This window comes from Tamandua tetradactyla, chromosome X (genome assembly GCF_023851605.1).
Source record: "Tamandua tetradactyla isolate mTamTet1 chromosome X, mTamTet1.pri, whole genome shotgun sequence".
Classification (NCBI taxonomy): Eukaryota; Metazoa; Chordata; class Mammalia; order Pilosa; family Myrmecophagidae; genus Tamandua; species Tamandua tetradactyla.
Genome location: NC_135353.1, coordinates 55,533,094 through 55,677,272, shown reverse-complemented (window position 1 = coordinate 55,677,272; position 144,179 = coordinate 55,533,094). Strand labels below are relative to the sequence as shown.

The 144,179-nt window shown below is 37.0% G+C and overlaps 1 non-coding gene and 2 pseudogenes across 1 annotated transcript; 1 reads left to right on the top strand and 2 right to left on the bottom strand.

Annotated features, from left to right (window-relative positions):
• Window positions 1-59,314: 59,314 nt before the first annotated feature.
• On the top strand, window positions 59,315-125,681 carry LOC143671830 (developmental pluripotency-associated protein 2-like; annotated as a pseudogene).
• On the bottom strand, window positions 86,864-86,973 carry LOC143672352 (small nucleolar RNA SNORA70; annotated as a pseudogene).
• Window positions 93,113-93,219, bottom strand: LOC143672238 (U6 spliceosomal RNA). The gene has a single exon (XR_013169707.1). It is a non-coding gene; the product is annotated as a U6 spliceosomal RNA (small nuclear RNA).
• Window positions 125,682-144,179: the final 18,498 nt, after the last annotated feature.

The window sequence follows — 144,179 nt, the reverse complement described above, 5'->3', positions numbered from 1 at the left end:
TCATGGTTTTAGGTATTCTTTGTGAAAGGCTACAGATCATAGAAACAGCCAAATTTGTCAGTCACACTGTTTTGTTTTAATGCTTCTCTAAAAGTATATGTGGTCAACTATATAGGTCAGTGCTTCATCTTCAAAAAAGGAGAAATTTTAAAAGAGAAGGAGGACAAATATATAAATTATGTTTTATCTGTTATTAACATAATTCTGGTAAATGTGTAAAGGTGAAACAGGACAAAACTTGTGCTATAGTTTGTCAACATAAAACAATTGTCAAATATTTTCATTTCTGAAAGTAGCTTCATTTAAAAATGCTTATAAGAAAATTAGGGCTTGGTTTATAAGCTCTTACAGCAGTCACAATTACTCTTAAATGTTAATTGTTAGTTCTAAATTCTGAAATGCTTTGCTCTTTGTATATTCTCATAGTTCCCTGGAACTTGGAGTATCTCATGTGTGACACTTGAGAACTTAGAATTATTTCTCTAGTAATGTTAACATCACTCCATACAGGAAATGTTAAAAAACTGAAAAGGAGATCAGACTCTGATTAGAGATGTGACTGAAACTGATCTGGCTAAAACTAGGTAAATTAAAATACGTGTTAAAAGATGATATTGTTTGTATTTTGAAACTTCAACATCTGTGTGAAACTAAAAGAAAAAAATATTTATTATGTCCAGAATTTAAATTTTCTGTGGTACACTATGTAATTTGACATGTCTGGTCAGTTTATTTAAATATCCAAATTCAGTTTTATTTGACATGGAACCTAAAATAAGGAATAAAATGTTGATATTCTCTACAAGTTTATGTTATTCCCTGAGGCATTTCAAAGTATTTTAGGCAGAAAATTTAAAAAATATTTATAAATCCCCTTGAGGGACTGGAGAAAAATATAACCACAAACTTCTTCACCTGGAGAAGTCCTTATATTCTCTTAAGCAATAAAATCTCCTAATTTAATAAGCCAAACCTCCATCTTGAGGCTTGCCCTCATGAAACTTATTTCTATAATGGCAAAGCTGGACCTACTTATATTTGATGTCTAAGAGTCATCCTCGGTGAAACTCAAGATTTGGTTTCTCTCTCTAAGCTAAACTTTGACCTCCTTTCCTATGTGGGGCATGACTTCTAAGGCTGTAAATCTCTCTGGCAACGTGGAACATGAATCTCAGGGATATGCCTGGCCCTGACAATATAGGACATGACTACCAGGTATGAGCCTGGCCATGGCATTGAAGCCTTGGTTGACCCAAAGGGGGAAAAGAAATAGGATTTCAATGTCTAAGAGATTTCAAAATGAGTCAAAAGGTCATTCTGGAGATTACTTTTATGCAGGTTTCAGCCAAATATTGCAAATTGCCACTGTACAGCAAGCCCCAACCAACAGTATTCCTGAGAATCATAAAGATATCCTGGGCTCTGTAAAAATTTTACTTATTAAGTTTGTTTTTCAGAGATTTAAAGCCTCCAGGTTGTTCCAATGCCACATTAACTCAGAAAACCAAATATACCAATCTATCCACAAACAACAACCAGTTCCATCCCCTGTCCCAAAATGTAAACACCTCTTTTTTCAGGATGAAGAAATTAGAAGAGTTGTATCTCAGATCTTCCTCAAGATTGAGAGTTAATTTTTAAATAGGAGGGAGGATTAGGATTTAAGGGGTGATTATGTTTGCTGAATCATTATAGTGCTGTACTTTTTTGCTTTCTGCTGTATTGGAGACAAGATGGGAATACTTGAAATCTTTGAACTGTAATCCAGCAACCTTGATCTCTGGTAATGACCATATAGCCTTTATCGAGTCCCCTTGTTATTGTAAAAACTTTGTGACTATACCATCACTTGTACTCATTTTATCTGGTTTTTCAAATTTGGAGTCTTGTGATCACTAAAGACAGCCCATATGTTATTAATGAATGATCTTGGATCAACCCAGAACTAACCCACCCAACATCCAAAGTTATCTTGATAACTGAAACTGTATCTAATAAAAAATGGCCTGCTGGACATGCACAGTAGCTTAGACTTTACCCTATAAGCCACCTATATCTCATTATAATACTAAAAATCATGCCCATTATCATATTAAGGCTACCATTTTCTTAAATATGTTCTGTGAATAAGCATACAATCAATCTGTGCATGCTCAATAGTGAAATCACTCTGATTACATCATCTGGGGCCATTTTGCTCATTTTCCTAAAACCTGCTATATTTTTTTCCTTTAAACCTGCTTATCTTTTGATACTAAAAAACTAACAGAGGGCAGGAAATAGTAATTCAGTGGCAGAGTTCTCATCTGCCATGCCAGAGACCTGGGTTCATTTCCCACTGCCTGCCTATGTATTAAAAAATACAAAAGCAATCAGGAATACTGCAGTTTAGGAAGATGGATTTGGGGGCCGATAGGCCATCTGTTCTTCTGCCTCATGACTAGCAATAAACGTTGGTTTTCTTTGAAACCCTTGTGTTTCATGAATTGGTTATTTGAGTGCATCTAGCAAAAAAATCCACTTTCTTTGCCTGGTAATGACTTTTATGATAATCACCGATCAGTATCACTGTCGTGAAGTTAAATAAAATGGTGGCCTGCATTGGGTGTCACTAGGCAAAGACTCCTTTCTGGGAAGGGCTGTCCAAAAGACAAAAACAATTGGCCTGCAGAGTTTTACCCAGGAAAAAAAAAAACACCTCCTACAGGATTGCTGCTACGTAATACCTAGTGATAAAACTGGTCTAGGTTCAGTAGAGAGAGTTAAGAATGGACAAGTATACAATACTATTCAACATATATCTGCTTCTTGCTTGGTGTGACACCCCCTATAAAAAATGGAAATGTAATGTCAGCCAATTAGAACACTTCCTCACTTGCTTCTGTATTGCAAGATATGAACTTTTTCTTCCCAATCTCCTTTGTAGAATTCCCTTCTACTTTATGAATGTGTTGGTGCCCAATTCAAGAATTTCTTGATAAAGCTGTGAACCCCTAAACTGCATGAATAGTTTCCTTTTATCACTGCCTTGAGTTTCACTATCTTAAACAGCCCTCACAGGGCTTGTAGGAGCCATATAATATATACTAATTATAACATTTTGTATTTGTATCTTTCCATGTGTTTTCAGAATCGTAATAGAAGGCAATGCAAATAGCACTGGAATATAAACCTGAAATGTTTGCTTGGCTCTCTTATTGTGTGTTGGGTAAGCATTAATATCAGTAATACTTTAAAATGCATTGCTCCTTTAGATGATTTCTAAGGTCTCTTTCAACAGTGACTTCATTTGATGTTCTTCATTAATTTTATAGTTCCCACAACCTATCAAATATGTAAAGGGGTCTAGTTGACTTCATTTGACAGTTTTGAATACTGAGGCCCAGGAAGGCTAAATGATTTTCCCCAGGTTTCAAAACTAATTTGGAATATGACTGGGACTGGAAATTAAGTTCTTTCTGCTATTTCAAGATACACCTAAGGATTATGGCAAAGGTGACATGGGCCAGTAGAAGAAATGAAGGAGTATAAAATTTTTCTTGGGACTCAGGAGATAGTTTGTTCTAAAGGATCCTGACAATCATGTCTCATACACTGGTGATGTAGTAGAAATTGTTAAGAAAGAACTAGGCCCCATATTCTCAACTAGTTAAAGCCAAAAGACCAGGAAATTAACATACACACACATATACACATGTATACATATGTGCTTCTGGGGGGTTTAATGAAAAAAGCAACAAACATCTATTTTGCACTTTCCATGCAATACGCTCTGCAAAGTACACAAAAATATGCAAATTATGCCAAAATATGATGGGCATAGTACATGCCCTCAAGAATTCAGTAACTTATACATAGAATCTAAAAACTTACAGATAAATCAAACGTGCAAATATTAAAATCTGGCAATAAAATATGAGCCAATTATGTGGCCTGGAAGGACATATAAGAATCAGTGTTGCACTTCTCTCCTCCATCCTATCCCAAGAGAGGAGTGCTACAATCCTAAATTTCTGTTTCACAAGAAAGTATATTTTGACACCCTTCACCTCATCCCTCAAATCTATTTCTCTCTCTCTATCTCTCTCTCTCACATGCACACACACACACACACACACATAGAATGAGAGAGAGAGAGAGACAGAGAGAGAAGAGAGAGAGAAAGGATGTGGCTTTGGGGGTTCTAGCCTTTAGAAATGGCATAATGCTCACAGGGAAGAAAAGTAAGCTTTCTTCTTAGGGCCCAAAATAAACTCTGAGAATGTGGCCTTGCAGAAGCTTATTCCTATGACTTACAGGACTTGGAACAGTTGTTTGAGATTACAAGGTGCTAGAGGGCACTTTACGAAGTATAAGGTGTTATGCAAATGAAATGAATTGTAATAATAATAATAGTCACTATTATTATTCAAACAATGCTTTGTTGATCTGGGTATAATAAATTCTGCACAATGACTATGCCTATGCAGGGCTTTCTGTGCTTTCTGTCCCTGTAACAATTGCTGTCTATAATGAATGAGCTAGAATATATTGCACACTGAAAATAAATTTGAGTTCCATTAAATTATTAAGAATTCTTTTGCTCTGCATTCAGAAAGCTGTTGCCCTTGAATCATGTGAGCCAGCCCCCCTCCCATCCCCATATTCCAATGACTCAAAAAAAAAAAAAGAAAATCTCACCCAAATTCCCTAGGTTTGTATCACCAGTGCATGATACACAAAATCAATGAGATATCAAAACCTTATGAATAGATCTGTGTGTGAATATGCATGTGTATTTCCCATATTTAACTTTTCAATGCCTAGCAGTTTTCTCTTTAGTTCCTACAAACTTTGATTTCTGAAAAGAAACTGAATCAGTTGTGCTGCTTGTAGTAGAGGTTCAAAAACAATTGTCTGTTTGAATGAAACAATCCACATTGACTGAGTATTCAAAGGAAGTTGAGCAAAGTCAGTGGACGGATATAATAAATCAGCTGGTATGTCAACCTCTTCCTGATTGGATAGAAATCATAGCAGGGTCAAGAACAGATTTTACAAAAGGAAAACATGGGGAGAGGGGAGAGAAGCAGCATGATATTTTCTTCCTATTTTTTGTTCTAGTTTCAGGAATAAATTAACAGGTAGATAGAAAAGGCAAAGGTGACTTGTTATCTTCACTAAGATTAGCAAGGGAGCTCTCTTTCAGGAGAGGAACCAGTTATTTTAATTAAAGTTCATTTCTTGACTGAGTGAGTTTTACTGTTAGTAATTCTCAATAAATTCAGGTGGAAGAAGAATGCCTATAGTGCTAAAGTTGTAAGGGGTTTTCTGAAGGCTGGGGACAGGCAATGAACTGAAAGATTTTCATTGCCTAGAACAACTCTTGGGAAGAAAAAGTAATGTTTTTTGTTTGCTTGTTTTGCATTTAGTTTGTATTTGCTTGGTTTGTTGGGTCTTTGGTGGAAAGAAGAATATCCAAGTCTTAAGAGTAATTAAATAACAATTGAGCTAATGACAGAGGAATTTCAAATGGATACCTGTTTGTGACTATGTTATGCATGTTTCTTATTGTTTCTGGAATTGCATGCTAGTGAGATGCAGCTAATTAACCAGAAACTGTGGTAGTTTGAGGCTGTATGTACCTTAGAAAAAAACTTGTTTTTAAATCTAATTCATTCCTGTACTATGAACCCATTGTAAGTGGAAACTTTTCATGGAGTTACTTCAGTTAATGTGTGGCCTACCTAAAATAGGAAAGGTCTTAATCCTCTTACTGGAATCCTTTATAAACAGATTGAAATTCAGAGAGAAAGCCATAGAAGCAAGAAACTGAAATTCAGGGGGTACTTGGAAGAGAATGGGGAGGCCAGGACACAAGTGACAGAGGAGCCAAAGACCCAGGATCTGCAGCAACCAGCCCCAGAACACCAGTTTTCAGGAAGAAATAATGACCTTGATGAGGCCTTGATTTGGACTTCATTTTAGTCTCAAAACCATGAGCCAATAAATTCCCATTGTTTAACTGACCCATTTTATGATTTTTGCTTCAGTAGCCAAAGAAACTAAAACTGAGGCACAAATTTTGGATTTCTTTTTGTAAAAGACCTATGATGTACAGTGGAAAGAGCACTAGATTAGACAAAGGTTATGGTTCCAACTCTATCACTTATCAGTTGGTAAATTCACAACTTTTTGAACATCTAATTCTATAAATGTCATGGGGGAAAAATGAGACTGATAATAGGTACTTTGCCTACCTCAGAAGTAGCCATAATAATTAAATGAGTTAATGTATGTGAAAGTATTGCATCAATCTGGGCAAGCTTCAAAGACATGTGACCTGTACTGTACCACAGGTTTAATGATCAGTTGGCACAATCTTGATATTCTCCATTCTCTTCCAGGTACCCTTGAATTTCAATTTAAAAAAGGGGTCCCTATATTTATTTTGCACAGACTACCACAAATTTTGTAGCCACTCCTGAATATAAGATTTTGTTAAGAAATATACTCATATAAGAGAAGCAATATTTATGAACCGAGGTTAAGAATTAGGTAGTTCATTCATGTTGTTTTTTTGAATTTCAAACATGATAGCTAAGAAGCGTTTAAGAATGAGAAACTAAAGGCATTGTGTTTTGTAATTCATATTTAAGTGATATTAAAGAAAATAACATAGGTCAGAGTTCAGTTGAGGTTAAATAAATGGTCAAGGTTAAATAATAAAGTCTAAATGAGCAGGAAAAAATGTGTGTCTCAATCTGCATCACTTTCCCACAAGTATATTTAGACTTTGTTTGAAATATTTCAATGGGAATAGAGTTATGGGGGTGGAGGGTGGGGGACATGAGTTTTTATCTTATGCCAGTCAAAACAGCAGTAGGCAGTTAATGGGAGCGACAAAGCTCTTTGTCCACCAGTTGTTTTAGTTGACCCTAATTCCCAGGGTAGGATTTTTTTCGCTATAAGAAATAGTTAAACTTATTAAATCACAATATATAGTAACTGTCTTGATACCCCATAATGGTGTTTATTCTGCATGATACCTTCTAAGATAGCTACTGTCTACAAAGAGGAAAAAAATGCAAAACCTGTATATATAAGGTCCAATATGTAGTCATATTTTGTGGTGTTTTTGTAGCAGGCAGGCCTTCCCCTCTTTGTAGTTTAGCTGTGCTCTCTGTGGAAAATCCCCAAACCTCCTCTCCTTGCAGGCAAGCGAGATAAGACACATTCCTGGGATAGAAACCCCCTCCCCTAGCCTTCAGGAACTGGTGAAGATGCACGTAGCCATGATAAGACATTCCTGGGGTGGGGGCCCCTCAACGGTTCAACTCTGGGCCATTCTCAACTTAAATCAGCCAATTGGTTACCCTGTCTTTAACATGTCAAACAGTCTATAAAAGCTAAGGTTGCCTTTTGTTCGGGGCTCAGACTTTCAGAGGCTTCTCAGCTGAGCCCTATGGTCATAGAAAATAAAAACTGCTTCCCAAAACTACGTATCCTTAGTCTCAGCCTGTTCTAACTTTGTAAAACATTCCTGGAGGCCTGTGGCCTCATTCCTGGTTTTCACAGTACATTTCCATTTGGGAATTTAAGAAAAACCCAGTGCTTTGAATCCAACCATTTGAGCAATGTAAAGGAAGAAAGATTTTAGGTTTTTGCTAGGACATATATGGCTTATAAAATTCACCTAATTTTCACATGCTTTGCACATTTCCTCTCACCAATGCTAAAGACTTTCTTGAACTTCTTGAACTAAAGAGACATTACTTCAGATAAACAAATGGTTTCAGTTGCTGACAGCAGTGTAAACAAACCTCTAGTGAAATAGATGATATATATATCCATAGATTAACTGAAGCTTTGCCTTTTCCTTTGACAAATGTAAAGAAAGGCTCACCTCTGAGTAAAGTATGCATACATAATTTATAAATAAGGAATTAATTAAACAAGAAAGACATTCTAATCTATGAGGAATTTTGGAATTTCTGAAATCAAGCTATGAGTAGAAATCACAATTATTTTACAAGTATTTTACCTGATTTCTTGGTGGAAGATGAGAAGGTACTAGGTGCTGTTTGTTTGGTTTTTCTTTTTTTTCTCTCATCTACTACCAGGCAAATGTGGTGGATTCTTTTGCCCAATGTGCTCAATAACCAATTCCTGAGACACCAGACTTTTAAAGAGAGAAAGAGTTATTAATAGGCATGTAGTAGGAAAACAGATGGCCTAGCAGCTCAAAATCTGTCTCTTTGAACTGCATTAATTCTTATAGTTTTATTAAAGGAAAGGATGGGCAGGGTTTAAGATAATGAGCACGGTGGCCCCAGATGATGTAATTAGGGGTGATCTAATTATTGAGCATGCACAGATTGATTTATGCTTAGTCACAAGTAAGAAAATGCTGGAAGTATAGGTGACTTGTAATTTAAAGTCTGAGTTACTATGCTTGTCACGCAGGTCCACTTTGGTTAGATCCAATCTTGGTTATCAAAATTGCTTTTGACTTGGGATATGTTAGGTCTGGGCTGACCCAAGATCCTTCATTAATAAACATTAGGGCTGTATTTAGTGATTACAAGTTGAAAAACTGGTTAACTGGGTATAAATGAAGGTTAATCACAAAGTTTTTACAATCTCAAGGGCAGAAGATAAGAGCTATAAAATCATTGTCAGAGACCAAGGCAGCTGCATTACAATCTAGAGATTTCCATATTTCCTGCTTTCTATTCCAATATACCAGAAAGCAAAAAAGAATGTCTATATAATAATTCAGCCATCAAAATCATCCCTTAAATCTGGTTACAATTGAATCTTTCCTGCTCCATCTCCCCATGAAAGTATTTCTAGCTGATATTTGAACTAAAAAACACTCTGTGACCATCAGATTTCTGAAATCAGCCATATGGAATTATTTTATTATTTTACTGCATGATTGTAGCCTCATTCTACATCATGGTGGAACAGAGAATGCATATACTATACACATAGATTTTGTAGACAATACATGTAAAATAAATAATAGGTAAAATAAATGATAGGTGAAGATTAATATAATCTAGAATGGCCAGTTGTGCATGCATGTTTTGTAATGAAATGGCATCAATAACCTTGAATTCCAAACACATTGTAAACTTATTGACCACATTTAGAATGTAAATAAATTAAAGGAAACATGTTTTGCAACAAGTGATAACCAAGTATTCATGCGAGATTATGAAATGGACTGGCTTGGTGCTGGCCAAGGGCCACTTTCTAAATTCAGAACAAATGCTGCTTCCATGAGCATCAGATTGAGGTAGACTGCCATGAGGTTGTTCTGATTCCCAGCATCAACGTCTGTGCTATGCTGCAAAGAAACTCACTTCTCTCACCATTGCACTGTGACCATCACTGCCCACACTTGGCTTTGGAAACTTCTCTGGCAACATGTCAATTAGGCTTCAGAAACCTCACATTAAAGGTACCTGCCTGTATTCTTTCAGCCCTTAGGCATAAGGAATTTAAAATCTCTGGTATCCTCCAACTTTAAATGTGTTGTGCATCCTGGACCTGGGCATGGCATATTGGTTGTGTTGGCAGTTTGCAGTTCTGCAAGCAAATAAATTGGATTTAGCATGCAATCTATAGTCCTGTTGAATCTATTTTGAAGTGTTGAATTTACTTTCAATTTTAATCTGCTTTAGGTTTGTTATGACAACTACATTTACATGGCAATGTTGTGGCAGATCCGAATTCTCAGCTTAATGTCATAAAAGCCAATCTTTGACACCAGGGTTTCAGAGAGAGAAGGAATTTATTACAAAGTGCTGTGTAAGGAAAACAGTGGCAAGAAAAGGCCTCAGATCCATCTCCCTGAGTCAAAAGGATTTAGTTTTTTTTTAGGCATTAGATACAGGGAGGTGGAGATAGTGATATTGGCAGATATTGATTGATTGGTTGTGGTTAATTGGAAGTGTGTAAACAGGAGCCTGAGGACTGACAACAGCTGGGGTAAGCATTAGGTTAGGTTATAGTTACAGTAGTGTTGAAAATAATTTAATTAACATAAGATAACAAGTAAAGAGACTAAACTAAACAAAATGGGTATAAGAGCTGACAAAAAGCTGACTGGGACAAACATTGTTAACTGGTTACAGCAGTTTTGTAAAACAACAAGAAAGGAAGTAGAAGTAAACTAAAATTACACTTACAATTAAAATCTTGTAGTCAATAGTTATGATTTACAGGGCAACAAAGGCTTTTCCCAAGGACCCAATGGAGTGGTTCCATAAGGATATGGGCTAATTGGCAACAGCAGTGACTACACAATTACAGTATAATTCAAACTTAATTTGTTGACTATATTTTTCTTACCACAGTAGTGAGCAATTTTAAATGGATTCCATTCATTTACAATTCAGTACACATTGTCCACACAGAGTTAGTATCTCAGAGAAAAAGTTGTCAAAAATTACAACTGGAAGTAAGTGCACCCTTTCTATCTTTGTAGCTACTTGTCTATATGAATACTAAAAGTAATCATTACTGAAATAAGCTATGACTGTAGTCATAGGATTCACAGTTATAAACAAGGGACAGGCATTTTACCAGGCAAAATATCAAGGGAATATAAGATAGTGCTTGTGGGACTCTACTTCGGTCTTTTGTCCTCTTCTGCATTTTGACTCCTCTAGTGTTGGCTTCTAGAAACTCCCTAAGGAAGTACTGAAAATGGGTGACTGCCCTAAACAGCAATGCTGTTTTCATATTGCTTCCCTCTCTTACTTCTCATCAGGTCTCAGATTTGGTTGGGTAATCTAATATCTGTGGCCTTAGTCTTATTCATAGAAAGACAAAACCATGCTATTTTTGGAATCTCAATAGAGAGCTAAATCAAACTTGTCTACTGGATGATTTTCTGGGATGATCAAGCTAACATGCTATTCCTCTAAAGATGCTGCATGATAATTATGGTTTTAAATTATCTTTTCTTTCCAAATGAAGGATTTCTTTCTGATTTGTGTACATCAACTCTGGAAACTGGTTTATGTTTTAGTTCGGAAACAAGCAACTCAATAATTAACTCTCCCCCAAATAGTCACTAAACACCAGCATGTGAGGATTTCTTTCTTTTGTTTTCATTTAGTTTCTGCCTAAGTCCAATTCTTCCTAGTATTTGAAATCTAGCCAAAATTATAGCCCAATAGTTAAGAGAATTTTAAATTTCATAACAGTTGCTCAAGAGTTAAAAAAAAAGGTTCTTAAATTGGATAACTAGTAGTTCTGCTTCCCATTAATTACTCTGGAACAGTAACAATGGGTATTTCTGACTACATCAAAAGTTGTTTCTAACTTTGTTTTCATCTTAGATTGTAAAATTCTAAAAATACCGAGAGAGCTTTCTTTCTAAGATATGCTTTTTTCTCAGTAGCTAATCCTCCTTGCCAAGTTCTCCCATTTTGAGACTGACCTTTCTGACAGACTATGACATAGACAATGTATTTCAATTGCCATCTCCAGTGACCAGTACTCCTATGGCTTCCTCCTTGCATCTACCTCCTCCCATCAGACAGCCATTGCAACTCTTGTTAAGATGGTTCTTTAGAGCAGTGCCAATTAAAATACAATCTTCAGACAGATGCTGGTCCATAGCTGGAGCAGATAAGAACAGAAATTGAGAGTAAGCATTTAGGAAACTATAGGATGTGTGGGGAAAGGGAAATGATACTTACCCAAAAATAGTTGGAAAAATACTGTTTTAGAGTTCTACTCTAGCAAGCTGTATTTTGATAATAAGTATTGGAATCAATATGTTACTCCTTTTAGGTAACTTATTCATGCCTGAATAGGAATTTTCTTCAGGTCCAAAGGAAAGTTGATCCTAAGAGTGCAACTCATTCAGAATACGATACATAAGGGAGACTTGATTTTCTAAAGTATGAGAAAAATACAGCATCTCACTTGAGAAACTCAGTCAGGGAAGCTACTAGACTAAATGATATATTACAAAGTCTTAGATGACCTTTTTTCCTACTACAAATTTCATATCTATATCTATGACTATAGATATAGATACAAAATTTGTGAAATTTTTGCAAAATAAAATTATACCTGGTTCCTCCCAAGTTAAAAGCTATGAACTCAGTTATATTCTGTGGTAAATTCTGTTGTAAAATAGGCTTTCTCATCAGAGTTCAATTGGCTGAATTAGTTCCCTGGAAAAAGAAATGGCATCTCAGAAAGAAGAAATTATAATTACTTTCTTTCTACAAAGGCAGGCAGGATCTGGCCCACTGGTTTCTGGTGCTGAGAATAAACTATTTCCATATACAGAGTTACCTCCTCTTCCTCAGCAAAATCACAAGGAATGCATATTAAGTAATACTTTTTTCTAATCCCATGAAGGAATCCCTGACTCAGACAAGTCTCTTTCTGCTTTCTTGGTATAGTGATAAATCCTTCCACAGTATCTGAACCCCCATCCTGAGTAGAAATGGAGAGAATATGTAACTAGAACTGAGGTTTATACAAATCAGTGAAATTTTATTTTAGTTTCTTGCTTACTGTGTTACTCTTTAACTCACATTGGAATTTGTATGGGGTTCACCAATTTGTGGAAAGTAAAGTAAGTTTTTCTTCTTGTGTGGAAAATTTCTAGAAGATGGGGGTGAGGTAATATTTTTTATACCACCCTCTGTGAAATTTTTATGCCTTAGTTTTATTTCTCCATGCCCAACAAAGTATAGATAGAATATACTACAGATAAATGAAGGTTCCCAGGTGCTGGAACATTCCTTAAGAAAAGCTCACATTATCTTACTACAAATCTAGTTCAGCTGCTCTGCTTTAAAATTATTCCTAGAAATGGTGTCTTCATAAAGGACATAAGTAACTACAGCAACAAACCATCTGATGTGTTATCAGGAATATGTTTCAGGGAGAATATTTCTAAATATGACAATAACAGCATGACAATTAGGTGATAATTAGTTAAATTATGTTTGAGTTGAATTCAGAGAGAGATGTGCAAAGCATGTACATAAATTGCAAATGGAATTCTTTGCCCAAACCCCAAGTTTCCAAACAATTTGGTACTCATTCTTATTCTTCTTCAGAAATATAGGAGACATTTAAAATCCTAGTAGCTGTCTCCAAGGCATATATACTTTACCAAATGGATCTTCATAAGAACTTTAAATAGGAATAAAATGCCCTTTCTAACTTTTATGACCAAACTGGATCAAACGTCTGCTCCTAAGCACTATTTCCTACATTGTTTTAGCTTAAAAATTCAGTAGCAAACTTATATTGATAATAAAATGAAAATATAAAACCTCCATATCATGCATCATTCTTATCAGCCATTCTCCCCTAGGAGAATAAGTTACAGGAATTTTCAGATATATAAACTTTGTTTTTTTTTTTTTTTTTTTTTTTTTGCATGGTCAGGTACTGGGAATTGAACTGGGTCTCCAGCATGGCAGGAGAGAACTCTGCCTGCTGAGCCACTGTGGCCTGCCCAGGTATATAAACTTTTAACGCTATAACATCCTTGCAGGATTCATGCCTACAAGGAATTTATTGGTTTATGGTTTTGAGGCTAGGTAAAGCCCAAAATTGAGACATCTGCAAGGAGATGCTTTCTCCCAGAAGTCTGTAGTGTTTGAGGGCTGGCTGCAAGCAATCACATGGCAATGAATATGGTGATATCTTCTTTCTCTGTCTTTCTCTACTGGCTTCTTTTGACTTCCAACTTCTGCTCCTCTATATGACTCTCTCTCTTCATAAATTGGGCACATCTTAACTAAAAATGATATCTCCCAGTGGTGCCAGAGAGCTTTTCTAGATTGGCTCTTTCTTCTACCAGCATGAGTGGAATCTTTCCCAGAGCCTCCTTTATAAAGCATTGGTAAGAACTTGGTCACACGGCTACCCCAAAGTGTAAGGAAGTTTGGGAAGATGGGTGTATGGCAAAGGGGAATGGGAGTACTAAAACTGATTTGGACTAATCAAGATTCAATGACTTATGCCCTGCAGATATGATAACATGGGGAACTTGAAACTGAAAAAGGTGGGAAGGTAGGTCTTAGGAATTCAGGGCTGATCATCCATGTCCACATGGGTGTTGGAGAGGAGAAGGAGACATCTGCAGGGCGATAAGAGGAAATACAATGTAATGGAAAGATCCCAAATTTGGAATCAGAAGATACTTATTTTCAGCTCTGAGCTAATCATTAAAACAATATCAGCCAGTTTCTTCATCAGGAGGTTGTGAGCAGCAGAAATTGTCAGAGTGGTTTAAAGTTCTAAGGCCATGAAAATGTCCCAATTAAACAAGTCTATAAAAATGTCCAAATTAAGGCACTAACAAGATGTTACATGCACTCAACAAAGACTGATGAAGTTCAGGGTTTCTCTCTCAAGTTGAAAGGCACATGGCAAACATGGTGACATCTGCGGGCTTTCTCTCCAGGCTTCTTGTTTCTTGAAGTTCACACAGGTGTGTTTTCCTTCTTCATCTCAAAGGTCTCTGGCTGTGTGGGCTCTCATGGTTCTAGTGGCTTTTATTTCTCCAAAATATTTCCTCTTTTAAAGGATTCCAGTAAACTAATCAAGACCATCTCTAATGGGTGGAGTCATATCTCCCTCTGATCAAAGGTTAATACCCACAATTGGGTGAGTCATATCTCTATGGAGATAATATAATCCAGTTTCCAACCTACAGTACTGAATAGGGATTAAAAGAAATAGCTGCTTCCACAAGATGGATAACGATTAAAATATGGCTTTTTGTAGGAAACATAATCCTTTCAAACCGATACATCCCCATCCACAATTTAACCTCCGTACTATCCTTCGATCCCCAGCATCTAGCATACTGTTTGCAAATAAGTGCTCAATAAATGTTCCTTCACTGTTAATATGAAATTAACTATGGAAATAAAAGGAAGATTTTGGTGTGCCTCTTTATAGAAGTCTCTGAGGACTTTTAAAAGGATAAATTTACCAAGGAAAACCTCTAAAAGAAGTTAACAGATCAACATAAAACCCTCCAGCTGGCTTTTCTTTTCTTCAACAGTACTATAAAATGAGGTGGTTCAGCAAAGAATTAGTCTTGATAAAATGCTTTCTTCCAAATATAAAAAAAATCCTTGAGTATTTCTGAGTAGATTTTGGCACCCTCATGACATATTTATGCTAATTCATGTGCTTGAAGATTATTTAAGATATGTTGGGTCCTTATACCTTAGCAACCAATATACCCCAGATTTAACAAAGAATCATTATGTCTTTATGCTTTCATATAATATTTTTCCCTTTCTCGTCAATAATCATTAGTGCAGGATACACTTTTTTGGTGTAATAAAAGCACCATCTTGCACTTACTTTCCTGATTTGTTGAAAACATGCCCACTATTTTATTTCTGCCATATCTTTTTGTTTTATGGTAAACTGGCAGAGAGCTCACATATTATATGTAACAAACACATGTAACTGATATACAATATATTTGAAAATTATCATTTATGGTACGTTTGCTTCTATTTTACATAGTAAGTTAGTACTGAAAATATGCTGGATAAATTTTGAATTGTGATGACAACCTGAGGGCATTTCAGCAATTCCCAGTGTAATAAAGAACCAGTCTTAATACATGCACAAAAGTCATTTGCACAAATGGTGTTACTTGAACACTGATTAAAAAGCACTTTATCAAAAATACTGAGAACAGACTTTGGAGCAAGATAGATCAGAGTTTGCAACCTACTGTTGCCATTTATTAGTTTTGTTATTTTAGGCATGTCGTTTCTCTCTGAGCTTTAGTTTCCTTATCTTTGAAATGAAGGAGAATTTTACATAGAATTAACTGATATAATAAATATTCAAAAGTCACTGTTTTTCTCCTTTCTGCTCTCTTACCACAATACCTAAATTCCTTAATTAGATTGCCCTCTTATTGTTGAGGTGACAATCTCTGTTAAAAGCACAATATCCATAGGAAGAGCAACATATTAAATAAGTCTTCACATTTTAGATGTGACTTCATGGGGCTCTGAGGGAATAGGACCAGATGGTTCTGGTGGTGAAGAAGTGGTTGACAAATTTGAGCACCACAATTACTTCAAGAGGTGAACAAAACCAAACAAGATATTGCAATTAAGGAATATATGCAATGTAGTCAGGACACTGATAGGGGAAAGTGGGCTCAGCAAGGAGGAATGAGTACACAAATGATAAACTTAGCTGCTTCTAAATTTTACTAAGATTGGGCAATGCTCCCAATATGAAAAGACATTCCAACTGTTGATTTAGATGATTTAAACTATAATAATAATATTTAGAGCCCTTGCATTTAACCTTGGAATAACAATTGATTTTATTATTTTTAAGCCAAAACATGAATTAACCTCTTTAATTCTAGATTCCTGAGGGTTCAATGATTAGTATATTAGAAAGATCAACAGATTGTTAGGCAAGAAACTTGGTTCTAGCCTACATTTTATTAGCTGTGGGGACAGTAGACAAGTAATTTTCCATCTTCTGGACCTCATTTTCCTTATCTGGAAACTGGAGGTTTGAACTAAATCATTTTAAGGGTCTGGTTCTGTGAAACACTATAATAACCAATTAGTGTTCAGGTTATCTAGAATTTTATTATGGCTTTAGTCCGAAAATGGCTTTGTGTGATTTGAACAATAATCATCCTAACCCTCTCACTTTATCAGTTATAGAATTCCAGTGGGAGGTAAAACTTTGAGTTTTGGAATACATAATTATGCTAAGAACATGTTGTTAACCTTGATTGCCACAAAAAACTGCATTGAATTTTTTTTTCTCAGAACTTTCTTAATTTTTAATCTTTTTCATTTATTCAGTGAGGAAAAACATCATGGTCTTTTTATTGTTTTACTTTTTTTTCAATTTTTAAATGGCCTATTCACCAAGAAGAATTATTGCCAGTCATAATGACTAATTTCAAGTAAATCCCTTTCCACCCTAGAAAAGAAAGTATGGATAGTCTGTTACACATTTAATTAAATATGCTTTTTCCCTAGCAGCAGCTCAAGTAAATGGCATTTTTGGCATCATAAATTTCATGAAACAGCAGTAAGTTCTGTTTCATTTCTGTGCTCTTGGCAGGCATTTTGTATGCTTAGACTGAACAAGGTATGACTGTATTCTATTTGAATTGGTGTAGGATTAGGTGCATTTGTTTGAACTGGCAGTAGCATTTTCATTTGACACAGACATATAACTCTATGTTTATCAGCTGCAGAAATCAGCTTTAACAGTCTGATTTCAAAGATCAATTCTCAAAATGAGGCTGCAAACTTTTTTCCAACTTCACCTTCTAGAATTTTAAGTAAAAGCAAAAGACCCAAAGTTTGTGTTAGCATATATTCCTAAGAAGAAATACAGACATGATTAATCTCCCCCTTCTCTGGGCCCCACAGCATTCTGTTTCTATCTGTATTAAGGCACTTACTCCATGTTGGTTTACATTCAAGTTCACTGTGTAAATGTTTATCTTCTCAGCAAACCAAAGTTCTTGGTGAATAGGAACTGTATCTGTTAGTGAATATCCTCAGAGCAGCTAGCATAGCACAGAACAAGGTAAGTGCTCAAGGCATGTTCACTGATTGAATTAAATTAATATTGCTCAAATTCAGGAAGCTGTTTGGGTAAATTCCTTCTTTGAACTCAGTGCTACTTCTAAACTGAAAACTTTGTTTCACAAGACATTAATTTTCTGCCTAACTAAAGAATTCATAGGTTAGTAATATTTCCTAGGTGAGGTGAATACTTAACTATCAGAAGATTATTTCATAATCCATATATGGCTACTAGTTTTGAGAAATGCATTCCTCTCCATGAAGTAGTTTTGAATTTTCACTTTTGCCAATTGCACAGTCTTCTACTTACATTCTTTAGATTGATAATAATTCATTGTCTCTGATAACCCTTGGACAGATTTAAACTGTGGTGACAACTCCAATTTTCTCTCTTTTTTTCTGTTTGTTTCTGTTAAACAAACAGTATCAACTCAAATCTGTTAACTTTTTGGAATACTGTATTTGATTTGCAGGCTATTGAAATTTTATACTAATAAACTAGAGGTGAATACTTTGTTATATACCAGAAATACTTCATCCAGGTTGGCTATATTAAAAACAGTCAGTCAGTATAATGCTGCTTTAGAAGCTTGTCCACTTTGTCTCCTGCAATGCTAATTGCCTAACTAGAATGCTTTTACACCTAATCTAAATCTCTCTGCCAGTTGAAAACATACTAAATTAAGTCACACAGAAGTAGAAATGACTGACAGTGTTCACCTCTTCTTTTATACGTATATGCATTTTTTTCTTCTAAAATTTTTATTTTGAAATAATTTCAAACCTACAGGATAGTTGCAAATAATAATAATAATCCCATACAGAGAACTTCAACATAGCCACCTATTTTAACATTTTGAAACATCTGTTGTATCATTTTATCTATCCATCTACTTTTTCTTTCTCTCTTGCTTTCTAAGTACATATGTTTTAAAGGGTACTATTCTCTTAAAAACACTACTTTATGATTACTAAAATCATTACAGAGATCTGAAAGATCTGAATATCCCGTAGGAAATCACATTGACTCACTACTTCAATTATATCATATCTTCCTGATTGTAGTTCAGAACATTTCATCACTCCAAACTACTAATCTATTTTCTATCTCTATGGATTTGTATATTCTGGACATTTAATATAAATAGAATCATAAAATATGTGGCCTTTGTGGTTGGCTTATTTCACATAGTATAGTGTTTTCAAGGATCGTCCCTGTTGGATCACATAACAGTACTTCATTCCTTCTTACAGTTGAATGATATTCTGTTGTATGGATACACATTTTGCTTATCCATTCATCAGTTGATGGGCATTTAGATTGTTTCTACCTTTTGCTTATTACAAATAACAGCCTATGAATATACATTCATAGAAATGAAATAAAGGCTTCTATTAACATTTATGAAAAATATTACATATTCTTTGTAGAATAATTATGGCTTATAGATACAAAAAAATTAATTGTTCATTATCTCATCACTTAGATAAAATATTAACAGTGGTTTTTATCCTTCCAGGTTTTGCTTTATTTTTTTGCTTTGTTCTTATTATGAATATATAATATTCTTTAAAGAATTTTCAGACTAATATATATCCCTTTTTAACACTATTTTATGCAAAAATTGTATTATTTTTCAATAATCTGTTATTGGTATTTCATTGTTTTCTTATTTTATACATAATACATAATACATAATCCAAATCTAGTATATATGTTGAAAATATTTTCACATTCTTGTGTTTGCAATGTAATTTAGTTTATGGCCTGTAAGTAAAGAAATGTTTACTTTTCATGCATTCAAATACAGGAGTGTATTTCTCACCTTTTATGTTGTCTTTGTCCTTAAAACTAATAGTACTTTCAAAGTGACCACTTACATTTTTTTTATTTAGAAAAGTTATAGGTTCACAGAAAAAATCATGTAAAAAATATGGCATTCCCATATATGGTCTTACTGTTAACACTTTGCACTAGTGTGGTACCCTTATTAAACTTGTGTCTGCTCTCTCTGTTGGCACTGCGAGCATCTCCAAATGTCTGCATCTGTCAGCTCTGAAGCAACTGTTCTCCAAGTGTCTGCATCTGAGGTTTCTCCAAAACGTTTCCCTTTTTAAAGGATTCTAGTAAACTAATCAAGACCCACCCAGAATAGGCAGAGTCACATCTCCATCTAATCAAAAGGCCACACCCACAATTGGGCACCCCACATCTCCACAGAAGTAATCTAATCAAAATGTTGCACCCACAACTGGGTGTGTCACATCTCCAGGAAACAACCCAATCAAAATTTCCACCCTAAAATATTGAATCAGGATTAAAAGAACAAGGCTGTTCTAGGGTATATAATAATTTCAAACCAGCAGTTATCCTTACTGAAGATCCTCATTTCTTCACACTACTCCAATCCACTTTCTCTTGTCTTTTCCTTTCAACTGCAAAACTCCCTTTAGTAATTTTTGTAAGGCAAGCCTTTTGTTGACAAACTCAGTCAGTTTCTGTTTATCTGTGAATAATTTAAATTTTTCCTTATTTTTGAAGTTCAGTTTTGCCAGAAAAAGAATGTTTGACTGGCAGTTTTTCTCTTTCAGTATATTAAATATATCATACCACTGCCCTCTTATCTTCATTATTTCTTATGAAAAATCAACACTTAGTCTTATTGAGGATCCATTGTATGTGGCAAATCCCTTTTCTCCTGTTGCTTTCTGAATTCATTCTATCTTTGGCCTCTGTCATTCTGATTAGTGCCTGCTCATAGTAGGTCTATTAAAATTTATTCTGTTTGGAGTATGCAGTAGTTCTTGACATTTATATTTGTTTTTCATAATAGTTGGGACATTTGGGGCCAAAATTTCTTCAAATATACTTTCTGCCCCTTTTCTCTTCTGGGACACCCATGTCATGTATATTTGTGCACTTCATTCTGTCACTCAAATCCCCAAGACACTGCTCAATTTTTTCTATTCTTTTCACTGTGTGTTATTCTCACTATTTGATTTCAATTGTCCTGTCTTCTAGTTTGCTGATTCTTCTGTCTGTTTTAATATGCTGCAGTATGCTTCTGGCATATCTTTTTTGTTCTTTTTTATTTTATTTATTTATTTAATTTGAGAAAACAAACAACACACATGAAACCACCAAAAATTAGTAGCTTAACCGTAGGCATATTTAAATAAAGTACCCATATAATCATTGTAAAACCTGTGTTTGAACAGTGTTTCATAAACCAATTTAAAATTAAGGCAACAAGGAAAAAAACTACAAAATCAGATAGAAATGTTCTTAAATTCTAAGTATTAAACATTAACTTAGATACATTTGATCAGCTGTCAAAACTGTGAATCTTCTCAAAATATCAAGTAGAAAGTTCTTACAAATATCTGCATTGCTATAGTAGTGACCTATGTTACTAAATATTTCCCTGATTTCAGGAAAATATCAAGATACAAATATTTTTACAATTAACATAAGGAAATCTTAACCACCTTAAATGGATATCTTTGTTAGCTTATCCATAGGTATATTAAAAAAAAGTAAGTAATCATCATAAAGCCTGTTTGTACAATATGTTTCATAAATCAATTTAAAAATAAAATTAAGAAAGGAAAAAATCTATAGATACAGATATCAGAGTTTCTTGAATTTTAAACCTTAAACATTATCTTAAATACCATTTAATTAACTATCAAAACTGTGTTCTCAAAATATCAAGTAAAAACTTATTACAAATATCAGCTTTGCTATAGTAGTTAGCTATGTTACTAAATATTTTCAAATTTTTTTCAGGAATTTATTATTTATTATTTATTTATTATCTGTTCTTTTGTGTCTGACTTATTTCATTCAGCACTATGTCCTCAAGGTTCATACATGTTGTCATATGTTTCAGGACATCATTTTTTCTAAATGCTGCATAATATTCCATTGTACGTATATACCACATTTTGTTTATCCACTCATCTGTTGTTGGACAACTAGATTGTTTCCTTCTCTTGGCAATTGTGAATAGTACCACTATGTACGTTGGTGTGCAAATGTCTGCTCATGTCACTGCCCTCAACTCTTTTGGGTATGTACTGGAGAATATTCCGTATGCACTAGAGAAGAATGTGTATCCTGGTGTTTTGGGATGTAATGATCTATATATGTCTATTAGATCTAATTCATTTATCTTATCATTTAGGTTCTCTATTTCCTCATTGATCCTCTGCGTGGTTGTTTTATCTATAAGTGGAGAGTGCTGTATTGAATTGACCACTAATACTGTTGATAAGTCTATAGCTTCCTTCATTTTTTCCAATATGTGCCTCATGCACTTTGGAGCTACTTGATTGGGAGCATATGCATTTATGGTTGTTATTTCTTCCTGATGCATTGTCCCTTTTATTAATATGTAGTGTTCTTCTTTGTCTCTTATGATGTTTTTGCATTTAAATTCTCTTTTGTCTGCTATTAGTATAGCTACTTCTGCTTTCTTTTGGTTACAGTTTGCATAGAAGATCTTTTTCCATCCTTTCACTTTCAGTCTAATTGTGTCCATGAGTCTAAGATGTGTCGCCTAGATGGATTATGCATTTTATCCATTCCATCAGTCTGTATCTTTTAATTGGCAAGCTTAGTCCATTAATACTCAAAGTAATTAATGTAAAAGCAGTTCTTTCCAAACAGAACCATTCCAGCCAATTCTTAGGAAACCTAGGGCAATATATAAGATTCCACAAGGGTTCCATGCATTAGAATAACTTTCCAGAAACCTACAACCTACAAAGCAATTCTTGACTCTATTATCTTTTCCTTTAGTTTTTATTTTTCAGATCTATATATTATTTACCTTCCTCTCTCTTTTCCTTCAAATTACCTTTACTCATATTCTTCAATTCTGTCCCTCCTCCAGACCTCCCTCCCCTGTCTTTTTTATAAGCTGACAGGGGTTCCTTTAGTATTTCTTGTAGGGCTGGTCTCTTGTTGACTAGTTCTCCCAATCTTTCATTGTCTTTGAAGATTTTAATCACTCTTTCAATTTTGAAGGATAACTTGGTTGTATAAAGAATTCTTGGTTGAAAGCCTTTTTCATTCAGGATCTTAAAAATATCTTACCACTGCTTTCTTGCTTCTATGGTACCTGTTGAGTAGTATGAAGTCAATCTTATGTGTTTCCCCTTGTATGTAGTAGGTTACTTTATTCCTGCTGCTTTCAGGACTTTCTGTTTCTCTTCAACATTTGACAGTCTGATCAGTATGTGTCCTGGAGTGGGCCTGTTTGGATTTATTCTATTTGGAGTTTGTTGGGCCTCTTTGATTTGCTTATCTGTGTCTTTAATAAGGTTTGGGAAGTTTTCTCTGATTATATCTTCAACTAACTTTCCCAACCCTTTACTCTTCTCTTCTTCTTCTGGGACACCAATAATTCTTATATTTGTGCCCTCTTGTTGTCCATCATTTCCCTAAGGTCCAGTTGCATTTTTTCCATCTTTATTGCCATTTGTTCTTTGATGTGCTCCAGTTCTATTGTTCTATCTTCTAGCTCACATATTCTTCCTTCTGGTTCTTTGACTCCACTATTGTGCATCTACAGTTTTTTTTTTTTATTTGTTCTACTATATCTTTCAATTCTGTGAGATATTCCACTTTTCTATTTAACCTCCGGAATTCTTCTTTATGCTCTTCTAGTGTCTTCCTGATATCCATTTCTTTATAAATATCCTTGAGTAATTCTTCCATATTCTGTGTCCCCTCTGGAATTTGGGTTTGGTTGTTCAGTGGGCCATTTCTGCTTGGATTTTTGTGTGATTTGAAATTTTCTGTTGTGTTCAGGGCATTTGATCATCTTGATATGGTTATTTTGCAAGTTGGTTTCCTTCACTCTTCTAAGGTTTTGTATTTCCTTAGTTTCTGCTGAATGTTTCCTTTTGCAATTTGTGTCTGGATTATTCTCTGCCAAATCAGGGTCCGGATCTCATGTAGGGGATACAATTTAACTTAAGGGTCTATTATAAGCTAGGCTAGGGTGCACGGGTATGCCAGTGGCAGAATGGCCCCCCACCATGTAGGAGACCCAGGCTTGACTCCTTGCCTATGTACACGCAAACACACACACACAGAACAAGAAAAGAAAAGAAAAAAGATAATAATAATAAAGTAAAATAATAATATAATAAAATATGAAACACAATAAAAATAATAATAAAATATAATATATATATGATATGTGATAAAAATAATAAAAATAAAAATAAGGACCTAGACAGGGAGTTAGCTTGCCTGCACTTACCACGTCTCACCAGAAGGTGGCGACCGTGAAGCTCCTCCTCAAGCTCTCCCCTCCCTGTCTGATGCAGCCGGCATGCACTTGCAGCATCTTGTCTCCTCCTTCCTCAGCCCCGCCCCTCCTGGCCAGAGCAACTAGAGGCCTGTGAGCTTAGCAGTGGGGCTTCTTCGGCGTGAGGGCTGTTTCACCAGGGGCAGCCAGTAGGCTAGTCTCTGCCAGGAGATTGGGGAACCGACCAGTATGTGGGGGACCAACTGATCCGCAGCACGGATGGACCTGGCCGACACCGCAACTGTGGGCTGGCTTTTCTGGCACCTGGTCTGGTGATCACTACTCCCACCCCAAGGCCTGTCCCACCGTGGACAATAGCGGGCCTCCAGGCTGCCTGTGCGTGCTGTCCACCACAACTACTTGGGGAGGTTTCCCCAGCCGCAGCTGTGCAGGCTGGAGCAGAGGAGTGTCGGTTCCCTTCTATTGCAACTGCTGGTGGGGAGTTCAGTCACCAGACCCACTTACTCTCCCCCAGTCCTCCTTCCCAAAACTGCCTAAAAACTCTCATAGACTACTCATACCCCAAGACCTGCAGTCCTGAGCATTCTCTCCCCATCGTTTGTCTTATTTCATGGAGGAGGAGTGAACACTTGCACTCCATTCTGCCATCTTCCTGGAAGTCATCTGATGTATTTTTTTTTATTAATTAAAGAAAAAAATGAAATTAACATTTAGAAATCATTCCATTCTACATATGCAATCAGTAATTCTTAACATCATCACATAGATGCATGATCATCATTTCTTAGTACATTTGCATCGATTTAGGAAAAGAACTAGCAAAACAACAGAAAAAGATATAGAATGTTAATATAGAGAAAAAATAAAAATAATAATAATAGTAAAAAAAGACACAAACAAACAAACAAAAAAAACCTATAGCTCAGATGCAGCTTCATTCAGTGTTTTAACATGATTACTTTACAATTAGATATTATTGTGCTGTCCATTTCTGAGTTTTTGTATCTAGTCCTGTTGCACAGTCTGTATCCCTTCAGCTCCAATTACCCATTATCTTACCCTGTTTCTAAGTCCTGTTGGTCTCTGTTATCAATGACATATTCCAAGTTTATTCTCGAATGTCGGTTCACATCAGTGGGACCATACAGTATTTGTCCTTTAGTTTTTGGCTAGACTCACTCAGCATAATGTTCTCTAGGTCCATCCATGTTATTACATGCTTCATAAGTTTATTCTGTCTTAAAGTTGCATAATATTCCATCGTATATATATACCACAGTTTGTTTAGCCACTTGTCTGTTGATGGACATTTTGACTGTTTCCATCTCTTTGCAATTGTAAATAATACTGCTATAAATATTGGTGTGCAAATGTCCATTTGTGTCTTTGCCCTTAAGTCCTCTGAGTAGATACCTAGCAATGGTATTGCTGGGTCGTATGGCAATTCTATATTCAGCTTTTTGAGGAACCACCAAACTGCCTTCCACAGTGGTTGCACCACTTGACATTCCCACCAACAGCGGATAAGTGTGCCTCTTTCTCCACATCCTCTCCAGTACTTGTCATTTTCTGTTTTGTTGATAATGGCCATTCTGGTGGGTGTGAGATGATATCTCATTGTGGTTTTGATTTGCATTTCTCTAATGGCCAGAGACATTGAGCATCTCTTCATGTGCCTTTTGGCCATTTGTATTTCCTCTTCTGAGAGGTGTCTGTTCAAGTCTTTTTCCCATTTTGTAATTGGGTTGGCTGTCTTTTTGTTGTTGAGTTGGACAATCTCTTTATAAATTCTGGATACTAGACCTTTATCTGATATGTCGTTTCCAAATATTGTCTCCCATTGTGTAGGCTGTCTTTCTACTTTCTTGGTGAAGTTCTTTGATGCACAAAAGTGTTTAATTTTGAGGAGCTCCCATTTATTTATTTCTTTCTTCAGTGCTCTTGCTTTAGGTTTAAGGTCCATAAAACCGCCTCCAATTGTAAGTTTCATAAGATATCTCCCTATATTTTCCTCTAACTGTTTTATGGTCTTAGACCTAATGTTTAGATCTTTGATCCATTTTGAGTTAACTTTTGTGTAGGGTGTGAGATATGGGTCTTCTTTCATTCTTTTGCATATGGATATCCAGTTCTCTAGGCACCATTTATTGAAGAGACTGTTCTGTCCCAGGTGAGTTGGCTTGACTGCCTTATCAAAGATCAAATGTCCATAGATGAGAGGGTCTATATCTGAGCACTCTATTCGATTCCATTGGTCGATATATCTATCTTTATGCCAATACCATGCTGTTTTGACCACTGTGGCTTCATAATATGCCTTAAAGTCCGGCAGCATGAGACCTCCAGCTTTGTTTTTTTTCCTCAAGATACTTTTAGCAATTCAGGGCACCCTGCCCTTCCAGATAAATTTGCTTATTGGTTTTTCTATTTCTGAAAAATAAGTTGTTGGGATTTTGATTGGTATTGCATTGAATCTGTAAATCAATTTAGGTAGGATTGACATCTTAACTATATTTAGTCTTCCAATCCATGAACACGGTATGCCCTTCCATCTATTTAGGTCTTCTGTGATTTCTTTTAACAGTTTTTTGTAGTTTTCTTTGTATAGGTTTTTTGTCTCTTTAGTTAAATTTATTCCTAGGTATTTTATTCTTTTAGTTGCAATTGTAAATGGGATTCGTTTCTTGATTTCCCCCTCAGCTTGTTCATTACTAGTGTATAGAAATGCTACAGATTTTTGAATATTGATCTTGTAGCCTGCTACTTTGCTGTACTCATTTATTAGCTCTAGTAGTTTTGTTGTGGATTTTTCCGGGTTTTTGACGTATAGTATCATATCGTCTGCAAACAGTGATAATTTTACTTCTTCCTTTCCAATTTTGATGCCTTGTATTTCTTTTTCTTGTCTAATTGCTCTGGCTAGAACCTCCAACACAATGTTGAATAATAGTGGTGATAATGGACATCCTTGTCTTGTTCCTGATCTTAGGGGGAAAGTTTTCAATTTTTCCCCATTGAGGATGATATTAGCTGTGGGGTTTTCATATATTCCCTTTATCATTTTAAGGAAGTTCCCTATCTTTTGAAGTGTTTTGAAGGAAAAGATTCCTATCTTTTGAAGTGTTTTCAACAGGAAAGGATGTTGAATCTTGTCAAATGCCTTCTCTGCATCAATTGAGATGATCATGTGATTTTTCTGCTTTGATTTGTTGATATGGTGTATTACATTAATTGATTTTCTTATGTTGAACCATCCTTGCATACCTGGGATGAATCCTACTTGGTCATGATGTATAATTCTTTTAATGTGTTGTTGGATTCAATTTGCTAGAATTTTGTTGAGGATTTTTGCATCTATATTCATTAGAGAGATTGGCCTGTAGTTTTCTTTTTTTGTAATATCTTTGCCTGGTTTTGGTATGAGGGTGATGTTGGCTTCATAGAATGAATTAGGTAGTTTTCCCTCCGCTTCGATTTTTTTGAAGAGTTTGAGGAGAGTTGGTACTAATTCTTTCTGGAATGTTTGATAGAATTCACATTTGAAGCCATCTGGTCCTGGACTTTTCTTTTTGGGAAGCTTTTTAATGACTGATTCAATTTCTTTATTGTGATTGGTTTGTTGAGGTCATCTATTTCTTCTTGAGTCAAAGTTGGTTGTTCATGCCTTTCCAGGCACCCGTCCATTTCCTCTACATTGTTGTATTTATTAGCGTAAAGTTGTTCATAGTATCCTGTTATTACCTCCTTTATTTCTGTGAGGTCAGTGGCTATGTCTCCTCTTCCACTTCTGATCTTATTTATTTGCATCCTCTCTCTTCTTCTTTTTGTCAGTCTTGCTAAGGGCCCATCAATCTTATTGATTTTCTCATAGAACCAACTTCTGGTCTGATTGATTTTCTCTATTGTTTTCATGTTTTCAATTTCATTTATTTCTGCTCTAATCTTTGTTATTACTTTCCTTTTGCTTGCTTTGGGGTTAGTTTGCTGTTCTTTCTCCAGTTCTTCCAAGTGGGCAGTTAATTCCTGAATTTTTGCCTTTTCTTCTTTTCTGATATAGGCATTTAGGGCAATAAATTTCCCTCTTAGCACTGCCTTTGCTGCGTCCCATAGGTTTTGATATGTTGTGTTTTTGTTTTCATTCACCTTGAGGTATTTACTAATTTCTCTTGCAATTTCTTCTTTGACCCACTCGTTGTTTAAGAGTGTGTTGCTGAGCCTCCACATATTTGTGAATTTTCTGGCACTCCGACTAATATTGATTTCCAACTTCATTCCTTTATGATCCGAGAACATGTTGTGTATGATTTCAATCTTTTAAAATTTGTTAAGACTTGCTTTGTGACCCAGCATATGGTCTATCTTTGAGAATGATCCATGAGCACTTGAGAAAAAGGTGTATCCTGCTCTTGTGGGATGTAATGTCCTATAAATGTCTGTTAAGTCTAGCTCATTTATAGTAATATTTAGATTCTCTATTTCTTATTGATCCTCTGTATAGATGTTCTGTCCATTGATGAGAGTGGTGAATTGAAGTCTCCAACTATTATGGTATATGTGTCTATTTCCCTTTTCAGTGTTTGCAGTGTATTCCTCACATATTTTGGGGCATTCTGGTTCGGTGCATAAATATTTATGATTGTTATGTCTTCTTGTTAAATTGTTCCTTTTATTAGTAGATAGTGTCCTTCTTTGTCTCTTTTAACTGTTTTACATTTGAAGTCTAATTTGTTCTATATTAGTATAGCCACTCCTGCTCTTTTCTGGTTGTTATTTGCATGAAATATCTTTCCCCAACCTTTTACTTTCAACCTATGTTTATCTTTGTGTCTAAGATGTGTTTCCTGCAGACAGCATATAGAAGGATTCTGTTTTTTAATCCATTCTGCCAATCTATGTCTTTTGATTGGGAAATTCAGTCCATTAACATTTAGTGTTATTACTCTTTGGATAATATTTTTCCTATCCTTTTGCCTTTTGTATTATGTATATCATATCTGACTTTCCTTCTTTCTACACTCTTCTCCATACCCCTCTCTTCTGTCTTTTCATATCTGACTCTAGTGCTCCTTTAGTATTTCTTGCAGTGCTGGTCTCTTCGTCACAAATTCTCTCAGTGACTTTTTGTCTGAAAATGTTTTAATTTCTCCCTCAGTTTTGAAGGACAATTTTCCTGGATAGAGGAGTCTTGGTTCGCAGTTTTTCTCTTTTAGTTATTTAAATATATCATCCCACTGTCTTCTAGCTTCCATGGTTTCTGCTGAGAAATCTACACATAATCTTATTGGGTTTCCCTTGTATGTGATGGATTTTTTTTCTCTTGCTGCTTTCAAGATCCTCTCTTTCTCTTTGACCTCTGACATTCTAACTAGTAAGTGTCTTGGAGAATGCCTATTTGGGTCTATTCTCTTTGGGGTGCGCTGCACTTCTTGGATCTGTAATTTTAGGTCTTTCATAAGAGTTGGGAAATTTTCAGTGATAATTTCTTCCATTAGTTTTTCTCCTCCTTTTCCCTTCTCTTTTCCTTCTGGGACACCCACAACACGTATATTTGTGCACTTCATATTGTCCTTGAGTTCCCTGATCACCTGTTCAAATTTTTCCATTCTTTTCCCTATAGTTTCTGTTTCTTTTTGGAATTTGGATGTTCCATCCTCCAATTCACTAATTCTATCTTCTGTCTCTTTAAATCTACCATTGTAGGTATCCATTGTTTTTTCCAGCTTTTCTACTTTATTCTTCACTCCCATAAGTTCTGTGATTTGTTTTTTCAGTTTTTCTATTTCTTCTTTTTGTTCAGCCCATGTCTTCTTCATGTCCTCCCTCAATTTATCGATTTGGTTTTTGAAGAGGTTTTCCATTTCTGTTCATATATTCAGCATTAGTTGTCTCAGCTCCTGTATCTCATTTGAACTATTGGTTTGTTCCTTTGACTGGGCCATATTTTCAATTTTCTGAGTGTGATCCGTTATGTTCTGCTGGCGTCTGGGCATTTAATCAGATTTCCCTGGGTGTAAGACCCCGCAGGTTGAAAGATTTTTCTGTGAAATCTCTGGGCTCTGTTTTTCTTATCCTGCCCAGTAGGTGACGCTCGTGGCTCTCATCTGTCTGCGGGTCCCACCAGTAAAAGATGCTGTGGCTCCTTTAACTGGAAAACTCTCACTGTAGGGGGGGGGTCGCCATCCGAAGTGGCTTAGGGGAGTTGCAATCCGTATCTTCCAGCCGGCCTGGGGATCCGCGTGCGGGGAGGGTTGCCGGCCTCCACGGCTTGGGGGAATGCCTGTCCAAATTTCCCAGCCGGCCCAGGGCACCAAGCATGGTGGGGGGGCGCCAGCTGCCATGGCTTGGGGAAGTGTCTATCCACCATTCTCAGCCGGACTGGGAAGCCATGTGTTTGGAAGGGACCCCGGTCGCCGTTCTCCGCGGCTTGGGGATCTCCGATCCAATTCTCCCAGCTGGTCCGGGGGGCCGCGCATGATGGGGGGGCACCAGCCGCCACAGCTTGAGGGGACCACCTGTCCAATTCTCCCAGCCAGCCCGGGAAGGAGGGAGGGAGGGACTCCGGCCGCTTGCCGCCCCGGCCCGGGGAAGCCCACGCCTATCGGCGATCTCACCGGAGCGGGTTCTCCCAGCCAGTCAGCTGTTCCAGAATGGGGTATGCTGTCTTCTTGGTCTCTGTCGTGGCTCTGGGAGCTGTTCTGAATCGTTTCTACTTCTCTAGTAGCTGTTCTGGAGGAGGAACTAAGACCCGCGCATCTTACTAAGCCGCCATCTTCTCCGGAAGTCCCATCTGATGTATTTTTAATCTCTGTTATTGTGCCTTTCATTCTCATGGTTTCTGTTATGTTCTTCTATATTCTTTCAAATTTTTCTTTATGCTTGAATATTGTCTTCTTAATACCCTTTAGCTCTATATCCATTTTCCATATTCCCCTTGAATTCATTTAGGAGATTTTCTTCAACTTCTCTATTTAGTTGAACCAAGTTCTGGGTCTCCTCTGAAATTTTAATTTGTTCCCTTGATTGCCATATATCCCTGTTTCTTAGTATGGCTTTTAATTTTTGAATGATGTAAGGGCATCTGATTATTTAGATGTGTAAACACGTAAGGTCTATTTCTCCCTCTTGTCTAGGGTATTATTGTTAATTGGATTTTTGTTGTCTCTTCTTTGATAATGATCCAAATTATTCTCAATGTTTAGAGTAGCTGGTGTTTAAATGATTAGATTTTCTCAGCCCTTCTGCATGTGGTTCAAGGCTTGAATGTGTGCTATAATTTTTATAATTGCACTTTTTATACAACTGTTTCACCTTCATGAAAAAGCTTCTTTTCCTCTATTCATTCTCTGGAAATCTTGACCTGTTCAATTTGTTTTTGCAGAATTTTCTCCACAGCTCTTTTGATTTGTTTAAATTCTCTGTCTTACTTAGTGTCCCCTTTTCCTTATACTTTTCACTTTTGGGTCCCATTCTGTCTTACAGCAGTTCAGTCCCCTCCTCCTATTTTATGTGAGACTTTTCTGCCTCTTTGTTTCCTTCCAACTATTGTATTTCACCCTGAGAACATATAGCTTCAACCAAGAAAGGTGGTTCAATCCATAAAAGTCCGTTTTGTATTCAGGTGGTCCAGCCAATAGGAACTCGATTGAGTGTGCACAACTCTTGCCAACAGTTCTAACAAGGCCTCTCTCTCTCTCTCTCTCTCTCTCTTTATTTCCCTGGTAGCTGTTTTGTACTCCACATGCCTCAGCAGCTTGTGTTCCACCCTTAGTCACTGCAGACTTGCGTCCCTGTGCCAGGATGTACATGTGGTTATTAATTCCCTGCAGTGGTTGGCCCTATGGTCTGCATCTTTGGTGAGAGTGACCCAAGGCATGCTGCTTCTGTTTGACTATTAAGTGCAGGGAACCTTGTGAGGGGTAAGGTGTGATACTGACAGATCTGAAATATAAATCTCTCAACTGATTTTGATGTTTCTTTTCCTTTTTCTTTGAGTCAGTATTTGTAAAGTCCTTCCTCAGTCTCTAATTTTCTCTAGAGTTCCAAGTATATGGAACTTGTCCTTCTAGTCATTGATTCTGAGGGTAGACTTTTGCAGGAGATGTTTTACATCAAAATGTTGATTATGTTACTCCCCTGACCACCTTTTAAACAAAGTATGCATAACTTAAGAAAATATGTTTAGAGTTGTAACTTAGAAAATGGGTCATATGTGTGATCCTGTCTTTAATCAATTCCAGGAGTGAATGAACACTTACTCTTGCTGCTTTAGAGATGGGAGCATTAAATTTCATCTCACAGCATGACCACAGTGTGAAATGGGGAATAATCCTCAACATTTACTGTGATGATGTGAATAGGTGTAGCAGTTCTGTGATGTGGGTTTGCCAGCAAACTTAAGGCCTTATGATAGGAATTCTCAAAAACAGTAGTAATAGCTCATCAGTAAATGAGCAGTGGCAGAGAGGAGATGGAAATGTGTCTCAATCAGCATGAGGACTCTTTCTCTATGATTGACTAATTAATAAGTAAGGAGTAAAAGGAAAAAGCATGAGACATAGAAGTCAGTAGTCAATTTCTTTAATATTTGTATAGTTTGTATAATTTTGGATAAGGTATTTAAAGCATTACATTTCAGTTTATGTACTGTTAGATGTTGGTAATGATAGCTCATGTCAAGCACATGGGAAGTATCCAATACAAGTCCCCAAGCAGTAAAGCCTGTATTCTAATCTTAATTTCAGAATGTCATATGGGAAAGAATCAATGACCTTACATAAATAAATTTGATTGAATATATCTTGCCCTTTGACAGTGGAACCCACTATACCCATAAAGGAGATGTTGAAGGGAAGCAATTTGAACTGCCTTGATATGCTTTTGAAAAATTTACATTAATTGGAACACATGATTTTCCTACATGGCTTATACATGACTGTTAGATCATTTTCTTCCAAACTTTTAAAAAATATATCAATTCTAAAATGATGAGTTTTGTATTTGAAGGTTCATCCTTTTAATCTTTTATGTATTTGCACATTTACTCTTTTTTAAAAAATATTTTTATTGAGAAATATTCACACACATAGAGTCCATACATAGTATACAATCAATGGCTCACAATTCTATCACCTGGCAGTTTATTTATCACCATAATCATTTTTACTAACTTTGGATCACTCCAGAAAAAGAAAAAAGAAAAAACACATACATACCATACCCCTTACCCCTCTCATTGAACACTAGTATTTCAATCTACCCAACTTTTTACCTTTTGCCTTTCCCATTATTTATTAATTTATTATCCTTATTTTTTAGCCATCTTTCCATGCCCTGTATTAAAAGGAGCATCAAACACAAGGTTTTCACAATCACACAGTCACATTGTAAATGCTATATAGTTATATAATCACCTTCAATAATCAACTACTGGAACACAGTTCAACCGTTTCAGGTACTTTCCTCCAGCCACTCCAATACACCACAAACTAAATAGAGATATCTATATAATGCATGAGAATAACCTCCAAGATAACCTCTTTACTCTGTTTGAAATCTCTTAGGCACTGAGACTTTATTTTGTCTCATTTCTCTCACCCCTCTTTTGGTTAAGAAGGCTTTCTCAGTCTTGTGATGCTGGGTCCCAGCTTTTCCCAGGAGTCCTGTCCTGTGTTTCCAGGGAGATTTACACCCCTGGGATCATGTCTCCTGTAGGAGGGAGGGCAGTGAGTTACATTTACTCAATTCTAATCTTGAACATCTTGTGCTCCATGATTTCATAAATTGTCAATAGCAGCTTTGTAATATTTGTCAATTCTTCATATACCCAAGTTACTGGCAGCAAGCTTCCTGAACTGGTCCCCGTTTTCAAAGTCACAACTACTTATTTTTTCCCTATGTCATCCTTTGTACATTTGAAGCTTCCCACTCTTCTCTGGTGGTATCCGTGGTGGTGTCCCTTATTGTCTGACTATTTTCTTGAGTCATTTTATTTGCCTAACACATTTGAGATATGGTTTGTTTTCCTAATTCGATTCATTTCCAGGTATTGGAGAATAGAGAGGTGAATTTATTGATCCACTGTAGTTATTATTAATTTTAATAGGATTTAACCTTATAAATGGAGTAAAAGTTTTTGAGTCATTTTATTCCCTGGGTGTTCTGCGACTAGATTGATTGGTACAACAGAATATTTTGAAAGACAATTCTATAAATTCAACTCAAATTTTATGCATATTTTTATTGTTTCAGATTTTGGTGGCTTGTGCTTTGTTATTTTTTTCCCAATGTTGAGAATGACTGTCAAAAGCTTTCCAAACAGCACTGTTATTCAGTTGTTGTTTCAGTTTGCGGCTGTTTTAATGTGCTGAGGTATCTTACCATTATGATGCTGAGAATGTCAGGCAGACTTGGTTTAATCACATTAAATAAGTGTTTTGGTGAAATCCTGAGAAACTAGGATTTTTGGACAGAAGCTGAGACTGCATTATTACTTTTCTTATTTGAAATAATAAAATATGGACATCTACTCTGTGAGAACTCCCAGGTCAAAATATTTTGATCAACAAATTAGAGTCAGATGTTGAGAGAGGCCTAGATTTGAGCTACTGAATACTAAGAGAGTATTTCAGACACCACCTTGACATGGAACAACAGTGTCCACTAGCCAATGTAAATTCTCATATATTGCTATTTTCATACATATTGAAAACAATGTTACATATTAAAAGTTTGCACTTTTTTAATATGAACTTTTCATAATAACAGAAAGTGGCATAGTAAAAACATCACTGGACATTTAATCTTGGCATGAAGTAACTGTGTAATTTTGGAAAAATCCCTTTACCTCTCTGTGCCTCATTACTTCTACCATAAAATTGGCATAATTATTATTTGGCTTACTTCACAATGTTGCTGTAAATCTCAAATAAGTTAACTTATGGGGTATGCTGTAAAGAGTTAATCTACTATGGAAATGTAAAGCATCAGTGCTACCTTTTGGGTGCAGGACAGTGGCAACTGTCACCTTGAGTCCAACCTAGAAATGTAGGACAGGATTTACCATAGCAACTGCATGTCAATATGTAATTTACCAAAGCCCACTTGTGTTCACTTTGACTAAGACATCCCCTCTGGCAGTTTCATTTTGTTCTAAAAATATTTATTAGTTTCTTACTCCAGTGAACCTGTCTTTCTTTGTTCTTTCTACATATGCAATATTCTAGGGCACAATGAACTGTGGAGAAGCAATTTTATCAACTGAGAATAAAGTGTCTAGTGAGCTGCGTGGGTTTGGAGCATTTGTAACAATTGGATGACATTTGTACTGTGTCTGCATGACAAACAAATGATGAGAAAGTGAATAAAGTAGAATATATGTGGGTGTTAGTTTCTTAGTACGAAAATAAGGTGTGTCCTGCAGGAAGTTACAACACAGAACTTATTTCAGGCACTTGTACTTGGAGGATTTGGCAGTGGGATTGCTTCATAGTTAACTGTCCTATATGGGCATTGCCCTTTCTTTATTCTGTTGCTCTTTCTAGATCTTCAAAAACAATCAGGGAGGGAAAATGATGAGTAATAAGGTTTTACATCAGATGTAAGTGGCTTTATATTTCAGGGGAAGTTTTATATAAAAAATAACAAAAAAATTATTGTAAGAATACCTGAGCAGTATATGCCTCTTTCTAGCTATATAAATTGGACAAGTCATTGAAACTTAAGTCACTGAAACTTTTAGCCCAATTTCCTCATCTGTAAAGGAACAAATAATAGTCATCTCTGCTCTCACACAGATGCTGAGAATACAATTAGAATAAGGATGTATGTAAACCTTGCTGTCTAACATTATATAAATGTAAAAATTTAAAATTATTTTAGTACTTCACTGATAAGATTGAAATATGAAATATTTGAACAACTTTTTCAAAATCATTTGATTTTGAAAAGGCAGAGTAATGAAAATAATTTAATCCATACTCTGTTCCTCCACAGCATTTTGAATTGAGAAGAAATTGCCATTTTTATTCTGTGAAATTGGATCCTGGGAAAGTTAAAATGTATAATTTCAGTTGTAGAGATCTGAGAATGTGACAATCCAATATAAATTAAAACTAATAAAGAAAATGGCAGGCTGAGCATATGTTTCTGATATTCTTTCCCACTTATCTCACTGCTTGGACAACTAACCACTAAAATAACCCTGTCTGGTTCTCGGGGCTGGCAGGTGAGATCAGATAAGGCTGACATTGTGAACTATCTGAAAGAATGCACAGGTTTGGGACACTGTTTATTTTGTTTTGTTTTAGCCCAGGAAAAATTAAGTTTATTTTGAAGATACGAGAGACTCATAACACACAAGAAGCAAAACCAAAGTAAAGCCAGGCCTAATGGAAACAGGAACTAATAAACCATTATAAAAAGCAACTTTGACTCTTTCAGGAACCACACTCATGACTTGTCTTTGTGCATCTTTTCCATGCATCTCTCTTCACTACTGTATTGATCAGTTTAAGATATGCTATGGTTACAGTTAACACACAATCCTCAGATCTCTAACTTAATACAACAAAAGTTAATTTCTTCTCCATTGTTCTCGAAGCAATGCCTCAAAAATCAAGATTGCTATAGTCCATGTGGAGATTCAGTGATTCAGGCAACTTTGATCTGTTAGTTGAATCAATATATTCTTCATAGCATTGTACAAGAGCTGTATTTTCTTCAGTGATAAACTACAGTGATGATTAAAGACCCAGCAATTTGGAGAGCAGTAACATCCTCTAATCTGTAGGGTTTTCAGGCCATCAGTAAGAAAGGGGTAGGTCCTCTCAGAGCTAGAAAGTAATCTTTAAGATGCATAGAATAATTTACCAGTTATTATGGCAGTTGGTTGTGGTGGGGATGGGGTATATTAAAAAGAAATTTGATTAATCCAGACAAAGGAAAGAATCCAAAAAAGAAGGGAAAATAATCTGTAAAGTATAACCAATAGTAAAAATAAATAATGTATGATAAATATAGTGATAATGTGTTAAATTCCAATGGTGAAAAAAATGCTCATAATATGCGAAAAGTACTTTCTACAAGAAGTTTTCTTGAAATAAAGTGAAAACAGGGGGTACAGGGTGGTTCAGTGGTAGATTTCTCACCTGCCATGCAGGAGACCCAGGTTCAATTCCTGGCCCTTGCACTTCCCCCAAGCAAACAGACAAACAAATGAAAAAATTCAACAAGTGGTGCTTCAATAATGGAACACTCGCATGGAAAAAGAATGAAATGTGACCACTGCTATACAGCACACAAAAATAAATAAATAAATAAATAAATAAATAAATAAATAAATATGAAGTGAAAACAATGGTTAAAAAAAGAAAGAAAGAAAGAAATGTCAAACACTAGGCCAATGCAAACAAAAAAAAATAAAATTGACTATATTAATTTCATCAATAGCAGAATTTAGGTCAAATATGGAAAATAAAGTGAAGAGTGGAATGATTAAAGGAATAATTGGGGGTATATGGTTTAATCACTGAAATTAGGTCATTTTTATGAGTAATAGAGGCATTATTAATAACTGACAATAGTTCTAAAGAAGATGTAATAGTTATAAACTTTTTAACATATAATAAAATAGTAACAAAATACAAAATGGCAGAAAAACCATGCAAGGCAGAAAACCACAGTATCAGTGGAAGGTAGTAGTCTAACGCTCTCAATATTTGACACACTAAGTAGAAAAATAAGCAAAATGTGTAAAATTTAAATAATAGCATCAATAAGCTTAATATAAAACTTTGAACCCTGCAAATAGAGAATACAAATAGCCATGAAATGTTGAAAGAAATTGATCATCATTTGGCCACAAATAAAATGTTAATAGATTCCCAACTATTTGAGAATGTGCTAGTTCATTCCTCTGACCACAATTTAAAAACTTTAAAAGTCAACATTAAGAAGACACATTTCTCAATTCTAAATGCTTACAAATAAGTACTAAGCCATTGCCCCAGCTATGGACAAGCTCTGACCTGCGTATCCGTGCCACAACCACACCCAGCCCACACAGGCACATGACTGGCCTGCTGCCCCTGAGCTCTGCATGCATACCAGGGCCCCACCCCCCAGACCAGTGCACACCAGAGCCCACTTCCCAGACCTGTGCATGTGCATAACCACACGCTCTCTGCTGGGAACCCAAACATCTGTGCACCAACCTCTCAATGTTTGTACCCAAACCCTTGCCATGAACATGTGCACAACTTTGTCTCACCCTCTGTCAGAAGCAGTCTTTTCCTACACCTGGCAGGTCTCATGGTTGATCTGTGCTACATAGCCCCTGTCTGGCACACATGTATAACTATGCCCCACCTCTCCTTCACACCCCCACACCTGTGCAACAGTGCCAGGGCCCCGTCCATTCAACATCATCCACCCCTGACCACAACCCAGAATCTCTGCAACCTGTGCCCCACACCTAAAAACTTGCATATCCCCATCCAGGCCCACATAGAGCCCTACCCCTGTGCAAGGGCACATGTGAGCCCTGCCCTCCTGTCTTCTGTGTCCTGTATCCCACTCCCTGATACATATGACCCCCATACATTGTAAATGAACCTGTGAGACATTTGGTGAGCAAAAAAGTCAGAAACAAAGAACAATTATTATGTGGTTTCCTTTAGAAAATGCTTATTAAAAAACAGGGGCCTAGATTGTAAGATCTTATAGCAATCACATTTAATCTGGAGTGGTAATTATTATTTTGGGATTTTGAGAGGCTCTTTTATATGTGTATAACTTGATATTTAGAGATAAGAAAGAAGCTGATCAGGTCATGATTAAAGTAATTCAGAACACAGGGGTAAGGAAGACATTGACTATATTTTAAAACCTGACCTACTCTTTGAGACCAAAGGAAGAAAGGTTTATTTTGTCTAGAAACTAAATTTTCTGTAGCACATAATCTAACTCAACTTGTCTGATAGCTCATTTAAACAATTGAAACACAGGGAGCCCAGAATAAGAATGAGGTCCTTTAATCTCATATAGCTTAATGTAATTCATGGATACATCCTAGAATATATTAAGCAGATAATCAAAAAGTATTGGCAAATTCCCTTGAGCATTGGGAGAAAAAATATGGAACTGTTAAACTTTACCACTGGGGAATCCCCTGATACTGTGTCAATCATTAGGGACACCCAATTCAATAAGCCAAGCCCTTGCTCTTGAGGCTTGTTCTTGTGAAGCTTTATCTATACAACAGAGAAGCTCAGACTACCTATAGGTATGCCTAAGGGTTACTTCCAGAGGACTGTTTTTGTTGCTTAGATATGGCTTCACACTCTCTAACCTCAACTCTGCAACTGAAATCATTGCCCTCCTCACTATGTGGAACATGACATCTAGGGTGAAAGTCATCATGGTGGCATAGAAGATGACCCTCAGAGATTAGTCTGGCCCTTGCACCATGGGATCAGCCATGGCATCCTGATGAAAAGTGGGAAAAGGAGTGTAACAAATAAGGTATCAGTGGCTGAGAGTTCAAATAGGATCGAGAAGCTACTCTGGCTAGACATTGCTACCTACCATAACTTGCCAAACCCCAACCAAAACCATTCCAGCCAATCCTAAAGGACACCTAGGACAATATATAAGATTCTGCAAAGGTTCCATGCACTAAGGTAACTTTTCAGAAACCTACAACCTCCAGATGGGTGCCTGGACAAGATAAGTCCTGAAACCTAAAGGGGCCAGCCTCTCCAGAACACCAAATCATTCCATTTCCTTACCCCATATTATTGAAAGACCCTTTCAACATTAAAAAGTTAGAATGAGCATAGCCCAAGTACCCTTAAAAATTGGGAAAAAGATCAAAGTTGGTAGAGTTATACAGAGAAGGTATGGCTTAACAAATGAGTATGATTGCTGAATCATTATATTGATATTTCCTTTAGTCTCCAGTATCTGAGAACAGCTAGAAAAAAAAAACCAAAAATTGTGGAATTATAACCTATACCAAACTTTGAAATCTGTTCTACAACTAACTGTTGCACTGTGCTTTGAAATTTATTGTTTTTGTATATATGTTGTTTTTCACCAAGAGGAAAAGAAAAGTTTATTTTGATGATAAAAGTATTTGTTCCTTCTAGCCTCTAATGTTCTGGAGCAGCTAAAAGGAAAAATCCGAGATGATAGTATGGTAGCCCATGACAAAGACTGGGATCTGTCCTGTAACTCCTTGTTGAAGAGTGCTTTGAAAACTATTCCTTTCTTCTTTCTTTGCTTTGTATATATGTTACATTATACAATTAAAAAAGTTAAACAAATCTTTAAAAAAAGAGATAATGTTAGTCATGTTGCCTTAAGGACAAGTCCTTCTAGGAGTGTCCTGTGTGACATTCAGTGAAAATTTTGGTTGTCATGTTTTTATTCAAGTAAAATAAAGATGTTATTGCTATTCTGAAAATGAAAGCAGTAAATTCAGTAAAAAAAAATGTAAATTATAAAATTATTTACAAAATGCCGAAAACAGGGACATTTAAATTCATGGTATCCAGTGGTATATAAATACTGTTTAAGTCAGAGAAACGGATTTAGTCTAACCTAATCTAAGTATTCAAAGCAAAGATGGAATGTTATGAACTAAAAATTGAACTTTAAAATCTAGTAAAATAGGACTGTGCTATGGTGGCTTAGTGGCTGAATTCTCACCTGCCATGCCAGAGACCCGGGTTTGATTCCTGGTGCCTGCTCATGCAAAAAAAAAAAAAAATCCGGTTAAAGAATAACAAAATAAACAAAAGAAATTTGAAGGAAAAAATTCATAAAGATAAAATCTAAAATCCAATCCAAAACAAAAATAAATAGGAAAAAAATGTCAAACACATAAACAATATCAAAATGGGCCAGTATAAAAAGTGAATAGTATGACATGAGGAAATAGTCACTTATGAAAAATATGTTTGCTGGTATAATATGACCAAAATTTATAATGGACTAATTTGAAAAAATGGCATTTATAAATTCTTTATGTCAGAGAACACTTTTGCTTCACTTAAAGCCTATTTCCTTTCATTCCTGTGACTTGTTGATCTGATATCCTGACCCCAGGTGGCCATTTTTCTCTTTAGGTAGAGTGAAAATTAGACACAATTTTCATTTCAAAAACAAAAATCCAATTTCTAACACAGAGACATATCATTGCAAATAGACAACAGCCTTCATTTCACCTCAAATGTTTCCATTCCATGGAATAAGTTTGTTTTAGCTGCTATTAAACTTTGACATGTGCATCCTTCCTTATCACCTGTGATAAGAAAATGAATGGATGAAATGATTAAGTTGAAATCTCAGATACCATTTCATAAGCCATATCACTGAGTTCAACAAAAAGACTTTATGCAAAAAAAAAAAAACTAATTGTAAAAATGCCTCATTTTAGCTTTACCCTTTCTCACTTCTTTAGTGATGTGCATGAGGTAGAAATCTCACTTAGTATATAATTGGGTACCATGCACAGACCATTTATCTTGGTTCATAATGAAGATTCATTCTTTACCTCTGATTAGTGTGTAAAAAAAAAACATAATTAGACTTCTTCATGATGCTATGACATTGGCATAAAATTTCACATCCATTTCTAGTTGGTTCATTATTTCTTACTTTCTTCACAACTCCAACACCTCCTCCACTATTCTCAAAACTTCTTATGAAGTCACCATAAAAGGACCTTTATATGCTTCTTCTGTTGCATCTGTACACCTACTTGTACTTGTTCCAAAATACTCTGCCTTCCCTCCTTTTATCACGTTGAATTGTCAGTGCTGCTACATAAATTCAATTCTTTCGTTTGTACACTGAGTTCCATTCCCTCTCTCCTATTTATGAACATGAACCCAGCAGTCATCTCCCATCTCTCCCTTACCATCAATATTTCCCTCTTTAAAGGCTCAATCCCCACCAGCATGCAAATATGTCATAATAGCTACCATTAAAAAATTCTTGAGTCATTTTCCCTTTTAATTCCTAAAGCCTATTGACAGCCAAAAAGAGCCTTTGTGTCTTAATGTGGACTATGTTTACCAAAAATTAACATATTGAACATTGACACTGAGAAATTTAAATATATTTGTTTTTTAAATCTTTGAAACAAGGTTAAGAAATCCATTATATACTAACATAAAGACATATTTTTAATGGAATATAACAGTATATCCCCAAAGTATAGTGAGGTGAATGGCATTGTTTTACATTTTGCATTTTGTTTTGCATTTTATATTTTATTTTACATTTTGTAATTCTTTTTAATGTAAAAGAAGTAAGAGAAATGATGCAGTACTATTTTGAACATAATTTTGACCTTTTAGAGCTCTGAGAATAGTCCCTGGATCCACATGGGTCTGGGGGCCACACATTGAGAAATGCTCTGTTAAATGAATCATGTCATTCCTCTGCTCAGAATCTTTCAATGACTTCTGATATCACTGACAGTACAAGCCAAAGTCCATAGTATCCTACATTGTTGTGCAGCTCCTGCCCTTCCTTTCTTACCACTCTGATATAATCTCCTACTTCACCCCCCCACCACTCTGCCCCTCCCAATTCACACATACACTCATGCTACTCCAGCCACACCAGCTTCCTCAAACCTGCCGGGCACACTCCTTTTTCATGGCCATTGTAATTATTTCTTCCTTGCTTTTCCTTCAGATATTGATCTGTATGGCTTACTCTGTTAAGTCTTTACTCCAATGTTACTTTCTCAATAAATCTTTGCTTGGATCCCTATTTAAAATTGCAACTCTCACATGCAGCCTGAATACTTTGAATATATCTGATGAAACTGTATTTATAAAAAAAATTCTAGCTTATGTTTATTTCATTTAAGATTCTTACATAAGCTATATGTGAAATGATAGAAAGTAGCATATTATGTAAATTTGCTCATAATTACTATGGAAGTTTTTGTTAATTTCATTAATTAAATAATTATTTATTGAAGTGTCTAGTAAATGTCAGACATTTTGATTGTCCCTGGGGTGCAACAGTGAAAATACCAGACAAAACCTTGCCCTTCACTATACCAGCTAAATATCAATAATAGGGCAATATAAAGGGTATGGAATTACTTTTTTTCAGAAGAAATGGAAATGTTCTCATACTGACTATGGTAGTGAATGCACAACTACGTGATTTTACCAAAAGCAATTTATTGTACAGTTAGGATGAACTGTATGTGTGTGAATAAAACTGTTTAAAAAAATAAGAACTATAAATGCTGAAGAGGACATGGAGAAATAGAGAAACAAGAAATACTTGTTTACTGTTGTTAAGAATGTAGAATGGTGCAGCCGCTCTGCATGGCATTTTAGCAGTTCTTCAGAAAGCTAAGTATACAATTTCAATACTTTGATGAAATTATGCTTCAGTCTTGTTAAGTAATTGTTTAATACATTGAACGCATGCCTTGTGTCCAGTACAGTGTTAGGAGCTACTGAAACATGCATTCTAAGCAAAAAAAAAAGAAGTGACCCTTTCCTTGGCAAATTATTACCGCTTCTACTTTTTATTTACCTATGACTTTACATTTTATAGTAAGGAATAAGTGCGACAGGTATTATTAACATTAATACCATCATCATCTTTCTATCCTCTTTTATTATCATCAACAGTCATCATTATTATAGAAACAACTAGCATTAAGGGAACAGTTATTATATGGTACAGCTGCTTTGCCTGAATTATCTCATTTAATCTTAAAAAAAATACTACCACATGTAGTAGGTACTATTGTGTTCCTATTTTATGGATGATAAAAATGTATATTCATAAAAGTTATATTAGTCAATTAGAAAAACAGGGCCAAAATTTGAATTCAGATCTATCTGATTTGAATACCTCCTTTTTTTTACACTTTTCTCAAAAGAGGAAACTGAGGCTCACCGTGTTTTGTTTAAGTAAGTTGAATTTGATTAATAACCAATAGTCTTTTAACTATTTTCATTACCAAGTCAAAACGACTAACAATGTGTTGTAGAGATGTACTGTATGAGTTCAGAGGAGACAGAGATTAATGTTGACTAAAGAATCAAGGAAGTTTTCTTAGAGAAAGTGGGTGTTCTAGTTTGCTAGCTGCTGGAATGCAATATACCAGAAATGGAATGGCTTTTAAAAAGGGGAATTTAATGAGTTGCTAGTTTACAGTTCTAAGGCCGAGAAAATGTCCCAATTAAAACAAGTCTAAAGAAATGTCCAATCAAAGGCATCTAGGGAAAGATATCTTGGTTCAAGAAGGCCGATGAAGTTCAGGGTTTCTCTCTCAAGTGAGAAGGCACATGGCGAACACAGTCAGGGCTTCTCTGTCTGCTGGAAGGGCACATGGCGAATATGGTGTCATCTGCTAGCTTTGTCTCTTGGCTTCCTGTTTCATGAAGCTCCCCGGGAGGCGTTTTCCTTCCTCATCTCCAAAGGTCGCTGGCTGGTGGACTCTCTGCTTCGTGGTGCTGCAGCATTCTCTGCTCTCTCTGAGTCTCTCTGAGTCTCTAAAATGTTTCCTCTTTTATAGGACTTCAGAAACTAATCAAGACCCACTCAAATGGGTGGAGACATGTCATCCCCTAATCCAGTTTAACAACCACTCTTGACTAAATCACATCATCCAGGGAGATAATCTCATTACAGTTTCAAACATACAGTGTTGAATAGAGATTATTCTACCTTTATGAAATGGGATTTATATTAAAACATGGCTTTTCTTAGGGGGCATATTTCCTTTCAAACCAGCACAGTGGACTTGTGCTAAGCTCAATAAATAATATGCAATATCAGGTGGCAGAGAATCCACGCAGGGTCTAACCTTGGGCATATTATAGGACTACCAAGCTAAACTGATCTGAAAAAAGGGCTCCAATGACATTTGCATAACCTTGAAGTATTTCAGATTTCACTTTCGTGCATTTTTTACTAGTTATCTCTCCAAGGGAATGAGATAGTACCTAGGTGATTCTTGAAAGCTCCATGAAACCTCTGTTTTATTATCCATCATGTAAAGATAAGGAAACAGAGAACTTACCAAAACTGCACAGTCAGTGAGAGGTAGAGCCAGGTCCTAAAGTCAGATCTGTCAGATACCATAATTCATTCTCTTCACCATTAATTTATCTGAAGCAAATTGATAAAATGAAACACTATTTTCAAAAAGAATAAGGAAGAATTCTATGAACAGTCATAATTGCTAAGAGAAACATAAATACAGTTTCACCCTTTTGAAAATTGTTCATTAGTTCTTATTAAAAAGTAAAACTTCTTAGATTAAAACTTGTCTTTACACACTATTCATCATTAAATGCTTGCTACTCCTTTGAGAAATTTGTATCCAGTTTCAATCATTTAAATGAAATTAATGGTTTTTCTTTTTAAACTATGATTTGACATTTGGAAATGTCAGGCACTATTGCAGGTTGAAAAAAATCCCAATAGCTGCCTAGAGAAATGCAGGGAAGTTGTTGGTTGATTTCACACTTGCTCAAACATCATGCATCTCCTGTGGCATGCTCAATAGATTTGTCCAAGCAATTCAGTTAGGGACACAAATGGACTCAATTACAGAGATGTTTAAATTCTTTAGAAAAGTCTGCTGCCTTTTGAAAATAAGTTTTGCTGCCCCATTGAAATTGCCAATAAATCTACTTCAGAAAAATAATGCAATAGATTTTTGTATATCTTTAAATTGTTTCCAAATCTGACTTCAGTTTTTCAACATTCCAAGAAGACTATCCCAACAACAGTATCTGCATCCAATAATATGTACAAGATTTACTCTTATTCATTATTCTTAGATCTTGGTGAACTTAAATCTTTCAAAAAGAAAGAAGAAGCCCCTACCACAATCTAGAAAAGTAGTGGACCTGTACCCTTTAGTTTTAGGTTTGAATTCAAAAGGGTAAAAGGGTTTCAGGCTTCAAAACTGATAAATCTTAGCACATAGAAAATATAAAAATAAATAGTCATGAGCCTTGAGCTCTTGTCATTCAAAATAGTATTTTTTTTTTTGTATGCTATATGGCGGAGCTGACATTTCATTCTTTTTCCACGTGAGTATCCTGGTATAGCAGAAACATTTGTTGAATTTTTGTTTGGTCGGTTTTTTGTTTGCTTGCTTGCTTGTTTTTGGGGGGGGGGAGTAAAATGGGCCTGGAATTGAACTTGGGTATCCCACATGGCAGGTGAGAATTCTACCACTGAACTACACTTGCAACTCCCATTCCCAGTAGTCTTTTAACTGGCCTATTTTTCTCCCCATTCATATGTCCCCATCTGTTCCAAATACATGAGTATGTCCTCCACATTATCTCCCATTCTGATCTCATGCCAGGTTACTTTGCTTGATGATATGAGTGGGACCTGGATATCCCATAGAACTGGAGAAATAGAAGAAGAGTAAAAAAAATCTCATTTGCTAAAAATATAAGTTAAAATGCTTAGAGGTGTGAGAACAGTAGATAAGTGTGCTGATGAAGCATTTAGGGGCTGCTCTAGGGAAAGAAAAGAATTCAAGACTTGGGCTCTGTTTTAGTTTGCTAAAGATGCAGGTATGCAATATACCAGAAATGAGTTGGCTTTCACAATTGATATTTATTAGTTGACAAATTTATGGTTCAAAGGGCAGGAAAATGTCCCAATTAAAGTATCAACAGGATGATGTATTACTGAAGACAGGCTACTGGCATCTGGGCCTCCTCTGTCAGCTGGGAAGGCTCATGGATGATTTCTGCTGGTCCTTTTCTCTGTGTGTCCTTGCTTGCTATTTCTCTTTTAATTCTCTCTGGGGAGTTCTCTCTCTGAGCTCTCTGGGTTTTTCCTGTCTTTTATCCTCATAAAGGACTCCAGAAAAGGAAACAACCCAGTTGAATGGGCTGGATCACACCTCAATTGAAACAATCTAATGAAAATGTCCCACCCACAACAGGTCTGCTCCCACAGGAAAAAATTCAAAGAACATGGCCTTTCCTGGGGTACATAACAGCTTCAAAATAGCACAGTCTCCATCCTCAATTACTTTAGTCTTCTCACCACCTCTATTTTAAGAGAACAATATTGAGGTAAAAGAATGGGGTATTATTGGCCCAAACTTTGAGGCAGCAGCCTTATCTAAACCAATAATTTTTGTGAATGTAAATATGAAAAAGATAGTTACCAAATCTATTTTAAATGGTGCCACCCAAATGCTCAGTATTCATATCATTCTAGCATTGTGTCTGTTGTCCCATCTGTTCCATGGACACTTTCCACTACACAAAATTATTGTGAGAATAAATTTGCCTTTTTGAGGAATCTAATCAATTAATACTACTCTCCTCTCTGGCTTGATATTATAAGAGCCCTGGAGAGATATATAATTGTTGTTACAAACCTAGTGCTTTCCATTTTCTGAATCAAAGGAACACACATTGGATTTTCAGAGAATGCCCCTGAATCAAAAATGTAACAGCTGGACTCTCTTTGGTAATGGGTCTGCAGTACTGATAAACAAAGTCCAACACATAAATTGCACAAATAAATGACTAAGAGGGCTTGATATCTCACAGGGTATTGGTGTCATCCATCAATAGTGAAATTTCTATCATAATGAGAGTAGGATGTGAGAGAACTTCCACAGCTGTGTTTTAGAAAATATGAATCCTGTGTTCATTCACATCTCTTTAAGACGCAAGGAAATATATGGCTATTCCCCTTCAATATGGCAATATTAATTATAATGCCATATTAAAGAGGAATAGTCATGCATCCCACTGATTAATATTAAAATATAAAGGAGTTCTGGCATGAACTAATTCAAAGGTATGAATCTTGTACAAGGAGAAATAATAGAGGGGTACAGGGGGAAAAGTATTATTGTATGCTATGGCCTATATATAACAGGAACATATCAGCAATACTGCAGTAATGCCAGGGTAAATAACTGGGGGGAGGGACAAGAGTTCAGGTGAGATTTAGATTTTCTATTTGTTGAGGGTGTGTTTCTGTTATTTTCTCTTTGGAGCCATGAAAAATGTCAAAATTTGAGAGTGTTAGGATGATTGTAAAGCTAAGTGAGGATACTGCAAAGCATGGAATTTTCATTTTGGACATTATCTATGATGCCTAATGGATGGAGGTGGCTGAAGGATGCCCTGACTGAGAAGCAGAAAGAAAAACTCTGGTGTGAATATATGACAGGATATTGTGTGACTACAGAAAGGAACATGGTTCTAAGTCACACAACGAGGTGAATGAACCTTGGGGCCATTATGTTGTGCAAAATAATCCAGAAACAAAAGAACAAATATTATATGGTCTCTTTTAGAAAATGCATATAAGAAATTGGGGCCTAGAATGTAAACTCTTATAGCAGTCACATTTACTCTAGAGCTGTAATTGTTGTTTCTAGATTTTGAAATGTTGTGCTATATATATATATAACCTAGTATTTTCCTGCAACTTTGGGTACCTGTGTGACACCTAAGACTCAGAGTTGGAGTTCTGCACTCTGAAACTCAGCATTGCCACATGCAACAACTGTTAAAGAAACCAAAACAGAGCAGATCAAAACTGATCTGGTTGGGACTAAGGAAAGTCAGAATACAGGGCAAAGAAAGATATTGTCTGTATTTGAGAGCTTCAACTGCAGTATGAGACCAAAGGAAGAGAGGTTTATTTTGTCCAAAACCTAAATTTTCTGTGGCCTACAATCTGACTACACCTGCCTGGATAGCTCATTTAAACATACCAAACATGTGGAGCCCAGAATGGGAACAAGGGCTTGTAATCCTATGTAGCTTAATGTAATACCCAGATATATTCCAGAGTATATTGGGTAAGTATTTAAAAACTATTGCCAAAGTCCATTGAGGGACTAGAAAAAAATATGGAACTATTAAAATTTCACACCTGGAAAGCCTTTGATACTCTCTCAAACATTAGGGACTCCTAAGTTAATGGGCCAAGCCCTTGACCTTGAGGCTTGTTCTTATGAAACTTACTTCTGTAGCAGAGAAGTTTAGCCTACCTATAATTATGCCTAAGAGTTACTTCTAGAAAACCTCTTTTGTTGCTCATGTATGGCCTCTCTCTCTTTCTCTCTCTCTCTCTCTCTCTCTCTCTCTCTCTCTCTCTCTCTCTCTCTCTCTCTCTCTCTCTCTCTCTGTCAGCTCAACTCTGTATGGAAAGTAATTATCCTCCCCCCTACATGGAACATTACATCCATGGGTGAAAGTCCCCCTCACCCAGCAATGTGGGACATGACTCCCAGGGGTGAGTTTGACCCTGGCATCATGGGATTGATAATAACTTCTTAGCAAAATGAAGGGAAAGAAATATAACAAAATAAGGTTTCTGTGGCTAAAAGAGTTCAAATAGAATCTAGAACCTATTCCGGAGGTTACTCTTACACAAGCTTTAGCTATATATTGCTAATTGCCTCATTTTGGCAAACCCCAACCAACATCATTCTTGTTAACCCTAAGGAACACACCTAGGGTTCTATCTGGGATTCTACAAAAGTTTCACATACTAAGTCTACTTTCCAGGAACCTATATCCTCCTGAGGGTTCCTAGGCCATATAAGTCCTGAGACCCAGAGGGGACAGCCTATCCAAGAACATCAACTAGTTCCATACCCCATCCCATATTTTCAACACCCCTTTTCAACATGGAAAAAAGTTAGGATTGGCATAGCCCAAATATCCCTAAAGATTAGGAGGATCAAAGGAGAAGGAAGAGTTATAACAGAGAAGACTGAATTTAACAAATGAGTAGGACTGCTGAATCATTATATTGATATATCTTTTAGTCTCCAGGGTCTTAAAAGAGCTAGAAGGAAAAACCTGAAATTATGGAACTGTAACCAATACCAAAATTTGAAATCTGTTCTGTAACTGCTTATTAAAATTTACTTTGAAATTTATTGGTGTTTTTTGTATATATATTTCAGAATTTTAAAATGATATAAAAAGAAGCAAGGAAATAAGTAAAGAAGAAATGAGTCAAATACCCACATCATTCACTAGAAAGAGATATGTATAATTGAACGATTTAAGATGAATAACTTTGCAGGTATTTAGGAATTATTTTAAGGTGAAGGTAAATACAGCTAGTGTTTTATACAAACTTTTACAAAGCCCTAACAAAATGTATTTTCTGCAAACTCATGGATGAGAGTTTAAAACAGTAATTTTCAAACTTAAGCATGAATCAAAATCATCTGGATGGTTTATTAAAACATTTATTTATGGGTTTTACCCCCCAAGTTTCTGATTCAGTGTGTCTGAGGCAAGACCTGAGAATTTAATTTCTAACAACTTCCTAAATGCTGCTGCCACTGCTGGACCAAGTACAAGTAGAAAACCACAGATTAAAATCAGATCCCAGTGGTATTAATGGTGATAATTATAGCAACCTGTAATTATCTAGCACAGCAACATACTTCTAAAAGCAGCATAATAAAATACCTATGTCTTTTTATTCATTGCCCTAACATATGCAGACATATGTCTGTCTAGTAGAAACAGAAAGAAACCCTCATCCACATTTTAGAGATCGGAAAACCGAGGTATTTTTAATGTAATAACTTGCAGAAAAATTCTAAATATGACAGTTTCTTCTCTCTAAGACAAAGAAAAAAAATAGGTCCACACATTAGTAGGGACCTTATTATGAGGGATTATTCCAATAGGGGAAGGGAACTACTACAGTAGGAAGCCACTCAAAGTCTAAATCAGATTAGTAACAAGGCAAATATGGAAGGACAAATTTTATAAGCAGAAACTGACCTTGGAAAGAGGAAGGGGAGGTATGCTAAAAACTGCTAAAAACGATCCTGAAGCTTGATATACTACATCAAATATTACAAAAACAGGAAAATGAGGTGGGAAATGTTCTTTGTGCTTGAGCACATGGGGCAGGGATCTGCAATTGAGATGATGCAAACAAGTTACAGCATAGGAAGTTCAAATCAGCTTAGGGTCAAGATAGTCATACAGGCCTAAAATTATGTCAAGCACAAAATTTGATTAGACTCATTACTCACCAGCTTGCTGGCATATCTTTGGAAGTAAAGTTTGCAATTTTCTATTTCATGAAAAGACATATGTTATCTCTACTTGAGCTCTAAGAAGTTTTTAAAACTCAATTGAATGGAGAACATTTTGTCTCCTATTGTACAGAGATAGCTTTTCAGGAGGAAAAAAAAATCTGTTGATTGACTATCAGCAAGAAAAGTTCTCATCTGACCTTTCTTTAAGACTCTTCAACATAAGAAGATGGAGGCAGCAGAAGGAAAATAGTTTTGGCCAAACCATGTAATTGAGAAACCTTTCATGTAGATCTTGCCTTTATTAATTGGTTATCAATAGTCGCTTATGTTATCTTCATGTATGTACATATATCCCTTTATATAAACTATTCTATAGATATTTACATAGAGTTTTGTATTCTAGAGAGGTCTCAAACTGGAAAAATCAGAAATAATATATCCAAGAGAAGAGGTAAATTCTCTAAAACTACAGAAAAAAGTAAACATTCATGACCTCCAAATGCCTCAATAATTACTTAAGCTTGGAAATTTTCCCAATGGTTTTGGCTAGGGTAATCAGCATCCATCATATTGGCAGTCTAAGTGAACATACTGATAATGTCACAGTCTGGTCCGTGTACTATCTATAGACACAGCCTGAATACTCTTCCTCAGCTAACAACCTAATCAAACACAACTCTCTATGATATTGTCAAAAAAGATGAACAAAGAATATGCATAAAGAAACTGGAAGAGACAAGTAAATCATCTGGTAAAATAACAGTTCAACTCATTTCTGAAGTAATTATAATTATTCCATTTTGACTAACTATACTGACATTTTGCATTAATGACTCAAGCTTTTTTTTCTTGTGCTTAATTGTAGCTATATATTAAATATGCATGGCATACCATTTTCCAGAATTATATTTATAAAAAAGAAACACTGGAATAGAAGAATTGTGTTCTTAATGTGTTAATAACTACTGCTGAAGAAGGCAGCGACATAAGCTGGAAGTTCCTGTGGTCCAAATAAATATTCTGTGACTGCTGTTATCAGGCACAAATATACTGAGTATTTACCTCTGTAAATCATTGGACAGGACACAGTCTGTTCAAAGGCACTAATAAATGTCTACATATAATAGATAATAAATAGTAATAGAATAAATAGAATTCTGAGGCCAGAAAGATTATTGGGTTGGCTTAATATTCCAAGGAGGCTGTGGGACATATTTAAAAATAAATGTAACTGAGTTAATTTGATTGCAGATAGTCAGTTTAACAGATTAGGGCTGTAGGGAGAAAAAAGATTGTATTAGACATGTTTGGAAGACAGCTAGTGAAAGGTTTAGGAGGTGAAAGCCTGAGAGAGAAAGAAGGTAGACCAAGATATTTTAAGTGAGTGTGCTTTATTTGCTGCACTCCCTTGCAGAGTTCACCAAACCCAAGATGGAGAGGGGTGAGTCCGCGCCTGGGTCTTAGCATGGGGAGGTTTTTTAAGCAAAGGGTCAGGTGATGCCAAGAAAGGGCGGGGCATTAAGTAAAGGGGTCGAGGGTTAAGGGGTTGTTTTGCAAGCACTTTTGTTATAACAGTTCACTTCCTCATTCCAGCAGCCATGTTGGGAGGGGTGATACGGCTCCCAGGGCCCGAGTTGCAGTGCCCTTCCCCATTTCCCCGACTTAACATTCCAGCTTTTTTGTGATAATAGGGTGTTGAGATCTTTTTGCCTATTTTTTGCTGTGTTGGGGCAGTGTGGGGTTATAGGCCGGAACTGTCATAGCCAGGGGAGTGGGGAGGCTGGTGACTGGAGTCGGGTGAGGAAGGCAGGTAATGGTCCTGGTGCAGGAGCATTTGGATGACTGCTGCCTGGGAAAGTTCCTTTATGCATCCCTTGAGGAAGTTGAGAAGACAGGGAGCTAGGAGAAAAAAAGAGACAGATTAGGATAATGGGACCTAGTAGCAGGAGGAGCCATGTTGCCAGGGAAGAAGAAAATCAGTTTAGGGCAGAGTTGGTTCCTTGCTTTCTGTGGTAGTGTTTTTTTGTTTGTTTGTTTGTTTGTTTGTTTGTTTGTTTTAGCTTATTTAAGGTTTGGATATTTTGTTCCACCAAACCTGATTCGTTGATGTAATAGCAGCATTCCTCTTGAAGGAATAGACATGTTCTTCCTTTTTCGGCTGTTAGCAGGTTTAAGTCCTGCCAGTTTTGAAGAGTTACCTGGGCTAGTGAGGTAAATTGATGTTGTAGTGAGGAGAGAGATTCTGATGGCGGTTCCAGGGCTACCTGTAGTGGAGTTTTGAAGTTTTGAGAGGTTAGAATATTGTGTCCCGGCATCCCTCCAGCCATGGCTGAGGCTGCAACTGAGGCAGTTAGGCTGACACCTACCAGGATAGGAAAAAAGGCAACCTTTTTTGAGTGAATAGGGGGCAGTAGCCATGCTAGTTCAGATTTTTCATAGAGGGTTAACTGAGGAACAATGGTCACCAGGAAGCATGGTCCCGGGGCTGTGGAGTTAAGGCACTTGGTAAGGGTTCCATTACACCAGAAATACTATCCTTTGGGGACATGGGTGGTGTTATGGATAATGACATTGGTTTGGCATTTGTTATGAAGTTTTGTCAGATTTATGGATGTGTGTGTGACATAGCAGGTTTTGAGGGGGTAAGGAAGGTTATTAGGCTCTGGTTCCCACAGAGGGATGTTTTTCAGGTTGGTATGGCAGGAATCAGGGCTATGATTATACATTTGCGTGAGATTTATAGGTATGGGTGCTAGTAGTGGCCTATTTAATGGTGCACAGAAGAAGCAACGGGTTATTTCAGTGAGTATTCATGTTTGCTTGAGGAAATGTAAGGTATATTGGAGGATTTGGAGCCACGTATGGGGGACTGTTGAGGCAGAGGTTTGGGCGAGGTGGCTGGAGAGACTTTGCTCAGCTCGCAAAATGACAGATACCTCAGTAAGGGTAGTATTAATGAGGGCATATTCTCGGTCTATTTCAATGGTGCCTTCAGGGTATCAGGTATAGCCATGACTGTATAGATTGCCTTGGACTCTTGCTACCCATTTTGTGTCCCAGGGTTCTCTAATATTTATATAGAATTGTTGGGAGCTGAAACAGAAGGGGGTTTTATAAGGCACTTCAGTATCATATTCATTCTTTTTTTTTTTACCCAGAATATTTTGCATGATGAATAGGGGCATCCCCCGTATATGGTGCTATAGTTGTTTTGGTTACAGTAACTACTATGGAAAGCAGACTCCCAACCTTGTGCTTAATGAAACTGATTTTAGATTTATGGGGATGAGTATGGGCTGGCTATAGTTTGTTAGAGAGCAGTCTTTTGTACCAATTATATGAGTGATTGATTTATCATTTTGTTTAAATTTTCCCTGATTTTAAATTCCCATACATAAGATGTGCTTTCAATGGGGGTTAAGAGAATGCATAGCATGAGTGATGCAGTCATGAGTGGGCCCCAGGGGGTGACAAGTGTAGGGGTGCTCATCCTGTTTATAAAGTTTTACCCATGATAGGTGATGCCAAGAGATGTCACCCAGTACTTTTACCACCGTAGGAGTGGTGAGAATCACTGCATGTGGGTCAGTCCGCTGCAGTTGGAGTGGTCCGGGTTGAAGCTGTTTAAGGAGTACTTCGTCTCCTGGCCAGAGACCGTGGGGAGGATCAGTGGGATCAGTTTCCCTGGGTTGTGGCAGGTATTAATCGGCGTGCTCCTGCAGCAAAAGCCTGATTAAAGAGAGATATGGTAAGTAAGAGCCCAAAGGAGGAGGCTGCACTGGCAGGTGGTGGTTAAGTAAGAACAGGCAGCCATACATGAGCGCAAAAGGACTTAAGAAAGTGGGTGCCCATGGAGCAGCGTGTAGTCAGGCAAGGGCTAGAGGAAGGAGGTCAACCCAGGATTGTCGTACTTCAATGGCTAACTTGGTTAGTTGTGTTTTGATAAGACCATTAGCTCATTCTACTTTACCAGAGGATTGGGGTCGGTAAGGAACATGTAACTTCCAGTCTATTCCCAAGGCCGATGAGGTTTGCTGGACCACCTGAGAAATAAAAGCTGGGCCATTATTGGATTGGATGGAGGTAGGTAGTCCAAAGCGAGGAATGATTTGCTTTAGGAGGATGTTAGCCACCACATCAGTCATTTCCTGTGTAGTAGGGAAAGCTCCTAACCAGCCTCTTAAGGTGTCAATTATAGTTAGTAGGTATCATAATTTTTTGTGGGTGGGCATGCATGTGAAATTGATTTGCCAGTCCTTCCCTGGAAGGTGGCCCCTCAGTTGATGAGTTGGGAAAGTGGGGTGCAACTTTCTTTGCGAGTTTGCTATTTGGCAAGTGGGACAGGAGGAGCAGACTGATGTTATGAGGTGAATTAGGGATGGGTGATGGAATAAGGGCTGGAGGAACCATGTGAGGGCCCTGGGTCTAATATGAAGTGACAAATGTACTTGAGAAAGAATATTGGGAGTCTGTTCGATTTGAAGAGCCACCTTGTTATCGAGGAAGATCCAGACCTCCGGTGTAGTTGAGCCTCCCTGTGCAAGGAGGTTTTTATGTTCCCTGGAAGAGTAGGCAGGTTGGAGGGAAGGAAGAGTAAAGAAAAGAACTGGTGCTGGAGGGTTTAAAGGAGAGGGCCTTTTGGTCAGTTCTCATGTGACAGCATTGGCCTAGTTATTTCCGTGGGTGATATCGGAGTTGTCTGTTTGGTGTCCTTTGCAATGGATGATGGCCACCTGTGAGGGCAATAGAAGTGCTTGGAGTAAGCATTGGATGAGCTTAGCATTAATTACAGGTGAGCCTTTTGTGGTAAGGAACTCTCACTCCTTACAGATGGCTGGGTGGCAGTGTGCTACCAGAAAAGCATATTTGGAGTCCATGTAGATATTGGTGGATTTATTTTCAGCTAGGTGTGAGGCTTTAGTGAGAGCAATCAGTTCAGCCTTTTGAGAGGTGGTTCCCTCTGGGAGCCATGTAGCCTCAAGTATTTCGGTGGAAGAAACTATAGTGTATGAAGCCCTGTGCTTTCCCTGTTAGTCTATTATTGAGCTGCCATCAACAAAGAGGGTAAGATCTGCCTGAGACAGTGGCATGTCCGAGAGGCCCTGGCATGGGGAGGCAAGCTCTTCCATGATTTCAGTGCAAAGGTGAGTGGGCTGTGGAGAGGGGTTTGATAGGGGACCCTGAGAGAGGACAGTAGCAGGGTTGAGGCTAGGCAAGGTGCAGAGGGTGATATCTGGGTTTTCTAGAAAGAGTAAATGAAATTCCTGGAGATGAGGAGTGAGCAGAGAGAGAGACTTATGGGATAAGAGGTCTTGTAGATGATGGGGCAACAGGACTTGGAGAGGCCTACCCAAATTAAGTTTAAGGACTTCACAGGTTAGGGGGGTGGCTACAGCTAATGCTTGAAGGCAAGGAAGCCATCCACAGGTGGTGGGGTCCATTTGTTTGGAGAGATAGGCTACTGGATTATAAATTGGTCCCAGAGGTTGGATTAAGACTCCCACTGCTATTCCTTGCTTTTCATCAGTGAATAGGAAGAAAGGTTTGTCAGAATTTGGAAGAGCGAGAGGAGGTGATTGAAGTAAGGCATTACAGAGGACCAAGAAAGCTTTGGTTACAGTGGAGAGGTCATCTAAGGGTCCTGTAGGCATTGCTTTGGCTGCTTCATAGAGAGACTTTGCTAGGAGAGAAAAGTTGGGAACCCAGTGTCAGAAGAACCCCACAAAACCTAGAAAGGGCAAACTTTGTTCAGCATTTTCTGGAGGTTGGAGTTCTTGGAGTGCTTGCTGCCTGTCTACTGTCAGATGCCAGGAGGTAGAAGTGAGGCAGAGGCCCAGGTAGGTGATGGTGGAGGAAGAAAGTTGAGCTTTGGCAGTTGAAACTCGATATTTTTTATCAGCTAAAAAATCTAATAGGGTGGCAGTAGTCTCTGTAGAAGCCTCTTCAGAAAGACTGCAAATTAATGTTATTTATGTATTGGAGAGTAATACTGGGTGTTAGATTGCACTGTAGTATGTCCCTGGCTAAGGCTTGGCTAAAGATATGGGGGCTGTCATGAAGCCCCTGAGGTAATACCATCCATGTAAGTTGCTGGGCAGCCAAAAAGTCCAGGTTTTCCCAGGTAAAAGTAAATAAATTGTAACAGGCAGGGTCTAGAGGGATTGTAAAGAAGGCATCTTTGAGGTCCAGGACAGAATAGTAGGTAGTATGAGGGGGTATGTGTGAGAGAAGAGTATATGGGTTGGTAACTACTGGGTGGACAGGTATGACAGCTTCATTAATTAGTCTGAGGTCTTGGACTAAATGGTAAGAACTGTCAGGTTTTTGTTTTTTTTTTTCATGGACAGGCACCGGGAATCGAAACCAGGTCCTCGGGCATGGCAGGCAAGCACTCTTACCTGCTGAGCCACCGTGGCCCACCCACTGTCAGGTTTTTTGACAATTAAAATAAGGGTGTTATATGGTGAGTTAGTGGGTATGAGGAGTCCTTTTCCCTTGAGCTGGTTAATGATGGGTTGTAGCCCGTTTTGATGGGTTATGGAGATGGGGAACTGTGGCTGAGATGGGAATGAGGATGGATCTTTTAGTTGGATGAGAACTGGTTTATGATGGGAAGTTATTAGGGGAGTTGAGGTATTTCATACTTCCGGGTTTACTAGGTGAGGTGGTAGGGGAGGAATGGGAAGGGTGGAATCCTGAGTGAAGGTGGAGGCCACACATAAGGGTAATAGTAAATTTGAGGGTTTTGTATCCAGTGTAGAGAGGCTCCTAATTTGGCAAGAAGATCTCACCCATTAGTGGGCTGGGGCAAGAAAGCATTACTAAGAAAGAATGTGTAATGGGGTACCCTTCTATTAAACATGTAAGTGGTCCGGTAGTTAAGGGGCATGAAGGATGGCCATCTATGCCCATAACCATGACCTGGGAAGGAAGGAGTTGACCTGAGTAAGAGGGGAGGACAGAGAAGGTAACCCCTGTGTCTACTAAAAAGGAGGTGGACTTACCTGCTACCTTGATTGTTACCCTGGGCTTGACAAGGATGATCGGGGTTGCTGAGGCCAAGCATCGTCAGTCATCAGTGGCCAGGCCCAGGACTTCCAGTGGTGGGTTAGGGTTTGGAAAGACGGCCCCTCCACGGCCAGGCGCTGAGGGGCAGTCACTTTTCCAATGTCCCTTTGTTGCACAGAGGGGGCACGGTCCCTTGGTCGGTTGAGGATTGGGGCACTGGCGGGACCAGTGTCCATCGAGGCCACATTTGAATCACTTTCCTGGTGGTGGATTAGTTGTAGCCAGCTTCTTTTCCATTGAAGTGGGCCGCAGGGCCGCAACCAGGGATTGGGTTTGCAAATTCACCTTTCGGCGGTCCCGCGATTCATTCTCTGCCCTCTCTAATTCATCACGAGTATTAAAATTTTTAAAGGCTGTGTTTACCAGGTCATGAATAGGGGCCTGAGGGCTGTCCTCAATCTTTTTAAGTTTATGCCTTCTATCTGGAGTCGACCAGGATATAAAATGTGTGGCTAAGACAGTTTTACCAGCCTCCAAGTCAGGGTCTAAGCAGATATATTGGGAGAGGGCTTCTGTGAGCCAGTGTAGGAAGGCAACCAGCTTTTTTCAGGACCTTGGGTAATTTCCCTCAGCTTATGAAAATTTATCACTTTATGTGAAGCTTTCTGCATGCCTACTATGAGGCATGTAAGCATTTTGTCCTGTCTCGTTTGCCCGTTTCTCCCCGCTGGAATGTCAACTTGATATTCCCACCCTGGCTCTTGATCTGGTACTGCCTCAGCCCTTACTGGCATGGTGTGGTCAGTTATATGCACCTGGTTAGCATGAGCCCTGGCCGCATTGAAAATATGGTCCATATCATCTGTAGTTAGGGAAGAAGAGCAGATTACATGGATGTCATGCCAGGTAAGGTCATAGGCATTAGCTAGATATTGGAATTTTTTAGTATAGGTAGTTGGATCGTTGGAGAAGGAGCCCAACCATTTTTCAATGTGTGAGTTCTCGGCCAGAGAGAAAAGAGTGTGTACCCGAATTAACCCTTCAGGTCCTGCAATTTCCCAGAGGGGACAGAGTAAAGTACTTTTTGAGTGGGTATGGGAGCTTATGGGTGAGGGTGGCAAGGAATCACCTGGCAGCAGAAGAGCTGGAGCACGGGGATGGGGGCATGCTGGTAGTGGGAGAGCCTTTGGAGTAGGAGGAGGGAGGGAAGGATAAGATGGTGGCTGGATTGAAAGATGAGGATAAGATGGCAGCGGAAGGGCTGCTGGGCTGGTGAGGGAGGGGGAAGGATAAGATGGGAGCAAGTGTGCCGGTGATGTGGGGGGGAGGGGTCTGGAATGCTGCTGGAGTGGAAGGAAGAAGTGAGGGATAGGATGGTGGCTGGAGTGATGCTGGAGTGGAAGGAGGAGGAGAGGGACAAGATGACAGGAGGGCTGCTGGTGGAGAAGGAAGAAGAGGAGGTCAAGATGGCAGCTGAGGCGTCGCTGGAGCAGGGAGAGGAAGAGGAGGACAAGATGGTGGCTGGAGTGCCACTGGCACAGAAGGAGGAAGAGAAGGACAAAATGGCAGCTGGAGTGTCACTGGCACAGAAGGGGAAAGAGGGGGGCAAGACAGTGGTGAGAGCACCACTGAAGGGAGAGGAGGGTAGAGCGAGGGAGAAGAGGATAGTTTCCCTGAATGTGGTGGAGGCCCTGGTTGTTTAAAGGAAGATGAATTGAGGGGTCGGAAAAAGAGGAAGTTTCATCAGATTGTTTGTGTAGAAGTGGGTATTTGGGGGTTTCTCTGTCTAGAAGAACCTGATCTGTAGAGCAGGAAGTACAAAGGAACAGGCAGGAGTGCAGAAGGAAAAAAGCCGGGACATAAGAAATTTCGGCCCATTTGTTGTTCCTCTGGCAAAAGTGGTGGAGGTTTGTAAGGATATTAAAATCAGAAGTCCCATCCTCTGGCCAATGAGAATCATTAACCAATTGATATGTGACCAAGCCTTTTTACAAAAGTAAGTAAGGCACTTTGGCTGGATGTCTCGAAGTAATTCCAGTTTGGAGAGGTTTGTCAGGAGACATCCCAGAGGGGTATAGGGTTTGTTTTTTGAGGATTTATTGTCCAGGCTGATGGGTCTGAAAGGAGAAAGGACCGGCCCAGGGGGTGTCGGTGTCCCAACGCCCTGAGAGAGTCCTCGGAGCTCTTACAAGCAGGGGCTCGTCTCTCCAGGGGATGTCTCACCCTGGTTTGAGGCTCTTTCAGGTCCTGGACCTGAGTTTGGGAGGGAAACAAGAAGCGGGGTGTCCCCACAACTTTTCGAGTCCTGTGAAAGGGAGTGAGGCTTGTGGGCATCCCCGTTCACCTCAGCCCTCAGAAGAGAACCTGACATGAATTCACAGTTTTAGGTGGGTAATGTATGGATAGGCTCTCTTGGAACAGTGAGACCTGACAGCAGGGCTAGTAGGGAAGGTACTTACCCAATCTGTGGTGAATGCAGGAGAGAGCCAAAGGATCCCTTGTCATTGGCTATAGAAAGGAAGGAGGAAAGAGAGAGCCGGGGCACCCCTGGCCAGGCGGGCAGCACCCGCACTCCTTTCCTGGGTTTTGACACCAAGATGAAAGGTTTCAGAGGTGAAAGAGTGAAAGATAAAGAAGGTAGGCCAAGATATTTTAAGTGAGCATGATTTATTTGCTGTGCTCCCAGGCAGAGCTCACCAAACCCAAGATGGAGAGGGGTGAGTCCAGCCTGGGTCTTGGAGTGGGGAGGTTTTTTAAGCAAGGGGTCAGGTGATGCCCAAAAGGGGCTGCACATTAAGTAAGGGGTTCAAGGGTTAGGGGGTTGTTTTGCAAGTGCTTTTGTTACAATGGTTCACTTCCTCATTCCAACTGCCATGTTGGGAGGGGTGACATGGCTCCACAGCCCAAGTTGCAGTGCCCTTCCCCATTCACCTGACCTAACAGCTAGTAGACCAGGTTAGACACAAGCATTTATTTTAAATTCTGATTTACAATTACTAGATGAGTACTTAGGCTCTTCCTACCTTCATTTCTTAAGACAAAACAGAAAAACACTACACATAACTAACAACAAAAAGCAAAAATTAGCACCTATCTTCTTGATCTATTGTGAGGATTAAATGAAATATAAATAAATATAAACCAATATATGATAGATTACATATATATGCATATTGCCTGGCACACAATGAACTTAATTCATTTCATCTTTACTTGTAAATATTTACCATTGTCTACCAAAGGGAGAGTGAATCTAGCAGTCAAATAAACTCTCCATAAGAAAAACAAGTGAATATACCTGATTTACCTAACAGTCATGCTGTAGTCATTATCTTTGTTTCCAAAAGGTATCCTTGTACCATTGGAGAAGGGAAGATGCCATTTTCAACTTTGATCCAAGCTGGGTAATACAATTCTGTCTTATCTCTTGGCTGAGAATGTTTTGTTTTGTTTTGATGTGGTTAAAATTTACAAAATTTAATTTCATATTATATAGAATTGTGGGGCTAAAAGACACTTTAAATATCACCTTTGTGCTAGTCGCAAAATTGTGGGCTAAGGGAAAACTTCTGACCATTCTTCAAAAACAAATATTCAATATTTTTACCCACTTGTTTCTGTCATGACTGATGTTAGAGTGCTTGCTCACATGTGCCTTCTTTAGTTCTGAAAGTCATTAAAATTCCTCATTGTCTGCAGTTGGATTTCATTTGAATTCAATCTAATTTTATAAAACTAAAAACCATGTTAGAGTCATCATTCCACATGGCTGACCATATACACATAGTTTTAATTTGGCTTATCTGGTGAGAGCATGGACTATACGATGCTCTGGGAATAGCAAACTAAATGAGGTTTTATGAACACACTGTTTTCTTGCACCTCCCTGGTTCATCACATTCTGCTTTATCTCTTTTAAAATTATCTGCTTTCCTACCCTACCCTAGCTGTTCAATTGACATTTCTTCATCCTTTCAAGCCCCACCTGACTCAGGCCAACTTAGGTACTCTTCCTTCTGAAATTTCATTTTAACTTCTATAGATTTAGATATGTTAATAGGTATATATAGACTTAGCAGACTGTACAGTAAATTGATTGTGTCTGCATTCCTCTTAAAAAGTGACTACTTGGAGCACTGAGGCATCTTTGTATCCTAATACCTAGCACAATGTATGGCACATAGTACGTGCTTTGTATAAGTTTGATGAGTAAGTGATGAAGGAATAGAATCAAAGCCACTTTTCATCCCAGTGGTTATCACTTATTCTCTGCCTTTGCATTCACTGCTAACCCCAGGATCTGACAATTTTATTGAAATAAATAATGAAGTCAAGGGCTGAGAAGGTGGTTGGCTCAACAGCCACTCCGTGCCACAACAGAGGATAGAGATCAAACTGAATAACTTGTGTCACTGAGTTACAGCATAGCCATATCTAGACTTCATATTAAAAGGGGATTGAAAAGAGGCTCCCTGGCACTCTCCATGGCAGTTCTTCTTAGCAATAAAGCTGCTAAGCATTGACATGGAAATTATTTCTATTTGAATCCCTCAGAGGAATAGTAGCCAGACATTCACTATTCCATTGCTGCAGTTCTGTCAGAACAATATGAGCAGGGAAACAAAGAGGACAAAGCAATAATTGTCTGGTTTTTTTCTTCTCAGCTAAATATGTTTTGACTGTCGGTTTCATCTTATGTAGAATCAGAATTTCCTCTGTCTAATGGGGAAAATGTGATTTAGTTTCTGCAAAGCTGTGGAAGAGTTTCTTACTGCAATGACTCCTTCAGTAGTCACTAGTTGCTGATAGTGAATACAACCAGAATGGGCTTTTCAGAGGTACAGTGGAGAGGACATTGGTGTGGCAAGCTAGAAAGATAACTTTAATTGCTATGAGATTTCACACTCCCTATCAGAAAAATTAAGTTTCCTAGCTGATTGAAAAGCAGACACCTCCATTTAAATAATATTTTTTTCTTCCACTGAAGCTATTCAAAGCTTTACTTCTATTTCCTCATTTTACCATAACAGATTCCTTGTAAGTTGAATGAATAAGTGGTATTATTCCTTGGGGGAAATGCTCTTCTTCCCCAAGGGACTGATGTTGCATCTTTTAGATGGGTTTAGAAAGTGTCTTTTATTTCAGATTTAAAAGTAGTCCCCAAGAATTTAAAAAGGAAAACAGAAATCAACAGGACTGCTTTAAAAATGCCATTGCGTATTAAAGTGCTATATGGTCCCAATACAGTTGAAAATGTTCTAGGGGAGGCCTGATAATGTGCATAAGAGAAGCCTGAGATAGAAGAGAAGGTCTTGGAAGACTCAATAGAAACGTCCAAAATACAGGATCCAAGGGCATAAAGATAAAAAAAAATAGCATTCTGAGAGGACTTATCAAGTACCAAGGCCTGTATTAGATATTGTCATGGTTGGGGACAGGTGTCAACTTGGCCAAGTTGTGGTACCTGTTCATCTGATTGGGCAAGCACTGGCCTGTCTGTTGCAATGAGGACATTTCATAGGATTAGGTCATAATCACGTCAGCTACATCCACAGCTGATTACATTTGTAATCAGCCAAAGGGGAGTGTCTTCTGCAATTAGTGATGCTAAATGCAATCATGGGAAGCCTTTTAAGGAGGACTCAGAGGAGACGGGTTCCATTCCTGCTTTGGCTGGTGAGCCTCTCCTGTGGAGTTCATCCAGGCCATCCATCAGAGTCATTGGCTTCACAGCCTGCCCTGTGGATTTTGGACTCTGCTTCCTACGGTCACGTGAGACACTTTCATAAATTTTATATTTGCAAGTGTTCCCTGTTGATTCTGTTTCTCTAGAGAACCCTAACTAATACATCTTGGTACCAGGAGTGGTTCTTAAGGAACAGAATCTTAAAAATGGGTTTTTATGGATGTTTTTCTACTCTGACTGGACTCAGAGACACTAAGGACTCTGGTTCCCGTAATCAGAATGACACTCCCAATCCATGGAGTGAGTTGGCAAAGGAGATAGTCAAAATATCATCATTCAATTCTCCTAATGCTTCGCTTGTACGAAGCCAGACTCTTGGGGATAATGTTTTTGACACCTTTACAGAGTTTTTGTAGAAATAAGAGTTATAGAGATGTTGGTTGGTTGTTGTTAGATACACTGTCTACATTAAAGGGTGAAAGGGATGGGTTTAAGGCTTCAAACAAGAAGCTTAAGCGCCATCTGAAAAATGTAGACGTTTCTATGAGTATCCTGAAGGAAAATGTTATTTCCTGTAGCCATAGACTTGAGATCTCTGACAATCAGACTCAGAATCTTATTGTTAGAGTAGCAACTTCACAATGTAAACTGAAATCTCAGTCTTGCATGGTGTCTGCCGTTAAAGTGAGGGCATTGATTGGAAAGGAGTGGGACTCTGAAAAATGGGATGGTGACATATGGATTGATAATGATGTTGGGGGTGAGGTTGAAACCCTAGACCATACTAAGCCTTCTCTAGATAACCCTGTAATAGTCTGCCCTGAGGACATAGCTGCCCCACCTCCAGCCTGCCTTGAGAATTAGCCACCCAACCTCCTCCTGAAGGGATTAGCCCTAGAGTGATTAATCCTGTTTCACCAGATGAAACCGCACATGAAGGCCCTGAAGCAAATGGCTTGGAAGATATTTCTAATTCTTTTCATGACCCACCCCCACCACCCCTCATTTCTTCTAGACCTATAACTAGACTAAAGTCCCAAGAGTCCCCTAAAGGTGAGGTACAAAGTATCACACATGAGGATGTGCATTATACTCCAAAAGAACTGTGTGAGTTTTCCAATTTATATAGACAGAAATCAGGGGAATATGTGTGGCAATGGATTTTAAGAGTGTGGGATAATGGTGGGAGGAATATAAGGCTGGATCAGGCTGAATTTATTGATATGGGCCCACTAAGCAGAGATTCTGCATTCAATTTTATAGCTCGAGCAGTTAGAAAAGCTGTTAACAGCTTGTTTGGGTGGTTGGTTGAAACATGGATCAAAAGGTGGCCAACATTACTGAGGTTGAAATGCCAGAACTGCCCTGGTATAAGGTAGATGAGGGAATCCAGAGGCTTAGAGAGATTGGAATGTTAGAGTGGATTTATCATGCAAAGCCTGCTCTTACAACCCAGGAATGTCCAGAGGATGCACCTTTTACCAGAACAGTGAGAAATAAGTTTGTGAGACTAGCACCATCATCCCTCAAGATCTCTGTGGTTGCACATCTCTGTAGGTCAGATATTACTGTAGGAATTGCTGTCACTGAGCTGGAATCCTTAAACACAATGGGGATGACAGGATCCTGAGTTGGCAGAAGCCAGGTGGCAGCAATTAATCACCAAAGACAGGGTAGACACGGCTGTTATAATAGACAACAAACTCAAAGGAGGCATCAAAATTATATGACATGCAGAGATTTGAGACATTGGCTAGTAAATCATGGGGTGCCTAGAAATACAATAGAAGGACAGTCTACTAAATTCTTGTTGGAGCTGTATAAACAAAAGAGTTCTAGGTCAAGTGAACAGAAGTCTAACCTGAATTACAATAACACAGAGTCATGGCCTCTTAATCAATTTCCAGACTTGAGACAGTTTACAGACCCTGAGCCCCTTGAATGAAGGGGAGGCCAGGTCCCTATGGGGGAGAAACCTGTTACACTGCCACAAAGTTATACTGTTAACCTTCCTCTAAGTCTTCCCCAAGGAGACCGACAGCCTTTTACCAGGGTAACTGTGCATTGGGGAAAAGGAAACAATCAGATATTTCGGGGATTATTAGACACTGGTTCAGAAGTGACATTAATTCCAGGGGACCCAAAACGTCACTCTGGACCACCAGTCAGAGTGGGGGCTTATGGAGGCCAGATGATCAACGGAGTTTTAGCTCAGGTCCTTCTCACGGTGGGTCCAGTGGGCCCCCGGACCCATCCTGTAGTTATTTCCCCAGTTCTGGAATGTATAATTGGCATAGACATACTGAGCAACTGGCAGAATCCCCACATTGGTTCTCTAACTCGTGCAGTGAGGGCTATTATGGTGGGAAAGGCCAAGTGGAAGCCACTAGAACTGCCCCTACAAAGCAAAATAGTAAATCAGAAGCAATACCATATTCCTGGAGGGGTTGTAGAGATTACTGCCACTTTCAAGGGCTTGAAAGATGCAGGGGTGGTAATTCCCACCACATCCCCATTCAACTCTTCTATTTGGCCTGTGCAGAAAACAGATGGGTCTTGGAGAATGACAGTGGATTATCCTAAACTCAACCAGGTGATAACTCCAATTGCAGCTGCTGTTCCAGATGTAGTATCATTGCTTGAGCAAATCAATACATCCCCTGGTACCTGGTATGCAGCTATTGATCTGGCAAATGCTTTTTTCTCAATAGCTATTAGTAAGGACCACCAGAAACACTTTGCTTTCAGCTGGCAAGGTCAGCAATATACTTTCACTGTCCTACCTCAGGGGTATATCAACTCTCCAGCCCTATGTCAGAATCTTGTTCGCAGAGACCTTGATCATTTCTGCCTCCCACAAGACATCACACTGGTCCATTATATTGATGATATCATGTTGATTGGACCTAGTGAGCAAGAAGTAGCAACTACCCTAGATTTACTGGTAAGGCATTTGCGTGTCAGAGGATGGGAGATAAATCCAACAAAAATACAGGGGCCTTCCACCTCAGTAAAATTTCTAGGTGTCCAGTGGTGTGGGGCATGTGGAGATATCCCTTCTAAGGTGAAGGATAAATTGCTGCATCTGGCCCCTCCCACAACCAAAAAAGAGGCACAATGCCTAGTTTGTCTTTTTGGATTTTGGCGACAACATATTCCTCATTTGGGTGTGCTACTCCGGCCCATTTATTGAGTGACCAGAAAAGCTGCTAATTTTGAGTGGGGACCTGAACAATAGGAGGCTCTGCAACAGGTCTAGACTGCTGTGCAAGCTGCTCTGCTACTTGGGCCATATGATCCAGCAGATCCAATGGTTCTGGATGTGTCAATGGCAAATAGAGATGCTGTCTGGAGCCTTTGGCAGGCCCCTGTAGGAGAATCACAATACAAACCCTTAAGGTTTTGGAGCAAAGCCTTACCATCTGCTGCAGATAACTGCTCTCCTTTTGAGAAACAGCTTTTGGCCTGCTACTGGGCCTTAGTAGAGACTGAACGCTTAACCATGGGCCACCAAGTTATCATGAGACCTGAGTTGCCTATCATGGGTTGGGTGTTGTCTGACCCACCAAGCCATAAAGTTGAGTGTGCACAGAAGCACTTTATTGTAAAATGGAAATGTTATATACGAGATAGAGCCAGAGCAGGTACTGAAGGCACAAGTAAGTTACATGAAGAAGTGGCACTAATGCCCATGGTTTCCACTCCTGATGCCACATTACCTTCTCTTTCCCAGACCAGAGCTATGGCCTCTTGGGGAGTTACTTACAGTGAATTGACTGAGGAAGAGAAACCTTGGGCCTGGTTTACAGATGGTTCAGCACGATATGCAGGTACCACCTGAAAGTGGACAGCTGCAGCATTACAACCCCTTTCTGGGGTGTCCTTGAAGGACAGTGGTGAGGGGAAATCCTCCCAGTGGGCAGAACTTCGAGCAGTGCACCTGGTTGTTCATTTTGCTTGGAAGGAAAACTGGCCAGAGGTGCATTTGTATACTGACTCATGGGCTGTTAGTAATGGTTTGGCTGGATGATCAGGGACTTGGAAAGACCATAATTGGAAAATTGGTGACAAAGAGGTCTGGAGAAGAAGTATGAGGATAGACTTTTCTGAGTGGGCTAAAAACATGAAGATATTTGTGTCCCATGAGAGTACACACCACAGTGTGACTTCAGCAGAGGAAGATTTTAATAATCAAGTGGATAAGATGACCTGTTCTGTGGATACCACTCAGCCTCTTTCCCCAGCAACTCCTGTTATTGCCCAATGGGCTCATGAACAAAGTGGTCATGGTGGTAGGGACAGAGGTTATGCATGGGCTCAGCAACATGGACTTCCACTCACCAAGGCTGACCTGGCTACAGCCACTGCTGAGTGCCCAATCTGCCAGCAGCAGAGACCCACACTCAGCCCCCGATATGGCACCATTCCCCGAGGTGACCAGCCAGCTACATGGTGGCAGGTTGATTACATTGGACCACTCCCTTCATGGAAGGGGCAGCAATTTGTTCTAACTGGAATAGACACACACTCTGGATATGGGTTTGCTTTCCTTGCACACAATGCTTCTGCCAAAACTACCATCCATGGGCTTACAGAATGCCTTATCCATCATCATGGTATTCCACATAGCATTGCTTTGGATCAAGGAACACACTTCACAACAAATGAAGTGTGGGAATGGGCACAAGCTCATGGAATTCTCTGGTCTTACCATGTTCCCCATCATCCAGAAGCAGCTGGATTGATATAACTGTGGATTGGCCTTTTGAAAACTCAATGATGGTGACAACTAGGTGGCAAAAACTTGAAAGGCTGGGGTAATGTCCTCCAGGAAGCTGTGTATGCTCTGAATCAGCATCCACTCTATGGTGCTGTTTCTCCCATAGCCAGGATCCATGGGTCCAGGAACCAAGGGGTGGAAATGGGTGTGGTGCCACTCACTATTACCCCTAGTGATCCACTAGGAAAATTTTTGCTTCCTCTCCCTGCTACCCTGAGTTCTGCTGGTCTACAGGTTTTAGTTCCAAAACGGGGTGTGCTTCCTCCAGGAGAAAGAACAGTGATACTACTGAACTGGAAGTTAAGATTGCCACCTGGTCACTTTGGGCTACTTATGCCACTGGATCACCAAGCCAAAAAGGGTCTTACATTATTGTCTGGGGTAATTGACCCTGACTATCAGAAGGAAGTAGGACTGCAACTACATAATGGAGGTAAAGAAGAGTTTTCTTAGAATATAGGAGATCCCCTAGGGTGCCTATTAATACTACCATGCCCTGTGATTAAAATCAATGGAAAACTGCAACAACACAATCCAGGCAGGACTACTAATGGCTCTGAAACTTCAGGAATGAAGGTTTGGGTCACCTCACCAGGCAAAGAACCATGGTCAGCTGAAGTGCTTGCTGAGGGGAAAGGGAACATGGAACGGGTAGTGGAAGAAGGTAGTGATAAATATGAACTTCGACCACGTGATCAGTTACAGAAATGAGGACTGTAATGTTGTTTTGTTCATGTTATACTATTTAAGTTGTAAGATATCAAGTTTAAGAATGAATGTTGCCCAAGGATTTGCACCCTATTCTGGAGAGATTTAATGTGTTTACAGTTATATGCAGGACAGTTGAGTATTTAAAAGAAAAAAATGTGTGCTTATTTGCTTTCATTTGAAAATTAAGTATGGTTTAAGGTGATATATTTATATGTGCCAAGTTGACAAGGGGTGGACTGTCATGGTTAGGGACAGGTGTCAACTTGGCCAACTTGTGGTACCTGTTCCTCTGATTGGACAACCGCTGGCCTGTCTGTTGCAATGAGGACATTTCATAGAATTAGGTCATGATCACGTCAGCTGCATCCACAGCTGATTCCATTTGTAATCAGCCAAAGGGGAGTGGCTTCTACAATTAGTGATGCTAAATCTAATCATGGGAAGCCTTTTAAGGAGGACTCAGAGGAAACAGGTTCCATTCCTGCTTTGGTTGATGAGCTTCTCCTGTGGAGTTCATCCAGACCATCCATCAGAGTCATTGGCTTCACAGCCTGCCCTGTGGATTTTGGACTCTGCATTCCTGCGGTCACATGAGACACTTTTATAAATTTTATATTTGCAAGTGTTCCCTGTTGATTCTGTTTCTCTAGAGAGCCCTAACTAATACATAGCACAATGTTGAATAATAGTGGTGACAGTGGGTATCCTTGTCTCATTCCTGATCTTAGGGGGAACGCTTTTGGTCTCTTTCCATTGAGTTTGATGTTGGCTGATTTTTCATATATTCCCTTTATCATATTGAAGTCCTTACCTTTGATTCCTATCTTTTGGAGTGTTTTTTTTTTATCAGAAAACAATGTTGAATTTTGTTGAGTGCTTTTTCAGCATCAATCAATATGATCTTGTAATTTTTCCCTTTCGATTTGTTAACGTGTTGTATTACATTAGTTGATATTCTTGTGTTGAACCATCCTTACATTTCTGGTATAAACACTACTTGATTGTAGATTATAATTCTCTTAATGTGTTCGATTCAATTTGCCAATATTTTGTTGAGAATTTTTGCATCTATATTCATTAGGGAGATTGGCCTGTAGTTTTCCTTTCTTATAGCATCTTTACATGGTTTTGATATTAAAATGATGTTACCAAAAAAAAAAAGAAAAAGAAAAAGAAAAAAATGATATTACCTTCATAAAATTAGTTAGGTAGAGTTCCTTTTTCCTCAGTTTTTTTTTTTAAAGTTTGAGTAGAACTGTTGTTAGTTCTTTTTGGAATGTTTGATAAAATTCCCCTGTGAAGTCATCTGACCCTGGGCTTTTCTTTGTAGAAAGAATTTGGGTGTCTGATTGAATCTATTTACTTGTGATTGGTTTGTTGAGATCTTCTATTTCTTCCTGAATCAGTGTAGCTTGTTTGTGTGTTTACAGGAATTTGTGCATTTCAGCTAAGTTGTCTAGTTTGTTGGCATATAGTTGTTCATAGTATCCTCTTAAGATTTCTTTCATTTTTTCAGGGTCTGTGGTAAAGCACCCCTTCTCATTTCTACTTTTGTTTATTTGCATCCTCTTCTTTTTTTATCTTCCTTGCTAGTGCCCCATCAATTTTATTGATTTTCTCAAAGAAACAGCTTTTGGTTTTATTGATTCCTTCTATTCTTCTCTTGTTCTCCCATTAATTTAACTCTGCTTTAATCCTTGTTATTTCTCTTCTTCAATTTGTTTTGGAGCTAGTTTGCTGTTGTTTCTCAATTTCATCCAGGTGACCACTTAAGTCCTTGATTTTTGCTCTTTCCTATTTTGTAATATAGACATTTAGGGGAATAAATCTCCCTCTCTGCACAGCCTTTGCTGCATCCCATAAGTTCTGATAAGTTTAATTCACATTTTCATTCATCTCCAGACAGTTACTGATTTCTCTAGCAATTTCTTCTTTAACTCACCGGTTGTCTAAGAGTGTGTTATTTAATCTCCAAATATTTGTGAATGTTCTCATTCCTTGGTGGTTATTGTGATCCAGTTTAATTCCATTGTGATCAAAGAAAGTGCTTTGAATAATTCCAAATTTTTTTAAGTTACAAAGACCTGTTTTGTGCCCTAGCATATGATCTATCCTAGAGAATGTTTCATGAGCACTAGAGAAGAATATAGATCCTTGAGGTTTGGGGTGTAATGACCTATATATGTCTGTTAGGTCTAATTCATTTATCAAGTTGTTTAACTCCTCTGTTTCCTTGTTGATCTTCTAGTTTGGTTGTTCTATCTATAGAGGAGAGTGGTGTATTGAAGTCTCTTACTACTACTATTATTGCTGAAACATCTCTTGCTCCCTTCAGTTTTGCCAATGTTTGTCTCATGAACTTTGGAGCTCCTTGATTGGGAGCATAAGCATGTATGATTTTTATTTCTTCTTGGTGAATTGTCCCTTTAATTAATATACAGTGTCATTCTTTGTTGCTTATGATGTCTTTACATTTATAGTTTATTTTGTTTGATATTAGTATAACTGCTGCTTTCTTTTGATTACTACTTGCATGGAAAATCTTTTTCCATCCTTTCACCTTCAATGTGTTTGTGTCCTTGTGTCTAAGATGAGTCTCTTGTAAGCAGCATATAGCTGGATAATATTTCTTAATCCATTCTGCCATTCTGTTTCTTTTAATTGGTAAATTAATCCATTAACATTCAAAGTTATTACCCAAAATGTATTTCTTGAATCCACCATCTTTTTTATTTTATTTGTCATATCTATATATTCTTTTCCCTCTGTTGCTTTTTAACTTTTAAATTACCCTTACTGCTACTCTTCCATTCTGTGCTCTCCAGACCTCCCTCTCCTGTCTTTTTTTTTTTTCACCTGGTGGAACACCCTTTAGTATTTCTTGCAGGGCTGATCTCTTGTTGAAAAATTCTTTCAGAATTTATTTGTCAATGCGAAATTTAATCTCTCCCTCAGTTTTGAAGGACAATTTTGGCTGGGTACAGAATTCTTGGCTGGAAGTCTTTCTCTTTCAGGATCTTAAATATGTCATACCACTGCCTTCTCACCTCCATAGTACCAGTTGAGTAGTCTGAACTCAGTTTTATGTGGTTTCATTTGTATGTTATAGATCATTTTCTCTTGCTGCTTTCAGAATTTCCTGCTTCTCTTCAACATTTGACAGACTGATTAGTCTTGTGGAAGACCTATTTGGATTTATTCTGTTTGGAGCTTGTGGGCTTCTTTGACTTGGTTATTTATGTCCTTTATAAGGTTTGGGAAGTTTTTCCCTATTATATCCTCAACTACCCTTCCTAACACTTTACTCCTCTCTTCTCCTTCTGGGACAGCAATGATTATTATATTTGTGTGGTTTGTTTTGCTCATCTTTTCCCTGAAATCCAATTCATATTTTCCCATCTTTTTTGTCATTTGCTGTTTTGAATGTTCAAAACCAGTTATCGTGTCCTGTTGTTCACTTATTCTTTCTTCTGTCTCTTCAAATCTGCTGTTGTGTGTCTCTAGTATGTTTTTTATTTAGTCAACAGAACCTTTAATCTCTGTGATATCTGCCATTTTTCTATTTATTCTTTCAAATTCCTCTTTATGCCTTTTTACCATCTTCTTGATTTCCTTTATGTCATTAGCCATTCCAATAATTTTTTTAGTAGAGTTGTATGAACATCTTTGATTAGTTGTTCCAAAATCTGTGTCTCCTCTTACTATTTTAATTTCATCCTTGGGCTGGGCTATATCTGTCTGCATTGTGATATGCATTGAGTTCTTTTGTTTTCATCACATGCAAATATCTTGATTGATTTACTTTGGAAGTTCATTTCTTTCAGTAGTCTAAAGCCTTGTGTTTGCAGGATGGCTGTGTAGCAGGATGCAAGACACATGGCTGGGCACAACAGTGTGGTGATGCATGGCAGTGTAGATATAGAAGTAAGATTAGGATGCTACACTGTTGCCTGTGAATATGGGTGCCCAGTGACCAGGGAAGAGGTAGCTGTATGGTTGCATGGATCTGATGTGCACAACCCTGGTGTGCTCTGATCTAGAGCATGGGGCCCTCTGTGCACATGTGCACAGCTATGGCAATGGGTTGGCATTATGCCTGCATGGGCTGGGGGCAGATGTGACCTGGTTGCACAGGACAGTGCTTTCCTAGACCTGGGGGACATGACTGGGTCTAGGAGTGCCATAAACTGATGTGCAGTGCTCAGGGGGTTGGGGTGGGGCTGTGAGATTGTATGGGCTGTGGGCAGGTTTTTCCTAGGTATGGAACTAAGTGCTCACAGCCTTTATGTGCTGGTGACAGCCTTCAGGGAGTGGGATGGGGGGAAGTAGGGCTCGGTAGTGGTACAAGAAAGGTGGGTTGGACTGCACTTGGGGTGGGTGTCTGGGCTAGGTATGTGTGCTGGGGGTTGGTGGTGCATGGGTGCTTGGAGAGTGGGGAAGGAGTGTGTGTGTTAGGGTTTAGGTGCTTATGGTGTGGGGTGAGTCAAGAGTCACAGGGCTGCACTGCTGACTGTAGCATATTTAAGGTACACTCCTTGGCTTACTTCCTAGTCTCCATCTCCCTGTCCATGTACTCCTGTGGACTCTGGGATTCTGCATTAGTCTCCAGTTCTCTGCTTCTTGGTTCCTCAGGTTTTGCAACCATGGCCACCCTATGTGATGCAGAAGATACTCCCACATCAGTTGTACTCTGGAATTGCAGCCTAAATCACTCTCCAGTCCTTTCTTTAACTTTTCCTTGGAGCAGGGCTGAACTCGATCTACCTTATTCCACCATCTTCCTGGAACTGCAAATATTCCTTTTACTTTAACTGAGCCTAATTCTTTGCCTGATTTGTGTATAGCATAGCATAGCATAGCAGAGAATAGAATGGTGCATTATAGTAGAAAAGGAGAAAGAAATGGAACACTGTTAAAAGAGACAGAACAGTTGGTGCGTGTCTATAAATGGAAACAGAATTTCCTGTTTGTGGGAAAACTAATTTCTTTTCATTTCATACTTAAGAGCTTGTGACACTGAGGAATGTATCAGTGTGTGAGGTCAGGTGTTAGAGGGCCAATAGGTGATAAAGAAACTGAGGCACAGAGAAGTGAAGTGACTTGCCTGAGATGACATCATTAAAGGTGTTTTTGAGTTTAAATCCAGCCTCTTGACTGCCAATTCTCTGTTCATTCCAGAATTTGATTTCTCTTTCCCCAACACCATTTTTATAGGTATTAAAATAAATATATCTTTCATTCATGGACAGAAACCTAACTTGGTATTTGATCCAGTTTATCATAAAATTGATCTGTGTATTATTTTCCATTAAAGTTTTTTGAAAAGGGCAGTTTCTGACCTCCTGCTCCTGCCAGCTGTATGTCTGTTGATGTATTATGGAACAACATTTCATTGATTGGAGAATAGGCCAGAATGGTAAAGAGCCCTCAAGGAAAGTATGACAGGAATAATCCATTCTTTTAAAAGAACAAATACCAGTATTTGTTGCTCATTGGCATTTTATGTTTTATGTTTATTTAGCAAAGGTGAGAGGAAAGAGAGAAGGACAAAAATATGAAAGGTCATTTTAAAACATTAATGCATAATTTTGCAATAGCTACATTCAGCATGTAGATACTTTTTTTTTAGAATGTAGATACTTTTAAAATCACAGTAAAGTTCAAAGTTATTGCCCTCAAGGAGCTCAGCATCTGGGAGGAGGAGAAATTGATTCCAAAACCAATATTTACTTAAATCAGAATTTCTTTTACAAATATCCCTGTCTCATTTCTATCTAAACTCTGTTGCATTTATTACATCATGGAGCTTCCCAGTTCCATTTTTGAGCAGTTTTATTTATTAAGCAACATTCTACTGATGAGAAAATGGATCTTATCTTCCATTTATATTTATAGCCTTGAAATATATGAATGCAGCAGCCATATACTCTCATACACTTCTCTTTCCCAAATTATCTCTTTTAGTTCCTCATTTTTTCTCAAGTGACATGATTTCTTTATCATCTCCCAGTTTGTTCACCTTTCTCAAAATACAGCTGTAATACATCAAGAGTTTTCATCAAACATATAACTTAGAACTAAAAACAACATTTCTGACCTGTTCTGATGCATTAAAGGAGGCTAGTCACCTCCACTGTTTTAAATACTCTTTTTCTGTTGATGCAGCCTTACAAAGTAATAACTTTTACTTATGTATGTATTTATTAATTCATTTACTTTTGCATGCCGCTTCTCATTGCTACTTTATATGAGCTCAGAGTCATTTCAATGTTCAATCTTTTCCCCCACATACACTGCTAAAGAAACCATGATTTGTGCAATACATTATTTAAACAAATGTACAGATTTTACATTTATCTTAACTGCATTTCATAATCTTGATTCCAAAAGTGTTAAATTCTTTATATAATGCAAGAAAATAGTGAAACTGAAGTAATACAGACTTAGGTTCCCTACATTGTTGATGGTAGTTTGTAAAAGTCCATGAGGAATAAGGGAGGAAGGAAATTATATGGTTGCTGTGCAGTGATATTCATTACTGAAGTCTAGTAGTGGACATTCCTTAGAAGTGAATGGCTGATGCCCTCTTGTTAGTGTTTCAGTATTAAGGTGACAATTATTTTTCATCTCTGCTTCCACTATTCCTGCAGCTCCTCATTAACTTTCTCTCTATTCTCATGTTTAGTCTCATTCAGATGAGAATCAGATTGGTTCATGCAACCATCAAACATAGAGAACCTCTTTTCATTCACAATTTGATCCAGGTTGACTCATAGATTGCTGCACAAATTTTCAATTGTTGCTTTTGTTTCAGATGTCATATCAGGTCCAATCAACTGTGGCTAAGTGTTGCAAGTCTAAGGGGTGCAGAGTATTGCAACATTATTACACAGGGAAATGCCCTGGAAAAGGATCTGTGGGCCTATCAGCTTTTAAGAAATTGATAATTTGTTATCTCATACGCAACTCATCACACAGAAAACCTGAAATCTTTTTGAATTTTAATTGTTCTCTATTCTTCTTTTCAGTCATCCTGAAAAACCCTTTTATAAAAAAAATATTTCAGTCAAGAATCATTTGCTGGTAAGAATTAGAAACACAATCAAGCCAGTTTTAAGCTGGCTTAATCAAAAGGGAAAACTTATTGGAAGGCTGTAGGGTTATCTCACCAAACCAGTGATGTGCAGTGAATCTGGATGTCACTAGAAACATTCCAAAGCTGGAAAGTTATAGGAAACCATATCCTCCACCCCCTTCACTACATAGTCTCAGATATGATTTTCTCTTTGTAACTTTTTCTTATTTTTATGTCTCTGTCTTTGGACTGGCTCCAATTGCACATTCACTGTAATAACAGACACAAAAATAATGTATTTAGCACTCTTCTAAATTCAGCAACTGAAGCAAAATCCATCTGCTTCAAGTTTCTCTGATTTATCTAGCCCACTCTTTGGACTGTTTTCCCCTGAATCAGGTCCAATCATCTGTGATGAGGTCATGTATTACAAACACAACTAGCAGGAGCCATCCCTGGGGGGGAAAGTAGTTATCAGAGAGGTGGAAAAGAAGCTATACAAAAATCCCAAGATACATCAAATACATAATGTACTTTTTAGTTTAGTGTGTTTTCCTTAACAAGGCATTTCACCATAGCAGTTACAAATGCCAAGTAAGCACATGAAAAAATGATCAACATCATTTGTGATTAGTAAAGTGTGAACTGTACACACAAATTTATTCCTATTAGAATGGGTTAAAAAAAAAACAACTTTTACCAAGTAAGAAACAGTTTAAAAGTTTCTGATAAAGTTAAGCACACATTTACCATATGGCCCAGCAGTACCACTCTTTGATATTTACTCAATAAGGACATGAAGATATATGTCCTCACAAAAACCTATACATGAATATATATAGTAGCTTTATTCATAACCACAAAAACCTGGAAATAACCTGTAATATGCATTAACTAATGACTGGATGAACAATTGTAGTCCATCTATAAAATGCTATACTGGGCAGGCCATGGTGGCTCAGCAGGCAGAGTTCTTGCCTGCCATGCTGGAGACCCAGGTTCGAATTCCAGTGCCTGTCTATGCAAAAAATAAATAAACAAAATGTTGCACTGCTCAGCAATGAAAAGAAAGAACTTACTGAAATAAAATCTTACATAGAATGACCTCTAAAGCATTATGCTAAAAGGAAGAATCCAGACTCAAAAGACTGCATAGTATATGATTCCATTTTTATGGGATTCTCAAAAAAGCAAAACTGTGGGATGGAGAGGAAATAAGTGATTGCCAGGGGATTGGGATGGGGAAGGTAACTGACTGCAAATATGCATAAGAGAATTTGTTTTCATCTTCCTTACTTCTTTGCTTCATTATTTCTTTTCTTACAAGGAATTTTATTCATTACTTATTTTAACTTTTTATTTTGGAATAATTTCAACTTGCAGTACAGTTAAAAAAATAATACAAACTCTGTACAGCAAACTCCAATATACCCTGCTCCCTCCCAAATATCTAGATTCACCAATTTTAATATTTTGCCACCTTTGCCATATCATTTTACCTATCTCTATATACATCTCTCTCTCTTTGTTGTCTGTCTGTCTGTCTATCTAATCTTCTGAACATCTGAAACAAAGTTGCACACATCATACTCCTTGAACACATAATACTTCCATGTGCAATTCCCAAAGGCAAGGGTATTCTCTTATGTAGTAACTTTAAGTGCAGTTATCAAGTTCAAGAAATTTAGCATTGATATAAAGTCTGGATTATATATTCTAATTATTTCTTATGTCCTAATAATGTTCCTTTGAGTCTTTTATATTCTTTGATCCTATCCAGTGTCATGTATTGCATTTAATTGTAATTATTTCTTTAGTTTCTCTCTCTTTCTTCCATTTTTAATTTGGAAACATATACAAGATAAAACATACAAGATAAATCTTCCAATCCCAACTGCTCCCAAGTATACCAACTTCCAAGTATACCATTTGATGGTATTAATTACATTAACAGTGTGGCAGTGCTCTCACCATTATAGATTATTAGAAATTTCCCTTCACCCAAACAGGATCCATATACTCATTTTGCTTTAACTCCTCATAGCCCATGCCACCCACCTCTGGTAATCTGTACTCTACTTTCTGTCTCTGTGAGACTCTATGAGTTTGCATATTCTCTGCTATTTAGTTTCTCACCTACAGAAATAAGTTCCATAAAAGCAAGCCTGCAAAATCCAGGGCTTGGCCAATTTTCTTGGGAGTCCTTAATGGCTGGGAGGGTACCCATTGTTTCTCAGATGGGGAAGTTTAATAGTTCCATATATATTTCCTCCCTTCAGATCCTCAAGGGTCTCTGCCAATACTTTTTAATTATCAGTCTGAAATGTATCCTGGCACTACACCAAGCCATAGAGAATTACAAGTTCTTGTTCCCATTTTGGACTCCAGGAGTCTGGACTGTCTAAATGAGCTATCCAGAGAGGCTGATTCAGACTGTGAGTTACAGAAAATTTCTAGATAAAATAAAACTCTCTGCCTTTGATTTCATACAGCAGCTGAAGGTCTAAAGTACATACAGAATCATCTTTTACCCTGCATTCTAATTTACCTTAGACCCAGCCAGATTGGTTTAGTTTTAAATTCTAATTGAGGCCTGATCTCTTTCTCAGTTACTTTAACTGGTATTATGTATAGCTATGATAACTTTCAGGTCTGCAGTACTCCATTTCTGGGATCCAGGTGTCATAGAACTACTCAAAGTTGCAGGATAATACCAGCTGATACACATATAGCTCAGTGTCTTCAAAACTGAGAAATATATCCACAACTTCAGACCAAATGTGGCTTCTAGAAGGGCCTGCGATCCAGACTCTCATTTTTTTATAAGTATTTTCTGAGAAAGACCTTAACATATTTATTTGTTTCTGGTCAATTCTGCACAGCCCATTGTCCCTAAGGTTTATTCAGTTTGTCATGTGCCACTTGACATCCTTCCTTTTTGTAGCCACACCAAATTCCATCATATAAATGTATCACCATTTGCCAAAGTGCTTCTCAGTCATTTTATCCTTCAGCTCCCTCCATCTATTGGTCAACACGGATAATGTCCAAAATAAACAAACAACGTCTTATAGTATCTTTGGTTGTACAATCAGCAACACGCTTAATTTTAGACAATTTTTATTGGTCCATAATGATAAAGAATCAGCAAACAATGTCACCAACTGTGAATCAAAACTACCCCTTATCACTTGTCCCTCCCCAGCCAATTAGTTGCCTTTGGTAGGGCTGTTGTTCTATTGATGTCTTCCTGTTAACTATTGATCATAACATACAGTTTTAGTTTTCCCTGTATATCCCTCTACTGCTGACTCTTCGTCCACTATCAAGCCATTGAAATAATTCATGTAAGAATTTACTTATAATCATAAATTTAATCATTGGGATACATGGTACTATCATCCCCCCTTTCAGTCATATTCACCTTCAATATGGCAATGTTATTTATAAACCCACTAATTAATTATCATTACTTCTACCTGTTACCTTGCATTTATATTCAGCCTCTTTAGGTAGCCTTTCCTCCATCTCTAGCTTTTGTGTATCTCTAGGTCTGCTATAATCTACAGTGTAACCTCTGAGATTACCTTTACCAGGGTCATAATAAAACTTCTGAGATTACTTTTACCACAGTTATAATAAATAAATCATACAGTATTTGTCCTTATGTGACTGACATTTCACTAAGCATTATGTTCTCAAGATTCATTCACTTTGTCATATGTTTTGGTACATCATTACATATTACTACTGCATAATATTCCATTGTATGTAGATACCACATTTTGTTTACCCACTTGTCTGTTTATGGGCACTTGGATTATTTCCATCCCTTGGCAATTGTGAATAGTGCTACTATGAACATCGATGTGCAAATGTCTGTTTGCTTCACTGCTCTCAGCTCTTCTGGGTATATACTGGGTATTAGTATTGCCAGGTCATAGGGCAACTCAATGTTTAGTTTTTTGAGGAATCACCAACTTTTCTTCCACAGTGGCCGCACATTATACATTCCCACCAACAGTCAATAAGCGTTCCTGTTTTTTTGCATCCTCTCCAACATTTGTAGTTGTCTGTTTAATAGCAACCATTCTTATAGGTGTGAAGTGATATCTCATCATCTTAATTTGCATTTCCCTTATAGCTAGTGAAAATGAGTATCTCTTTATGTGCTTTTTAATTATTTGTATTTGTCCTTCAGAGAAGTGCTTGCTTGTATCCTCTGACCATTTTATAATTGCATTGTTTCTTCTTTTGTTGTGGAGCTGTGTAATTTCTTTACATACACAGGATACCAAGCCTTTATGTAGTTTCCAAATATTTTCTCCCATTGAGTTGGCTGCCTCTTCACATTTTTAACAAAGTCCTTTGACACATAAAAGCACTTAATCTTGAGGAGTGCCCATGTGTTATTTTTTTTCTTTCAGTGCTTGTGCTTTAGGTGCAAAGTTTAAAAATTTCCTTCCTATTCTACATCTTGAAGATGTTTCCCTGCATTTTCTTCTAGAAATTTTATGCTCTTACATTTAGGTTTAATCCATTTGGAATTAATTTTTGAATAGGGTGTAAGGTAGGGGTTCTCTTTCATTCTTTGGTCTATTTATATCTAATTCTCCAATGGCATTTATTGAAAAGACTATTCTCTCACAGATCAGTGGAGTTGGAGGCATTATTGAAGATCAAATGCTCATACATATGGTGGTCTATCGATGCATTCTCAATTATTCTATTCCATTGGTCAATCCTTATATCTTTGAACCAATGCCATGCAGTTTTTGTTTGTTTGTTTGTTTGCATGGGCAGGCACCAGGAAATGATCCTAGGTCTCTGACATGCCAGGCAAGAAGTCTGCCTGCTAAGCCACTATGGCCAGCCCACCATGCTGTTTTTACCACTGTGGTTTTATAGTAAACTTTAAAGTCAGGAAGTGATAGTCCTCCCACTTTGCTCTTCTTTTTTAGGCTATCTTTAGCTATTCAGGTTCTCTTTCCATCCCATATAAATTTGATAACCTAGCTTCCCCAAGTCTTCAAAGTAGGTTGTTGGGATTTTGATTGGTAATACATTGAATCTGTAGATCAGTTTCAGTAGAAGTGATAGCTTAATGACATTCAGCCTTCTATCCCTGAGCGTGGAATGTCTTTCCATCTATTTAGATCATTCTTTATTTCTTTTAGCATTTTTTGATAATTTTCTTTGTATAAATCTTTGACATCCCTGGTTAGACTTAGTCCTAGATACCAGATTGATCTATTTGCTATTTTGAATGGAAATTTATCATTAATAGTCACCTCATATAGGTCATTGTACATATACAGAAGCATTATTGATTTTTGTACATTAATCTTGCATCCTGCCACTTTGCTGAATTTGTTTATTAGCTCAAGTAGCTTTGCCACAGATTTCTCAGGGTTTTCTAAGTATAGGAACATGTCATCTGCAAATAATGAAAGTTTTACTTCTTCCTTTTCTGTCTGGAAGCCTTTTATTTCTTCTTCCTATTTAGTCACTACAGCTGGGATTTTTAATACAATGTTGAATAATGGTGGTGACAATGGGCATCCTTGTCTTACTCCTTATCTTAGGGGGAATGCTTTCAGTTCCTCATAATTAAGAATGGTGCTGGCTATGGGCTCTTCATATATTCCCTTTATGATATGGAGAATATTTCCTTTGATTCTTAACTTTTGAAGTGTTTTTATCAGGAAAGGAGGCTGTATTTTGTCAAATGCTTTTTCAGCATCAGTCAATATGATTATGGGGTTTTTCTCTTTCAATTTGTTAATGTGCTGTATTACATTGATTGACTTTCTTATGTTGAACCACCCTTGCATTTGGGGTATAAATCCAACTTGGTCATGATGTATAATTCTTTCAATGTGTCAGTAGATTCAACTTGCTAGTATTTTGCTAAGAATTTTTGCATCTATGTTCATTAGGTCAGTTGGTCTGTGAATTCCCTTTGTTGTAGCACCTTTAACTGCTTTGGGTATTAGACAGATGTTAGCTTCATAAAAGGAGTTTGGTAACATTCCTTTGCCCTCAATTTTTTGGTAGAGTTTGAGCATATTGGTGTTCTTTGGGAATGTTTGATGATATTCAACTGGGTAGCCATCTGGTCCTAGGATTTTCTTTATGGGAAGATTTTTTGAAGGCTACTTGAATCTCTTTACTTGTAATTGGTTTGTTGAGATCTATTTCTTCTTGAGTCAGTATAGATAATTCATGCGTTTCTAGGAATTTGTCCATTTCATCTAAGTTGTCTACTTTGTTGGCATGTAGTTGTTCATAATATTGTCTTATGAATTTTTTAATTACTTCATGATCAATGGTAGCCACTCCTCTCTCATTTCTGATTTTGTTTATTTGCATCCTCTCTCTTTTTTTTCTTTGTTAGTCTAGCTAGGAGTCCATCAATTTTATTGATTTTCTCAAAAAAGCAACTTTTAGTTTTGTTTATTTTTTCTATTGTTTCATTATTCTTCAGGTTATTTATTTCTGCCTTAATCATTATTCTTTTTCTTGTTTTGCAGTTAGTTTGCTGTTCTTTTTTTTCAATTCTTTAGGTGAGCTGTTAAATCCTCATATTTTACTTGTTCTTGTTGTTGTTCCTTTTTTTTTTTTTTTTTTTTTTTTTTTGCATGAGCAGGAACCAGGAATCAAACCTGGGTCTCCAGCATGGCAGGGGAGAATTCTGCCCCTGAGCTACCATTACACCACCCTGTTCTTCTTTTTTAATATAGGCATTTAATGCAATAAGTTTCTCTCTCAACACTGCCTTTGCTGTATCCTATGAGTTTTGACAAGTTGTATTCTCATTATCATTCTTCTCCAGATATTTACCAATTTCTATAGCAAATTCTACCTTGACCCACTGATCATTTAAGAGTGTGTTGTTTAATCTCCATATATTTGGGAAAGCTGTTTCTTTGGGAATTATTTAATTCCACCTTTATTCCATTGTAACCAGAGAAAATGCTTTGGATAATTTCAAACATTAAATTTATAAAAACTCAGTTTGTGTCCCAGCATACAATTTATCCTCAAGAATGTTTTGTGTGCACTAAAGAAGAATGTGTATTCTTGTGCTTTGGGGTGTTATAACCTATATATGTCTATTAGGTCTAATTCATTTATCCCTTTGCTTAGGTTTTCCTCATTGATCCTCTGTCTAGTTGTTCTATCTATAGTGGAGAGTGATGTATTGAAATCTCCCATGATTTTTGATTCTTGAAGACAGTTGTATAAAGATATAACTTTTAAAATGTGACTGTGTGATTGTGAAAACCTTGTGTCTGGTGCTCCTTTTACCCAAGGTTTGGTTCTATCTATAGTGGAGAGTGGTGTATTGAAGTCTCCCATGATTTCTGATTCTTGAAGACAGTTGTATAAAGATATAGTTTTTACAACATGACTGTGTAATTGTGAAAACCTTGTATCTGGTGCTCCTTTTATAAGTTATGTAGTAACTTTAAGTGCAGTTATCAAGTTCAAGAAATTTAGCATTGATATAAAGTCTGGATTATATATTCTAATTATTTCTTATGTCCTAATAATGTTCCTTTGAGTCTTTTATATTCTTTGATCCTATCCAGTGTCATGTATTGCATTTAATTGTAATTATTTCTTTAGTTTCTCTCTCTTTCTTCCATTTTTAATTTGGAAACATATACAAGATAAAGCATACAAGATAAATCTTCCAAACCCAACTGCTCCCAAGTATACCAACTTCCAAGTATACCATTTGATGGTATTAATTACATTAACAGTGTGGCAGTGCTCTCACCATTATAGATTATTAGAAATTTCCCTTCACCCAAACAGGATCCAAATTCTACCTTGACCCACTGATCATTTAAGAGTGTGTGGGGTATATATTTGCCCAAGGTATGGACAGATGAGTAAAAAATAATATGGATACTATTTTTTATATGGATAAAAAATAAATAAATAGTAGAGGTTATAAGGGGTAAAATAAATTGGGTTGATGGAAATACTAGTGGTCAATGAGAGGGAGGGGTAAGGGATATGATATGTGTGAGTTTTTTTCTTTTTTTTTATTTCTTTTTCTGGAGTGATGCAAATGTTCTAAAAAAGTGATCATGGTGATGAATACACAACTATGTGATGATATTGTGAGCCATGGATTGTGCACCATGTGTGGAACGTATGTGTGTGAAGGTGTATCAATAAAAGTACTTTTTTTCAAAAAGAATCAAAGCTATGGTATTATAGTTCAACAACTTCAGGTATTTCCTTATAGCTATTCTAATATACTAGAAACTGAAAATGAATATCTGTATAATGCATAAGAATGCCTTCAATTTTATTTGAAAATTTTTAGCCACTACAGCTGTATTTTGTTTCATTTCCTTTTACCCTTTTCTTCAAGGAAGCTTTCTCAATCCCACAATACCAGGACCATATTCATCCCTTGGAGTAATGTTCCATGTTGCCAGGGTTACTTGCACCCCTGGGAGTAGAGTGTCATCTAGGAGGGACAGTAATGAGTTTATCTGCAGAGTTTGCTTAAAGTGAGTAAAAGCATCTACCTTGCTCATTTTTTTTTCTTGCTCATTTTTGAAAGAGTTCTTACAGATATAGAATTCTTATTTGGAAATTTTTTCCTTTCATCCCTTTAAATAGGTCTTCTCACTACCTTTTTGCCTCCACTTTCCTATGGGAAATCAGCACTAAACCTTATTGAGGCTCCCTTGGATACAACATGCTGCTTTTATCTTGACACTTTCAGAATTCTGTCTTTATCCATGGTATCTGACAGTTTGATTATAATCAGCACGCTGTGGCTCTATTTGAGTTTATAGTATTTGAAGTTTGGTGTACATCTTGGATATGTATATAAATATCTTTCATTAACATCAGGAAGTTTTCAGCCATTATTTCTCTGAATATGCTTTTTTTCCCTTTCTCCTTTCTTCTTCTTCTTCTGGGATTCCCACAGTGAGTATATTGGTGTGCCTGATCATGTCCCACAAGTTCCTTAGGCGTTGTTCACTTTTCTTTATTCTTTCTTCTTTCTGCTTCTCAAATTGGATGATTTCAAGACTTATACTCAAGTTCACTGATTCTTCTGTCAGCTCCAATCTGCTATTGAACTCCTTTAGGGAATTTTTAATTTCTGTTACTGTTGTCTTCAGCTCTGTTTGGTTCCTTTTCATAATTTCCATCTGTCTATTGATATTCTTTGGATATTCTTTGTGTATTCTTCTATTGTTTTCCTGATTCCATTTACTTCTTTGATAATGTTTTCTCTTAGCTCTTTGAGCATATTTATGACCATTTTTTAAAAGTCCTCTTTTAGGAATGTCCCGGGTATGAACATCCTTAATGATGGTTTCTAATGTTTTAATCTTCTTTTCTTGCCCACTGCTTTCTGCTTCTTTGTATGTTCTGTAGTCTTTTGTTTAAACCTAATTATTTTTATATTTTAATGTATTATTGCTGGAATTTAGACTGTGAGGTGTTTATTCTTTAAGTTTACATCCAGCTACTCACAAGGGATTCTTTTCAGATGTTGTAAATACCTGTATCTTGATTGTGGTAGTGTTTGAGTGTTAACATTTTTCATGATTTATTAAAGTGTATACCTAAGAAGCTAAAATTCACTCTATGTGAATCATAGCTTGATAAACCTGACTTTTAAAAAAATGTTATTTTCCTTGACAAAGAAGACAGAGGTTAAGCTATAATACAGTGGTTGGGTTTTGTGCAGATTAATTGCATATCAGTTAATTTAATGCCATTATGCAAAAGGAATTTAATCAGGCTTCTTGGGTTCATCTGTGATCTCACTGCTGGCCTCTTGACAACCCACTTGGTACACAACCTTAAGAAATCCACTACAAGCAATGTATTTCTTCATTTGACAAACAATTATTGAGCGCATACTAAAAATGACATGAGTACTAGATTATTCACTAAATTGATATTGGATAATTTATGCACCTTATCTCCCTTCCATTTCTTTTAATAGTGACCTTGTATTACCTCTACTTCTATCACTTTTCAACAAACTGCTCTTCCTTCATCCATCTTTTCATCTGTGAATGGGGTTAGAGGGAATCCTTCCTTAAAGTATTAGCAAAGGCAGAATTAATATGAAATTTAAAGGGGGGAATGAATGAAGATTTGTCCTGTACCTCATTTATCTAAAGTATAAGTGCAATTGAAGATTATTTTGTCAAATATGTTTTCATATCTAATGATATTATATTAACTTTTTTTTAAGATGGTCAGGTAGTTTATTGTTAGGAACACATTTGGCAAAGGCAGTGCTTCCAAAGTCTTCACAAGTGCGGGCCATGCCATTTGTCTGAGGGGTCACAATTAAGAATGTATTTGACCACACAACCATCTGGGATGCAGCACTGCTCAGTCACCATGTCTTTGAATTTATCATTATTAAATTTGGTAAAGACCTACTTCTTGGAAATATGGATTTTTTGGTGGACAGAGAATGTGAACTTAGCCCTGTGCAGTACCTCAATCAAATGCTCCTTGTTTTAAAGTTTGGTGTGAAAGGACATCATGACTTGGCCCATGTGAATCTTGGTGACTGTTCCTTGGGGCCTTCCAAAGGCACCCCACATACCTGTTTGGAGTCCAGATAGGTGACAGCATGGGGTCAGACAGGACCATCGACAGGCAAAGGCTCTCTCCAAGGTCTCTTTGGGCAACTCATACAAGCAAGAGGCTGCATACACTACCAAAGAGGTTGCTATCTGCAGCCATTTCACATCCATGTTCACTTTTAATGAAGAATTATATATATATATATTAATTTTTGCTCTCTATGGAATTCAAAATGAATGGCAGTGTACTGAATTCTAAAACCAAGCGCTACAAATATGTTTGATGTTTATAATGTTTGCTTTATTTTCCATACCTTTTAATGAGTGAGATAATGTACAATGAGATGTATTTTTCTTTTAGAATGTTTGCCTCTCTTCTGACTTGCAATTTTGCAATTTAAAATAAATGTAAGCAGTCTCTTACAGCTTATTCCTTCTTTTGGAAAACAAACCTATGCATGCATAAGCTATCTTTAAAATTAATTAAAATTTTATTAGGAGGGTGGGCCATAGTGGCTCAGCAGGCAGAGTACTTGCCTGCATGCCAGAGACCCGAGTTTGATTCCCCAGTGCTTGCCCATGCAAAATAGAAGGTTATTCGGTGAACATTTTTATAGTTTTGAACTAAAATGATATTTGTCTGTTTTCTAGTCCCTGTATTGCCATTTACAATTGTTGAAAATGATGGTATTAAATTTAGTTACATTCAAAGTGTCATTATGGAGAAGGCTTTGTAAATTTTTTTTGGAGGGTTGCATGGTCCAGGAATTAAACTCAGGTCCCCCAAAGGCTTTGTAACATTTTAAGGAAGAAGAAAATGGAGTCACAAATCTTATATATTTCAGAAGTAGCATTCTATTGGCAATAGCCTATTTATTTATTTTCTTTCAATGTATTTTCTCATAGGACAACAAACATGTAGATATTTAGAAATAAACATAATGTGTTATGTTTAAGGATAGAATTTTCTCTTTTTGCATGGGCAGGCACTGGGAATCAAATCCGGGTCTCCAGCATGACAGGCAAGAACTCTGCCTACTGAGCCACCATGGCCCACCCAAGGATAGAGTTGTGACTAAGAAGAAGGTAACTAGTAAAATCATGAATATGAATCTATAATTCAAATAAACAAGTGATTTAATGAACAAGTTATGCTTTCATTAACATTATTTTGAGTAGGTACTGATAAAAAGGCAGTGCATTTTCACAAATTTAGTAGATTTCATGCCTTTTTTATTTTGTAAGAAAGGAACATATTTTAAAAAGAAACTCCTGCCTGTAAAAATGGAATATCAATCCTGATAGCCCTTAGAGAGGCTAACATACTTATACATTTTATAAGTATGTTTTTATGATGGAGATCAATAATATATAAAAATTTAATCAAGACATTGGAAAATGAAAAATAAATCAATGATTAATTTATGAATTTCCTTGTGGTTCCATGCATGTTACTGACATACTTATTTCTTCTGAATAAGACTAACAGTGGCTTGAGAAAACCCCAAAGCAACACTTACTAGCTGAATGTTGAACCCAGAATGGATGCTCAGTACATTCATTTGTTCACTCATTTATTTAAAAGAATTTATTCTCTAAATGCTAGATGTTCAAGATAAAGCACTGAAGAAGAGCAGTACTTCTGTTCAATCCCAGATTTCATGGAGCTTATATTTAACAAATGCACACATTAATTGAACCAGTGTTTTTCACCTTAATTATTACAAAGTGAACACTCACATAACCACCAACCAAATAAAAAATAAAGTAAGCCCCCCTTTTAATCACAACCCTCTCCACTTCCATCCTCAAAGATAGCTACAGGTTGACTTCTATAAAAATCACTACCTTGCCTTTCTTTATATTTTGATCATCAAGTTATGTATCCCTAAATATTATAGTTTGGTTTTGCCTACTTTTGAAATATACATTAATTGAAACATTCATATTTATGATTCTGTGTCTGAGCTTTTTCATTCAATGTTATGTTTGCTGTGTTTGTAGCTGTAGATTATTTTCATTGCTATTTAATATATTGGCTTAATTTTTCTCAATATAAAATTAATTCATGCACATTGCATAACATTTAAAACAACAAAGGAATATAAGAAATAAAAAGGAAAACTCCCAGAAAACTAGGTAGCTATAGTTAATTATCTACTTTTATCCCTCCAGTACTTTTTTAATGCACAAGTAGTGATGTGTAATTTAGATTATTCAATTTTGAATTGCCTACACATGAGGTACAATTTGATGAACTTGATTGGCTTCTTTTTTTTCTAATTTCTATTCATTGACACAAAATTGCTTTTATTAATAAGCACAGATCTTAAGTACACAACTCAAAGAATTTTGACAAATGCAAACATCTATGTAGAGCACACTGATCAATATGTAGAACATTTGCATCACTTCAGAAAGTTTCTTCATACCTCTTTCTAATTTATTACTATGCTCTATAAGCAAACCTTGTTCTTATTTGTTCCACCATATATTTGTTTTACCTCTTCTAAAGCTTCATATAAATGAAATCATACAGTTTCCACTCTCAGTGTGTTTTGGTTTTCAAAGGAATGCTACAAGAATTTATCCATAGTGCTGCCCACAACACTTGGTTTATACATTTTTATTTCTTAAATAACTTAACAGGATACTATGGGCCACTAAGGTGCTAATCATATTTTCAATCTTTATTTTCTCTCTGTTCTTCACATTGGATACGTTTCATTGAAAGATCTTTAAACTCACTTACTCACTATCTGCAGCCTAAAATCTGATAAAACTATCTAGTGATTTTTTCCTTAATTTTTAGTTTTAGAATTTTAATTTTGGTCTCTTCTAGAGTTTCAATTTCTCAGCTTAGATTCCCCATCTGTTCATTTATCATAACCATTATCCGTTGAGACCTTGAATATATATATTGCCTTAAAGACTTTCACTTGAACTCCTGAATTATATTGACTCATGGATTCCTATTTCTTTGCATACCTAGTATTTTTTTTATTTTAATCTTGATTTATAAATATGAGTGGTATGTTGTAGAAGGTGTAGATTATTTCTCTTTCTTTTAAAGGGTGTTGAGTTTTATTCTGGAAAATAGTCATATTTGTGGTAAATCATTTTCTCTTGTCTTTGGTTGGCCTAGATTTATTCTCTGTTAGTATCAGTTTACTTTCTACTAGGGTTTGGCAGTCATGACCTTGAGCCTCTCAGATCTCTAACTGCAGGAAGCATATTTGATCCATGGGCCCTGCTGAATTTATAACTGCTGTTTCATGAAGGCACTCATGAGCTGCTTCTAACCAATTGCTGAACATTGCAGAGATACTAATGCAATCTTATTCTTAAGAGATCCAAGATTCTTCTGATAGTTGACTCTGCCTTAAAGAGACATTGACAACCTTGCTTAACTTTCCTTAGAACTGCACTCTGCACTGGAATCTAATGGGCATCCAACATTCCTTCCTTTCTTTTCTTTCTTTTTCATTCAGGATAACACCTACATTGTAATCTAAAAAATCTTTGAGACACTTCCTCCTCCCTCCTTATTTTCTCTGACAGGTCTTTCCCCTAATAAATTTCTTGTGCATTTAATCTTCTCTCTCTCTTTGTTTTGATTTTGCTTCTCAGGTTATAGGGAATACACATAAGGCATAATCTTTATTTTAGGGGACGATACACACTTTTAAGGCATGGTTTTCTGTAGTAACATCTGAATTAACATGGTGCTTAGCAAAGCCTCTCCACTTTGGCTACACTACTTCTCTTAGAGCTACATGGCCTTTAAGATGAATGTCTCTTATCCTCCACAGTAGGTTATCTCTTCTATGCTTCACAGAATCTTGTCTTGCTCATATGTACCTTTCAGCCAAGGCTCAGCATTGTATATTCACACATACATCTGCATAATGCCCTGCCTCCCCCACTGTAAGCAGTTCCTCATCTCCAGTGCCCAGTTCCACAAATTTAAGCTGTCTCTTAGCTTAGCAAGACACTACTTGGCTTCTATCTCCTTTGGTCTATAAGAGAGAAAAATGACCCAGACAGAAAGTTGAGTCTATTGTGGAACTCACATCATATTCATCATATTTCCTCTCTCTCAAGGATTATAGGGCAGGTGCTGCCTCTTGTTCAACATCTGCAAAGAGTAGACTCATCTATATTTTCTATATTTTCCCAGTTTTCATAGTTGTTTTTGTCAGGAGAGTAAGTCTATTAGCCGTTACTTTGTCATAACTGGATGGAGAAATATGGTTGCAAAGAGAAATCAGCCTGCCTGTTTAAAAAAAAGAAAGTTTAAACAACACGTATTTCTGTTACTTATAAATGTGTAATTTGATAATAAAAATTATAAAATTAAATGTGAACCTGTTCACATTGGCATAATAACATGATGAAAGTTTATATATAGCAAGAGCAGTCATTTTAATATCCTGACAAGCATTCATATAAAGTAGGACTTAGTCAGTTGAAGGAAAAAGATGGAAAGAATGTTTCAGGCAGTAGAATAACATGTGTAAAAATCCAAAGGTATTTGGGAATCACATATATTTCAGTGCATCCAGTGTGATGAATGTGAGGCTGGAGAAGGGAGAGAAAGTGAAACTAGAGAAGTAAATATGTCAGATCATGAAGTTCTAATATGTTCTACTTAAGTGATTAAGGCTTTGGCTGGAAATAAATGAGGATCAGGAGAGTCTCATGATCAGATATGTGTTATAAAAGTTATAAAAGTATTTTTGATGTGGTGTAAATACTGCATTAAAAGATGGAGGGAAGGAGAATGGTGAAGTGAGGTGATATTGGCCATAGCTAATGCAATGTCAAGGCAGTTTATGAAATGTTAGGGAAATTAAAGCAATCAATTAGGTAACTAATTGGATGTTGATAATCAAGGATAAGAATCAAGTTTCTTTTTCTGATTTAGTCCATGTCCTCTAAAAAAGAACATACCAGACTAAGGAATACCATTTGGTTTTGATCTGAATTTCAATAGTGAGGTCTAGCTTGTGGGTACAGATGTCAGGAAGCAACATATCAATGGTAATTATGAAATTACCTTAGGAGAGTGTGGGAAACTGGAAGCTTTTCTAAAATAGGATTTCCAACATGAAAGACTGAGCTAAGGAAGAAGCTCACACAGAGATTAAAGAGAAGTTGCCAGAGAAGTAGGGGTTAAATCAGAAAAAAGGGTGAGGTAATCATAATCAACAGTACTAAACATGGCAAAAATGTCAAACAAGTTAATATATTAAAAGGATTTATTGCATAATGCAAAAATGGAAGGAAACTGTTGGCTTTGATGTTAGAAATTGTAATGAAGAGGTGTGGGAATCTGAGCAGAGTGTTGGAGGGAGCAAACCAGGTTAGATTTCATTGAGAGGTGAATGGGAGGTAACCTCTCAAGAAGCTCTGCATTTTTTTTTTAGAGAAACTTGATGATAAGGGGAGAAAACAGGTAGCTGCAGAGACACTGAGACAAAAAAAAAGATTTGTATTCTTAAAATAGGAAAGATATAGTATCACACTAGAACATGCCCATTCCTTCACTTCATTTGCTGTGAAGTGGGTTCCTTGATCAGAAGCAATGCTGTGTGGGGAACCATAACGTAGATAAGACATTTTATAAGTCTATGGATGGCATTTTTGATAGAAGCATTGCACACAGGGAAGGCAAACCCATATCTAGAGTATGTGTTTATTCCTGTGTGAACAAATCACTGCCCCTTCCATGATGGAAATGGTCCAATATAATCAACCTACCAACACGTAGCAGTATGATCACCTCAGGGAATGGTGCCACATTAGGGGCTGAGTGTGTGTCTCTGCTGCTAGCAAATTTGGCACTCAGCAGGGTAGTGTCTTCTGTTATGAGTGACACTTAATCACCTGAAAGTTTCTAATGAGAATTCAGAAGAGAAAATATCTCTTTCAACTTCAGCCAGCCAGCCTCTTCTGGGGAGCTCATTGAGGACCTTCATTTGAACTGTCAGCTTGTAGCCTTCCCTACAGATTTATCACTCTTATGTCCCCATAGTTGTGTGAGATGCTTTTGTAAATCTCATATTTACAGCTATTTCCTGTTGGTTTTGTTTCTCTAGAGAACCCTAATACACCATTATGGAAGTTTCAGCCACATATTGCAAACTACCACACAATGTGTCAAACCCTAACCAACAGTATATAATCTCTAAATATATGTATAATATTATTATAATTATATGAATTTAACCAGTAACGTGATACTTCCCACTGAAGTACTTCTCAAACACCTATGCAATATGTTAAACTATTTTAGCATCTTACCTAAACAAGTTTATTTCTTTTTTTTATATGGAATGCTTCATGAATTTGCATGTCATCCTTGCACAGGGGCCATGCTAATCTTCTCTGTATCATTCCAATTTTAGTATATGTGCTGCTGAAGTGAGCACTATACAAGTTTAAAGAATAAATTACTTGTAACAGCCTTTCCTTTAACAGTGAGAAGACTTATCTTCTGAAATAAATGATAAGGCTAACATAAACATTAATAAGGATATTATTCTGATGTAAAATCTTTGTTTTCTAGACAGAGTATTCAGATGATTAAGAAAAATTGATTAAAAACTTTATATTAAGAGCAGACTAACAATCCACATTATTTCACAGGGAGAAAACTAAATTTTAGTTTTGTATAAATACCAGGCTTTCTATTTTTAAATATATGAAACACAGACATTAAATTTTAGTCAGCACTGACTATGACAGATAGAATTCACATTCATAAACTCCTTTTTGCAACTCTGTGTATTTTACAACTCTCTATATTCATACAGGGCTTATAGTCAACAATAAGTATAACAAAATTCACCTCCTCCAACTCTCTACTACTTTCTGTATGCATTTCTAGCTTGTAGTCAACAATGTCTGTAACAAACAAAACATATCCCCTTAAACTTTCTACCACATTCCATATCCACTCTACTTATAGTTTTCGCTTATCCAGACTGCACATAAGAAATAAATTTGATAATGAATTCAGAAAGCTTTTTGAATCTGAATATTTCTTTCCAATAATAGTATCCATGAAGGAGAAAAGAGATATACTACAAAACAATGTAAGAAGGAAGAGTTTATGCTTGGGTTTGGAGTACAACCAGGCATCTATATACTTTATACTCAGAACACACAAGTGATTATTTCACAAAAGCCCAAAATCTCTCACTCTAATTCAGCACTAACTTCAAAGGTCAGAAAAGCCCCAAGTTTGAAATATAGTCAGCTTTTTGATATTTAAGAGATTTATATCCAAAAAAACTCAAATTTTTCTCAATATTTTTCCAAAATGCTAAATAATACCAGGAATATGTTAGTTCACAAAATCAAGTTATTGCTTTTTAGAAAAATTAGTTCAGAGCGCTATTTATTTTAATACTGCTAACTTATGTAAATGTCTTATAAATGTCATCTCTTCTCTGAAGTCTTTTTTAGGTTATTCTTTATCTATCTGCTTTTTAAATTCTTCTAGTAAGTTTACTCCTTTAATAATACTGTCTTATAGTGTGCCCTAGTACATGTATATTCTAACTACAATTTAAACTCTTTGAAGCTAAGATTTAGGTTTTGCCTATTCATTACAGCATACGTTAACAATATACTGATTAATATTAACAAAGCCACTACAAATTCAAATTATTCCACATACTGTGATAACAAATGGCAAAGTAATCAAAATCTAGGTTCTTTGAAATCCTGGTAATCAAGGTTATAAAAATATCCATTTATATTTCTTACAAAACTTACCCTATTTCTTAAAAAGGTATATTTAAAGCATCAACATATTCTTATTTCATTATATTTTATAAGTGTCTTATTCACTATGTACATTGCTCATATCAGGTATCCTAACCTGTCAAGTTAGGCTATTTTTGAGAGGAATATTGAGAAAGTACTTATAATACAAGCTTATTTTATTAGTTAACTTGTATTATAAATTTAGGGACAATGTACACAAGCAGAATAAGATCACATTTGTTCAATTAGAATTTATCATAAAATTCCTTTTATTGGAGTTTGAAAAAATCCTTGTTTGTTCATAATATATTAAAATTAAAATTTTAAAACATATAGGTGATCAAGTTCTGGAAAATATACTGCAATTGTTTAATTTGTTCCAAGCCTATATCCAGAAAAACTTGTCCATATCTCTCAAAGATCTTCATCTTATTTACTGAAATTTTGTAACTAGATTTTCCTATTTATATGTATTTATAGCCTATCCCAAGGCTATTTACATTTTGATAATGATCTGACTGCTACAGTTACCATTGCAAAGGTAGTATTGGAAAGAATAATACTGTCAAACATAGCTCATTCTGTAGCACTTTTATGCTTACCATTTCTAATTTCCAGGCCCAGTAAAAAATGGATAATAAACCACACCTCCCCAACTATCTGTGCCTAACCCTTACCCCATAACTGCTTTAGGTGGTTAGGCCTCAGGGCATGGATAAGTTGGACAGAAAGAAACCAGAATTGTCAAGCTTGGATTTTATAGTTTTAAGTGAGGGCCATGAGATTGTCAGAGTTCCTATGCCCTTCTTTAGCTATTTCCAATTATTATATTTATTTCACTAAAAGCTGTGACCAGGACCATTGGAAAAGATTTTTGCTATTTTCAGAGGCAGGCTTTTTGCAGTTTTCTGCTGCTTTAGGGAAATTACAGCAGCAGTTTCTAATGTCCAGGTTTATTTACAGTGATTACAAAACTAATGCTTTGAATCTTGCTGTTCAGAGAGTTTTTTCTCTCTTTTTACTCTTTTACTTCAGAAGTACAAATTTATATAAGCTCCCTATTTATTTCTTAAGCAATTCCAATAGGACTTCTTTTCTTAAGAATTTTAATTACTTTGTTATTACCATCCAGAGTTTATACATTGAACAGACAGACAGACACAAATAGAAAGTTAGTATGCAAGAAATAGAAACACAGAAATTATTCTGTGAGCAACAATTAAAGGATTGAATATATTATCTCATCCCATTTCTACCTTTTCTGCAGAACATTTTAAGTGTAGTAGCTTCAATTTTAACTTTAATGGCAATATTTCCATTTTCTTTTTTTTTAGATGCATTGTCCAGGAATCGAACCCGGGTCTCCCGCATGGAAGGCGGGCATTCTAACCACTAAACTACCTGTGCACCCAGTATTTCCATTTTAAATCTTTTTTGTGTGTGGGGGGGGAGGGTGCATGGTCCAGGAATCAAAACCAGGTCTCCCGCATGGAACATTTTTAAATCATTTTGAAGCCAGAATATGTTGCAGAAATCAACCATTTTTACTGACTCATACATAAAATCTTTTCAATTTTGAAACCCCCAAAGTTTCTTTAAAAAGAATTTTCAGAGTCAGTAGCCAATTAGAAACATTTGACCAATACAAATGCAGGAACATATCAACTAACAAATTTAGACACTTAACATTTATTAGATTAAGTAACACACCAATTAATAACTAGATCAAATATATCAACTAACAATTAAACAGACATTTACCCCTTAACATACCAGTTAACAATTAAAATCTTACAATTCTTTGGGTAGAACTTAAACAGGTCTACTTAACTTCATTTAAGTACTACTTAATTATTGGATTACTCATTTCCTAGGAGTATACTTAATAGACAAATTTAGGTCAGGTCCTCAAATCTTGTACAGCATAGCACTCAGAAAACAGAAAGGCATAGAGATTAAAGTAAGGGGGATCATTCTGGAAGCATAACCCAGCCCTTGGAAAAGGGGATGTGAACTGCCATATTTACTTCCCAATCTGCTTTTACTCCTTATTGACCCACTCAACCAGTCAGATGTCCAGATATAGAACTGGAAACAATTCCTCTCTTTGAAGCTTTTTAAGGTGCCAAAAGTCTCTGGAGTTCTTGCAGAACAGAGAGCCCAATTGCCAAGCCACTAGACTAAATTCAGTCCAATGGTTGGAAAAGGCTCAGTTATCTAGTTTACTTGCTCTCCTGGGGCTCCAGAGCCTAAGGCATTTGTCACATCTGTGTCATCAAATTGTTATCAGACAAAGGCTATGGATTCTTTTGCCCAACTCACTCAATAACCAATTACTGAGACACCAGGGTTTCAAAGAGAGACATTTTAATACTAGGCATGTAGTAGGAGAACAGATGGCCTATCAGACCAAAATCTGTCTCCCTGAGTTTAGGAGGCTCATGGATTTTATGGATTTTGGCAAAGGGAGAAGAGGTCATTGCAATTTCAAATAGCAGCTCTAAGCAGAAAAGGAAAGAGTGTTATCATTATCATTCCAATACTAAAGGTGTAAACCAAAATGAAGGGAGACAAGTCATCTTTTCAAAAGCAAAGTGTTCTAGTTTGCTAGCTGCTGGAATGCAACACACCAGAGATGGATTGGCTTTTAATAAAAGGGGATTTATTTTGTTTGTTCTTCAGAGGAAATGCAGCTAACTTTCCACTGAGGTTCTTTCTTACGTGGAAGGCACAGGATGGTCTCTGCTGGTCTCTCCAGGCCACTGGGTTCCAACAACTTTCCCCAGGGTGACTTCTTTCTGCATCTCCAAAGGCCTGGGCTAAGCTGCAAGTGCTGAGATGAGGAATGCTGAGCTGCTAGGCTGTGCTACGTTGCATTCTCTCATTTAAGCACCAGCCAATTAAGTCAAACGTCACTCATTGCAGCAGACATGCCTCCTAGCTGCAGATGTAATTAGCAATAGATGAGATTCACATACCATTGGTTTGTGTCTGCAGCAACAGAAATAGGTATGCTCACCTGGCCAAGTTGACAACTGAATCTAACTAACACACAGAGCCTAGCTGATATGATTTACACATGCAAAGGGCTGAAATTAGTTAATGGCTGACTTCAAATTCTTCATTAGCATTAGGGCCTTTGCCCTACAAGTTACTTTAAGAAATGACCAGATAAAGGGAGTAATAGCTCTTACAATGACAAAGGCATAAGATAAGGGCTTTTAAAATCATTTCAGGGCAGCTGAATTATAGTTTAGGGATTTCAGATATTCCTCTGTCTTCTCCAATATACCAGAAAGCAAAAAGGAATATCTGTATAATGATTCAGTAATGAAAATCATCCCTTAAATCCTAATTTCTTGGTTACATTAAAATGGCTATAACTAGAAACATTGAACATACAAATATCTCTTAAGGATAAGAAAATGCTGGAACACCCTTACATTGTTAATGGAAACAACTTTGGCAGTTTTTAAAATAAATATGCAAAAACCATTGCACTTCAAAATATTTATAAAAGATGTACATACAAAAACTGATATTCAAATGTCTATGGCTACTTTCTTGTAATAATCCCAAACTGTAGACAACCCAAATGTACATCAACAGATGAATGGATTGTGGTAGATCCATACAATGGACTAGCACTCAACAATAAAATGGAATGAACTATTGACATAGTCAACAACTTGGACAAATCTCAAAATCATTATGCCTTTTTAAGGAGCCTGCATGCATCACCACCACTACCAAAATGAATGAAGAGTTTATACTGTATGCACTCATATGTATACCCTTCCAGGAAATGCTAACTAATCCACAATTACAGAGCAGAACAGTGGTTGCCTGGGTATTTAGGTAGAGGGAAGAGATACTGGAGGGAAGGATGGATTAAAGAGAAAGGGTATAAGGAGACTCTGGGTGATGGTGAATATGGTCATTATCATGTTTGTGGTGATGATTTCACAGATATATACACATGCCAAATCTCATCAAATAATGCACTTTGAATATATGTAGTTTGTTGAATGTCAATCAATAAAGTTTTAAAAGTATGGATTTGTCTGTATAAACATTGGAAAATATTGGCATCATTACTACAGTTCCAAGAAAGTAAAAACACTTTCATATGAGAATCTTCATCATAAGAAATGGTTTCTGCAAATCCTTTCTATTCTAAAAACGACTGTCACTTTAATATTCTGAATCCCTACATGGTCAATATCAGACATCTCTAAGATGAAACATGTAAAGTTGTGTTCTTCTAATCAATTCCTGGGGGTTCAGACTTATTGTGGGTAGGACTTTTGGTTTTATTTCAGTTGAAATTTGACCCACCTCATTCAAGGTCATTCTTAATCCCAATACGGGAGTCCTTTATAAGAGGATAAAGAACACACAAAGATGAAACCTAGAGAGCTCAGAGAAGCCCCAGAGAAGTTAAGAAACAAAGATACATTGACAGAGGCTGAGAGAGGAAGCCATTGAAGACAGAAGCTGAAAACAGTGAAACCTGAGAGAGAAGAACCACAGACATCAACCATGTGCTGTCCCATGTGACAGAGACTTTCTTCAAAGAAGGTACCACCCTATTGATGCTTTAATTTGGGCATTTCCATGGTCTCAGAACTGTGAATTTGTGAGCTAATAAATCCCCATTGTAAAAGTCAACACATTTTTTAATATATTTCATTCTAGAAGCTTTAACAAACCTAAACATAATGTTATATAAATACTGGGAAGAATATCTTTAAGGCCTTAGTTCTGGAGATCTAGGTTGGGATCCTCTATGTGCCATTTACTAGCTATATGAAATTAGGCAAGGTATTTAATCACTCTAAACTTCAGTTTTCACAATAGAAAAATAGGAGATACTAATAGCACCTACTCCATAGGGTTGCTAAAAGAAGTAATTTGATAAAATATAGAGAGTATTCTATGCAGGCTAAATATCAATTTGCTGACATATTGTAAGAGGTAATTAAATATGAGCTTCTAAAAACTAAGGCCCCTGTGATTAATAATTTTCATTCTATCAGTTTGTGACATTTTTCCTCCAAAAGATGAATAATGAGGTAAATGAGGCATACTATTTAGTTCTCCTGACTTTTCAGCAGGCAACAGACTTTGCACATTTTTTAGTGGGGAGAGGTACTTATTTCAGACCCAGTTGGTTCTCTTCCACTCTAAAATGTAGCAGCATTAATATGGTGTTTGTCTGAGGGTAAAACTTTAACATTAAATACTCTCAAAACATTTGAAATGCAAGAAATTAGATTTTCAAAATATTTTGAAATATTGGTGGCTGCTGATGGACAGAGAAATGACTCTTTTGCTATTAGGAAGAGCTAATAGTCTTTTCTGTAGTGCTAATGTAAGATGAAAAATTACTATAATATTTTGATAATATTTTATAACTAACTCTTTTTTAATTTTATTTATTAAACATACCAACATACAAACACAAACATTCTTACCATATGATCATTCCATTCTTCATGTATAATCAGTAATCCACAATATGCAATATCATCACATAGTTGCATATTCATCATCATGATCATTTCTTAGAACATTTGCATCAATTCAGAAAAAGAAATAAAAGATAAACAGAAAAATTCATACATACCATACCTCTTACCCCTCCCTTTCATTGATAACTAGCATTTTCTTTTTTTTATTTTCCATTTCTTCTACAGTTTGGGTCTTTCTTCCCATCATTTTTTATTTATTTTTTAAAATTTTATTTATTAAACATACCAACATACAAACACAAACATTCTTACCACGTGATCATTCCATTCTACATATATAATCAGTAACTCACAATATCCTCACATAGCTGTATATTCATCATCATGATCATTTCTTAGAATGTTTGCATCCATTCAGAAGAAGAAATAAAAAGAAGACAAAAAAAATCGTAAGTATCATACCCTTTTCCCCTCCCTTTCATTGATCACTAGCATTTCAATATACTAAATTTATTTTAACAATTGTTCCCCCTATTACTTATTTATTTTTAATCCATATATTTTACTCAACTGTTGATAAAGTAGATAAAAGGACCACCAGACACAAGGTTTTCACAATCACACAGTCATTTGTGAAAGCTATATCATTATACAAACATCTTCAGGAAACATGGCTACTGGAACACAACTCTACATTTTCAGGCACTTCCCACAAGCCTCTCCATTACACCTTAGCTAAAAAGGTGATACCTATATTATGCATAAGGATAACCTCCAGGATAACCTCTCAACTCTGTTTGAACTCCCTCAGGCATTGACACTTTATTTTGTTTCATTTCACTATTCCCCCTTTTGGTCAGGAAGGTTTTCTCAATCCCTTGATGCTGAGTCCCAGCTCATTCTAGGATTTCTGTCCCATGTTACCAAGAAGGTCCACACCCCTGGGAGTCATGTCCCATGTACAGAGGGGAAGGGCAGTGAGTTTGCTTGTCATGTTGGCTGAGAGAGAGAAGTCACATCTAAGCAACAAAAGAGGTTCTCTTGGGGGTGACCCTTAGGCCTAATTTTAAGTAGGCTTAGCCTATCCTTTGTGGGGTTAAGTTTCATATGAACAAACTCCAAGGTTGGGGGCTCCAGCCTATTGCTTTTGTTGTCCCCATTGCTTATGAGAATATCAAGAATTTCCCACTTGGGAAAGTTGAATATTCCCCCCTTTCTCACCATTCCCTGAAGGGGATGTTGCAAATACTTTTTTTATTCACTGTTCAAATCACTCTGGAAAAACATACAAAATTTCATGCCCTACTCAAGGTTCTGTGTATTATGGTGTTCAATTAAGCTGTCTACATAATTCATATTAGGAAATACACTAGTCAAAATATAAATTTTGTACCAAATAAACATTTTTGCTTTAGTCTCATGCATAAGTCAAAGCTTTAAAATATTAATTACCATCTATTTTCAACACCCTGCAGTATTGACATTCCTTTGTTCTTCCTCATGCAAAAACATTTTATAATTTGTACATTTAGTCACTATCACTATACACTCTAGGTTTAACCTAGATTATACCGTCTCAGTCTTTATCATCCATCTTTCCTTCTGATTTCATTTGTGCCCCCACGCCTCCTCCCTCTATCATTCTCACATTCAGCTTCTTTCAGCATTCTAGTATTATTGTGTTACAGATAGGTAGTATTGTGCTATCCATTTCTGAATTTTTGCAATCAGTCCTGATGCACAATCTGTATCCCTTCAGTTTCAATTACCCAACATCTACCCTATTTCTATCTCCTGAGAGTCTCTGTTACCAACTGAAGTTTTCTAAGTTCATTCACTAATGTCAGTTCATATCAGTGAGACCATACAGAATTTGTCCTTTGGTGTTTGGCTAATCTCACTCAGCATAATGTCCTTAAAGTCCATCCATGTTGTTACATACTTCATAATTTTATTCTGTCTTACAGCTGCATAATATTCCATCATATGTATATACTGCAGCTTCTCTAGCCACTCATCCATTGAAGGATATTTGGGCTGTTTCCATCTCTTGACAATTGTAAATAATGCTGCTATAAACATTGGTGTGCAAAATGTCCAGTTGTGTCTTTGCCCTCATGTCTTCTGAGTAGATACCTCACAATGGTACTGCTGGGTCATGTGGCAATTCTATACTAGCTTCCTGAGGAACTACCAAACTGCCTTCCACAGCAATTGTACCATTTGACATTCCCACCAACAGTGGATAAGTGTGCCTCTTTCTTCACATCCTCTCCAGCACTTATCATTTTCTGTTTTATTGATGGCCATTCTGGTGGGTGTGAGATGATATCTCATTGTGGTTTTGATTTGCATTTCCCTAATAGGCAGGAAAATTGAGCATCTTTACATGTGCTTTTGGCCATTTGTATTTCCTCTTCTTAGAAGTGTCTGTACATGTCCTTTGTCCATTTTGTAATTGGGTTGTCTGTCTTTTTGTTGTTGAGTTGAGTGATCTTTTTATATATTCTGAATGCTAGAACTTCATCTGATATATCATTTCCAAATATTGCCTCCCATTGTGTAGGCTGTGTTTTTACTTTCTTTTTTTTATTTTATTTTTTTAAATACTAAAACATGAAACAAATGCAAATATTCCTATTTTGATCATTCTGTTCTACAAATATAATCAGTAATTCACAATATCATCACATAGTGGCATATTCATCATCATAATCATTTCTTGGAACATTTGCATCTATTCAAAAAAAATAAAATGAAAACAGAAAAAATATTTATACATACCATACCTCTTAACCCTCCCTTTTGTTGATCACTAGCATTACAAACTAACTATATTTTAACGTTTGTTCCCCCTATTATTTATTTTTATTCCATACGTTCTACTCGTCTGTTGACAAGGTAGATAAAAGGAGCATCAGACACAAGGTTTTCACAATCACACAGTCACATTGTGAAAGGTATATCATTATACAATTATCTTCAAGAAACATGGCTACTGGAACACAGCTCTACATTTTCAGGCAGTTCCCTCCAGCCTCTCCATTACATCTTGAATAACAAGGTGATATCTACTTACTGTGTAAGAATAACCTCCAGGATAACCTCTCGACTCTGTTTGGAATCTCTCAGCCATTGATACTTTGTCTCATTTCACTCTTCCCCCTTTTGGTCGAGAAGGTTTTCTCAATCCCTTGATGCTGAGTCTCAGCTCATTATAGGATTTCTGTCCCATGTTGCCGGGAAGGCCCACACCCCTGGGAGTCATGTCCCACGTAGACAGGGGGAGGGTGGTGAGTTTTCCTGTTGTATTCACTGGAGAGAGAGGCCACATCTGAGCAACAAAAGAAGTTCTCTTGGGGGTGACTCTTAGGCTAATTTTAAGTAGACTTGACCTATCCTTTGTAGGGTTAAGTTTCATATGAACAAACTCCAAGACTGGGGGCTCAGCCTCTAGCTTTGATTTTCCACACTACTTATGAGAATATCAAGAATTCAACTTGGAGAAGTTGAATTTTCCCCCATTCTCACCATTCTCTGAAGTGGACTTTGTAAATATATCTTTATTCACTGTTCAAATCACTCTGGGATCTATCAGGGCATCAGTTTGTACAAACCAACAAAATATTATGTCCTACTCAAGGCTCCACATACTTATGGTGTTCAATTAAGCTGTCTAAAGAAATTATATTAGGAAATACACTAGTCAAAATATAAATTTTGCAAAAAATAAACATTTTTTGCTTTAGTCTTACACATCAGTTGAAATTTAAAAATATTAATTACCATCTATTTTAAGCACCCTGCAGTAATGACATTCCTTTGTTCTTCCTTGTGCGCAAACATTTTTAAAATTTGTACATTTAGTCACTATCATTACACACTCTAGGCATTCCTAGACTATACTGCCTCAATCTTTATTGTCTATCTTTCTTTCTGATTTCATTTGAGCCCCCAACCCTCCTCCCTCTATCATTCTCACATTCAGCTTCATTCAGTGTGTTAACATAATAGTATTACAGTTAGGTAGTATTGTGCTGTCCATTTCTGAGTTTTTACATTCAGTCCTGTTACACAATCTGTGTCCCTTCAACTCCAATTACCCAATATTTTACCCTATTTCTATCTCTTGATGGTCTCTGTTACCAATGAAATTGTCCAAGTTTATTCACTAATGTCAGTTTATATCAGTGAGACCATACAGTATTTGTCCTTTTGTTTCTGGCTAATCTCACTCAGCATAATGTCCTTAAGGTCCATCCATGTTGTCATGATGTATAATTCTTTCAATCTGTTGCTGGGTTCGATTTGCTAAAATTTTGTTGAGGATTTTTGCATCTATATTATTTGGAGAAATTGGTCTGTAGTTTTCTTTTTTTGTAATATCTTTGTCTGACTTTGGTATGAGTGTGATGTTGGCTTCATAGAATGAGTTAGGTAGCTTTCCCTCCTCTTCAATTTTTTTTGAAGAGTTTGAGCAGGATTGATACTAATTATTTCTGGAATGTTTGGTAGAATTCACATGTGAAGCCATCTTGTCCTGGACTTATCTTTTTGAGGAGCTTCTTAATGACTGATTCAATTTCTTAACTTGTGATTGGTTTGTTGAGGTCGTCTATTTCTTCTTGAGTCAAAGTTGGTTGTTCATGCCTTTCTAGAAAATAGTCCACTTCATCTACATTGTTGTATTTATTAGCATAAAGTTGTTCATAGTATCCTATCATTACTTCCTTTATTTCTGTGGTGTCAGTGGTTATGTCTCCTCTTCCATTTCTGTTCTTATCTATTTGCATCCTCTCTCTTCTTCTTTTTGTCAGTCTTGATAAGGGTCCATCAGTCATATTGATTTTCTCATAAAACCAGCTTCTGGTTTTGTTGATTTTCTCAATTGTTTTCATGTTCTCAATTCCAATTATTTCTGCTATAATCTTCGTTATTTTTTTCCTTTTGCTTGCTTTGGGGTTAGTTCACTGTTCTTTCTCTACTTCTTCCAAGTGGACAGTTAATTCCCCGATTTTGCCCTTTCTTCTCTTTTGACATAGGCATTTAGGGCAATAAATTTCCCTCTTAGTACTGCCTTTGCTGCATCCCATAAGTTTTGATATGTTTTGTTTTCATTTTCATTTGCCTTGAGATATTTACTGATTTCCCTTGCTATTTTTTCCTTGACCCACTGGTTGTTTTAGAGTGTGTTGTTGAACCTTCCATATTTGTGAATTTTCTGATACTCTGTCTATTATTGATCTCCAATTTCATTCCTTTATGATCTGAGAAAGTGTTTTGTATGATTTCAATCTTTTTTGATTTATTGAGACTTGCTTTGAGACCCAGCATATGATCTACCCTTGAGAATGATCCAGGAGCACTTGAGAAAAAAGTGTATTTTGCTGTTGTGGGGTATAATGTTCTATAAATGTCTAAGTCTAGCTCATTTATTGTATTATTCAAATTCTCTGTTTCTTGATCCTCTGTCTAGATGTTGTGTGCATTGATCAAGTGGGGAATTGAATTCTCCAACTATAATGGTAGATGTGTCTATTTCTCTTTTCAGTGTTTGCCACATGTATTTTGGAGCATTCTGGCATGATGCACAAATATTTATGATTGTTATGTCTTCTTGTTGAATTATTCCTTTTATTAATACATAGTATCCTTCTTTGTCTCTTTTAACTGTTTTACATTTGAAGTTTAATTTGTTGGATATTAGTATAGCTACTTCTGCTCTTTTCTGATTGTCGTTTGCATGAAATATCTTTTTGCAACCTTTCACTTTAAACCTATGTTTGTCTTTGGGTCTAAGATGTGTTTCCTGTAGACAGCATATAGATTGGTCCTGTTTTTTAATCCATTCTGCCAGTCTATGTCTTTTGATTGAGGAGTTTAATTCATTAACATTTAGTGTTATTACTGTATGAGCAGTACTTTCTTCTACCATTTTGCCTTTTGGATTTTATAAGTTATATCTAATTTTCCTTTTTTTACCTTTACTGATAGTCTTCCTTCCTACACTCTTCTCAACATCTCTCTCTTCTGTCTTTTCATACCTGTTTCTAGTGCGCCCTTTAGTATTTCTTGTTGAGCCAGTCTCTTGGTCACAAATTCTCTCAGTGATATTTTTTGTCAGAAAATGTTTTAATTTCTCCCTCATTTTTGAAGGACAATTTTGCTGGATATTGAAGTCTTGGTTGGCAGTTTTTCTCTTATAGTAATTTAAATATATCATCCAACTGTCTTCTCACCTCCATGGTTTCTGCTGAGAAATCTATGCATAGTCTTATTGGGCTTCCCTTGTATGTGATGGATTGCTTTTTTCTTTCTGCTTTTAAGATTCTCTCTTTCTCTTTGACATCTGACATTCTGATTAGTATGTGTCTTGAAGTATGTCTATTTGGATCTATTCTCTTTGGGGGTATGCTGCACTTCTTGGATCTGTAATTTTAAGTCTTTCATAAGAGTTGGGAAATTTTCAGTGATAATTTCATCCATTAGTTTTTCTCCTCCTTTTCCCTTCTCTTCTACTTCTGGGACACTCACAACATGTATATTCATGCACTTCATATTGTCATTCAATTCCCTGAGTTCCTGCTCATATTTTTCCATTTTTCCCTATATTTTCTTTTGCTTGCTAGATTTCAGATGTTCTGTCCTCCAGTTCACTAATCCTATCTTCTGCCTCTCGAAATCTAACATTGTAGGTTTCCATTGTTTTTTAATCACTTCTACTGTGCCTTTCATTCCCATAAGTTCTGTGATTTGTTTTTTCAGACTTTCAATTTCTCCTTTTTGTTCATTCTTTGCCTTCTTTATATCCTCCATCAATTCATTGATTTTATTTTTGATGAGGTCTTCCATGTCTGTTCATATATTCTAAATTAATTGTTTCAACTCCTGTATCTCATTTGAATTGTTGGTTTGTTCCTTTGACTGGGCCATATCTTCAGTTGTCCTAGTGTGATTTCTTATTTTTTGCTGGTGTCTAGGCATTTTTTTACCTTAATTTGTTTATTCTGGAGATTACTTTCACTTCTTTTACCTAGGGTTTTCTTGCTGGATAAATTTGTTGTCTGTCTGTTCTTTCACATTGAGTTCAGCTTTCTCTGGACCTCTAGTTTAGGTTTTGTTTAACAGAAGAGAACTTTCCAGTACTTGTTTTCTTGTTTCTTGCCCTGCCTGTATGGTGTCTTCCCCCCCACAACCCTTATGAGGGTCTACTTAGGTATTATAGACCCCAGCCAGATTTTCACAGACCAAACTGGCCTCCTGTCAGGAGGAAAGAGTCATCTGTGTCAGTTTTCCCTGAGGGTGTGACCCAGCAGGTTGGAAGACTTTCCTGTGAAGTCTCTGGACTCTGTTTTTCTTATCCTGCCCCATATTTGGTGCTTGTCTGCCTGCATGTCCCACCAGCATAAGATGATGTGGTACCTTTAACTTTGGCAGACTCTCCCTGCTTAGGGAGTGGTAGAGACAGAGGAGAGGTTGTAGTCTGGTTTTAATGGCTTCAAATTACCAAGCCCTGGTATCTGAACCCTCAAGGGAGGGATTCCGCCTGAGTTGGGCTTCATCCCTCCCCTGGGGAAGGCACAGGCTCCAGACAAGCCCTCAGACAAACTTGTTTCTGCCTATGCCTGGGGCAGTTGCAGCCTGAGAAATCCTGCCAGTGTATCCAAAGGCAGCCAAGTCTTTGTAGAAACACAGCCACAAAAAACCTCTGTTTCTTTTTTTTCTTTTTCCATCAGCCCTGCCCCCTTGGCGCCGGGGCAAAGATGAGCGACCTCCGCTTTGACCAGGTTCACCTGATCTGTGGGCCATTTTTAGTTGTCAGAACTTGTTAATTAATTCCACAATTGGCATTTGGTTGTGCTCAACTCCTGCTGCTGGTAAAGTTTCTTTCCTTTCCCCTATGGGAAGCAGCCTGTGGGGAAGGGGCATTGGCCACCATGGCTTTGGTATCTCATGGTTCTGGGGGGCTTGCAGCCAGTCCAGCTGGTCCAGACTGGGGTACACTGTGTGTCCGGTCACTGACATGGCCCCAGGAGCTGTTCTGTACTATTCTTAGTTATTTAGTAGCTGTTCTGGAGGACAAAATTGCACACCCTGCTAAGCCACCATCTTGGCACTGTTTCCTGTTTTTACTTTTTTGATGATGTTCTTTGATGCACAAAAGTGCTTAATTTTGCGTTCACATTTATTTATTTCTTCAATGCTCATGCTTTGGGTGTAAGGTCTACAAAACTGCCTCCTATTATAAGATTTATGATATTTCCCTACATTTTCTTCTAAAAGTTTTATTGTCGTAGATCTAATGTTTAGGTCTTTGATCCATTTTGAGTTAATTTTTGTATAAGGTGTGACATATGGATCCTCTTTCATTCTTTGCATGTGGATATCCAGTTTCCTAGGCACCATTTATTGAAGAGAGTCTTCTGTCCCAGATGAGTTGGCTTGACTGTTTTATCAAAGATCAATTGTCCATAGATGAGAAGATCTATCTCTGAACATTCTATTGGATTCCATTGTTCAGTATATCTATCTTTATGCCCATACCAGGTTGTTTTGACTGCTGTAGCTTCATAATACACCTTAAAGTCAGGTAGCATGAGACTTTATGAAGCAACTTCATTTTTCTTTCTCAGGATACTTTTAGCTATTTGGGGTACCCTGCCCTTCCAGATAAATTTGGTTATTGGTTTTTCTATTTCTGAAAAGTAAGCTTTTGGGATTTCAATTTGTGTTGCATTGAATATGTAAATCAATTTAGGTAGAATTGACAACTTAACTATATTTAGTCTTCCAATCCATGAACATGGTATGCCCTTCCATTTATTTAGGTCTTCTGTGATTTCTTTCAACAATTTCTAGTTGTTTTCTTTGTATAGGTCTTTTGAATCTTTAGCTAAATTTATTCCTAAATATTTTATTCTTTTGGTTGCAATTTTAAATGAACTTTTTTTTTTATTTTGCCTTCAGATTATTCATTACTTGTGCATAGAAACACTACAGATTTTTGAGTGTTGATCTTGTAACCTGCCACTTTGCTGTAGTCATTTATTAGCTCTGGTAGTTTTGCTGTGGATTTTTCAGGGTTTTCAACATATAGTATCATATCATCTGCAAACAGTGAGAGATTTACCTCTTCCTTTCCATTTTGATGCTTTGCATTTCTTTTCCTTGCCTGATTGCTCTGGCTAGAACTTCCAACACAGTGTTGAATAACAATGGTGATAGTGGACATCCTTGTCTTGTTCCTGATCATAGGGGAAAAGTTTTCAGTCTTTCCCCATTGAGGATGATGTTAACTGTGGGTTTTTCATATATTCCCTTTATCATGTTGAGGATGTTCCCTTCTATTCTTATCCTTTGAAGTGTTTTCAACAGGAAAGGATGTTGAATTTTCTCTAATGCCTTTTCTGCATCAATTGAGATGATCATGTGGTTTTTCTGCTTTGATTTATTGGTATGGTGTCTTACATTAATTGATTTTCTTGTGTTGAACCATCCTTGCATATTTCAGATGAATCCTACTTGGTTATGGTATATAATTCTTTTAATGTGCTGGTGGATTCAATTTGCAAGAATTTTTTGAGGATTTTTGCATCTATATTCATTAGAGAGATTGGTCTGTAGTTTTCTTTTCTTAAAATATCTTTGTCTAACTTTGGTATGAGGGTGATGTTGGTTTCATAGAATTAGTTAAGTAGCCTTCCCTCCTCTTCAATTTTTTTTAGTTTTTCTCCTGCTTTTCCTGTCTCTTCTCATTCTGGGACACCCACAAAATGTATATTTGTGTGCTTCATGTTGTCATTCAATTCCCTGAGTCCCTGTTCATATTTTTCCATTCTTTTCCTTATATTTTCTTTTGCTTGTTGGATTTAAGATGTCCCATCCTCCAGTTCACTGATCCTATCTTCTACCTCTTGAAACCTGAAATTGTAGGTTTCCATTGTTTTTCATCTCTTCTACTGTGCCTTTCATTCCCATAAGTTCTATGATTTGCTTTTTCAGACTTTCTTTTTCTTCTTTTTGTCCATTCCTTGCCTTCTTTATATCTTCCCTCAATTCATTGATTTGATTTTTGATGAGGTTTTCCATGTTTGTTCAAACATTCTGCATTAATTGTTTCAACTCCTGTATCTTATTTGAATTGTTGATTTGTTCCTTTGACTGGGCCATATCTTCAATTTTCCTAGTATCATCATTTTTTGCTGGTGGCTAATCATTTAATTACCTTAATTAGTTTATTCTGGAAACTGTTTTCACTTAGGACTTCTTGCTGTATGACTTTGTTGTCTATCTATTCTTTGACATTTTCATTTCAGCTTATTCTGGACTTCTAGCTTTGGTTTTGTTTAATAGAGGAGAATTTTTCAGTTCTTGTTTCCTTGTTTTTTGCCCTGCCTGTATGATGCCTCCCCCACTTAGGAGGGTCTACTTAGATATTGAGCAGCCAGATTTTCCCAGACCAAACTGTCCTCATCACAGAAGTAAAGAGTTACCTGCATCAGTTTTCCCTGAGGGTGAGACCAAGCAGATTGAAAGACTTTCCCATGAAGCCTCTGGACTCTGCATTTTTCCTATCTTACCCAGTACATGGCACTTTTCTGCCTTCAGGTCCCATCAGCATAAGGTGATACAGTACCTTTGACCTCAGCAAACTCTCCCTGCTAGAGGTATGTTTGTGACAGAGGAAAGATTGTCAGCTGGCTTTAATCGCTTCACTTTTCCAGATCCTGAAGTTTAAATTCCTTGAAGGAAGGAATCCACCTGAGCTCGGCTCCACCTCCCTCCTGTGGAAGGCACAATCTCCAGACGAACACTCAAACAAGCTTAATTCTTCCTATGCCTGGGTCAGTTGGAGCTTGAGAAGCCTTGCAGCATTATTCAAAGATTAGTCAAGCAATAGAAACACAACCAGAAAAAAGAAAAAGAAAAATCCTTTTCAGAGCAGGACCCAACTTCCTCAGGTTTGCCAATCAAGAGTTTAAATTGATATGTTGCTTTGTGTATCTTCAGGTACTATGTGCTCCCTCCTTTCCTTCAGGGCCCGGACCCTTTCGAGGATTATGTGCTATCTGATCAAAAAAAACTCTAATTTTTTTCTTTTTTCTTTTTCAGTCAGCTCTGCCCCCTCTACACTGGGGCAAAAACCAGCAACCTCTGTTTTTACTCAAGGTTCAACTCAACTGGGGGCCTATTTTTAGTAGTCAGAATTTGTTAATTAATACCACAATTGGAGCTTGGTTGTGCTCAGACCCTGCTGCTGGTAAAGTCCCTTTCCTTTCCCCTCTGGGAAGCATCCTGTGGGAAAGGGGTGCCATCTACCATGGTTTGGGGAACTCACGATTCTGGGTGGGCTCACAACTGATCCAGGTCGTCCAGACTGGGGTATGCTGTGTGTCTGGTCACTAACCCACCCCAGCAGTTGTTCTATACTGTTCCTGGCTATTTACTAGGTTCTCTGAAGGACGAACTAAATCCAACACCTCACTAAGTCATCACTGTGGTCCAATCTCCCCTAAGACTATCTTTTAAAATCTCTAATAAACTAAGCTAACATTCATAGTTTTATTGTGTTGGCAACATTAACTACTGCTTTAATCAAAGGCATTACCTCCCATTTTACTTTTCAATCCATAAATTTCACACTTACTGTGGAAAGCAATATTCACTTAAGTGAGCCAAGTTTTCATATTTCACTTTAATTTTCACCTTTTAGTTGCAATTTTATTTTGATTCCCATTACTTTAAGTTCATGTGTGTATTATAAAATATGTTTCACTTAAGTAACCAGAAACTTAACATGTATTCCTGTTATAAGCCATGAAAGTAAAATAAAAAGAAGTTCTGGCTTAATGAGATATACAGTATATTGTTGCTACCAAATATTAAGTAAAGTTTAATGGACAAATTTTGTTGTCTTTGTCTAATCTATTTGAGATTGATCACTCCAAAGTTGTATTTGACTTCAAATTAATTCCAATTAGCCTAGTAATCACATTTTGGAGTAACAGCGCACATGTGGGCAGAGTGGGGCAGATAATATTAAAAGCTTCTATTCTGTATAATTTACTTTTAAATATTAAAGATGTACTTATTCTGCAGGAAAAAGTCTATTTCTGCTTGTTTTTTCAAGATCCTGTTGCTGAGATATAGATTTCAGTATGATTAACAGGAAAAGTGGAGATAAAAGTTCACATTTTCATATTTTTCTATATTTTGATATAGGTTCAATAAATCTGTATTAATTGTTTCCTTAAAGTAGGAATTTCTTAAGCCCACCCCAGGATTTCTTAAATCTCTCATTCAATAACTTGCCCATATCTGGTTTATCTTTACCCTCATTTCCCAACTCTGTGGCTGGTTGAGAGGCAGGAAGTAGAAAAGGAATGGGTTGTACATGTCAGATACTCTCCATTCCTGGATTTGGACTGTATCTAATCACTTTACCAATCTTGCCAGGATAACACAGATTTGGATATAAATGAGGGTTGCTTCCCTGTGGAGGAATAAGCCAATGTATAAATGGAAAATACATCTTTTCTTAAACAAAGATAGGTCAGGAGCCAAGAGAGTTCCTGGAAGTCAATATCAAGACACTTATTCTGGATTTGTCATAAACCAAATTGCCCATCCAAACATCCAGTAGAGTGACTCAATTTTATAAGTAATAATAAAATAAACATATATTCATCTAATAGGGATTTAGAGTTTGTAAATAGTTTCACAACCCTTATGGCTTTTGTTCCTCAACAACAAATCTGTGAGCATAGTTGTACAGAGAAAAGTAAATACAGCCAGGGGAATTGGGCAAGAAAATAAAATAAAAGGCATCCTGATTGCAAAAAAAAAAAGATGAAGAAGAAGAAATAAAACTACTTCTAGTTGTAAACAATATGATTGCCTATGTAGAAAATCTTAGGAAATCCACGAAGAATCTATTAGGAAAAATAAACAAGATCAGTAAAGTTGTAAGGCACAAGATCCATATATACAACCTAACTGTCTCTATGTACTTGAAATGAAGAGTCCAAAAATAAAATTAAGAAAACAATTTCATTTACAGTACCTTCAAAATGAATAAGATACTTACCATAAAAGTACAAAAAGTATACAATAACACCACAAAACATCGTCAAAAGAATTTAAATAAATGGACAGACACTCTGTGTTCATGGATTGGGATACTTAATATTATGATGGCAATACTCCCCAAATTGATTTGTAGAGTCAATGCAATACCTATCAAAATTCTATCTATATTTTGTAGAAATTGACCAGATGGTTCTAAAATTCACATGGAAATTCAAGGAACCCTTATAGCCTGGAAAATATTGAAAAAGGAGAGCAAAACTTTTTATTAACCTAGAGTAATGAATAGAGTTGATATTGGCAAGTCAAATAGCAAGCCCTTGCATTATAGGCAGGGGATGGTTTGGAGGGTATGGAGAATTACTACTAGTGAATAAAAGATTTCTTTCTGGGCTTATGAAAATATTCTAAAATTTATCTTGGCAACAGTTGTAATAAACAATTGTTTATTGTGAATATACTGAAATCCATTGAAATTTAGGGGGTGCAAAGTAGTTCAGTGGTAGAAACCTCACCTGCCATGTTGAGGTTCAATTCCCAGTCCTTGCACTTCCCAAAAAACAAATAAATTAAAAACCAACAAACAACAAAAAGTCAACAAATGGTGCCACAATAACAGGATACTCACATGAAAAATAATGAAATGTGACCCTACCATATAGCATACAAAAAAAATTCATTGAATTTTATACTTTCAATTGATGGATTATATGATATGTGAACTGTACCTCAACAAAGCTTTTCAAAGAAAAAAGAAACAAACAAATATAGAAAGAAAAATAAGTGTGCATGTAACAGGCCTGGGTGCTGGGTTCCTTGGAAAAAACTGCTTGAAAGATTGCCTTTCATTGATGTCTGGAACATGACTAGGAAACAATTCCCTATACTGGTACAAAAATCTCCCTAGATGATAAAGACTAGACTCTTTGTGCAAACAATATGATTCATGTTGAACTCCTGCTTTTCTTCTGGGTGTCTGGAAGTTTGCTACTTACATATTCAGCTCCTAGCAAAAATCTTGGTGCTGAATTTCTGATGGGGTTCCTTTAGTAGAAACATCATGCACACATTCTTGAATTTTTGTTGATGGGGAAAGAGTATTCTCTATGTGGCACTCATGGGGGGAAGAAAGCATAATGAAGACTGGATTCCTCCACACTCAGTTTATGCCTGTTTTCCTTATGATCTCTCTGTGTGACCTTATTACATCACTATGAGTAAAACTATATGCTGAGTCCCATGAGTCCCTCTAATGAATCTGAGAATGTGGGGTTGGTCTTGGGGATTCCTGACCCTCTGGTGACAGTGGTGAGATTCACTACAATGACCCTGACTTATTGAAATATAACTGCAACACTATTTGGGAAAAAAGAATGTCAGAAGGACAGGGGATGATGAAACCATGGTGCCTGGGTCACTATGAAATGACCCATGGTATGATACAGGAACAGTAACAGTAAAGGTGATAGTAAAAGTTACATATGAAATTTCAAAATGGAAGATTCAACCCTAGGAGAGTTGGTTAACTATATCCCCTTTCTGCTTTTAGCCTTACTAACTAGCTAAAGTGAGGAAAAGAGCATAGCCCAGTGATGCCTTTGGTTTATTTATGTTCTTTCCTCCAGGTGGGAGAAAAAGCCCAAACATTAGCTAACATTAACAGAGGTGGGCTTTAGGTGGACCAACGACCATAAAATCAGTGGAAAAAAAATGTTAAAAGTTCATATTGCTGTTTTGTTCAAGTTAAATGGATAAAGATCAAATCACTTCACTGAGCTGGAGCAGTCTTAGATAAAACAAAAGAGGAATAAATAACAAAAGAAACCAACCACTCCAGCCTAGCTGTTGCTATGCTGTGGTGACTTCCCCCCATCCTCTTTAATCTTTTAAATGCTGAATACTGCTAGGTGTTTGAGTAAACTTGGAATGAGAAATATAGGATAGGTGATTTTTAAAAACAGCTTTGAAATTTGAGGATATACCACCTGGATGTATGAGAACAATTGATGGAAAATTTTAAATTATTGTAATTTCATAAATGGTAAAGGGATCATCCTAATCATGGAAAGCTGTAAAAAAGTAAATTTAATGAGACTCAACTTCATTGCATTTTCTCCTGGTGAACATTGGAATTTAACTCTCAAGTCTCCTTAAGTAATTTTTGTCATGATTTTGGCCTATAGGGGCATTTGGAAAAAGGGAGACAACATACAGTGAAAGGTAATTGTCACATGGAGATATGCTATTCGGGTTTTAGAAAGACTATTTATTTTGCTAATGAGCTCTTATAAAATTAGATGCCTGAACCTTAGAGGCTGATGTTTTCCCAGTGCATATTTTAGAGTGAGGCAATTTGGACTCTAAGACTGACAAGATAGAAAGGGCTTGGAAAAGATTTGCTTTGTCACTTGGATATGGAACATAACTGTCTGGCCCTATGGTATCTAGGCTGCTGCTGCCCCCCCCCCCCCCGCCTCCCACTGCCAAACAAAAGACTGGCTTTTTGGAATTCTAATTTCCAGGATCTGACTCTAAACTGAAACCTTTATCTCTCTGCTATGGGCTATTTCCATCTCAGCAAGAGTTATGCTGATCTGAAATAAGGCATAGGCTAAATGAACAGAACTGAGACTGTTACTTTTGCAGATTTAGGCCCCTCTATGAGACCACAACTATGAAACCACCATGCATGGGTTCTGGGCTGTCTGGGTGACTTGCAAATGCCCAAGGGAAATGGCTTGCTCTCTGATAGGACAATCCAAAATCAAGCTGCTGATTGACTCTTTATTTCTGATGTAGAGATTCAACTGCATTCTTAGTTTAGGATTCCTGTAAAAGCTGCAAGTTGGAGAGGGCACATCACCTGTACAGTGACTCCTCTGCCCACTACTGACAGATGAAACTCTCAAACCCCGTTCTCTGGGATGCCTCACTGCCCATTGACTTCTTTTGTTTTCTTCAGCTTTCTGGATTAGTTACAGTTTCCAACAGTGGTCTGATAACTTGAGGCTATTTCCCTCACCTTTCTTCTGATGCATATACCTTAGTAAGGCAGTTTAATTATTAAATGCAACTGTCTCTCAAAATTGATCTTTTCTAGACTGCTCACTGGAAATATGATCAGGACAAAAGCAGTGGAGATTATGTAAACTCATTTAGAAAAAAAGAATGAAAATTCAGGATTTCATCCTTGTCATTTCCTGATTGTGATGTCTTTCTATGTTAAATTACATAAAAATTATTTTCTGTAAAAATGCTTTTATCTGTTGTTCTAGTTTTCTAGCTGCTGGAATGCATATACAAGAAATGGAACAGTTTTGCAAAGGGGAATTTATTAAGTTGCAAGTTTACAGTTGTAAGGCCATGAAAATGTCTCAATTAAAGCAACTATATAAAAATGTCCAAATTAAGGCACCAATAAGAGGTTACAGTCACTCAAGAAAGGCCAATGAAGTTTGGAGGTTTTTTTCTCAACTGAAAAGGCACATGGTAAACATGGCAACATCTGCTAGCTTTCTCTCCAGGCTTCATGTTGCATGACTCTCCCCCAGGGGCATTTTCCTTCTTCATCTTCAAAGGTCTCTGGCTGCATGGGCTCTGCTGGTTCTTGTGGCTCTCTCTTGTGGCTCTGTGGCTCTTTCCAAAATGGTCCCCTCTTTTAAAAGTTTCCAGTGAACCACTTTGAATAGGTAGAGTCTTATCTCCCTCTAATCAAAGTTAATACCCACAATTGGGTGACTCTGTGGAGATAATTTAATCAATTTTCCAATCTACACTACTGAATAAGGATTAAAAAATGGATCAGGATTGAAACATGGCTTTTCTAAGGTACATAATCCTTTCAAGCCAGCACATCTGTCTTTCATACAACCCAGAAGAAAGGTCTCTGTGGGAATAAGGTCCCATAATTTTCATAAAATGTGAATTTATAAATACTGGATGGCACGCAATGATTTTATAACAACTGAGGAAAAAAATAAACTTGGTATCTGGGGATACATTGGGGAAGGGGAAGGGCATTTGCTTTTCAAACAGCTCCTAAAAGCTTTCCTCTCCTCCCAATGGAAAACACACCTTGCTACCTTTCCAAATTGCTGCATGTCCTCTGAATTTATACTGACTGCTGAGCCTACTGTCACACCTGACAGCCAGTGCACTGGTATGAGGGTGGGAGGATGTCAACTCCTGCACTTTCTGCACAGAATGCCTGTAGATGTCATCCACATTCATGAGGCTGATAAACTGCTGGCAGGGACAAGCAAAACTGGAACTGACAGCCTCAGGCAGTCCCTTTGAAACAGAGACTGAACTAAATTTTTTTGGACAGAATTAAAAACCCTAGGGCAAGAGACCCCCTGGTAAGAAACCACATTGATGGCCCTGTTAACCTGTACTGTCTGATTAATGTATGTCCTGCTTAGGATTCCCTGACAATGTAATCTCTGTTTGTAGGAGTATCACATGTGCCCTTTAGGATTGTACTATGTGTGCGTCCTGAATGTCAGGACATTGCCTCAGCCCTGTAAGACTTTTGGTTAGCTACAATTTACTGGCCAGAGCTTTTCTGTGCCTGAATTGATGCCTTGGGCAAAATTTTAAAAAGGGGGGAGGGTGGTTCATACAAAACTTAAGGAGGAAGCCACCTGGCTTTTGAAGATAGATTTTATGGTTTATGGAAATGGTTTTAGCCAGCTAAGTCTAGGACCACTGAAGGGCATAACTGAGGCCAGTTACTGGAGACTGGACTCATCCTGCTATGTGGAGTTCTACTGATAGTAATTTTGCTGTAAAGACGACTTGGCCAAGTTGACTTTCTGACTTGAAAGTGAGAAAGAAAAGAGAAAAGAGTTAATATAGCAGAACTGAAACTGTTTATTCTTAGAAAGACCTGTTTACAAAGATGGCCCTTGGCCATTGCTTGAGATTGGATTTTAAACAGTTCTGAACACTGATATAAAACTTTCCTTAGATGATAAGAGTGGCTCACCATGCCTAAAATGTTTGTGCAGTGTGCTTCATACTCACACTTGCTTTATTTTTGAGAGTGTGCAATTTTTGTATGTTAGGCAAAGGATATAATAATTGTATTCTTAATACAATTATGAACAGCCCCCAATAAAACCCTTGGGAGCTAAGTCTTTAATGAACTTCTCTGGTACATAATGCTTCATATCTTATGCATTTCTGTGGGGAGATGACTCTTAGACGCTTTGGCCTGATTTCCTTCAAACTCCCATGTAACTTTTTCTTTTCCTGAATTTGATTTGCATTATTTCTGTGCACTAAACAGTAACTGTGAGTATAATAACTTCTGAGACTTTTAAGTTCTTCTAGGGAATAGCCAAACTTGGGGATAGTCTTGGTGATTACCAGCACAAAGGACTAATAGAATTATTCTCCCCATTGTCACACAGCTGAAAGGATTTGGAGTTGGTACATGAACTCACATCTTCAGACTCTATAAATACTGTCTATTTTTTCAGTAGCTCAAAATGCTTTATTTCTCCTACAGATGTGAATCCTACCATATCAAGTTATTACTTTAACAATGTAATGGTAACTGGATGCTGCTGCACATTTGTCCATTGTACTCTTACAACTCTTTAAATGCTAAACCTTCATTTTTTTTCCATCTAATTCCCTCCAGAGATAAGACCACCAATTATCAGAATTGCATTGCTACCCATTATAAGCATCTTTCTATGGCAGATATTATGATTTCTGTTTTACATTTTGCAAAATGGAGAATAACAAAACATAACTAAACTGCCTAAGGTCATGTAGCTGGTAAAGTAGTGGAATCATAACTTACACGTAAGTCTATATGAACTCAGTGCCCCAATGCTCTTTTTTTTTTTTTTTAAATGCTTTTATTTGTTTATTTTTACATGGGCAGGCACTGGGAATCGAACCTGGGTCCTCTGGCATGGCAGGCGAGCACTCTGCTTGCTGAGCCACCGCAGCCTGCCCAGTGCCCCAATGCTCTTAATCACTATTCTGAGTTGTTAATTCTGACTGAAAAGCAAACAAAACAACTAAATATAAACAACAGTAGAGTACTATTTTTGGCCTACTAAACAAGGAAAGTTATAATCCTGTGAGTAGTAAGTACTTGCCAAGGAGCAGTGAAAGAGCAATAGTCACCAACTACTGGAAGAGTCCATTGCTACAAGTGTTCTGGTGTAGTTTGCCAATATCATAGTTCTGCTTAATCAAGTAATTCTACACATAAAAAGTTATCAGTTATATGTACATGTGTTTGTATAAAGGGTGTTCATCAAAATGTTATTTGTTGTAAAGAAAATTAGAAAAAAGCATAAATGGCAATCAATAATGGGTTGCATTACAGTGCATACATGCAATGTAATGAAGTGGAGCCATTAAAAATAATTGGTGTCATACATTTGTTTATTTTTAACATTATTTTATTAATATATACAAAACTCACAATGATGCAATAAGATATGCCTTGAGAAGTTTTATACCACTTACACTTCATATTATATAAATTCTTATCCACACTGATTTTTTTCTCACCAGCACACACCCTATAGATAAACACTTATATTTGTTTCTTTTGAATACATCCAGTGTTTACTTAGCACCAATACAACTATATATATATGTTTCTTCCTTTCTTACACAAAAGGGATAAGGCTATCTACGTTGATTTTTCCTTGTTTTGTTTTATTTGACAAATATATCCAAAAGAGTTTTCTAGTAAATAGAGAGCTTCCTCTTTTTTAAAAAGCTGCAGAGTATTCAACGCTGTCACTTGTGTTGTTTTCAGTCTTTTATTATTACTAATAATGTTGCAATAAAAATGTTGAATATAATTCATTTATATGTATGCAAACCAAGTAGCAGAATACATTTCCTGAAGTGAGATCATTTTGCAAAAGGTATACTTGTAACTTTGATAGATATTGCCAAATTGTCCTCCACAGGGGTTCTACCATAGATGCCATTAGCAGTTTACAAGAATCCCAGTTTCCCTCTAGCTTTGGGAACAGAATGTGTCATCAAGCTTTTGGATTTTTTGCAAAATTGAGAGGTGAAAATGGTATCTTAGATTTATTTATTTAGCATTTCTGTTATTATGAATAAAGTTAAAATGTTTAAGGGCCATCTGTGCTTGCTTTAGCCTAATGTGAGTTGCAATTCACGGTACATTTTTGTGTATTGTGTTTTCAGTCATGTAGAAGGTCTGTTTTTCTTTTTTCATTTGCATGTGTATACACTTGAGTTTATTATCCTGTTTTTCATGGCTTTGCATTTTGAGTTATAGCTAGAAAGATTTCCCTTAAGCAAAGATTATTAAATATTTCAAGTATGTTTTCTTCTAATATTTTATAATTTCATTTAAATATATATATCAAATCAGATATACATATCTTAAAATATCTATATCATAAAATATGTTTATATAAGATAAATACTGAAATGTATTGCACAAAATAGATACACCTTGGAAAAGAGATGTATATGACATATATGTGGATAATATATATCTTAATAATGTATAAATGATACACACATATATATTACAATATATATGCACACACCAAACACATATATATTTTTAACTTTTTTCCTCAGGGAAGTTGTACATTTACAAAAAAATCAGGCAGAAAATACAGAGTTCCCATATAAATTTCCCTATTATTAGTCATATAGTACTGTGGCACATTTGTTATAATTGATGAAGTAATATTATTATAATTGCAACACTAACTATAGTCCAGGATTCACATTGGCATTTATAAATTGTATTGTAAAGTCCTATGATTAAAAAAATAATTATTCTTAAAATTTCCCCTTTAACCACATTCAAATATATATTTCAGTGCTGTCAATTGCATTCACAATGTTATACAACCACCACACATAACAAAAACTTTTTCCATTACCCCAAATAGAAACCCCAGACAATGTAAGCATTAACTCACGGTGCCAGTTTGAAAGTATTATGTACTCCAAAAAAGCCATGATTTTATCTTGATTCAATCTTGTGGAGGCAGCCATTTATTTTAATCCTGACTCAATACTGTAGGTTGGAATCTTTTGATTAGATTATCTCCATGGAGATGTGACATGCCCAATTGTGGATATGACCTTTGATTAGATGGAGATATGACTCCACCCATTCTGGGTAGGTCTTGATTAGTTTATTGGAATCTTTTAAAAGAGGAAATATTTTGGAGAGAATCAGAAACAACAGAAATGACAGAGCTGAGCAAGACAGCCAAAGGAAACTTTAGAGCAGAAAGAGAGAGCAGAGACACAGATGTCTGGAGATGCTTGGAGCCTAACAGATGTCACCATGAGAGGTTAAGCAAGCCAGAATCTGGAGAGAGCCAAGGGAAGATAAGATATTAAAACCAGCCCAAGAGAAGCAAAGTGAGAACCCCCCACAGGAACAGAGGCTGAAAGCAATGGGGGGCAAGAAAAGGGACCAGCAGATGTCAGCCATGTGACTTCCCAGCTGACAGAGCTGTTCCAGATCCATCAGCCTTTCTTGAGTGACGGTAACCTCTTGTTGATGCCTTAATTTGTACACTTTCACTTCCTTAGAAGTGTAAACTGACAACTTATTAAATTCCCCATTTTGAAAACTGTTCCAGTTCTAGCATATCACATTGCAGGAGCTTGCAAAGTAGAACACTCCCCATTCTGTATCTACACCCTGGCCACTGGTAAACTATAACCTAGTTTCTGATTCTCTGAATTTGCTTGTTCTTATGATTTCACATCAGTGAGATCATACAATATTTGTCCTCCTGTTCCTGGCTTATTTCACTCATGTGATAACTTCAAGATTCATCCATGTTGTCACTTGTATCGGAAGTTTATTCTTTTTTACAGATGAATGGTGTTCCATTGTATATGTGTATCACATTCTGTTTACATAATCATTGGTTGATGAACATTTAAGTTGCATCTATTTTTGATAACTGTGAATAATGCCACTATTAGCGTGTGCAGATGTATCTGTTCTGAAAACAGAACCTCTGCCTTCAATTCTGTTGAATATATAACTAGAAGTGGAATTGCTTGATTGTATGACAATTTGAAAGTTAACTTTCTGAGGAATGCCAAACTGTCTTCTATACCAGCTTATATCCTTACCAACAATGAATGAGTGTTCCAGTTTCTCCACATTATCTCCAGAACTTGTAGTTTTTCATTTTTTAATGGTGACCATTCTAGTGGGTGTGATATGGTATCTCACTGAGATTTTGGCTTGCATTTCCCTAATGGCTAATGATGTTAAACATTTTATCATTCACTTTATGGCCGTTTGCATATCTTCTTTGGTCAAATGTCTAGTCAAGTCCTTTGTCCATTTTTAAATTGGTTTGTTTCTTGTTTTACTGAGGTGTAGGATTTCTTAATATATTCTAGATATTAAACCATTAACAGATATGTGGTTTCCAATATTTTCTCCCACTTGGAAGGTTGTCATTTTACTTTCATGATAAAGTGCATTGATGCACAAAAGTTTTTCATTTTCATGAGATCCTATTTATCTACTTTTTATTTTGTTGCTCATGCTTTGGATATAAATTCTAAGAAGCTTGTCTAACAGAAAGCCCTAAGGATGTTTTCTTCTAGAAGTTTAATAGTTCTGTTTCTTACATTTAGGTTTTTGATTATTTTGAGTTTTTGGGGGGATATGATGTGAAGCAGAGGTTCACATTCAATATTTTGCATATTGTCATCCAGTTTTCTCAGCCCCATTTGTTGAAGAGACTATTCTCCCTTATGTGAAGGGACTTGTTTCCCTTATCAGAAATCAGTTGGTGCATGGCGAGCAGTCTCACCACCTTCCCCCTCTCTGCGTGGGGCATGACTCCCAGGGGTGTGGACCTTCCTGGCAACATGGGACAGAGATCTTGGAATGAGCTGAGACTCAGCATCAAGGGACTGAGGAAAACCCTAGAATGAGCTGAGAATTAACATCAAGGGATTGGGAGAACCTTCTCGACCAAAGAGGGAAGAGTGAAATGAGACTAAGTGTCAATGACTAGGTATCTATTCAGAGGACATAAGGGAAAGGACACAAATGGACATTTGCATGCCAATGTTTATAGCAGCATTATTAATAATTGCCAAGAAATGGAAACAGCTCAAATGTCCATCAACAGATGAGTGGCTAGACATGCTGTGGTACATACATACTTTGGAATATTATGTGGCTGTAAGACAAAATAAAGTTATGAAGTATGTAACAACATGAATGGACCTTAAGGACATTATGTTGAGGGAAATTAGCCAGAAACAAATGGACAAATACTGTAGGGTCTCACTGATATGAACTGACTTTAGTGAATGAACTTGGAAAACTTCAGTTGGTAACGGAGACCAACAGGAGATAGGAATAGGGTAGAGGTTGGGTAATTGGAGCAGAGGGATACAGATTGTCCAACAGGACTGATTGTAAAAATTCAGAAATGTATAGCATAATACTACCTAACTGTAATGCAATAATGTTAGAACACTGAATGAAGCTGAGTGTGAAAATGATAGAAGGAGGAGGCCTGGAGACACAAATGAAGTCAGAAGGAAAGATAGATGATAAAGACTGAGATGGTATAATCTAGGAATGCCTAGAGTGTATAATGATAGTGACTAAACGTACAAATTTAAAAATGTTTTTGCATGAGGAAGAACAAAGAAATGTTAATACTGCAGGGTGTTGAAAATAGATGGGAATTCATATTTTAAAACTTTAACTTATGTGTGAGACTAAAGCAAAAATATGTTTATTTGGTACAAAATTTATATTTTGACAAGTGCACTTCCTAATATAATTTATGTGGACAGCTTGATTGAACACCATAGTACTTGGAATCTTGAGTAGGGTATGAGATTTTGTATGTTTGTCCAGAGTGATGCCCCAATAAATCCAAGAGTGATTTGAACAATGAATAAAATTGTATTTGCAAAGTCCCCTTGAGGGAATGATGAGAAGGGGAAAAATTCAACTTCCCCAAGTGGAGAATTTTTTATATTCTCACAACCAGTGGGGACAACCAAAACGATAGGCTGGAGCCCCCAATCTTGGGATTTGTTCATATGAAACTTAACCCCATAAAGGATAGGCTAAGCCTACTTAAAATTAGACTTAAGTCCCACAAGATAAACTCTTTCATTGCTCAAATGTGGCCTTTCTCTCTTAGCCAACATGACAAGCAAACTCACTGCCCTCCCCCCTCTATGTGTGACGTGACTGCCAGGCATGTGGACCTACCTGGCAATGTGGGACAGACATCCTAGAATGAACTGGGACTCAGCATCAAGGGATTGAGAAAACCTCTTCAACCAAAAGGGGGAAGAGTGAAATGAGACAAAATAAAGTGTCAATGGCTGAGAGATTCCAAACAGACTCAAGAGGTTATCCTGGATGTTATTCTTATGCATTGTATAGATATCAACTTTTTAGTTAAGGTGTAATGGAAAGACTGGAGGGAAGTGCCTGAAAATGAAGAGCTGTGTTCCAGTAGCCATGTTTCTTGAAGTTGATTGTATGATGATATAGCTTTCACAATGTGACTGTGTGATTGTGAAAACCTTGTGTCTGATGCTCCTTTTATTGACTTTATCAACACATGAGTAAAACATATAGATTAAGAATAAATAAATAGCTAGAGAGCTTTGTTATAATAGGGCCAGGATGGAGTTTCTTTGCACTTGGGTTTGAGAGCAAAAGAGTGTCTTTGAGGAAGAATTAGATGAGGAACATGTGCTAATTACTTTAGTTCCAGTAGAAGAGGAACCTCAAGAAGAGCATCAAATGGAACCAAGTACTTCTACTGCAGAAGTTAAACCAAAGAAGTCTAGGAGAAGGGATAAATTTCCTCTTCTTCAAACGAATGAGCAATCCAAAGCTTGCTCAAAACCTAAAGTACCAGCACTCCCCTTGCCAGTGATTTGCCTCCAATTAATAAGGTACACCAGGACACTTTGGGGATGTGGTGCCAACATTTTAATTTGAGTACCAGTGGCCCAAAAATAGAGGTCTATCTGATACTCCAGCAACATGCTTAACCTAAGCAAAAACAGGATATTCCTGACACACCACAGAAGGCCAAGTTGGAGTCACGTTCAAAGAATTGCAAGACAATGACCAAGACAGGAAAGTGTCAGAAAAAGGAGAGAAAAAAAGAAATGACTAAAAAAATTGAAGTGATAACTTCAGTTCAGGTGGCAATGTTGGCAGCATGGACAAGAATTGCAGCAAGAGCAGTTCAGCCCAAGACTGTGAATTCATGTTCCATACCTTCTTCTGTTGAGACCTTTTTGCTGCAAGCCTCCGGTGTTGGATGGTGTGTGGTCCATGGCAGAGTTCTCCCTGCAGACACAAAGGGTTGGGTTAGCCTACAGTTCCATGCAGGGCAGGCCTGCATACCTGACACTACCAGGAGGATGATCTCTCTCTGTTACCAGCCTACACTCTTGCATCTGCAGGCATAGAAGACAATATGTTGTGCCCAGAATGTGTGAAGAGGAACAAGAAGTTAATGAAAAGATTAATTCTAATTAGGAAGGAGAAGTGATCTGCTTTGAACACACCACCATCTCTTTTTGGAAGGGCAATGTTTTAATAAACAATAAAGGACTGAGAGTCCATAGCTAAGTTGACTTGCATCCTGATGATTAATGTGCTGTGTCTTAAACATCCTCAATGCTGCCTGCTTTTTGAGTAAAAATGTGAATTTCTGGATTCTGGTCTTTGGGTTTACCAAAAAGTGACTGCTACTGCTGCTTTTTATGATTTGGGTTTAGGAAGAGGTTATACTGTCCATGTCAATTAAAATGTTTCTCCATATATTGGTTCCATAGAAATTACTGGTAGAGGAAAGTTCAAGTAGAGAAAAGGTATCTGTAAATATTTTAACATTGTGTGTAGCTATATAGAATATGTGTTTGCTACTTTAAAATTTTTTATGTGTGTATACCCACAATATTCAAAAACTACTTGGATATATTGTGAAATATTTCTCACTGTAATATTGACACAGTTAGTCTTGTTCAATCATATTGTGTGTGCATTTGTACAATGAAATTTCTACACGTGGATTTGCTGTTAAATAAAATTCATACAAGCAGAATTGCTGAGTAAAATAAATAAATAATAGGGAGAAAAATGTTAAGGTAAATTTAGTAGATTGAAATGCTAGTGATCAGTGAAAGGGAGGGGTAAGGGCATGGTATGTATGAATTTTATCCTGTTTTCTTTTTATTTTTTTCTGAATTCATGCAAATGTTCTAAGAAATGATCATGATGATGAATATATAACTATGTGATGATATTGTGTGTTATTGATTATATAATAATGGAATGATCATATGTTAATAATGTTTGTGTTTGTATGTGGTTATGTTTCATAAATGAAGAAAAAAAAATCAGTTGGCTATACATCTTGACCAAAAGGGGGAAAAGAAATATAACTAATGAAGTGTCAGTGGCTGAGAGAGTTCAAATAGAGTCAAAAGGCTACTCTGGAGGTTACTCTTACACAAGCTTCAGTTAGACATTGCTACCTATCATAACTTGCCAAACCCCAATCAAAAGCATTCCAGCCAAACATAAAGAACACCTAGGGAAATATATAACATTTGATAGAGTTCCCATGCACGGAGGTAACATTCCAGAAACTACAACCTCCAGATCGATCCCTGGACAAGATAAGCCCTGAAACCTAGGGAGCCCAGCCTCTCCAGAGCATCAGCTAGTTTCATCTCCTTACCTCATATTATTGGCAGTCCCTTCCAACATGAAAATGTTAAAATGGCTACAGCCAAAATACCCCTAAAGAGTGGGATAGAAAGATCAAAGGTGATGGTGGAATTATGGAGAGAAGGTAGGGTTTAACAAAGGAAGATTATGACTGAATCATTAAGTTGATATTTCTTTTAGTCTTACAGCAAATAGAAGTAAAAACCTCAAATTATGGAATTATAACCCATACCAAACTCTGAAATCTGTTCTACAACTAATTGTTGTGCTGTGCTTTGAAATTTATTGCTTTTTTGTATATATGTTATTTTTCACATGCAAAAAAAAGTCAATTGTGATGAAAAAAATACTTATTTCTTCTAGCCTCCTATATTCTGCAGCAGCTAGAAGGAAAAATCTGAAAGGATGGTATGGTAGCCCTTGACAAACTCTGGGATCTTCCCTGTAAACACTCGTTGAAGAGTGCTTTAAAAACGATTGCTTTTTTCTTTGTTTGTTTTGTATAGATTATATTATACAATAAAATAAGTTTTTAAAAATCAGTTGGCTATAGATGTGAGGGTTTATTTCTGAACTCTGATTTTAATTCTACTGGTCTGTATGTCTGTCCTTGTGCCAGTACCATACTGTTTTGATTAGTTGTGGCCTCGTAATAAGTTTGAAAATCAGGAAATGTGAGTTTTCCAACTTTATTTCTTTCCAAGAAGGCTTTGGCTATTTGTGGTCCCTTAATATTCCACACAAATTTGATGATTGTCTTATCCATTTCTGCAAAGAAGATTGATGTAATTTTGATTGATATTGTGTTGAATCTGTAAATCCCTTTGTATAGAATTGACATGTTAACAACATTTAGCCTCCTAGTTCATGAACACAGAATGTCCTTGTGCTGGTTTGAAAGGATGTATGGATCCTAGAAAAGTCATGTTTTAATCAAAATCCCATTTTGTAAAGGCAGAATAATCCCTATTCAATACTGTATGTTTGAAACTGTAATCAGATGAGATGTGATTTGAGTGTTTGTTAAACTGGATTAGGTGATGACATGTCTTCACCCATTTGCGTGGGTCTTGGTAAGTTTCTTGAGTCCTATAAAAGAGGAAACATTTTGGAGAATGAAAGAGATTCAAGGAGAGCAGAGAATGCTATAACATCACGAAGCAGAGTCCACCAGCCAGGGACCTTTGGAGATGAAGAAGGAAAATGCCTCCCAGGGAGCTTCATGAAACAGGAAGCCAGAAGAAGAAACTAGCAGATGAAGCCCATGCTCACCGTGTGCCCTTCCACTTGAGAGAAAAACCATGAACTTCATCAGCCTTCTTGACCAAGGTATCTTTACCTGGATGCTTTAGATTGGACATTTCTATAGACTTGTTTTAATTGGAACATTTTTAGAACTGTAAACTAGCAACTTATTAAAGTCCCCTTTTTAGAACCCATTCTGTTTCTGGTATATTGCATTCCAGCAGCTAGCAAACTTGAACAGTCCTCTTATTTATTTCATTCTTCTTTGAATAATTTTACCAATGCTTTGTAGTTTTTTGTCTTTGTACATGTCCTTTACATATTTGATTACATTTAATCCTACACAGTTCTTCCATTTAGTTGTTATTTTAGGCAGATTTTTTGTTTCATTTTTATCTTCAGATTGTTCTTTACTATGTATAAAAGCATTACTGATTTTTGCATGGTGATCTTAAACCCTTCCACTATGATTAATTCATTTTTTAGTTTTATAGCTTGTTGTGGATATATCAAGATGTTCTCTGTATCGGGTCATGTCTTCTGTAACTAAGGAAAATTTCACTTCCTCCTTTCTAATTTGTACGCTTTTATTTATTTTTCATGTCTAATTAATCTGGCTACAACTTCCTGTTCTATGTTGAATAGCTATGGTGACATTGGGCGTCCTTGCCTTGTTCCTGAAATTGGAGAGAAAGTTTTTAGTTTTTCACCAATGAGTATGATGTTATTGATGGATTTTTCATATATACTCTTTATCTTGTTGAGGTAGTTTCCTTCTATTCCTAATTTTCTGTGTCTGAATGAAGAAAGGGTGTTGGATTTTGTCAAATACCTCCTTCATCAATTGAGGTGATGATGTGTTTTTTTCCTTTCATTTTGTTTATGTGGTATATTATATTAATTGATTTTCTTGCATTCTACCCATCTTGCATACCAGGGATAAATCCTCCTTGATCCTGGGGTATAATTCTTTAATTTCACTTTTGGATTCAGTTTGCTAGTATTTTGTTAAAGATTTTTGCATCCATATTTATAAGGTATATCTTCTATAATTTTCTTTTCTGATCTTTATCTGGCTTTGGTATTTGGTAATATTGGCTTCATAGAATAAATTGGGGAGTGTAATCTCCTCTTAAACTTTTTGGAAGTGTGTGAGCCACATTGATATAAAGTTTTCTTGGAATATTTGATAAAACTCATCTGTGAAGCAACCTGTTGTGGACTTTGCTTTCTGGGAGGTTTTTGCTTACTCATTCAATCTCTATTACTAATTGTTCTGTGGAGATTGGCTATCTCTTCTTGAGTCAGTGTGGGTCGTTTGTGTGTTTCCAGGAATTTGTCCTTTTACATTTGATCTATTTTCAGTTTATCTTGGTCTAAATGTGAGGTGTGAATCCAACACCTTTTCTTCTGATGACTATACAATCATTTCCACAACATTTACTAAAATGCTGTGCCTTATCCTGACTGATTTCTTCATATGCTAAATATCCACACATATATGTGTCTAATTCTATAATTTCTATTTTTGTTCCAATGGTCTATATGTCTCTTCATGAACCAGTATCATGTTGTTCCAAATAGTAAGACTTAAATATGTTTTATAGTTGCAAATCTAATCACCATAATTGCTTTTTCTTTCAGTTTTCCTAACTATTTTTCAGTTTTCCTAACAACTTTCTAGTCCTAATGTGGAAAAAATAACTGTTTCTATTTTTATTGCAATTGTGATAGATTTATGAATTGACCATGGAAATTATTATGTTGAATCTTTCTATTGCAAAATATGGTATGGGGTGGTGTGATGGTGGCTCAGTGGCAGAATTCTCACCTACTGTGCTGGAGACCCAGGTTCAATGACCAATGCCTGACCATGCCAAAATATACATATATGGTATGCCCTTCAATTTTTTAGTCTGTTTTGTGTCCTTCAGGAGTATTTTAAAGTTGATGTGCTGGTTTGAAAGGATGTATGTCTCCTAGAAAAGCCACATTTTAATCAGAATCCCATTTTATAAAGGCAGAATAATCTCCATTTAATGCCTTATGTTTGAAACTGTAATCAGATCATCTCCTTGGAGACATGATTTAATGAAGAGTGGTTGTTAAGATGGATTAGCTGATGATATGTATCCACCCATTTGGGTGGGTCTTAATAAGTTTCTGCAGTCCTATAAAAGAGGAAACATTTTGGAGAATGACAGTGATTCAGAGAGAGCAGAGCAGAATGACATAGCCACGAGAAGAAGAGGCCACCAGCCAGAAACCTTTGGAGATGAAGAAGGAAAATGCTTCCCGGGGAGCTTCATGAAACAGGGAGCCAGAAGAAAAAGCTAGCAGATGATGCTGTGCTCACCATGTGTCCTTCTAGCCGAAGGAGAAACCATGACTAGAGAAACCCTGAACTTCATTGGCCTTCTTGAACCAAGGTATCTTTCCCTGGATGCCTTTGATTGGACATTCCTACAGATTTGCTTTAATTGGGACATTTTCTTGGCCTTAGAACTGCAAACTAGCAATTTATTAAATTCGTCTTTTTAAAAGCCATCCCATTTCTGGTATATTGCATTCCAGCAGCTAGCAAACTAGAACAGTTGAGTTATTCCAAATCTTTTAGGCTGTTTCCTTTTAGCCTCCTGAGCAAACTTAATTCTCCCTCCTACCACTGTCCACCTACATTCTCCTTGGGACCAGTCATTGGAAAGGAGGCTAGTTTACCTTTATTTGTTATTGTAAATTAGTCTATTCTTCCATTATATATATATATTTAAGCTGGTTTTTGTTTGCATATGTGAAGGTGATCTATTTATTTACTTTCACTTTTATTTTCCACAAACTTACTTATTTCTATATTGTTTACAGTAGTTATCCAACAAATTATCATTGGGTTTTCCAGGTATATCATGCAAACATATAGTTTAATAATGGTGATAATTCTGACTTTTCTTTTTTGTATCTTTCTTTAATATCTGATTTTTAAAATACTCAGGTTTAATTGTTTGGGGCACGGCCTACAATACCATGTTCAGTAGTGATTATAGTAATGGAAACCCATGCTTTAATCCTTAGTGGGAATGCCGTCAGGGTTTCCTCATTAAGGATGAGGCTTATCTTTCAACTGTGATGTCAGGAAGGAAGTAGCCATTGATTCCCATTTTATTCAGTGTTCTGTTTTTTTTATCAGAAAAGGTGCTGAATAGTGTCAAGTGCCTTTTCATCTACTATGAAAATGATCATATACTTTTCTTCTCTTTAAATTTATTGATATGGTGAATTACATTTAGAATAGATTTTTTAATATCAAACCTTATTTGTATTACTGGAGAAAACTAAAATTGCTCATGATGCAGGTTTCTTTTAACGTGCTGCTGGATTCTGTCCACTAACTTTTTATTTGGGATTTTTACATGGATATTTAGTCCATAGTTTTATTGTGGTGTCCAATCATGATTTTGCTTGGGAACAATTGCATGAAAAATTCATTTTTTGAGAAGTGGAGGTTTCACTTATTTTGATATAGTCTAGAATACTTAAAGCTTTTAAAATTATCAATATTTAGAAGTTTGGTAGAATTCTCCTGAGAAACACAGCAGGCCTGATATTTTTATTAGAGGGATTTGTTTTTAATGATTCATTTTTTTCTATGAAAATTGATCTGTTCCAAGATTAGATTTAGTAAATTTCATTTTATTGGCAATTTATCCATATCATCCTAGTTTTCAAATGTTGTGCTGTCTTGAAAGGATTATATGCTGGAGAAAATTATGTTTTAATCCTTATCCAATCTTGTTTCTTTTAATCCCTATTCAATAATTTAGGTTGGATTCTTTTGCTTAGATTATTTCCATGGAGATGTGACACACTCAATTGTGGATATTAATTTTTGATTAGATGGAGATGTGACTTCACACATTCAAGGTAGGTCTTGATTAGTTTACTGAATCCAAAAAAGAGGAGGCCTTTTGGAGAGAACAACAGAGCTATGAGAGGAGATAGCCACAAGAACCGGGAGAGCCCATGCATCCAGAGACCTTTGGAGATGAAGAAGGAAAATGTCCCTGGGAGAACTTCATGAAACAAGAATCCTGCAAAGAAATTTTGCAGTTGTTGCCAAGTTTGCCTTGTGCCTTTCTAACTGCAAGAGAAACCCTGAATGTCATCGGCCTTAAGCAAAGGTATCTTTTCCTGTGTGCCTTAGATTAGACATTTCTATAACCTTGCTTTAATTAGGACATTTGCAAGGACTTGGAACTGCAAACTTGCAACTTATTAAATTCCTCTTTTAAAAAAAAAAGCCATTCATTCTGTTATATTTCATTCCGGCAGCTTGCAAACTAGAACACTTGCATTTGTACAATGAAAATTATTTATGATTTTGTTTAATTCCCTCTATTTCTGTGGTTATTTTCCCCTTTATCATTTCATAATATTGTATTTTCACCTTCCCTTTTTCTTAATGGGGAAAGCTAATCTAATGGTATTTTGTTGTTGATTTAAAGAAAGTTTTAAAATAAATTCATTCTATTAATTTTCCTGTTTTAGTGTTTATTAATTACCTCTTCTAATATTATTCATTTTCTCTGCTTTCCATCAGCTTATTTTATTGTTCCTTTTTTAACTTTTGGACCATCTTTTCTTTCTGCCTTCTTTGTTGTTATATAATATTTAAAGCTCAGAATTTTCTTCAAACACTACTTTATCTGTCTCATACTCTTGTGTGTATGTGTGTGTGTGTGTTTTATCATTCTACTACTTCATATTCAGATATTTTCCTGTGGTACAATCCTATAAAATTGTAAATAAAAATAAATGAACTTTTTCTTTTTACTGGATCTGGAGTTTATAAATGAGACTTAAAACCCCTGGATTGTTACAGTGCCAGATAAGTTCTGAAACACAGAAGTACCAGGTTCTTCAAAGACAGTAACCAGTTTCATGCTTTTGCCCCTTAATAACAATGCCTCTTTTCAGCCTTGAAGAATTTAGAAGATACCCAGATATTTCTCAAGATTGAAAGATAACTATCAAAAGAGAGGGAGGAGTTATAACAAAGGAATTGGGATTTAAGGGATAATTTTGATTACTGAATTACTGTGTAATCAGTAATTACTTTTAACTTTTTTGTATATTAAAGTAGATGGGGAGAAAAAACTGAAATCTTTGAATTGTAATTGTAATCGAGCTCTCTTGATCTCTGATAATGATTATATAGCCTTTATCTTGTGCCCTTATGATACTAAAAAGCTTCTGACTAACCTCCACTAGTGCCCATTTATCCAATTTTTCAACTTTAGTTTGTACTCACTAAAAACTGCCCCTAATGTTCCTTAATGAAGGGTCCTAGGTCAGCCCAAACTAACCCACCCAAAATTCAAAATTATCTTGAAAACCAAAACTAGATCCAATCAAAGTGGGCTTGCCTCCCATGCCCAGATTCTTAAATATAGTGTTTTTGGCTTTCACTGCTTTCTCAAAATTCTGCACTTTTAACTTATAGTCTCCTTTGACCTAAGAATTGTTTAACAGAGAGGTGAATGTATGCACTTTCATTTCTAGGTGGAAGAGACTTCTGTTTTCTTTGTTTTTAATATCTAATTTATGGAATCATAATAGAGTATCTGTATCATTGGTACCATTTAAGATTTTATTCTTTTTCTGTGTACAAATATAGGATTAATTTTCCTGTGGGCAATTTAAGGAAAATATATTTTATATTATTGGACTGCTGAATTTAGTACATATCCATCAGCTCTATACCATTAATTGTGTTGTTTTGGTGTCTTATATCTTTACTTATTGTTCTAGTTAGCTAGCTGCTGGAATGCAACACACCAGAGATGGATTGGCTTTTAATAAAAGGGGATTTATTTTGTTGGTTCTTCAGAGGAAAGGCAGCTAACTTTCCACTGAGGTTCTTTCTTACGTGGAAGGCACAAGATGGTCTCTGCTGGTCTTCTCTCCAGGCCCCTGGGTTCCAACAACTTTCCCTGGGGTGACTTCTTTCTGCATCTCCAAAGGCCTGGGCTGAGCTGAAAATGCTGAGATGAGGAATGCCGAGCTGCTTAGGCTGTGCTATGTTGCGTTCTCTCATTTAAGCACCAGCCAATTAAGTCAAACGTCACTCATTGCAGCAGACATGCCTCCTAGTCGACTGCAGATGTAATTGGCAACAGAGGAGGTTCACATACCATTGGCTTATGTCCGCAGCAACAAGACTAGGTATGCTCACTGGCCAAGTTGACAACTGAATCTAACTAACACACTTATTTTATGTCCACTTGATCTGTCTTGGACTTAATCTGACGAATTAAAATTTCCTATTATTAGTACATTTCTGTAATGTTTGTAATCCCCTCTTTCTTTTAATGTATGTACTACTGATGACTTTCATGAACTGCTGTGTCTAAGCCTCCTCCACACTTTTGTTCTTACCTTGCAAATTCTATATCAGATTCCTCTCGGACTTCTGTTATAGACTGTCTGGTTTCAATTGCTTTTTTGCTACATAATTTCTTCTGTGCTATGAACTTAATGACCAGGTTCTATATTCATTTTCACTTTATAGCTTCCCACACATACCATCCCTACCACCACCTAAGTTTTAAGGAAGATCTGAGATACACTTCCTTGTTTTTGATGCAAGATTTAATCTACATGTTCTTTAGCAATCACTAGGGGGTCTCTTCAGGCACTGCATCCTTAATATTTGTTCCTGGGGCTTCAACTTCACATGATTTGGGTTAAATAAATATTGCAGTTACTTTATGAGTTGTAGTTTCTTGTTTCTTGTACATTTAAGATATTTCTTCTTTCCATGTGCTTTGCTCATGAAGTGTACCTCTCAACTTTCCTAAAGTATCTGATTATCCAGCCAGTTTTCTCTCAAATGGTGCTGGGATGGTAGCCAAGCAACTAAGTGTGATAGGAGCCATGTGTCAATACAGCTGAGAATTATGAAAAAAAAAAACAGCTCTGAAGGAAGCCAAAGCTGAGGTCATCTCTATGGAAATTTTTCATACTTAGAAAATGAACTGGGCTGTAGTTTTAAATATTAAATTATGGCAATGTCAGTATTGAAGGAAGTTAATATGTTTTAATCTGAGGTATCACAGGGACTCTTTCATAATTTCAAATATCATGTCATAGTTTCACAATATAATTTAAAAGCAATAATTTTTATGAGAAACTGATAGGATATTAGAATATCCTTGAGCCTACAAAGGAGAGGTCTAGTGAAGATTTTTGTTTAACCTTTACCATCAATTCCCATAACCAGGCAAGTCGGAGTGGAGGTAGGTCCAGAGTGGCAGTTTAGGACAGTGTGGCTCCAGTGTTAATTAAGAAATTAATAATCTTACTTGGCATGTTGAATATCACCTGGGGATTCTTTAAGTTGGTTAGATGTGAAGTCAGCAGAAACATATGCAACCTTGGGGCACCCTCAATCTTCTTCATTTGTCACCTGTAGAGCTCAAAAGGCTGTTCTGCCTCCCCTATGGGAGACAGTGCAGTACCTGAACCCAAGCTCATATTGGTGGAACTTGGGGTAAGACCCCAGGGGTTCCGGAGGTTGAGGGTTGTCTTAAAGTTTCTGGCACCCACTTTACCAGTGGTCCTCTGAATCCTTGTTGAAGCAAGGCTCTTGAGGCTTGTAGAAACCGTTTGGGTGACCTTGAGAGGACAGGTCATTGTTACCGGTGACTAGAATAAGCTGAGCTTGTTCTCTGGTGTTTTGCTTACTTCTCTTTGCCTATTCCTCCCCCCTCAGCCTTGTTAAATGCAAAAAAAGTCAGTTTTAAATAAGTCATTAATGGGAGTTGTGGGCCCATGGAGAACTTTTGCCACTTTCTCTGAGTGTCTGTTGCAGCCTACCTGATGAAATGAGTCCCCACCAAATTCTGACTTTCCTGGGAATCTGGGTTTACATTAGAATATTTTTTATGGGATTCCACTAATCTCCACTGGAAAAGGGCTAAGTTTTCCTCTTTTTCCTGAGTGAGCTTCCTTAGCATATTAGAGTTAACTGACTTGGTGGCACAGTTTTCATGTCTTTTAATAAACCAGTGTTCTTCCTTTAATGGAAATTGAGACATGGGATAACAGAAGTGAAAAAATTTTATGTTCTTTTCTTGATAAAGAGCCATACATGTGTAGGCATAGGGAATTTCTGACTACCTGTCTTTTACAGACTGGAGGATGTTATTGTATTTGAGATTCCCATTGGAGGGCCATGCTTTCCCATCTTTTAGGTTTATGTTCCCTGTTGACATTTCCCATTTCTTCTGAAAAGGAGAAAGAGGAAAAAAAAATTTTCCTCTAAGTTTCTTGTTTCATGAAAGCTAAAAAGAGAGCATTATTTCAAAAAGAAGTTTTATATTTGGCCACAATAAAGACTAAATGAGGATTCAGAGGGAAGGAGCTATTTAAAAGAAGATTATTTAAAATATTTGCCTCCTTCCATGAAGAAGAGTCATGAGGAAAAATTTTTTTATGGTTTTCCTGGGCATAACATAATTTGCAAGAGCCCTTTTTCAGTTTGTCCTGATATAAGACCATAAAAGCTCTATGTAAGGAATTTCTTGCCACTTTTCTTCCTTCTTATAAAATGTTTAATTCTAAGATGAGATTATGGCTGATTGTATTATTTGTGGGCTAATGTTGGCTGTCCTCTAGGCAATATTGTGTCTAGGGAGTATTGCAGTAGAATGGGAGCACAGTTTATTTCTAAGGAAAAGAGAGAATAAAAAGACACATCTCCCTACTGGTGTCCAACATCCCAATTTGCCAGCCTGCCATTCTGATCCCATTGGACTGGCTCCTTATCCCTATCCCTGGGCCTCCCTGTGGACCTTGGAGACTCAGGAGATGGATGTCCTGGTGCCATCCCCAGAATTGCTAAACCAACACACTCTTCTTCCTTGGTGACTGTGTTCTTAACTTTACTACTTAGATTACTGCCTAAGAGACTTGAAAGGATATGATACAAAAAAAAAAAAAAAAGAAAGAAATCTTAGGAAGGAGATTTCCCACATGCCAGCCCTGGGTTTTGCCATAATGGAGTTAAGTGAAAGAACATGCAGCAAGGAAATTTGACTCCTTTTAAGAACATGGCCTAGTATGCTTTTTAGGCAATTTAAGGGGTCAAGGTATGAACATATTATAGGGCCGGGCCAGGACTGAGATTTGTTCTGTCACTTATTGCCCATATTTTTTCAAGAAAGCAAATGGACACACAACACCCTATCCTCCCCAGCTAATGCTTTCTCTTTGTACTGGGTGATACTTTTGAGACAGCTAGTAGCAGAACATGCTGGGACTGCAGACATGGTAGCAGATTAAGAGATGGAAAGATGTAGGGAGAAAAAATGAGAAGCTGGTCATAAAAGCAATGCTGCGAGTGAGTGGAAAGCCAGAAGGCCTGCATGTTTGGGGTGCTTACTGGCTTGTATGGACTCAGTTTACTCTAATTAGGATAGCCAGGGCTTTTGTTTACCCCACAGACCTCACTTCTGGCTTTACGGGGAGACTTTCCCATTGGAAAGTACTCAGTTCCCTTGGGATTAAACCAGAGGTGACTCCTTAGAAAATTAAAGACAGCATCTTGTTTGGTACAAGAATCTTTAGCCTAGAATCCTGTGCTGCAAATGATGGAATATCTCAGAAGGCACAAGAAGCCAGACAAAGGAGAAAGGAGATACTCAAAGAGGCAGGGGAGAAGACCTCTGTGAAAATAAGAACAGATTCAGCAAGCAGAAAGTTCTGGGTCTCCAAAATGGAGTAAAGAGAGCAGGGGGAAGTCTCAGAGACCCAAGGGTAAGAGGAGAGAGAGACAGAGAGAGAGAGAGAGAGAGAGAGAGAGAGAGAGAGAGAGAGAGAGGGAGAGAGAGAGAGAGAGAGACTTGATTTTGCTCTATTGGAGTCCTGCTTGACACCCTTAGCCCCCAGCCAGGTCCCTAAGGGTGATATTATCTGCCACCATGAACCTCTTTGGATCTATATGGCATGATGATGGGGCTCCTGCCACCTCTGAGGAAGGAGCTGATGGCTCACAGTGAACTGAATTTATGTGCTAGGGGAGCCAGATCAGAGTTCCTAGATTCCTAGAGAGGGCAGTGAGAATGAGGACATAGGAAAGGGCAACAATGAGCCAAATGATAAAAAATAAAAAAACATCAGCACATGGCCAAGCCTCCTGGTACTTACCAGTCCAGATGGTAAAGAGAACTATCTCCTAATTGGCTCACCAAAACAATATTGCTGGATTTTGGCTTTTCAGGTTCCTGGCTATGCTGTGAGAAAGAATTCAAGGGCACAGCACAGCATAGAGTAAGCAGGCAGAACATTTATTAGATACACATGTAAGAGAACATGTGGGAAATATTACAAAAACAGAGTTGAGGGTAGTGAGAGGCCAGTAGTATATTTTTGACTTAGGTTCCCATGCACTTGTGTCCCAGCATTCAACATTACCTTTAAGTCAGAATATAGTATGTCATTTTTGGTAAGATTCATACTGCTAGCCTGTTCTTATTAAAATTTACTTTTATGATCTTGGAATCCATACCAACTGCTCATCTACACTCTTTCTGGCAATATTAAAATAATTGTTATGTAAGAAACAATAGAACAAACACCTGAAATGTAACCATTAGTTGGGATTTCTTAACTCTCAGAGATACAAATAAGAATGACAAATTTGTTCATTCTTTCTTTCTTCCATTTATCCATTCAACTATTTATTTTACAGACATTTATTGAACACCTATTATGTGTCAGGAATTTACATAGATGCTGAAAATTCAATGATCAATGAGGAATATTCTTGTCCCTAAAAGCTCACAGTGCATTAAAAGGAAATTCACATAAACAGATTATTATATAATGTGCTAATTACCATGAAAGTTATATCCTAGTTGTGATGGGAGTACAGAGAAGGAAAGGCTTGGTATTCATCTGACTTTCACAATCATACTTATCAACTTCTATTTCTTTTCACATTCTTTTGGTATAGTGTCCAGCCAGCTTTAGTCACTTATCAATGGGAACAAAGGACTTAGAAATTTTAAGAGAACATAAAAGACTTTCATATCACAGAAGACTGTGAGTTATAAAGTGAGTTCAAAATGTCAGTAACATGTTGATATTGTATATTGTGTGTACAATGTGTGTACTTTGCTTTCAATTTTGAACTGACTAACTAAGTTAGAGAATGTGACTACCGTTAGGTTTTAAAAGTGCCCTGCTTTCAGGAGCCTGGAGCACTCAGGACTGCATGGATGGGGAGACAGAGACAAGGAAATAAGCCAAGCCACGTTCCTTGAACATGCTACCCTCACTAGCACAGGCCTGAAACCTGCAACTCACCCCACATTCCATGCACCTCAACCCCATCACCTGTCCTCACTCCCCATACTCCAGGCATCCCCAGTGCACCAACACCTTGTGCATACCTGCCCCATAGCCCCCCCCCAAGTGCAGCCCAACCCACCTCTCCTGCACCACTCCAGAGCACCCCCTCCCACTCCCTGCTCCCTAAAGACTGTCAGCAGTGCCTAAAGACTGTGGACACTTAACTCCATACTCAGGTTACAACCACCCCCAGCCCACAGAGTCACAAAGCCCAATCCTGCCCACTTCAGCTCTCCATGCAGGTACATCAGTTTATGGCACTCCTAGACCCATGCATGTGCACAAACACCAGTCACACCTCACAGGTCTGGGAAAACACTGACCTGCAAAGTCAGGTTACATCGTCCCCCAGCCCATGCAGGCAAAATGTCAACCTGCTGCCAAAGCTCTGCACATAGGGAAAAAGGGCCCAAAATCCAAGACTGGCACAGACTAGGGCCATGCCTTTCAGACCCATACATCCATAGAGGCACATATTCCCCAGCTTCTGGGTGCCCACATTTACAGGTGTCAGGGTAGCATACCCAACCTGAGACTATAGCTGCGCTGCAATGCATCACTGCATTGTTGTGCCTCACCCCATGCCATGCATCCTGCTACACACCCATCCTATAAACACAAGATTATAGACTAATGAAGGTAATCAACTTACAAAGTAAATCAATTAAGATATTCACATGTGGTAAAAACAAAAGATCGCTAAACATATCACAATGCAGACAGATATAGCCCAGCATAATGACCAAATTACAACATGAGGGGAAACACAGATGATGGAACAATTAATCAAAGATGTTCATATAATTCTACTAATGAAATACTTGGGATGGCTAATGGCATAAAGGAGATCAAGAGGACACTAGAAGAGCATAAAGAGGAATTTGAAAGAATAAATAGAAAAACAGCAGATATCATAGAAATTAAAGATTCTGTAGACCAAATATAAAACATGCTAGAGATAAACAACAGCAGGTTTGAAGAGGTAGAAGAAAGAATAAATGCACTAGAGGACAGGATAACTGATTTTGAATGCTCAAAGGAGCATATGGCAAAAAAGATGAAAACATTAGAATTGGATATCAGGGAAATGATGGACAAAACAAAGCACGCAAATATAAGAAACATTGGTGTCCCAGAAGGAGAAGAGAGGATTAAAGGTTTAGGAAGAGTAATTAAGGATAAAATGGGGGGAAACTTCTCAACCTTTATAAAGGACGTAAATATACAAGTTAAGGAAGCCCAACGAAGTCAAGATAAAATAAACCCAAATAGGGCACCCCAAGACACATGCTAATCAGTCTGTCAAGAGTTGAAGAGAAGCAGAAGATTCTGAAAGCAGTAAGATAAAAACAATCTACAACATACAATGGAAGTCACACAACATTGCGCTCAGACTATTCAGCTGGCACCATATAAGCAAGAACACAGTTGTATGATGTATTTAAAATCATGAAAGAGAAAGACTTCCAGTCAAGAATTCTGTTCCCAGCCAAGTTGTCTTTCAAAATTGATTGAGGGATTAAAATTTTCACAGACAAACAAATCCTGAAAGAATTTGTCAGCAAGAGATCAGCTCTACCAGAAATACTAAAGGGACTTCTGCAAGGTGAAAAACAAAAGACAGGAGAGGGAGGTCTGGAGGAGGACACAGAATTGAAGAGTACCAGTAAGAGTAACTTAAAGGACAAAAAGAGAAAGGGGGAAAAGAATATATAGATATGACAAATAAAATCCAAAAGGTAAAATAATCAATTCAGGAAATGCCTTTTCCGTAATAACTTTGATTGTTAATGGACTAAATTTACCAATAATAGATACATATTGGCAGAATGGATTAAGAAATATAATATACTAATATTCTGCTTACAAGGGACTCATCTTAGATACAAATACACAAATAGATTGAAAGTGAAAGGATAGCAAAAATCTTCCACACAAGTTGTAACCAAAAGAAAGCAGGAGTAGCTATACTAATATTGGACAAAATTGACTTTAAATGTAAAGACATCATAAGAGATAAAGAAGGACATTAAACATTAGTTAAAGGTACAATTCATCAAGAAGAAATAACAATCATTCATGAATTATGCTCCCAATCAAGGAACTCCAAAGCATATGAGACAGACATTGGCAAAACTGAAGGGAGTGACAGATGTTTCGACCATAAAAGTAAGAGACTTAAATACACCACTCTCCTTTAAAGATAGAACAACTAGATAGAAGATCAACAAGGAAATAGAAAAGTTGAACAACTTGATAAATGAATTAGACCTAACAGGCATATATAAGTCATTGCACCCTAGAACACAAGCTCTACATTCTTCTTTAGTGCTCATGGAACATTCTCCAGAATAGATCATATGCTAGAGCAAAAACAGTTATTTATAAATTTAAAAACACTGAAATTATGCAAAGCACTTTCTTAGATCACAATGGAATGAAGCTAGATCTCAATAACCACCAAAGAATGAGAACATTCACAAATATATGAAGATTACCTAATAAACTCTTAAACAACCATTGAGTCAAAGAAATTGCTACAGAAATCAGTAGCTATCTGGAGATGAATGAAAATGGAAATACAACATATCATAACTTATGGGATGCAGCAAAGTTTATCCTGAGAGGGAAATGTATTGCCTTAAATGCCTATATTAAAAACAAGAAAGAGCAAAAATACAGGACTTAACTGCTCACCTGGAAGAACTTGAGAAAAAACAGCAAACTAACCCAAAGCAAATAGAAGAAGATAAATGACAAAAATTACAGCCAGTTAAAACAGGGAGAACAAAAGACTAATAGAATAAATAAAACCAAAATTTGGGTCTTTAAGAAAATCAATAAAATTGATGGGCCACTAGTAGAATGACAAAGGAAAAAAGAGAGAGGATGCAAATAAGCAAAATCAGAAATGAGAAGGGGTGCATTACCCCAGACCTTGAAGCAATAGAAGACATCATAAGAAGATACTATGAACAACTACATGCCAACAAACTAGACAAGTTCGATGAAATGGACAAATTCCTGGAAACACACACAATCTACACTGACTGAGAAGGAAGCAAAAGATTCCAGCAAACCAATCACAAGTAAAGAGATTCAATCAGTCATCAAAAATATTCCTACCAAGAAAAGTCCAGTGTCAGATGGTGTCACAGGGGAATTTTATCAAAACACTCCAAAAAGAACTAACACCAATCCTGCTCAAACTTTCCCAAAAAAATGAAGAAAACTGAACTCTACTTGACTCATTTTATGAAGCAAATATCATTTTAATACCAAAACCGTGTAAAGATGCTGTAAGAAAGGAAAACTACTGCCAATCTCCCTAATGAACATAGATGCAAAAATTCTCACCAAAATATTAGCAAATTGAATCCAATACATTAAAAAAAAATTATACACCATGACCAAGTGGCATCTATACCAAGAATGCAAGAATGGTTCAACACAAGAAAATCAATTAATGTAAAACAGCACATTAGCAAATCAAAGGGGAAAACCACATGATCATCTCGATTGATGCTGAAAAAGCATTTGACAAAATTCAACATCCTTTTCTGATAAAAACACTTCAAAAGATAGGAATCAAAGGTAACTTCCTCAATATGATAAATGCATATATGAAAAATCAATAGCCAGCATCAAACTCAATGGAGAATGACTGAAAGCTTTCCCCCTAAGATCAGGAATGAGGCAAGGATGCCCACTTTTGTCACCACTATTATTCAACACTGTGCTAGAAGTTCTAGCTAGAGCAATCATGCATGGCAAAAAAATAAAAAGCATCCAAATTGGAAAGTAAGAAGTGAAACTTTAATATTTGCAAATTGCATGATACTATACTTGGAAAGTACTGAGAAATCTTCAGCAAAGATATTTGAGCTAATAAATGAATTCAGCAATATGGCAGGATATAAAATTAACGTGCAAAAATCAGTAACATTTCTAGACACAAGCAATGGCCTAACTGAGTCAGTTAAGGAAAAAATTCCATTCAAAATATCAAGTAAAAGAATCAAATACTTAAGAATGAACTTAACTGGGATATAAAGAACTTGCACACAGAAAACTACATAACATTGCTAAAAGAAATCAAAGATCTAAAATAGGTGGATAGATATTCCATGGTCATGGATAGGAAGGTTAAATATTGTTAATATGTCAATTCTACACAAATTGATCTACAGACTCAATGAAGTACCAATCAAAATTCCAACATCTTACTTTGAAGATTTGGAAAAGCTAATTGCCAAATTTTTCTGAAAGGGAAAGAGAACCTGAAAAGCTAAAATAACCCTTAAAAAAATGAAGTTGGAGGATTAACACTCCCTGACTTTAAAACCTATTATAAAACCACAGCGGTCAAAACAGCATGGTACTGATACAAAGATACAAGTATTGACCAATAGAATATAATCAGTAGTACAGGAATACACCACCAAATCTTTGGTTAACTGATTTTTGACAAGGCTCCCAAACCCAGCGAACTGGGACAGCAAAATAGTCTTTTCAGTAAATCGGCATGGAAGAACTGGAATATCAATAGCCAAAAGAATGAAAGAGGACCCTTACCTTACATTCTATGTAAAAATTAGCTCAAAGTGGATCAAACACCAAAATACAAGAGCTAGTACCATAAAACTTCTAACAGAAAATA